Below are 144,179 nucleotides of genomic sequence, written 5' to 3'. Positions count from 1 at the left end.
CAATTCTTTTCAAAATTTGCAACTGACGAATTTGGCGATTGCCAGAGCTAGCCCTGGAATCATAAACATGATTTAACATACATGTAGATCAGGGTTTCTAGAATTTTTATAAAATCCACTAGCCATGGGATCAGTGATTTTACAAATTGATTAGCCATGAATAAAAATTCACTAGCCCTACTTTTCTTTAAGTTAATATAATTTTACTAATTAATAGTAATAATCGGATATGTCATCCAAAGAGGGAGATAGAGCTTAAAAACAATAACACTGAGTGGTCGTGGTAGGGGCAGGATATTCATATGTAGCCCAACACTGAATATCACTAGCCATGGGAGTGGGGCTACAGTGTTCGAGATTAACGGTATTCCGATATCCCGGGGATACCAGAATTTAATTTTGGATACCAGACTTCAAGAACCCAGTATCCCACCGGGATACCATATAATACTAAATTCTCAGGTGGGATACCAGATTTTGAAATGTTAGTATCCAACTGGGATACTGGCCAAAATTTTTAATCTCGAACACTGGGCTACCACAATCTAGAAGCCCTGATGCACTGAATTTGTGGATTTGTTTTTAGGATTCCAGGGCCAGCTCTCGGTGAACACAAAGTTTCGCCAAATTATTTATTAAACTTCAAAAATGACAGAAAAGCAGTTATTTTCTAGTAAAATAATTTCACCAATAAAAATAAAATTCAGCAATTGTTTTCAAAATTCGCAATTGACGAATTTGGCAATTGCCAGAGCCAGCCCTGGATTCCACTAGAATCATAAACATGATTTAACAAAGATAGTTTGGGATTCCGTCCCGTAATCTTACATTTCCAACACAAAAAACCTGGGATTTCGTTGAAGCACAGAATCATGCTATTTTACTTCAAACCCTGGTCGAGATACATGTATATTCATACCTTTAGTCTGTAGTAATAAACAGTGAGTAGTTTTACGCCAATCACATTTTCACTGTCCTGCAGAGGCATTTCAATATCCAGCAATAGTTTGTCATAGCGTCCATCACCATTGATGTCTACTTCCCGTGCCTGTGGACATAAAACATTAAGCTGTCATTATACAAATAGTCAGTGTTTTGACAAAATGTCTTATAAAGCCTCTAGTCAGGACCTGTGGTTTGAGCTGAACAGTTCGGGCCCTTTTAAGGGCCCCTAGCTATGGGCAACCTAGGGAGACATATCAGCACCACATGGGTCCAATAAACGAGCTACTCTTGGCCTACTAACTTCGAAACCTATACGTAGCTCCTCCCTACCTTTCCACTGAGACAGACTGTTCAAAATTGCACCTAAATTCCTTCATCAAAAATGTGCACCCATTCTCTTTGGCTTAATCCTACGGGACATTCCAAATTCGATAGTGCTCACCATACCACCTGTTACCAGCTACGGTCGGACTGCTGGTGCTCCCTTGCACCAGCCAATGTAGGCAGTCCACCCCCCCTCCAACCCCCCCCCCCTCCAACCCACCCTACCTTTCCTGTCCTGGACGGAGGAGCCGGCCGAGGCTGGCACGTGCCCAGGACAGACGTGCACTACAACAGCTTGCTTTGAATGTGCATGTTGAACACTTTGGACTTGGACGTTGAGATTTTCACCAACCCACCAAGTTAAACCACTGGCCCAAATTCACAGGGGTGCAGAAAGTACTTGCCTGCTTGCCAAATTCTGACAGATGAGGTCAAAAATGCAACAGGTCCGACAGGCAAGTTGTCTTTTTCTGAATGACTGTTATTATTACTTTATGTTTTATTATTTTTTTACTGCATCAAATCTGCAACTCGGCATCAGCCATATTCTGCAATGTTTGAAAATTATTTTATTTTTTTATTTTTTTTAAATTTAAAGTTTAATTAAAACAAATTTTGTAACATGCATTCAGGTAAAATTTGTTGCAACTTTCAGCAACCCCGAATAGGTTAATGGTGGGCAAGACATTCAATTATGTGTTTATTAGTGTTTGCAATTTAGTACATGTTTCTAAATTAATTCAAAATATTTTCATGCCATGATTGATAATTTGATTGAAAATAACAGTGGTTTTGGTTAGACAATTTGGCAACATTTTCTCCTCTCCAAGGGCCATCCCTCGGTCCCTGTAATTCATAATGAATTATTTGCCTTAATGACGGGAACTCGAAGTCGGTCCTCTTGCAGTTTGTTGTATTTCTGGTAAGTGCTGTAGGTGACGTATTCTCCGGGATCCTGTAGCTCGAGAATCACAATCATCTCTCTCTTAAATGTTACATCAGGCCATTCTCGGTAATATGCTTCCTTTAACCAAAATCCTGAAAACAAATGTTGAATTATTAGGGATTGTTTTGGGGGTTTGGTTTTTGTTTGTTTTTTTGGCAGGTAGTTTGGTGGGTTCTAGCTCAGTATACCTTTGCTGTTAACTCCAAAATTTGGAAATTGGTGAAAGTCGCAGTTGGAAAAATATCCACCCGGTCCTCTCCCTCCCCATAACAAAAAATAATAACGGGGTGACCGGGCGGATATTATACCAATCCTAAGCTTAAAACTAACCCTAACCATTGAAAGGGGGGGGGGGGGGGATACGGGTCGAACTCACGCCCAAATTTGAATAATTAAACTAATTACCAGATGGCTTTACATGTGCTAAATAATAAAAATACAAATATTGCGATGCCGTCAAACAAGCAGCGACACGATTTTCCTTCCTGAACTCTCACCCCTCTCCTTTCCTGCACTAAATACAAATATTAGAAATACGCACCGTAACTTCTGTACACCACAAATAAAGGGGGTATAAATGTTAGCACAAAAATCACTAGCATGAGTAACGTAGCCTTCGTAAATACGTTACTTCTGTACCGCCTTAACTCAGGCTGAGCAAATATCTCGTAGGTCGCCATATCTAAACAAATGCTTTTTTGTTGACTGGTTCTGCGTCGGCTGTTGTTACGATATTTTAAAACGAACAGAGGATCAACATATCAAAACCCAGTCCAAGTAGTTTTTTCTCTCTCACACACACACACACCCACCCTTAACGCGAGTTATTGCAGAGCGTTTCTGTTTTTGACCTTAAAACTTGTTCGACGAAAGGCTTCTCGCGGGGAATGAATGATTGAATGGATAGATGGATGGATAAATAAATTACTAAATGATTGAGTGAATCTTTAACGACACTTCAGCACAAAAACGCTATTGAAAGGCGTCTCGCGCAAACTGAATGCATAAATGCATAAATGGATGAGTGGATGAATGGATACATATGACTGGCTCAATGAATGATTGAATGGCTCAATGAATGAATGAATGATGAATGTTTAACAATCTAATTAAAATTAGCTCCACTATTACATGTAATAGTGGAGCTAATTTTAATTAGATTGAATGTTTAACGGCACGCAAAAACACACATTGGGTGCCAAAACGAACGTAAACACATTAATTAATATGAGTATATAATTATATAAAACAACAGTATAAAGAGTTGTGGAGGGAAAAGTACAATGCAATACAAAAATTAACGTAAGTATATTTTAAAACTTTGTATTGAAATCAAAATGTTTTAAACATTTTAAAATTATATATAGGCTATATATATGATTGTGTGTGTGTGTGTGTGTGTGTGTGTGTGTGTGTGTGTGTGTGTGTGTTTGTGTTTTCGTCGGCTCTAGACTCCGCCAAAATTTGGCCAATAAACTGCATGCCACAAACATGATATATTTTGAATTAGGACAATATCCACTCATGTATATTAAAAAATATCGAATGTTGAAATATTGGCATAAACTCTTGGAAACAAAAAACTGTATACATACTGCATACTGCATTCACATAATTAAGAATCTTGTCCTTTTTTTATTTTTATATATCTCCAGTAATAGCATAGAAATGTTTAATCTTTATAGTATGTTAAATATTATTTATAAAATTTAGTGCCCCCCCCCCCATGGATTTTGGTCAGGGTACGGCCCTGATTTATGTCTTCATCAAGATTCAATAATTAATGTAAAGCTCTGTTTGCAGTCTATATGGCAAAGAATTATAGATCAGCGGCAGCAGGAATTTTTATCTCAATTACAAGATTCCACTAAATGCATTCCCAGTCTGGAGCTCGACGCGGTAAGACGTGTTTGTTTCGCTTGTGCACACTACACGTGCTTTCGTGTGCTCGAACTTGGGGATCCTTCATTTCGTTGTTTTTGTCAGCGAAGTGAAGTTTTCTATTGGGATGTATGCGGCCATTGGAACTGATTGAACGCTGGAACGCTTCTCGTTTCGACAGTCTGCACCACCAGGTTGGATTTTTTTAGCGAGATTCCTTGCCCCCACGTCATTTTTCCGTCTGACTATGTTGACTTGTTTTTTTTCGTGACTCGTATGACGGCCATTCTGCATTCTCAAATTTAATGAGTAGAATTTTCTTTATTAATTAGAGATGCGCATCAAAATTTTAAAGGCCCACTATTTAATTTTTGGATGTAAATTTCAAAATTGTCCGCTTAATTTTTTTCTGTCCCGGGACATTCTGGCTATCCAGAGACAGGCACCGGGATGGACATGCTTGAAACTCTAGTGGTATATTAACATGTAAAAATTATTCGCACTCGCACTCAAATCAATGGCATGATTTTGCAAAGTAAGGTTTTGATTGGTCGAATGAAAGGTCAACTGGACATGAGCTCTAACGGGGTGCTGTTAGATCCACATGTAATAGTGGAGCTAATTTTAATTAGATTGCCTCGGCATAATCCCGAATGTTTTTAAATTCTATTCAAATTACTGGCATGATTTTGCAAGTAAGGTTTTGATTGTTCGAATGAAAGGTCAACCGGACATGAACTCCAACGGGGTGCTGTTAGATCCACAGGTAATAGTAATTAACCAGTGGAGCTAATTTTAATTAGATTGTGACAGGCACACATTTTGACCATCATGGCCCATGTAATTATTTCCAGGGTTGTACGACTTAAAAGATAAGGATGCCAAGTACCAGGGGCCGTATTTACCAAAGAATATGAATATTTGCTTATGTTTCTGAAAGTAACTTAACTTACCAAGACAAAAACGTAATTTCGTATTTATCAAATTACTTATAGTAGGCCTACGTTTCGTTTTCGTACAACAATGTTATTTTTGTAAATAATTTCAGTTTGGTTTGACGTAAGAAGAAAAGTAAAAGTGTTTTGAAAATAATATTTGAAAATATTTAGAAAACAATCCGCTGAGAAATAACTTTTAGTAAATTCCATTGTATGAAAAAAGGTGTTCCCTGTGAGAAAAACTATAGGATAAAACGTTTATACTAAGTCGTTGTGAAAAACGGTGTTACCATAATCACGTGACTACTTCTAACTGAAGATTCCTATATAATGATTTTTTTTTTTTTTTAAAAGCTTTAAATAACAAAATTCGAGATTGATGAAAGGAAGGAAGGAAACGTTTTATTTAACGACGCACTCAACACATTTATATTGACGGTTATATGGCGTCGGATAAAATATATGGTTAAGGACCACGCAGATATTGAGGGAGGAAACCCGCTGTCGCCACTTCATGGGCTAACTCTTTTTGATTAGCAGCAAGGGCCCATCAACGGGGATCGATCCCAGACCGACCGCGCATCAAGCGAACACTTTACCACTGGACCACCTGATATTGATGGAGTCAACCACTGTTTTGCAAAATGCCTATTCGACCCTGCATTGTACAGAGGTACGGCCCTGACCATGTATTACGGTTTTGTTGATCAGATTCAATACTTGCAAAATACATGAAGTCATACATATATCGGTGGCACCCAAAATATTATAAACCTATTGAAAATGGAATTGGCTGCAAAGTAATACTATGTGGATTATAACTTTAATATTTCACACTCATTACAGTATGGACATTTGCCACATTCAGTGAAAGTTGTAGGCCCATAGGTAAAATATTGTTAAAATAACAACAGATTCAAAATTGTAAGTGAAAATGCGACGTCAAAAGCTAAGTGAAGTTTTATCTACCTTGATTTAAAAAATATTTACAGAGGTGGATCTGGAGAAGGGGCCCGCCCCCCCCCCCCCCCACAATTTTTTTTTTTTTTTGCAACAGTTATAATTTTAATATATATTAATTTTCATTTTTTTTTTTTTTATGATCCCTTCCAAACCTCCCCCAAAGTTCCATTGACATGGTCAGAATGGACTGAGGAAAATGAATATTTAAAAAAAAAAAAAAAAAAAAAAAAGTTCCATTATTAAAAAGTTCCTCATGTAAATTGATTTTTTGGATCCGCCACTTGATTATTTCTGTTTATATTAACCGATGGGATTGGTCAACAGGCATAGCATTATTTAAAGACCTTTCCCTACATTATACAACTGAAATATGAACTCGTCAACTACCTTAAACTTTGTTTACGGCACGGCGGTATTGAAGTAAAGGACAAAATAGGAGAGAAGAGGGAAGAAATCACTTTGGAAGAAAAAAAATCGATTTCCTCATGGAAAAAAAAACCTTTGAGAGGGCCGTCTACGACCAAGACGATGGACACATTGACCACATTTTCAAGTAAAATAAAAGTTACAAACGGTTTATAGAAGGTAATCTACATTTAGTTGAGTCTAACGAGTTAATTTTTCTGAGCACATACTGGCCTCGGTGGCGTCGTGGTTAGGCCATCGGTTTACAGGCTGGTAGGTACTGGGTTCGGATCCCAGTCGAGGCATGGGATTTTTAATCCAGATACCGACTCCAGTGAGTGCTCCGCAAGGCTCAATGGGTAGGTGTAAACCACTTGCACCGACAAGTGATCCATAAATGTTTCAACGAAGGCCATGGTTTGTGCTATCCTGGCTGTGGCAAGTGCAAATAAAAGATCCCTTGCTGCTTGTCGTAAAAGAGTAGCCTATGTGGCGACAGCGGGTTTCCTCTAAAAACAGTGTCAGAATGACCATATTTGACGTCCAATAGCCGATGATAAGATAAAAAACAGTGTCAGAATGACCATATGTTTGACGTCCAATAGCCGATCGATCGGACTTTAAACGTTTAGATCTGCGTTCAAAATTTTATGTCAAAATTACTTCTTTTTTTAAAAATATTATTAAATAGTCCGATCCTCTCTTCTTTCTCTTATTTAATTTTGGACTGTCCTTCTAAAATGCTCCAAATTATATAAATATTCGGCCGAGCAGTCAATTCTTTTTATTTTTGGCTTGTAACCTTTTTTTTATTTTTTATTTATTCTATTAACTTTTTTACTAATTGCTATTTTCAAAATTCTGCCCATTTTCAACCACCACCCCCCCCCCCCCCCCCTCCATCCGAGTCAGGCCACCGATCTTATCGGAGGTCGGACTCGAGATGGGCGTGTTCGAAACCCTAGTGGTGTATGGGCACGTTAAACTAGTTATCATCATCATCAACCAATAGCCGATGATAAGATAAAAACAGTGTCAGAATGACCATATGTTTGACGTCCAATAGCCGATGATAAGATAAAAAAAAGAAGCAATGTGCTCTAGTGGCGTCGTTAAATAAAACAAACTTTTTTCTTCTGAGCACACAGCAAAAAACCCCAAAACTTTTTTTGTTTTTAAAAAAGGATTGACTTTGACACCGTGCTATTCAAATTTACCGTACACGTTTTTACCGTACACGCTTTTATATTTCCAATGTTCATTGACGATTGACAAATTGAAATTAATATTTAACGTGTTTACCCTGTTGTTGATGTTGTTTTTTTGTTTTTGTTTTTTGTTTGTTTGTTTGTTTATTGTCGTTTTAAACAAACTATATCACATTTAGTACACGTAGATGTATCAAATGAAAATATGTTTGGTGGCGCATTCTTGGCACCCTCACTTTAACGCCAACTCGATATATCGCCGAAATCACGTTGGTACCACAGTAAGCGTTACATCAAGGTTATACCTTAGATAAAACTTCACTTAGCTTTTGACGTCGCATTTTTACTTACAATTTTGAATATGTTGCTATTTTAACAATATTTCACCTATGGGCCTACAACTGTCACTGAATGTGGCAAATGTCCACATAGTAATGAGTGTGAAATATTAAAATTACAAGCTTAATACATTTTATATAATTCCATATTCAATAGGGTTGTCGGGGTTTTTTTTTGTTCGTTTTTTTTTTGGGGGGGGGGGGGGGCAGCCACTTACCTTTTAGTGTCACATTTATTTCTACTTACAATTTTGAATTTGTTGCTATTTTAACAATATTTGACCTATGGGCCTACAATAATTTTGAATGTGTTGTTGTTTTAACAATATTTGACCTATGTGCCTAAAATTCCTATAGTAATGGTTTCAGTCCCCATGTATATTTAAAGTAATTCAGTAGGGTTATCGTTTTTATGGGGAGGGTAGGGAGACCCGATATATATGTGTGTATATATATATATATATGTTCAGTTGTCAGTTAAATATTTTACCAATGGAAACACGTGTAGTTATTCTAAGACGCCTTTTCCGGCATCTGTTAGTTAGAATTTGACCAATGGACGAAAATGTCAAATTAGAACAGAGCATCAGGCGTTGCTTTAAAGGTAAGCAATATGTGCCAGTGTCTCACTTTGTGACAAGACAGTAAGACGACAACAATCAACTCACAATGTCAATTGTACTACCAACAAGCAAGCTGATGGAGTTTTTCACTGAGCGGGAATTTTCCCACAGCTTCCAAAAGGATGAGCGAAAAATGCATGGCATTGTGCTGTTTCCGAATGCTGAACACTGTTACTTCTCCAACAAGCCAATTTTGGAGAGGAATCGTTACACCACTGGCATATAACGGTCTTTTCTCTCTTTCTCTCTCTCTCTCTCTCTCTCTCTCTCTCTCTCTCTCTCTCTCTCTCTCTCTCTCTCTCTCTCTCTCTCTCTCTCTCTCTCTCTCTCTCTCTCTCTCTCTCTCTCTCTTCTCACCGAGCAAGTTTTTGAACTTCTAAAAGCGGACAAATTTTTTTGTTGGACAAAAACGAAAAAGAATCGAGTTGTTGAAGAACTAAGTAATGAATACTGATGTATTATCGGGACATATCTTTGACGTCGCTGATTGCGACTTCTAGCTGTGCGAGCACACCCTGAACATGCTATGATTCGAACACTCGAGACCATCAAAGATCTCTGGAAGTTTTATTCTTGTAGAAAGGAACTCTTGTCATCCACTCTAAATGGTGGTTCTTGCTAATGGAGAAAACTGAGGACGAACATTGTTCCAACCTTGTTGTTGTTGGTGTTTTGTTTGCGTTTTATGTGATGCTCAAACTCTTGTTCTAAGCGTAATTAAAATTCTTTGAAAATCTATTTATTTATAGTTGTCCTTTTTAAAAAATGTTATTGCATGTATTGTTTGTTTTAATTTCATTTATTTCATTTTCATGTGTTTTTATTTAGAGCTAATTCTAGAAATTATGGCATGGTGTGAACTTTGCAATTGGGTAGGTGGGGTGGATTCTTTAAGTGATGATCAAGAACGTATACTTAGTATATAATAATGTGGACAACCCTCCGCTGATGTGCCAAGAAAATACAGTGGTTAACGAATGTATAATGCGGGCGGTGTGTGGAGGGGGCGTATTCCAGTGTTACAGTGGTCGCCTGATACACGGTCGATATAGGATCGATCCCCGTCGGTGGGCCCATTGGGCCATTTCTCGTTCCACCCAGTGCACGGCGATTGGTATATCAAAGGCCGTGGTACGTACTACCTCGTACGTGGGATGGTTTATATAAAATATCCTTTATTACTATCCCCCCCCCCCCACCTCTGTTTCTCTCTCACCCTCTTTCTCTCTCACCCTCTATCTCTCTCTCTCACCCTGTCTCTCTCCTCTCTGGTGCAGGATGTAGCTCACGTTATAGGATCGATCCCCGTCGGTGGGCCCATTGGGCTATTTCTCGTTCCACCCAGTGCACGGCGATTGGTATATCAAAGGCCGTGGTATGTACTACCTTGTACGTGGGATGGTTTATATAAATATACTTTGTTACTATCCCCTCTCTCTCTCTCTCTCTCTCTCTCTCTCTCTCTCTCTCTCTCTCTCTCTCTCTCTCTCTCTCTCTCTCTCTCTCTCTCTCTCTCACTCTCACCCTCTTTCTCTCTCACCCTCTATCTCTCTCCTCTCTGGAGCGGGATGTAGCTCAAGCGATAGCGTGTCCGCCTGTGAAGCGGTTGGTCATCGGATCGATCTTTCTCAGCAGACCCATTTGCAGTTTGGGCTATTTTCCGTTCCAACCAGTGGTCCACAACTGGTTCATCAAAGGCCGTGGTATGTGCTGTCCTCTAAAGAAATATGTGAGAATGACCATATGTTTGACGTCCAATAGCCAATGATAAGATAAAAATCAATTTGCTCTGGAGGCTTCGTTAAATAAAAAACAAACTTTAACTCTCCTATCTCGATCACCCTCTTTCTCTCTCTCCCCCCCCCCCCCCTCTCTCTCTCTCCTCTCTCTCTCTCTCTCTCTCTCTCTCTCTCTCTCTCTCTCTCTCTCTCTCTCTCACACACAATCTGTCTCACACACCCTCTCTCACACCTTCTTTCTCTCTCACCCCTCTTTCTCTCTCACCTCTCTCCCTCAACCCCTCTCTCTCACCCTCTCTCGCTCAGCTCTTTCCCTCTCTCACCCTCTTTCTCTCTGACCATCTCTCTCACCCTCTTTCTCTCTCACCCCATCTCTCTCACCCTCTTTCTCGTTCACCATCTCTCTCACCCTCTTTCTCTCTCACCCCTCTCTTTCTTCCTTCCTTCTCTGTCCAACCCTCTCTACTCTTTCTCTTGCTCGAGCTACCGTGTGAGTATTGAAAACCCTATTTCTCGTTCCAGCCAGTGCGCCATGACAGTTTGTTTTGTTTAACGGCACCACTAGAGCACATTGATTAATTAATCATCGGCTATTGCATGTCAAACATTTGGTAATTATGACTCGTAGTCACCAGAGGAAACCCGCTACATTTTTTCCTAATGCAGCCAGGGATCTTTTATATGTACTTTCTCACAGACAGGAAAGCACACACCACGGCCTTTGTCCAGTTGTGGTGTACTGATTAGATCGGGGGAAAAAACAATCAGCTGAATGGATCCACCGAGGTAGTTCGATCCTTGGATGCAAGCATCTCAAGCGAGCACAACGAGGGACATGTTATATATACACTTTCTCTAAGACAAACAGATAGCACATACCACAACCTTTGATATACCAGTCACGGGGTACTCGTCCTACCCAAGCATCTATCTACTGAGCTAAACCCCGCCCCCTTTACGGCTATGGTTTCTGACAATGTTACCACTAAGGATTCATTCATTTCTTTTTTCTTTCATTCCCCCTCCCTCTCTCTGTCTCTCTCTCTGTCTCTCTCTCTCTCTCTCTCTCTCTCTCTCTCTCTCTCTCTCTCTCTCTCTCTCTCTCTCTGTGTGTGTGTGTCTCTCTCTCTCACACACTCGCTGTCTCTCTTTCTTTCTCTCTGTCTCTCTTTTCTGTCTTTCTTTGTCTGTCTGTCTCTCTGTCTCTGTCTCTCTCTCTCACACACACACACACACAGATCACTTGCTACTAATGGAAACATGTAGCGAGTTTCTTCTCTATAACTACTAGTATATGTCAAAATCATAAAATGTCTGACATCCAATAGCTGATGATTAATAAATCAATGTCCTCTAGTAGTGTCGTTAAACAAAACAAACTTTAACTCTTATAACGAGTCTAAAAGAATTATACAGACTGAGCTCCTATATTACGCGAATGAAGCATTTTATCCAATTAAGGTTCCAGCACGCTGTCCTGGGCACACACCTCAGCTATCTGGACTGTCTGTCTAGGGCAGTAGGTTAGTTGTTCATTGTTTGTGGTTACTGAGTGAGAAGAGGGTGTAGTAGCTTTACACATACCCACTGAGTCGTTTAAACTCATTCTGGGTGGGAGCCGGTACCGGGCTGCGAACCCTGTACCTGCCAGCCTTATGTCCGATGGCTTAACGACGACACCACAGAGGCTGGTTCACTTTATAACATAAGCGGAACAAAGCTTAAATACTCAATTAAATACCTAGTTTTTAAATGCATTTATGTCATAGGTAACACTAATTTAGTTATGGTGAGATACAGGCGATTGCCTGATGGCTCAGTCTTTACAGGATTTGTTTTAAAACAAAATTGTAACTACCCACGAGCGTGACCTGCATGCGCTCGTCATAGTTCGGATCAGCTAATTTGTTAAATAAGATAGGCCTACCATTGTGTGTTTTCATTCCGCATGTCATAAATATATGTATCGTGGTAAGCTCCTTTCAACTGAATCGTGCATGTGCGTCTGAGAAGTAACAGCTATCGAGTCGAGTTTTAGTCCGTTTTCAGAGGGTATTTCACCATTTCAAAGTCACAGGCTCATGTTTCAATCAACTTTAACTTTATCCAAATGTGTTTCAGGTTTGTAGATTTAACTAAACTTAATGTTAATTTTTACGGGTTGAAACTAGGGTATGCCCCTTTAACTCTAGAATAATAGTTTTAAAAACTATTGCATCAGACGACTAGAGAGGTTTTCCGAAATGTTTTTGGCTAAATGTTGCATGACCATCATATTTGTTTCTTTTGTCAGTTGATCGCAAATAATTCTGGGTAAACGTAGTGTGATGAATGCATAGGTATAAAATAGTGACGTCACTAGTTAATGCGCGTGAGACATTCTCAAGATTCCTCCTAAAATAATTATGTTTCTACTAGTAAATGGAATTATATGGTTGTATAGGCATATAGCTGAAAGTATAAACTTTATATTTCAAAACAAAACATATTTTATTGTGTGTTTTTGTTGGGGGGTTTTGCGGGAATCCCATTATTGCAACTTTGACATAGCACCTTTAACATTTACCAAGCATGCAATACCGTGGTAGTAGAGACAATGAATGGATAAGTGAATGTTTAACGACTCCCCTGCACAACAATTGATTTATTAATCGTCGGCTATTGGGTGTGAAACATTTGGTAATTTTGACAGATAATCTTAGAGAGGAAACCCACTACAATTTTCCAGTAGTAGCAAGGGATCTTTTATATGCACCATCAGACAGACAGTACAGCACATACCACGGCATTTGCACTGGAACGAGAAATAGCCCAATGTGCCCGCCGATGAGTATGTGTTATCCTGTCTTTGCGATGGTGCACATAAAATAGTTTTTTAGTTTGCTCTGTTTACCGACACCACTAGAGCACATTGATTTATTAATCATCGACTATTGGATGTCAAACATTTGAGCATATAAAAGATCCTTTGCTAGTAATAAAAACCAAAATGTAGCGGGTTTCCTCTTCGGAACTATTAATAAAATCAATGTGCTCTAGTGGTGTCGTTAAACAAAATAAACTTTCACTTTACAGAAAAACCCAGTTACCTCGTAAAGTAGGGTGAATGGCTACATTGATCTGAGAAAATCTACGTAATAAATTTGAGGTTAGATCAAAATCCAACTACTAAGTAATGAACAGCGACATCATGTATTAGCGGATTTTCTCTGATGACGAGTCAGAATTACCAAATATTGGACATCCAATTTCCAACGATTAATTAATCAATGCACTCTAGTGGTGTCGTTAAACAAAATAAACTTTAGAAGTTAGTTGATCCATTCATTGAATACTATTATGAAGAAGTTTGTTTTGTTTAACGACACCACTAGAGCACATTGATTATTAAGCATCGGCTATTGGATGTAAAACATTTAGTCATTTTTGACAAGGGATCTTTTATATGTACCATCCCACAGAGAGGATAAGACATACCACTGCCTTTGATATACCAGTCGTGGTGCACAGGCCGGAACGAGAAATAGCGCAATAGGCCCACCGACGGGGATCAATCCCAAACCGACCGCGCATCAAGCGAGGCTTTACCACTGGGCTATGTCTCGTCCCATCCATTCATTGAAAGAAAGACATGTTTTACTTAACGACGCACTCAACATATTTTATTTACGGTTATATGGCGTCAGACATATGGTTAAGGACCACACAGATATTGATACTGAGAGAGGAAACCCTCTTTCGCCACTTCATGGGCTACTCTTTCCGATTAGCAGTAAGGGATCTTTTATGTGCACCATCCCACAGACAGGGTAGTACATACCACTGCCTTTGATATACCAGTCGTGATGCACTGGCCGGAACGAGAAATAGCGCAATAGGCCCACCGACGGGGATCAATCCCACACCGACCACGCATCAAGCGAGGCTTTACCACTGGGCTATGTCTCGTCCCATCCATTCATTGAATATTGAGCAGTGGTGGAAGTAAATGAAAGAAAGAAAGGAAATGTTTTTATTTAACGACGCACTCAACACATTTTATTTACGGTTATATGGTTAAGGACCACACAGACATGGAGAGAGGAACCCCGCTGTCGCCACTTCATGGGCTACTCTTTTCGATTAGCAGCAAGGGATCTTTTATATGCATCATCCCACAGACAGGATAGTACATACCACGGTATTTGTTACACCAGTTGTGGAGCACTGGCAGGAACGAGAAATAGCCCAATGGGTAAATGACGTCATTTGTATAAACAGCTGTGATATTCCCACTGCTATCGTGCATTTTTAGAATCACCAGGCGATAGTCTTACACACACACCCCGCCCCCCAAAAAAAACCCCGACCAAAAACAAACAAAATAAAATAAATAAATACAATAAAGACCACTACATCCTCTTCTCTCTCACAAACCACTAATAACTAATCCACTGTCGTGGACAGACAGCCCAGATAACTGAGGTGTGTTCCCAGGATAGCGTGCTTGGACCTTAATTGGACATAAGCACAAAAAGAAGTTGAAATGAATCAATAGACGTAAATGAGTCTTTGACATATATGCTATTTTGTTTGTTTTTCGTAACCCATAAATGTCTCTTTCATTTTAAAAAGTGTTGTTATTCTTTATTCAAAAGATGTGCAATAGGCTGCTAAATATATGATAATATTTTCCGTCTAGCTCTCGAATGACAGAGTACTCGGTTCACGGCAGCGATGAGTCTGCGTAATCCACACTTCCGGTTTACCCACCATTGGCACAGGCAGTAGTAGCAAATGTTCATCAGTTAAAGTTACAGTGTCTGGTTACCATATAATAATATCATGCACAAATATGAAATACAAGTTCAACTGCACTTTTAAAAAAGTCGTGTGTGTGTTCGCTATGAACGGAGAACGTCAAAAGTATACGCTCGATTTGTCGCCTGTGCGGCCATTGCTCGGCAAACCACAAACGACAGCCTGTTGTCAGTTTCAGTTAACAGGTGCGTTTGCGGATTTGAAATTGTAGGGTTCGTCTCAAAAAATGAAATGAGAATTCTTTCGCTGTACAAAGAACGTTCGGTTGAGGATACGTACTATTATTTCGTTAAAACCGGTTTTGATCTTGACAACGTACTATCGACAATCGTACCTTCCTATTTAAGAATTAATATTTTATAAAGTGTTAGTAGAACTTTCAAAGTTTAGTTTGTATAACACATTGATCATGTATATATTTTTAATAAAATATACTAAAGTAGAAAATGACAGTTTTCAGGGTTCGGGTTAGGACTATAACCCAACCCCAACCCCAACCCCAACCCTAACACTAACCTTCTTTTTTTTTTTTAGCAAGGGATCATTTATATGTACTATCCCACAGACAGGATATCACATAACATGGCCTTTTATATACCAGTCATGACGCACTGGCTGGAACAATCCCGCCGATGGGGATCGATCCTAGACCGACCGCGTATTTAAAAAAACCCACCACATTTTTAGGTCTAAGTAATGAATAGAAATAACATATAGTCTTCATAAATGTTACGTATATCGAACATACCGCCCTCTTCATCTACCCCTAGAGCGTTACGTAATTATTAACACCCCCCTTACATGTAACGCGTATGCCAACAGCTGGTCACTGTCAAAATTTCAAGGGAAATCCCCCACCGACCCCTAGAAAGGTATTGTACCATACCTCTATAGATATAAATATATTTTGGAGGTATGAGACGACCCCTCAATCAAGACAGTTAAATTTGTTCAAAATCACGTGAGAAGCTCAGCGCCTGCGCAAATCGCATAAATTCCCAGATGTACTGGCGTCCCGCTAATTGAAGAAAAACAAGCTGGCCATTGGGTTTGCAGTTGACCTAGATAATGTAGATAAGCGAGCATTGCGAAACTGTAGCGATGTGGTGGGCCTTTTATGTACCAAACAGAACTGGATCATCTATCCTAAATGCTTAAATAATAAAAATATTCCAGACTCTGCAGCTTTAATGAGAAGGAAAAAATCGATAAATTGCCGGAAGGGAAAACAAAGAATAGGCGTGCGCTACAACAGCTTGTTCTGAATGTGCACGTAAAACCCCATGACGTGACATGACATGACATGACATGACATGACAAACAATACAAACAAAGCCTTGAGACTTTTAGGAAGATAAAAAGAGAAATCGATCATCGAGAGGAATACTTAGTTAGGATTGCTATACATTTATGATTAGTTTTGTTCGTATTCTCAATCATGACGACGCGTGTTTCTATAGCTTTGGAATCTACTACAAAGTATTTGTCTGAGCTGATTGTTTTCTAAATTGGACACAAAATAGTATTTCTTTGTTATTTCCAAAGCACTTTTACTTTTCTTCTAACATCAAACAAAACTGAAAAAACATTTTTGTAGGAGAATGGGACGAACTATAGAAGCGTAAGCCATTATGTAACGGGGTAAAAATATATAACACTGTATGTATATATGTTTTATTTTATTTGCTACTTATTTTATAATATTTTATTAATGGGTTATTTCGTTTGTTTTTAGGATATTCGTCGTAGAGAATACCCTATTAGACAAATTGGAGTTTAGCCAATGATATTTTATTCTGGTGTCATGTGACATTGGTCACGGCTAGTCCGTGCCACATTCACATTGAACAGCAAGCCATCAACACACGACATAATTCTCAACTATTTCTTGATTATTTTTTCATCTTTTCTGCGACGGTTACACAGGATGAGGAATTGTCATTAATACTCGGCAACCAGTTCGGTCCATAGCCCACAGCCAAGGACCTTTATTTGACGGTTGCCAAATAAACCGAATCCTACCCAGCATTGTTGTCTTTCTGATTTGAGGGATTTAACCCAAATGCTACAATTATCCCATTCAGTATTGTATGTGCACATATTGGTAACTATTGTTCAAATAATTAAATCTTACGGGTTTGTTTTTTGTTGTTGTGTTTTTGCTAATGTTACATTTAAGTTGGGGTAGGGTGATATTGTTGTTTTGTTTTTGTTTTTATTATTAGACTCATACCGATCCAAATCGAGGGGACAATAGATTTCATCTCCGTCCTTCTGTCTGTCTGTCTGTCTGACCGTCGGGTCTGTCCCACATATAGATTTCATCTCCGTCCCTCTGTCTGTCTGTCTGTCTGTCTGACCGTCTGGTCTGTCCCACATATAGATTTTATCTCCATCCTTCTGTCTGTCTGTTTGTCTGACCGTCGGGTTTGTCCCACATATAGATGGTGGTCCTTATGTCTGACGCCATATAACCGTAAATACAATGTGTTGAGTACGTCTTTAAATAAAACATTTCTTTTTTTCTTTCAGAATTCCTCGAGATAAACTTTTGTGTATAGCTTCATCATGTACTGTTACAGGTCAAGTTTGACTTTCATGGCGATTTACCCTTTTTAACAGTGAGGGCCCTTGAACTTAAGAGATACGAACATTTGGTTTCTGGATTTGTTTTGATTTTATTAAAAAAATAAAAATTGTTTTTGAATGCCTCGCGATATTATGCTGAGATTTTGTTTATAGCTTTATCACGTTCTGTTCCAGATCAAGTTTGACTTATATGGCGGTTGTGACGGAGTTATAGCCCTTGGAAATATGGAGATACAAACATTCGTTTTCCAGATTTTGTGCTTATATCCAATTAAGGTTCAAGCACGCTGTCCTGGGCACACACACCACAGCTATCTGGGCTGTCTGTCCAGGACAGTGGGTTAGTGGTTACTAAGAGAAAAGAAGGTGTAGTGGTGTTACACCTACCCGCTTTGTCGTTATAACTCGCTCTGGGTGAGAGTCGGTACCGCGCTGCGAACCCAGTAACTACCAGCCTGTAGTCCGATGGCTTAACCACAACACCACCGAGTAAAAACAGATGCGGCTCTGATTGGTAATAATACAACATTGTTTTATTCAACGACGCCTCTAAGAGCACATTGATTTTTATCTTATCGTCGGCTATTGGGACGTCAAACATATGGTTATTCTGACATATTTCTTTAGAGGAAACCCGTTGCCGCCACATAGACTACTCTTTCCGATAAGCAGCAAGGGGTCTTTTATATGCACTTTCCCACAGACAGGACAGCACATACCACGGCTTTTGATGAACCAGTTGTGGACCACTGGTTGGAACAGAAAATAGCAGAAACTACAAATGGGTCAACTGAGAAGAATCGATCCAGTGATCGACCGCTTCACAGGCGGACACGCTACCGCTTGACTTACATCCCGCTCCCGGTAATAATACGTGTCATTGATTATTTGGGTGGTATTGATTATTTACGTATCATTGATTATTTGCGTAAGAGCTATTATCCATTGCCAATAAATAAATACGCTTTTATTTGTTATACAGTTGTTTTGTCAGTATACACAAAGTATTTCGCTGTACAAAGAACGTTCGGTTCCTCAACTATTAACTATTATTTCGTTAAAACCGGTTTTGATTTTGACAACGTACTATCGACAATCGTACCTTCCTATTTAAGAATTAATATTTTATAAAGTGTTAGTAGAACTTTCAAAGTTTAGATTGTATAACACATTGATCATGTATATATTTTTAATAAAATATACTAAAGTAGAAAATGACCGTTTTCAGGGTTCGGGTTAGGATTATAACCCAACCCCAACCCTAACCCTAACCCCCCCCCCCTTTTTTTAGCAAGGGATCATTCATATGTACCATCCCACAGACAGAATATCACATACCATGGCCTTTTATATACCAGTCATGGCGCACTGGCTGGAACAATCCTGCCGATGGGGATCGATCCTAGACCGACCGCGTATTAAAAAAAAACCCACCACATTTTTAGGTCTAAGTAATGAATAGAAATAACATATAGTCTTCATAAATGTTACGTATATCGAACATACCGCCCTCTTCATCTACCCCTAGAGCGTTACGTAATTATTAACACCCCCCTTACATGCAACGCGTATGCCAACCGCTGGTCACTGTCAAAATTTCAAGGCAAATCCCCCACCGACCCCTAGAAAGGTATTGTACCATACCTCTATGGATATAAATATATTTTGGAGGTATGAGACGACCCCTCAATCAAGACAGTTAAATTTGTACAAAATCACGTGAGAAGCTCAGCACCTGCGCAAATCGCGTACATTCCCATTTCTACTGGCGTCCCGCTAATTGAAGAAAAACAAGCTGGTCATTGGGTTTGCAGCATCTTTATAAATCAAGGCTAATATTCGTTCCTCGTATTCAGCCTTGATACATGTCGTCAAGAAATCGTGCCACAAAATGCTTAAATTTCATTGGATGCGATGAGATCTGATTGCAACGAATCGCAACGCTCCTTATAGATTCCCTTGTTATTGTAAACAAAGATGGCAGCGTCAGCGTCCGGCGGTTAATTTTTGATATTGCTTTTAAGATTGTCACATGTTACCGATGCTGTGATTGGTCAGCGATGTCATCGTGTAAGGGACATAATCGGTGTTACAAATTTTCTTCCAATAGAGGGCGCTAGTGGTGGATATCAGTAATCTTGACTACATGTATCAAGGCTGAATACGAGGAACGAATATTAGCCTTGATTTATGAAGATGGGTTTGCAGTTGACCTAGATAATGTAGATAAGCGAGCATTGCGAAACTGTAGCGATGTGTTGGACCTTTTATGTACCAAACAGAAATGGATCATCTATCCTAAATGCTTAAATAATAAAAATATTCCAGACTCTGCAGCTTTAATGAGAAGGAAAAAATCGATAAATTGCCGGAAGGGAAAACAAAGAATAGGCTGCGCTACAACAGCTTGTTCTGAATGTGCACGTAAAACCCCATGACGTGACATGACATGACATGACATGACATGACAAAGAATACAAACAAAGCCTTGAGACTTTTAGGAAGATGAAAAGAGAAATCGATCATCGAGAGGAATACTTAGTTAGGATTGCTATACATTTATGATTAGTTTTGTTCGTATTCTCAATCATGACGACGCGTGTTTCTATAGCTTTGGAATCTACTACAAAGTATTTGTCTGAGCTGATTGTTTTCTAAATTGGACACAAAATAGTATTTCTTTGTTATTTCCAAAGCACTTTTACTTTTCTTCTAACATCAAACAAAACTGAAAAACATTTTTGTAGGAGAATGGGACGAACTATAGAAGCGTAAGCCATTATCCCATTCAGTATTGTATGTGCACATATTGGTAACTATTGTTCAAATAATTAAATCTTACGGGTTTGTTTTTTGTTGTTGTGTTTTTGCTAATGTTACATTTAAGTTGGGGTAGGGTGATATTGTTGTTTTGTTTTTGTTTTTATTATTAGACTCATACCGATCCAAATCGAGGGGACAATAGATTTCATCTCCGTCCTTCTGTCTGTCTGTCTGTCTGACCGTCGGGTCTGTCCCACATATAGATTTCATCTCCGTCCCTCTGTCTGTCTGTCTGTCTGTCTGACCGTCGGGTTTGTCCCACATATAGATTTCATCTCCGTCCTTCTGTCTGTCTGTCTGTCTGTCTGACCGTCGGGTCTGTCCCACATATAGATTTCATCTCCGTCCCTCTGTCTGTCTGTCTGACCGTCTGGTCTGTCCCACATATAGATTTCATCTCCGTCCTTCTGTCTGTCTGTTTGTCTGACCGTCGGGTTTGTCCCACATATAGATGGTGGTCCTTATGTCTGACGCCATATAACCGTAAATACAATGTGTTGAGTACGTCTTTAAATAAAACATTTCTTTTTTTCTTTCAGAATTCCTCGAGATAAACTTTTGTGTATAGCTTCATCATGTACTGTTACAGGTCAAGTTTGACTTTCATGGCGATTTACCCTTTTTAACAGTGAGGGCCCTTGAACTTAAGAGATACGAACATTTGGTTTCTGGATTTGTTTTGATTTTATTAAAAAAAAAAAATTGTTTTTGAATGCCTCGCGATATTATGCTGAGATTTTGTTTATAGCTTTATCACGTCGTCGGCTATTGGGACGTCAAACATATGGTTATTCTGACATATTTCTTTAGAGGAAACCCGCTGCCGCCACATAGACTACTCTTTCCGATAAGCAGCAAGGGGTCTTTTATATGCACTTTCCCACAGACAGGACAGCACATACCACGGCTTTTGATGAACCAGTTGTGGACCACTGGTTGGAACAGAAAATAGCAGAAACTACAAATGGGTCAACTGAGAAGAATCGATCCAGTGACCGACCGCTTCACAGGCGGACACTCTACCGCTTGACCTACATCCCGCTCCCGGTAATAATACGTGTCATTGATTATTTACGTATCATTGATTATTTGCGTATCATTGATTATTTGGGTGGTATTGATTATTTACGTATCATTGATTATTTGCGTAAGAGCTATTATCCATTGCCAATAAATAAATACGCTTTTATTTGTTATACAGTTGTTTTGTCAGTATACACAAAGGGTTTAAACTAGTGAAGGGTACCACAAGTGAAATAACCGTAATTAAATGTGTTGAGTGCGTCGTTAAATAAAACACTTCCTTCCTTCCAAAAGTGAAGTGCAATTAGGTTTGCTAATAAAAAAACCCATTAATTAAATCTCTTAAAAGGACATTCCTGAGTTTGTTGTAATTTTTAAGATTGTATCGACTAACAGAGCCTTTATAGCGATTGCAGTTACATATATATTGTTCTGCTTAAAATATTAGTGTTTCTGATCGTTCTAATATTTTTATTTTTATTTTTTATTATTTTATTTTATTTAAAGTTTTTTATTTTCATTTTTGGTCACATTTTCACACAGTATATATATTTTTATACATACATACACATATCAAAATTAGTTAATATAAAACAAAACAACAAAGCCTCTTGCCAACACGTCATTGAACCTCACTCAGTGCTAAACACTCAAAATGTATATATGGTAATAAATACTTAAATACTGTCATTGGTGGATGACGTCAGAGATATTTATACGAACAACTTATGGTATACACTCCATCTTTTAATAAATTCATTATATTTGATTTTATTGGAATACATTTTTGTTCTAATATATAATAAGAATGTATATGAATTTTTAATATTTTAATATCTAGTGATTTCTTCAGATATTTTTAGCTATATATAAATTGCTTTGTCAAAAGAGCAATAATGTCAGTTATGATATTGTTTCTTGAGGGGCCAAGAAGAAAACTGGAACGAGAGAAGATAACTATAATGTCTGCAGCTTCTTTTATCCATTGCTCGACTTGTTTAATTAAATTTAGAACGTGTACACAATAAAAAAATAAATGCGTATACGTTTCAATATACGCATTACAGAAGCTACAGTTTGGGCTGCTTATTACTCTAATATTATAGAGAAACTTATTTGTAGGGAGAATTCTTTGGATTATTCTATATTGGAACCATCTTAATTTGGTATCCATTTGAACACATTACTTTTCCACCAATTGTATTCTTGTTCAAAATTTAATTCTCTTTCCCATTTAGATATATATTTTTGGTGGAGAAAAAGATGACTTTATATAGGTGTTATATATATGTTTTGACCTCTGTTTGTTTTGTATTATGGTATATATATACTTAGGCCAAAATAGAAAGTCAGCTGAAAGTGGTTTGGTGGATAAAAATGGCCATGTATGTAATATTGCAGCCTTTAGCCCTTCAAATGTAGTAAATGGTGGATGAAAGCCATAAAATTCACAACATCCATCATATTTAAATAAGTTCTAATATTTGTACTAGGTTAAATTTTATTTTATTTCCTAAAATATTTTCGTATGTACGAAATTATTTGAAGACAAAATCCAGTTTGGGCTTCTTACAAATATACTCAAAGGCAAAAGTTATTGTGACATGGATTGTTTGGAGTAATAAATTTGTGAAAATGTGCAAGAAACAGCTCAAAGAAATGTAACCAAACAGTTGTTACAGCGATTGCATGCTTTGCGCAAGAAACATGGCATATTCGGGAGAAATCCTGTCCAGTGTTCACCATAAAAGGCCAGACATTCAGTCGCAAATCACTGCCACTTTGTGCAGCCTTCAGAAGTCAGAAAACACCATTAGTGAACTGTTTGATGCAATTTCGTCATGCCATGCCTCAGTGAAAATGACAGATGGCAAGTCATAGGGATGCTTGAATCAGGGACCTCGCAGCGTGACGTGGCACGTCAATTCAAAGTCCACAGAAACACCATACGGCACTTATGGCAACGATATCAACAAAACAACCAGGTCAGAGACCGTCTTCATAGCGGCCGACCACCCATGACAACCCCTCACCAAGACACATGGATCCGAACCACGCATCTGCGAAACAGGTTCCAGCCAGCAACCTCATTCCCAGGAACTTTCTCCAGCGTTTAGTGGCCTCAATGAGACGACGGTGTCAGGCCTGTATCAAGAAAGAAAGAAAGAAAGAAAGAAATGTTTTTATTTAACGACGCACTCAACACATTTTATTTACGGTTATATGGCGTCAGACATATGGTTAAGGACCACACAGATTTTGAGAGGAAACCCGCTGTCGCCACTACATGGGCTACTCTTTCCGATTAGCAGCAAGGGATCTTTTATTTGCGCTTCCCACAGGCAGGATAGCACAAACCATGGCCTTTGTTGAACCAGTTATGGATCACTGGTCGGTGCAAGTGGTTTACACCTACCCAATGAGGCTTGCGGAGCACTCACTCAGGGTTTGGAGTCGGTATCTGGATTAAAAATCCCATGCCTCGACTGGGATCCGAAGCCAGTACCTACCAGCCTGTAGACCGATGGCCTAACCACTACGCCACCGAGGCCGGTAGGCCTGTATCAATGTTCAAGGTGGACACACTCGCTACTGACTGTGTTAACTTCGCACTGGACCCCCTCTAGTGATGTGGCTCATTTGCATATGGCAGGTGCGCCCTTTTCATGGACTATTGGTCGTTTTCATACCTTCGGACATTTCTCTTTCCATGCTATAACGTTTCATACACGGCAGTAAAAACTTATCAACAGTTATCTTTGTCTTTTGTGTGTCACAATAACTTTTGCTTTTGAGTAGGGGCCTATATTAAGACGACCAGAAACACATTGAATATACAGACACTGATATTCTAAACAAGAAAATATATTTAATATGTAAGTTTAATAGTAGAAATATTGTATTAGTCGGAAACATCTTACAATGCAGCAAACTCAGGAATGTCTCTTTAAATGGTATGTACCCCACCCTCCAATTTTCTTGCATGTAGATTAAACGTGAGGTGCCACACTTCGGTGGGGTGTATCGCCTGGGTGTGTTAATACACTATCATTTTTATTAGTAAACGTTAACATAATCGGCAATGGGATTTGATTTGATGCCAATTGGAATGAATGAATGAATGAATGTTTAACGACACTCCAGCACGATATATATGGTGCCAATTAGAACCTTTACGAATCGATCTTATCGCTAAAGGCATCTTACAGTTGCCTAGCTACCGGCGCTAAGCATGCTTCTTTGAACATCACACTGGCGTCGAGTACAGGTTTTTATTTATGACATGAAAGTGTGACGCAAGATATATACATGTATATATATATATATATATATATATATATATATATATATATATATATATATATATATATATATATATATATATATATATATATACACACTCACACATACACACACCATATACACACCACACACACACACACACACACACACACACACATACTGTATATATCTCTGTGTGTGTATGTGTGGACACACACATATATATGTTTGTTTCTGTGGGTGTGTGCGTGTGCGTGTGCGTGTGGGTGTGTCACCTTCCTACGCCACTACTGTTTTGTTTGTGTTTTACGCACATCATTATGGCTTTTTGTTCTAAAATCTATGCGATCGAATGCCTCAGCATATACCAGTCGTGGTGCACTGGATGGAACGAGAGATAGCCCAATGCTTCCACCAAGGGGATCGATCCCAGACCGACCACGCATTAAACGAGCGTTTTGCCACTGGGCTACGTGCCGCCCGAATGCCCCAGCAGTCATTGTCACGTAATGTTTAAACATTAATTTGTATTAATATACATGTAATGCTAATTCTCTAGCCAGTGCACCACCACTGGTATATCAAATGCCGTGGTATATGCTATCATGCATGAGGGATGGTGCATATAAAAGATCCATTGCTACTAATGAAAAAGCGTAGCGGGTTTCCTCTCTAAGACTATATGTCGAAATTATTACTTTGACATCCAATAGCCCATGATTAATATATCAATGTGCTCTTGTGGTGTCGTTAAACATAAAAAATCTTTAAAAACTTTGTAATGCAAATTCATTTCGGGATGTAATCATTTGGTACATGAATGCCCTGTTCCGTCAGCTGACCTAAAAAGTAACCTTTAGAAAGTTTTACCTGATAATATATCAATGCGGGTTACGCATCACACCCCAGCTTCTGTTTAAAAGTGAATGTAAAACTTACTAGAGCACATTGATTGATTAATCATCGGCTATTGGACATTAAATATTTGGTAATTTTGACATATAGTCTCTGTGAAGAAACCCGATACATTGTTCCATTAGTAGCAAGGGATCTTTTATATGCACCGTCCCACATACAGGATAGCACATACCACTGGCTGAAACGAGAAAACCCCCAATCAGTTGAATTGATTCACCGAGGTGGTTCGATCCTGCGGCGCACGCACCTCAAGCGAGCACTCAACCGACTGAGCTAAATCCCGCCCTTATCTCAATACAGTTCCTAAGTTGTAGATATAGAGGATAATAAACGAGTCACCAGTATTTATCAAATGTATGTCACGAGGGACATATATTTGATAATAACTGGTACCGAGTTTGGTATTCTATTTATTACCTTAGCTATTTTTTTCTTCTTAAAATCCTTTATTTTCGACACACGTGAAATGTTTTATTTAACGACGCACTCAGTACATTGTATTCACGGTTATATGGCGTCAGGGCTTTCGACACACATGCACGTACATGTATAGAAACGATATAAACCACTTTACGCAGTTGTTCTGAGTATTGCTATATCTTTGTAATTTAATCACGTTCATAGATAATTTTCAAAAACAAAAGTTCTCTTTATTCTGGTACAAAATCTATGATGAATTGCGTTAAAATGACATTTTGTTATAAATTTAACACCAAAAACAGACAGCCGTAAACGCAAACGCTTTAAACTACATGACGTCATTGTGTGTGTTTGTCAAATAGTGATGACGCCATATTTAGTACCAACAAGGTCATTGGTTTGTAAGTGTCAAATCATCCAATAGTATTGTTCGTTAGACCAATGCGTGATAATTTCTGATTTTTAATTTCCCCGTTATGACTGCCTGCTGAGGTACCTGTTGGGATACCAAAACTGTCCACTCGTTTCATGAAAATGGTATAACAGGCAAGCTCGTTTAGTATTCTATATACATTTGTATGTAAAACGGCAGTAAATTTTCGCGATATCAAAAATGCAGGCAGTTCGCGGTTTTTAATTTTCGCGGTGTCATGGTTTTTGTTTTTTGTTTTTTGTTTGTTTGTTTTTTTAAATTACTAACACGTATAAAACTATACTTTGGTACATAAGTTATTAACTAGAGTGATCAACAGAGGTATACGTAATATTATCCCTTTTTGAGCGACTCCGCTAAGTGCTGCAGCCACATGTCCAGCGGCGACCACACTGTGTGTACAATTAATGACATAATCCAGGATGTGGTTCAATCAACTCTCCAGAAAGTGTGAAATAAAGACAAACACTTGTACTAGTAATCTTGTTTTAATGTTTAAAAACCGGTTGTTAAAAACGTCTCACCTCTTCTCTTTTTTGTCACTTGTCGATGACGTTTTTCCTGAAGTTTACAAAACCATTTGTGTCCCTTATTTTGATTGGCCAATTAAAAATGGCTCATTATACTAATTTCTAAATGTTTATTCACAGCGTAACAATACCAGTAAGAATGTCTGTTCCAAAAATCAACTATATTTATCATTCTTCACAAAAACAGCGTTATGGCAGGTTCAATTTTGGAGTTGTTTAATAAAAGCGCGGACAAACCTGAAACTGTTGGTTTACCTGACCCTTCAACGTGTTTAACGATCGAAGAAGTTCAATCGACACAGCCGTTGATAAATTAAACACTTCTACAAATCGTAAACAAAAACACAGTGAATATAGACTGTATGATGCAGAACAGCATGCCAAAATTGCTAAACTGTGTTTTGTTGTTGTTGTTGTTGTTGTTGTTCTAATGGATTTTATTATTTGCGTAAGTGTAATTTTTGCGGCTAAATTAAAAACGCGAAAAACGCGAAAATTACACATTCGCGAATAATACCCGTTTTACAGTATAACATATTGGTATGTCCATTAAATATTGTATGCTGTCCCATGGAGTGTACTAGCTTGAATTCCTAGCATTAGAGAGAGAGAGAGAGAGAGAGAGAGAGAGAGAGAGAGAGAGAGAGAGAGAGAGAGAGAGAGAGAGAGAGAGAGAGAGAGAGAGAGATGGATGGATGGATGGATGGATGGATGGATGAATGTCCACACACCACCGGGGTTTTATACATGTCTATCCCGAGTGGTGCGATCACTGACCCGAGACGTTCAACATTTTAATATGTATGTCAAATCGATTTATCATTGACGTAGCATTTAGGTGTCGCAGTGTTAGGATGTTTTGGGCCTTCTCTGAGAGAGAGCTCCCACGGGTAGCCAGTTTCTATGTCAAAACATAAACATCGAAACGCTGTCAATGCTCTATTGTTATTCTTCCGCTAGAATATTGACATTACTTTCAAACTGAACATTATATAGCGTGCAGCTCATTGTTGAACATAATTCAGTTGTGGTGTGATGCTCGTCCATTTGCAATATTGGCGTATTGGGTGTGCTGATCTACTTCTGCCTGAACTGCGGCGTCTGTCAATTATTTGATAGTTTGCAGACGGTATTTTGCAGGTGGTAAATTTTGCAGACGGTAAAAGGATCGAAGGAAGGAAAGAAGGACACATTTTTTTTAACGACGCACTCAACACATTTTATTTACGGCCGTGGTATGTGCTACCTTGTCTGTGGGATTGTGCATATAAAAGATCCCTTGCTGCTAATCGAAATGAGTAGCCCATGAAGTGGCGACAGCGGGTTTCCTATCTCAATATCTGTGTGGTCCTTAGCCATATGTCTGACGCCATATAACCGTAAATAAAATGTGTTGAGTGGTGCGTCGTTAAATAAAACAGTTCTTTCATTTCTTTCAATATACGGAAAAAGTGATCGTTTCGCTTTGTTTGATACCACTGCGTGTGTTCAAAGAGAATTGTGGATCCGTTTCTTTTGTTTTCGTACGATCTTGGCTAAATTACACGCATCGTCATAGAATCGCTGTTTTTTCGATGGCAACATAAATATATTATATATGAAAGCTGGCGTCTACGGTGCGTGACGTCATAGCGTGTTAGCTCCGAATCAATAGCACGCGATTCGAAGTGTCTTTCCAGGACCCCAAGCTCAAAATGCTGGAGAGCGTATATAATAGATTTGTTTGTTTAGTTTAACGACACCACTTGAGAACATTGATTAATAAATCATCGGCTATTGAGTGTCAAACATTTGGTAATTCTGACACGTAGTCATCAGAGGAAACCCGCTACATTTTTTCCAATGCAGCAAGGGATCTTTTATATGCACTTTCCCATAGATAGGATAGTACATACCACGGCCTTTGATGTACCAGTAGTGGTGTACTGGCTGGAACGAGAAATAACCCAATGACCCACCGACGGAGATCGATCCCAAACCGACCGCGCATCAAGCGAGCGTTTCACCACTGGGCTACGTCCCGTCCCGCGTATATAATAGAGCACTCATGATTATTTTGAGTGTTTCTATATGTACGCCCTATGACCGCGTTCTTGTTGAGCGTTTGGTTTTGTTTTTTTGTTTTTTATTGCCCCAGATATTTATATATTGATAATGTCACGGTTGGGGCCCTGAAATCATTATCTTACAATAGATACATAAATATAAAGTGCATTCAATAAAATTACTAGTTAAATGAAACAGTCAAATTTGGAGCATAAAATTAATGACGGAATAAATATATAATAAAAGAGAATTTAAACAGATAGACAGAGAGAAAAGAAGAAAAGAAAAATCCATATTTCCAAATATAGAAAACAAACGTTATTGACTTTTAGGTTACAAAACCCCCCAACAGTATGTGTCTTATATTGGAGTTTTTTTTAACTATTAAGGCCAAGTTTAATTTTCTAGACATCTTTGCCAAGGTGCCCAGTTTTCATCAAACTCTTTATGTGAACAATTTTTATAGAGTATATATTTCTCTATTTGTAATTTATCTGTAATTACATTTTTAATTCAAGTTATATGAAGTATATTCCTTTGAAGTTTTGTTCTATATATATATATATATAATGCTTTACATTGACAATAAGCCAATTCACAAATTTATGATTTGTATGTATGCTGCCGAATAGAACCATACTTATATCAAGCTGAATATAATCACCTTTTTGCTGTAACCATTGTTCTATAGTTTTCCAAAGTTCACTGACTTTAGGGCAATCATAAACAAGTGTTGCAATGTTTCTGGTTGCTGATTACAAAAGTTACAAGTACTGGAAACAATATACTTTATTTTATATAAAAACGAATTTGTTGGTATAATCCTATGTAAAATTTGGTACTGAAACCATAGCAGAGTTAGGTCTTTCAAAATCATAAATGGCAGACTATAATACTTTGCCCATTTTCAAGTAGGAAAACAGCATCCTTCACGAGAATATTTCAGTTGTAATATAGGAACTACAGTAGCATTATTCAGTACTTTATATATTTCTGTACTTCCCGGTTTGTTTTTCGCAAGAAGCTTTATTTTCGAAGGAAATACTGTATGTTTAGGCACTTCGTATGCTTGTTTATTTAAATTTGTTTTGTTTCGTATAAATAAATTGATTTCACATATTAAAGACGCATATTCTAAAATATTTGATCGTATATTATATTTTGTATTAAAAGTGTTATAATCCATAAACTGCCCTGGGCTATCTAGTAAATCATATAAAAATATAACGCCTTTTTCGATGAAATTGTTATATAATATAGGTTTTCTGTCTATTAGTATATTACTATTATTCCAAATGTTCAAACTTAGAATTTCTTCTTCATTTTGAAATGTTAATTTTTGTTGAACTAAAATCCAACTATTTAATACATCCTTCCAAAACTAAGCTGAATTAAAAAAATCACCATGTATAACTAAGTCTCTGGTTGTTAAACCTCTTATAGACTGAAACATATTTGCCAATTTAGAATTGGACCCAAACAGTCTTTTTATCCAAGTCAGTTTGTTTTTGCCATACAAAATTAAAAAGTAATTTATTTATTTGTTTTAATTATCTTTCCGGTGGGTTTGGTAAAGAAATAAGTAAATGCGTTATTTTGAGTATTACAAGCGATTTTACCACAATAATTCTACCCAAAACGGTTAATTTTCTTATTGACCACCGTTTCATAGAATTCTTCATTTCCAGTATTTTATATTCCTAATTTTCATCAATCATTTGTTGCATATTTAGAGAAACGTTTACTCCTAATAGACTAAGAGATTTAGCTCCCCATTCTAGCTTCCATTTTGATGGATGCAAGACCTCTTTTGAGAATTTCTTACTTCTTATCCATATAATTTTCGATTTTGAGTAATTTATTTTCAAACCAGAAACATCTGCATACATATCTAATACACTTATAGCACTATCCAGGGCTGGGGTGATCCGTCTAAAATAAAGGTTTTATCATCTGCATACTGAGATAGAAGGTATTCTTCCCCATTAATATGTATTCCTTTAATATCATTTGAATTTCTGATTAATATTGCTAGAATTTCAGTACATATGATAAAAATATAGGGGGATAGTGGATCGCCTTGCCTACAACCCCCTTCTAACTTAAAACTTTCTGATAGAAACCCATTTTGTAATATTCGCGACACAGAATTTTTTATAAAGAGTATTTATCCCCTTTTGTATTGAATATTTAAAGTTAAAAATATTTAGCGTTTGTTCAATAAAATCCCAGGAGACCGAGTCGAAGGCTTTTTCAAAATCTACCAAAACCAACATACCTGGTATTTTTTGTCTTTCTGTATAGTCCATTATGTCAAATATTAATCGTACATTTTCACCAATATACCTGCCTTTGTAATTGAATCAAAGAAATGTTTTATTTAGCGACGCACTCAACACATTTTTATTTACGGTTATATGGCGTCAGACATATGGTTAAGGACCACACAGATTTTGAAAGGAAACCCGCTGTCGCCACTACATGGGCTACTCTTTCCGATTAGCAGCAAGGGATCTTTTATTTGCGCTTCCCACAGGCAGGATAGCACAAACCATGGCCTTTGTTGAACCAGTTATGGATCACTGGTCAGTGTAATTGTATCAAGTACTGTTTTTATTCTATTGGCTATGCATCCTGAAGCTATTTTGTATATACAGTTCAATAAAGTAATAGGACGCCAATTTGTTAAAAACTGCTTTGGTTTTATTTAATTTCGGTATACAAGTAATAATTCCTAATTTTTAAGTGTTGGACATTTCATTTATATTATAACTATAATTAAGAGATCTAACAATAAAGTGACCTAGGTCAATCCAAAAGAATGTTCTTGTTGAGCTTGGTATTCTTCCTCTAACACTTAGGAGAATCAAACAAGGTGTAAAATATTTTAATAAAGTAAGAAACCTTGTCCCTATTAACCCATTAAAACCCGTCAAGGTTGACAGTGCAAGAGATAGAGACATATCTATCGTTTTTTATATTAATAAATTTTCTAACGACTTATTGGTCTGTCAGTTAGTAACGCTAGTCTTAGATTTGAGTTTCCTTGGCAGATCACCACTCACAATGTAATTTTTAAAGTCGAGAAGAACTGGGTAAAATTCAGCTACCTGTTTCCAAACATTTTCTTTTTAAAGTAATAAGTGGGGGAATTGTACCCGGAATACACTCAGGTGTATACTGATGGGTCCAAGAACCCCACTACAGGTAGAGCTGGTATGGCCTTTGAAATTCAAATTTTAAATAAACCGATCACCGTTAGGGCTAGGCTATCGGATAATATACTCTTAAAAAAAATAGGGGAACTCTAATAAGAATTTACAATTGTCAAATTGTAAGGTATATTAGCTGTGGGGAATGGTTATTTGATAATAGTGAATTAATTGGGCAAACATTACAACCGGTAGTTCAGTATTACAGTAGGTTTTATGACCACCAAAGATCTTGAAGGATGTTTGGGGTCAGAAGTGAAATTTGAAAGTTTACCAGTAATTCGCAAATTCAAACAATAAAAATGATTAAAAACAAAACAATAACAACTGTATGATCAACAGAATGAAAACGATTGACAGAAATATTGTTCCACAGTGATTAATCGACCTTCCTGGAAATTGTCAAAATCGAGAATGACACCCCACGCACGTGTACGGCGCAACTACGTGATGCACGTGCAAACTATGGAATGCGTTTCGGTATGTTGATCCCCTGCGCGTGCTGTAACCTCACCGTGGTGCAGAGGTGTAACATTCTCTTTGAGAATGGCCAATACAGCACAAATTGAAATTTTGAGTAAAAGTCAGTATCTATCTGTGATATTTGTATTTATGCACAGTTCTTTACACTGTTTTTATTTAAATCTTGCATTTTTATATTGATGTTGATCATCACCTTATTTGTTTGCATTACCATAATTTGACACCCAATAGCCGATGTATTTTTCGTGCTGGGGTGACGTTAAACATTCATTTATTCATTCTGATATTGATAAACAGACCTGGACGTTCTTTACTAGGATATCTGTGGTCAAAACGTATGTTCGGTCTAATAATTGATATTAACATTAATATGTCAGATTCCCCTACCTTTTTTGAAGAGTATATGTGTGGCTGCACGACAAAAGGTGCCGGATGTCGCGCATTGTAATATCGCGTAACAGCAATCTAATTAAAATTAGCTCCACTATTACATGTGGATCTAAAGACAGCCAGTTGGAGCTCATGTCCACCAATCAAAACCTTACTTGCAGAATCCTGCCAGTGATTTAAAAATAATTTGAAAACATTCCGAATTATCCTGAGGGTATACGACATGTTTCGTGTGAATTACGAATGCCTTAAAACATGTTTTATTTTATAAAATAAATAATTTGTAATGTAAAACTGAAGACTGATTTAGTTTTTATTTTATTTTATAAATAAATCAATATTTTTAATGTAAAATTGAAGACTGATAACCCACCCCGTACGTATTGGTATGGTTCGCTGTACTGCGGCCACTAAAATAGACTCGCCCGATATTTTTAGAATTTGTATGCTCCCAAATAACGTTATAAAAGCCGAAGTGTGATTAGTCAATATTTAAATTATTATTTACAGACGAAATGTTACCTGGACATTGGGGACTACGCAGTGTTGTTAGTTTTAAATCACTGGCAGGATTCTGCAAGTAAGGTTTTGATTGGTGGACATGAGCTCCAACTGGCTGTCTTTAGATTCACATGTAATAGTGGAGCTAATTTTAATTAGATTGGCGTAACAGCCAATTACAATAAAATACATGAAAAAATTATTTTTTTCGTTTTTAGCACAAACAGTTTTTAAAACAACTTAACTTTCATACTAATACATAGTTTTTCCTAAAATAAAACAATAAAACATGTTATTTGGTGATTGTGTACAACCTGTCAAATTCTAATTGTCTTTAATTACGCAAGAATTAATCACTTATTTGGCTGAGTTTATTATAAAATCTTGGACTTTTCAACGCCAAGTATTGCATGCCACTGGAAAGGTCGTGAACTCTACTTTCTAAATATAGCAAGTGCGCAGATATATTTGTCATGTAAGAGTAATGCGCATTGAGACAATTTTCGTGGCAAAATTCAACAATTACTTTTTCCCAAACTACAAAATAAGAAAAACGTGCGATCGTCTGTTCAATTTATGAAGTAAAAATGCATTTGAAGTAGTACTAAGACTGTGTATGTTGTAATGCGAGACGTGAAACGTATTTAAATCGAGCTAAATCGAGACGAACATGTAAAAAAACAAGTGCCTGCTCGATTCACGGTACTATCAATTGAGAAAATGGCGGCGCCCGTGAGACCAGCATGTGTAATGACAAAGGAAGCTGAGGTGGCTCGCCAGTTGAATTCGCTGTTAAACATCAATGCCAGTATGAGAAACATTGCTTCTGACGATGTGTTACAAGACATTATTATGGACTACTTTGTAATTAGGGATCAGAGTGAGTCGGAATCGGATTTCGAATCAAACGAATCAAACAAATCTATTTACTGAAATCGAGGTGGTCATCGGGCTCATTACTCTGGCCGTGTTACAACCTGGTATGTGAGAACTTACTGTATGTTCAAAGCTGGAGAACTATTGACTTATGTTTGACTAAATATTCCTGTCTAATCATAGCATTCATATTTGGTGTGAGCACTGATAGTTTCTCATTTTATTGATGGTGGATACTATTGTGCATTTTTTTTATTTTTTTTTTTAAAGGGGGAGGGGGGAATGTGTAATGGAGGTTCAATATAAATTCTTGTCAATGGCATATACTGTTAAAACAAATATTACGTGGTTACAGAGTACAGAATAACTTGGTTGGCATATATTATAATTATTAATGAAGATTTCAAGCAATAATGAATCAGGTTTTTTGTGTAAAACTTCGGACTTCATTTTCTCAAAGATGGTCCTTTGAAAAAAATCATAATTGTCTGTACAAAAAGTTCAATATTTCGGAAAGTTTTCATCAGATTTTCATAATTAAAACAGAATTTTGCTCTGTAGAATGTGCTTTATCTTATTCCTTCAAAAACACCTTCTTTTTTTTACCATGTGGCACCTTTTGTCATGCAGCCACACATATATATATCAGTTTATACTACAGAAATAATGGCCATACTCTATTTGCATATGTGGATATTAAATCAGTGAAAATGAAGTAAGCCCTTTTAGATATGTCAACTTCTCAGATAGTCTGAGTGCGCTGCAGGCTGTAGGGGGTTCACATAGTATCAGACCAGAACTAATAAAAAATATTCAAACATTTTATAATAAATAATTGCTTAAAAATATTGAAGTTATTCTGGAGTGCCGGCGCAAAGTGCAGTTTGCTGGACGCGGCTGTCTGTTGGCCATAATTACAATGAGGTCTGCTCGATGGGAGTGCCGGGCATTGATGGCCTGTGGCAAGTTGATTGGTATCACAGAACCAGGGCGTGGCACGCAAATATCAAGCCCAAGGTCTTTTCACCTGGACCTATCTCTTTTAATAATAGAACAACCAAAATTATTGCAAGGTTGATAATGGGAGTTTCTATTGCATTAAATAGTATTAAATTTAAAACTAGAATATTAGACTCTCTCAACTGCAATAATTGTAACGTCCCTGAATACAACCCCCCCCCCAAAAAAAAAAAAACCCACCAAAAAACCACAAAACAAACAACCCAGACAAAAATGAATTTCATTTTTATTCTTCTAAAAATAATAATATATTTAATCCAGTAAATTTACTTAATCCAAAAAAGGAATTAAATTAAAAAAAAGAAAAAAGATATGTTAGTGACATGTATGTTTGAGACCAAGGGTGACGTCTAGCGGCTCTCCTTGTAGTTATTTATCTTTAAAGAGACATTCCTGAGTTTGCTGCATTGTAAGATGTTTCCGACTAATAAAATATTTCTACGATTAAACTTGCATATTAAATATAGTTTCTTGTTTAGAATATCAGTGTCTGTATATTCAATGTGTTTCTGGTCGTCTTAATATTTGTAAAAAGCCAAAACTGGATTTTGTCTTCAAATAATTTCGTACGTACAAAAAAAACAATATTTTCGGAAATAAGATGGAATTTAACCTGGTACAAATATTAGAACGATCAGAAACACGTTTAATATACAGCCACTAATATTTTATGCCGAAAAATATATTTGGTATGTAATTACAATCGTTAAAAAGTCTCTGTTAGTCGATAACATCTTAAAAAGTGCAGCAAACTCAGGAATGTCCTTTTAATATAGGTGTCAGATGTTTCATTCTATTTCTTTTTTTTATATATAATTTATTTAGATTTTTAAGTTAATGTAAGGTACAGGCACGTTGTGGCCCCCCGGATGAGCAGTGCCACTAAGAACACGTTCAGGCGATATATACTCACCTTGGGGGCCTAGATGGGCCAAAACCCACCTCCAGTTAAATTATTGTTTGTGTTTTATAAATTTAAAGTGTTTATTTATTCAATTATTTAGTTAGTATTTATAATTTATTTATTTTAAATTAGATTGCCAACCAGTCCCTAAATCAATCTAAAAATAATCAAAAATAAAACAATTGTAAAAACTTACTTTTTCCCTGGTGGTCTTGATATTTATCCATCCATCCATCCATCCATCCATATATACTACGTTTTTGTGACCTTCGCAGTGATGTGAGTGAAAGCCTGACCTTGGCATACTAGGTCAGGTGCATGTCCTATTGACCTTGGTGCGAGTCAAAGCCTGACCGTAACATACTTGGACACGCACCTGCCCAAGTATGTTAAGGTTAGGCTTTGACTCACACCATGGTCAAGAAATAGGACACGCACCTGACCTGGTATGCCAAGGTCAGGTTTTTACTCACATCATTGTCAAGGTCACGAAAAAGTAAGCATCCTTACTACTCCCTAGGGAATGCGTAATATGATGTTTCATCTCTCCTGCACCGCCTGTAGGAGGACTTCCACTCCAAGACTAACTTAGAAAACCCAAACTTGCACAGAATAGAGCTCAATGGAATATATACAGCTGCGACGGCATGCACTCATGAATCACCGTAAAAATCAAATACTTAACATAACAATAAAAACAACAAATAAAACAACAACAACAACCGAAAAAACGAAACTATTAAGTTCGACTTGAACAAAACTGTCAACCGTTTATCAAATTTAAAGTTAATAATCATGATAGAGACAACTATGTATACGTCTATTTGTCTTATGGAATTCATTAATCGGTTTGCCTAATTACAACTGGTCTTGGTCAGGCGGCTTGTGACATAGTCCACTATCAAACCACGCCCCTATATCACTACGTTTTTGTGTAATTCTGCATGTTCCACAGTCGTCTGCACACGTCACACAATGGCGTGTTTTCATACTGGTAATGTGCGTACATTACGTTACCTCTCCTATCCTTAGTAAAAAAAATCATCAAACACCACCTCGTACTCATCTTTACGTCTGAGATACTCGATATATTTATCGTCGTTCTTGTCCAGATAATTGAGATACTTGGCCAGGTCGGCAACTGATTTGAAATCGGCCGTGTTGACGTACGTTCCTTCAGGAAGATCTCTAGAATAGTTCCCACCTCCTCGAACAACAGGGACCAAATCGATGGTATAACAACGATAAAACTTCTCCGTTATGTAATCCGGACAGAATGCGTTCTCGAACGACAGGTAAAACTTGTGTCTGTTGATTTCTCTTAGACATGCCTCGTCTTGGCTTCGCAGGCAGCCTCTTCCACCACACCCGCCAAACATCGCCAACGGAACGAACGTCTTCATTTTCTTAGCATAGAGCTCTCTCTTTCCTTCGGTGTCACAGTGACTTACCATCCACGAGACCAGACCCTTCTTTTTCGAGACAATATCGGTGTAGTTTCGCTTTCTCGGTTGAGGTAGCTTTTTAAAAATTCCGTAAGGTGAACGAATGTCTGCGTCTTTCCTGTAGTCCATCGTCCAGTTAAACATTCCTTTCCACTGTGGCAGTCTGAACGTGACGAGCGACGACCACCCAGCGTGTGGGGATTCCTGGTTACGAAGTATCCACACTTGGCCCGGAAACTTTTTCGGAGGATTTTTATCCCTAGTCCACTGCGCCGTAAACAACACTGCTGAACTTTGATGCAAACATTTCCGGTTAGAGGTCATTCTACATTTTAGTTCCGGACAGTGTTTTAACGCCACATTTTCTTTTTAAAGTAATAAGTGGGGGAATTGTACCCGGAATACACTCAGGTGTATACTGATGGGTCCAAGAACCCCACTACAGGTAGAGCTGGTATGGCCTTTGAAATCCAAATTTTAAATAAACCGATCACCGTTAGGGCTAGGCTATCGGATAATATACTCTTAAAAAACAATAGGGGAACTCTAATAAGAATTTACAATTGTCAAATTGTAAGGTATATTAGCTGTGGGGAATGGTTATTTGATAATAGTGAATTAATTGGGCAAACATTACAACCGGTAGTTCAGTATTACAGTAGGTTTTATGACCACCAAAGATCTTGAAGGATGTTTGGGGTCAGAAGTGAAATTTGAAAGTTTACCAGTAATTCGCAAATTCAAACAATAAAAATGACTAAAAACAAAACAATAACAACTGTATGATCAACAGAATGAAAACGATTGACTAATTGATTGATTAATCGACCTTCCTGGAAATTGTCAAAATCGAGAATGACACCCCACGCACGTGTACGGCGCAACTGCGTGATGCACGTGCAAACTATGGAATGCGTTTCGGTATGTTGATCCCCTGTGCGTGCTGTAACCTCACCATGGTGCAGAGGTGTAACATTCTCTTTGAGAATGGCCAATACAGCACAAATTGAAATTTTGAGTAAAAGTCAGTATCTATCTGTGATATTTGTATTTATGCACAGTTCTTTACACTGTTTTTATTTAAATCTTGCATTTTATATTGATGTTGATCATCACCTTATTTGTTTGCATTACCATAATTTGACACCCAATAGCCGATGTATTTTTCGTGCTGGGGTGACGTTAAACATTCATTTATTCATTCTGATATTGATAAACAGACCTGGACGTTCTTTACTAGGACATCTGTGGTCAAAACGTATGTTCGGTCTAATAATTGATATTAACATTAATATTTCAGATTCCCCTACCTTTTTTGAAGAGTATATATATCAGTTTATACTACAGAATTAATGGCCATACTCTATTTGCATATGTGGATATTAAATCATAGTGAAAATGAAGATAGCCCTTTTAGTTATGTCATCTTCTTAGATAGTCTGAGTGCGCTGCAGGCTGTAGGGGGTTCACATAGTATCAGACCAGAACTAATAAAAAATATTCAAACATTGCTTAAAAATATTGAAGTTATTCTGGAGTGCCGGCGCAAAGCGCAGTTTGCTGGACGCGGCTGTCTGTTGGCCATTTTTACAACGAGGTCTGCTCGATGGGAGTGCCGGGCATTGATGGCCTGTGGCAAGTTGATTGGGATCACAAAACCAGGGCGTGGCACGCAAATATCAAGCCCAAGGTCTTTTCACCTGGACCTATCTCTTTTAATAATAGAACAACCAAAATTATTGCAGGTTGATAATGGGAGTTTCTATTGCATTAAATAGTATTAAATTTAAAACTAGAATATTACTCTCTCAACTGCAATAATTGTAACGTCCCTAAATACAACCCCCCCCCCCCCCCCCCACACACACACACAAACAAAAACACAAACAAACAAACCACCAAAAAAACCCAAAACAAACAACCCAGACAAAAATGAATTTCATTTTTTTTCTTCTAAAAATAATAATATATTTAATCCAGTAAATTTACTTAATCCAAAAAAGGAATTAAATTAAAAAAACAGAAAAAAGATATGTTGTTAGTGGCATATATGTTTGAGACCAAGGGTGACGTCTAGCGGCTCTCCTTGTAGTTATTTATCTTTAAAGAGACATTCCTGAGTTTGCTGCATTGTAAGATGTTTCCGACTAATAAAATATTTCTACGATTAAACTTGCATATTAAATATAGTTTCTTGTTTAGAATATCAGTGTCTGTATATTCAATGTGTTTCTGGTCGTCTTAATATTTGTAAAAAGCCAAAACTGGATTTTGTCTTCAAATAATTTCGTACGTACAAAAAAACAACAATATTTTAGGAAATTAGATGGAATTTAACCTGGTACAAATATTAGAACGATCAGAAACACGTTTAATATACAGCCACTAATATTTTATGCCGAAAAATATATTTGGTATGTAATTACAATCGTTAAAAAGTCTCTGTTAGTCGATAACATCTTAAAAAGTGCAGCAAACTCAGGAATGTCCTTTTAATATAGGTGTCAGATGTTTCATTCTATTTCTTTTTTTATATATAATTTATTTAGATTTTGAATTTAATGTAAGGTACAGGCACGTTGTGGCCCCCCGGATGACCAGTGCCACTAAGAACACGTTCAGGCGATATATACTCACCTTGGGGGCCTAGATGGGCCAAACCCCACCTCCAATTAAATTACTGTTTGTGCTTTATAAATTTAAAGTGTTTATTTATTCAATTATTTAGTTAGTATTTATAATTTATTTATTTTAAATTAGATTGCCAACCAGTCCCTAAATCAATCTAAAAATAATCAAAAATAAAACAATTGTAAAAACTTACTTTTTCCCTGTTGGTCTTGATATTTATCCATCCATCCATCCATCCATCCATATATACTATGTTTTTGTGACCTTCACAGTGATGTGAGTGAACGCCTGACCTTGGCATACTAGGTCAGGTGCGTGTCCTATTGACCTTGGTGCGAGTCAAAGCCTGACCGTAACATACTTGGAAACGCACCGGCCCAAGTATGTTAAGTTCAGGCTTTGACTCACACCATGGCCAAGAAATAGGACACGCACCTGACCTGGTATGCCAAGGTCAGGTTTTTACTCACATCATTGTCAAGGTCACGAAAAAGTAAGCATCTTTACTACTCCCTAGGGAATGCGTAATATGATGTTTCATCTCTCCTGCACCGCCTGTAGGAGGACTTCCACTTCAAGACTAACTTAGAAAACCCAAACTTGCACAGAATAGAGCTCAATGGAATATATACAGCTGCGACGGCATGCACTCATGAATCACCGTAAAACGCAAATACTTAACATAACAATAAAAACAACAAATGAAACAACAACAACCGAAAAACGAAACTATTAAGTTCGACTTGAACAAAACTGTCAACCGTTTATCAAATTTAAATTTAATAATCATGATAGAGACAACTATGTATACGTCTATTTGTCTTATGGAATTCATTAATCGGTTTGCCTAATTACAACTGGTCTTGGTCAGGCGGCTTGTGACATAGTCCACTATCAAACCACGCCCCTATATCACTGTACGTTTTTGTGTAATTCTGCATGTTCCACAGTCGTCTGCACACGTCACACAATGGCGTGTTTTCATACTGGTAATGTGCGTACATTACGTTACCTCTCCTATCCTTAGTAAAAAAATCATCAAACACCACCTCGTACTCATCTTTACGTCTGAGATACTCGATATATTTATCGTCGTTCTTGTCCAGATAATTGAGATACTTGGCCAGGTCGGCAACTGATTTGAAATCGGCCGTGTTGACGTACGTTCCTCCAGGAAGATCTCTAGAATAGTTCCCACCTCCTCGAACAACAGGGACCAAATCGATGGTATAAAAACGATAAAACTTCTCCGTTATGTAGTCCGGACAGAATGCGTTCTCGAACGACAGGTAAAACTTGTGTCTGTTGATTTCTTTTAGACACGCCTCGTCTTGGCTTCGCAGGCAGCCTCTTCCACCACACCCGCCAAACATCGCCAACGGAACGAACGTCTTCATTTTCTTAACATAGAGCTCTCTCTTTCCTTCGGTGTCACAGTGACTTACCATCCACGAGACCAGACCCTTCTTTTTCGAGACAATATCGGTGTAGTTTCGCTTTCTCGGTTGAGGTAGCTTTTTAAAAATTCCGTAAGGTGAACGAATGTCTGCGTCTTTCCTGTAGTCCATCGTCCAGTTAAACCTTCCTTTCCACTGTGGCAGTCTGAACGTGACGAGCGACGACCACCCAGCGTGTGGGGATTCCTGGTTATGAAGTATCCACACTTGGCCCGGAAACTTTTTCGGAGGATTTTTATCCCTAGTCCACTGCGCCGTAAACAACACTGCTGAACTTTGATGCAAATATTTCCGGTTAGAGGTCATTCTACATTTTAGTTCCGGACAGTGTTTTAACGCCACTGGCTCTGGCATAGAAGGATGGTATCCGGGTTTAAAATACCACAGAAGTATTTTGTTTGTCGTGTTTTGATGGGCGGCACTGGTGGTCCTTGTGACTTCGTGTTGACGGTTCACCCACGTTATTTGCACAGGTCTGGTCCCGTTTGCCTTGTCAAGTTGTTTAGAGTCGTTAACCGCAACACGCGCGAACTGACGCTCTGCCATCAAATGAGGGAAATGTAGCCACGTCTGCACATATACCAGAATGCTTGCAACCACGACGCCTAATGTCATGATGAAGAAACACTGCAGGTTGCCCTTCATTACCATGGAACAGTTTCACACTCTGAAAGGAAACAAAAAGAAAATTAAATGCAAGGCAGCATGTCCTACTAAAGCCAGGGTAACACAGAAGTTGACCTGTTAAAGTCAGGGTCACACAGAAGTTGACCTGTTAAAGTCAGGCTCATACAGTAGGTGACCTGTTAAAGTCAGGGTCATACAGTAGGTGACCTGTTAAAGTCAGGGTCATAGAGTAGGTGACCTGTTAAAGTCAGGGTCATACAGTAGGTGACCTGTTAAAGTCAGGGTCATACAGCAGTTGACATGTTAAAAAGAGGCTCATACAGCAGGTGACCTGTTAAAGTCAGGCTCATACAGTAGATGACCTGTTAAAGTCAGGGTCATACAGTAGGTGACCTGTTAAAGTCAGGGTCATACAGCAGTTGACATGTTAAAAAGAGGCTCATACAGCAGGTGACCTGTTAAAGTCAGGGTCATACAGTAGGTGACCTGTTAAAGTCAGGCTCATACAGTAGGTGACCTGTTAAAATCAGGGTCATACAGTAGATGACCTGTTAAAGTCAGGGTCATACAGTAGGTGACCTGTTAAAGTCAGGGTCATACAGCAGTTGACATGTTAAAAAGAGGCTCATACAGCAGGTGACCTGTTAAAGTCAGGGTCATACAGTAGGTGACCTGTTAAAGTCAGGGTCATACAGTAGATGACCTGTTAAAGTCAGGCTCATACAGTAGGTGACCTGTTAAAGTCAGGCTCATACAGTAGATGACCTGTTAAAGTCAGGGTCATACAGTAGGTGACCTGTTAAAGTCAGGCTCATACAGTAGGTGACTTGTTAAAGTCAGGCTCATACAGTAGATGACCTGTTAAAGAGTCAGGGTCATACAATAGGTGACCTGTTAAAGTCAGGGTCACACAAAAGTTGACCTGTTAAAGTCAGGGTCACAAAGAAGATGACCTATTAAAGTCAGGGTCATACAGTAGGTGACCTGTTAAAGTCAGGGTCATACAGTAGTTGACATGTTAAAGTCAGGCTCATACAGTAGGTGACCGTTTAAAGTCAGGCTCATACATTAGTTGACCTGTTACAGTCAGGGTCATACAGTAGGTGACATGTTAAAGTCAGGCTCATACAGTAAGTGACCTGTTAAAGTCAGGCTCATACAGTAGTTGACCTGTTAAAGTCAGGCTCATACAGTAGGTGACCTGTTAAAGTCAGGGTCATACAGTAGGTGACCTGTTAAAGTCAGGCTCATACAGTAGGTGACCTGTTAAAGTCAGGCTCATACAGTAGGTGACCTGTTAAAGTCAGGCTCATACAGTAGGTGACATGTTAAAGTCAGGGTCATATAGTAGGTGACCTGTTAAAGTCAGGCTCATACAGTAGGTGACTTGTTAAAGTCAGGCTCATACAGTAGATGACCTGTTAAAGTCAGGGTCATACAATAGGTGACCTGTTAAAGTCACGGTCACACAGAAGTTGACCTGTTAAAGTCAGGGTCACAAAGAAGATGACCTGTTAAAGTCAGGGTTATACAGTAGGTGACCTGTTAAAGTCAGGGTCATACAGTAGATGACCTGTTAAAGTCAGGCTGATACAGTAGGTGACCTGTTAAAGTCAGGCTCAAACAGTAGGTGACCTGTTAAAATCAGGATCATACAGTAGATGACCTGTTAAAGTCAGGGTCATACAGTAGGTGACCTGTTAAAGTCAGGGTCATACAGTAGGTGACCTGTTAAAGTCAGGCTCATACAGTAGGTGACTTGTTAAAGTCAGGCTCATACAGTAGATGCCCTGTTAAAGAGTCAGGGTCATACAATAGGTGACCTGTTAAAGTCAGGGTCACACAAAAGTTGACCTGTTAAAGTCAGGGTCACAAAGAAGATGACCTATTAAAGTCAGGGTCATACAGTAGGTGACCTGTTAAAGTCAGGGTCATACAGTAGTTGACATGTTAAAGTCAGGCTCATACAGTAGGTGACCTTTTAAAGTCAGGCTCATACATTAGTTGACCTGTTACAGTCAGGGTCATACAGTAGGTGACATGTTAAAGTCAGGGTCATACAGTAGGTGACCTGTTAAAGTCAGGGTCATACAGCAGTTGACATGTTAAAAAGAGGCTCATACAGCAGGTGACCTGTTAAAGTCAGGGTCATACAGTAGGTGACTTGTTAAAGTCAGGCTCATACAGTAGATGACCTGTTAAAGTCAGGGTCATACAATAGGTGACCTGTTAAAGTCACGGTCACACAGAAGTTGACCTGTTAAAGTCAGGGTCACAAAGAAGATGACCTGTTAAAGTCAGGGTTATACAGTAGGTGACCTGTTAAAGTCAGGGTCATACAGTAGGTGACCTGTTAAAGTCAGGCTCCTACAGTAAGTGACCTGTTAAAGTCAGGCTCATACAGCAGTTGTCCTGTTAAAGTGAGGCTCATACAGTAGGTGACCTGTTAAAGTCAGGGTCATACAGTAGATGACCTGGTAAAGTCAGGGTCATACAGTAGGTGACCTGTTAAAGTCAGGGTCATACAGTAGGTGACCTGTTAAAGTCAGGCTCATACAGTAGATTACCTGTTAAAGTCAGGGTCATACAGTAGTTGACATGTTAAAAATGGGGTCATACAGTAGGTGACCTGCTAAAGTCAGGGTCATACAGCAGTTGACCAAGTAAAGTCAGGGTCATACAGTAGTTGACCTACTGAAGCAGGATCATACAGAAGTTCACCTACTAAAGTCAGGATCACACAGTAATTGACCTGCTAAAGATAAGTTTGCGTGGAACTCCATATGGCGACATGGTCATTTTCAGGTACCGACTTCGGTGGCGCAGTGGTTAAGCCATCGGACTACAGGCTGGTAGGTACAGGGTTCGCAGCACAGAGCGAGTTCTTAAGGGCGCAATGGTTAGGTGTAAGGCCACTACACCCTCTTCTCTCTCACTAACCACTAACCAACTAACAATTAACCCACTGTCCTGGACAGACAGCACAGATAGCAGAGGTATATGCCCAGGACAGCGTGCTTGAACCTTAATTGGATATAAGCACGAACATAAGTTGAAACGAAATGAATTTTGAGGTAACCGCGGACAAACACATTATTAAAGAGAATGAAGCGTCTATTAACCGAGTTTCGGCCAAGGATATTGATTTGTCAAGCACACTTTTATGAAAAAGTAGGACAAAAGTAGGAATGGAAATGCAGAAAAAGTAGGACAAAAGTAAGAAAATAGAAGGAAAAAGTTGGACAAAAGTAGGATTAAAATAGTAGTTAGCAACATTATTCATGCTCATAAACGAATGTGCTAAATAAAAAAAAGTGGTATTATTGAGAAAAGGTTTGCTCATTTTGTACCTGTATTTTAGTTATCGAAAATAATATAAATCTTATGTAACGGTCACGTTATACAGTTATTTGAAATTGTTGTACAGTGTATTGATTGATATATTAACATTGGAAAAATTGTTAACAATTAAGAATTGAACGTGAACATTTTTGAGTTTCATGCTAGTATGAAACGCAAAACCGCTTTACACACTGTATGAATGGCGTAGCGCGTTAGCGCGAAGCCATTCATACTAAAGTGTGTAAAGCGGTTTTGCGTTTCATACTAGCATGAAACTCAAAACATTTCACGTTCAATTCTTATAATTCCAAACACATAACCATGTCATTAATGTAAAGCTCTTTAAAATAAAAAGTGAACTCTATTTTCCAACTATTTACTATTTTATTAATACGAAATTCATACTCAACATTAGCGGAATCCCTATGGTGGTTCGGCTTTTTCCGTCAATAGCCGAATGAGAGAATGACAATGTTACAATCATTAATACAATTCATATTAATTTTTTGCATTAAATGTCAATACCAACTAAAAACATTTTGAATTCACTAGAAACATATAACGTAAGTAATTTTAATAACTTTTAACCTGTAATAAAAATGTCTGAAGCGACCTATTTTGTATGCTATAATTTATATGTGAACCGGTTGGTGTATGAATATTTAACTACGAACTGTGGATGGGCGCCATTTTTTGATTACTGTCCAGATTTACCAATTACGACGTTGAAATTACAGTTATAAAATTTTGAGTGCGTGATAATTCCATGTGTTGATAGATTTGACATGGAGAAAGTGGTTTCAATGTTTCCGGAAATGGATGAAACAGGTGTGTCGCGAGTTTCTGTGTTTACTGGCCTTGTAATTGTGGAAGTGGCAACAGGATGGTTTTGGCATGTGTGACATCAAGTGGTGCGACACAAGTATTCGTGAGATTTGACAGTGCCATGCTCATGTTTCGTTTTTGGAAAGTGGAACATTCTCTGTTGTAGCTTCGAATTGAAGCTTCGTTCCTGTGTCCCGACATGTACATGATATGCCTAGTTTCAAAACCCGACTCGTTTAAAGATTGCATCGCAGTGGCGCGAAAACTTAGAAACTATGTGTTGTGTACGTCATACTACAATGCCGTTGAATGCGCGTTACTGCTAATGGTTGGCATGAACTGACTGAATTTTGTTTTTGAAATCGCTTTTGTAAAATACCAAATTCCATTGGAATTATATACTTTTTTTGGATCGGCAAAATAGATTTTTAGCTGTGGGATTTTGAATTCACTATAAACATATAACGTAAATAATTTCAATAACTTTTAACCTTTAATAAAAATGTCTGAAGCGACCTATTTTGTATGGTATAATTTATATGTGAAGATGTTTAGAAGTTTGACAGCAAACGATTACTGTTTGATGTCTAAAAATAGAATCTCAAGGAAATTCCTCGGGGATTCCTTTGTTGACATAATTCATAAAGTAGTTCCGGCTATATAGCCAAAAATAGTGCTAAACTGAGATTCATGGTGCTATGAATGCCAGTTTTTATCGTCACGTGATACGAATTTGACCAATCCAAGGGTTTATAATAAAGGGATTTTTAGAGATTGGAATTATTCATAAATGGCAAAAGTAACATTGGAGTGCCTAAAATTGCCTTTCATGGTGCAAATTTAACATATTGATATTATATGGTGCAGCAAACTGGGAGATAATATATAACTTTCTATTTATTGCACGAGTTTATTTTGCGCAGTCTCGTGGTATGTTCTTGTGCAAAATAAACTCGTGCAATAAATAGAAAGCGAAACCAACATATGTGAAGTTCTATATTTATTACATACTGTACCTTCTTTTATGTTTTACAAAAACTTTTTAATTTAACGTCATAACAACACTTTCTTAAATACTCCTTTCATGGATTTACGTAACGTTAAGACGCGTACTTTGCAGCAGCTTTGTGTAATGTTTGAAATATGACGTGACGTAATTTGTAAATCATATATGACGTCAGTAAAAAAACAAAGGCGCTAACGCCAGTAAGGGCAAAACGGGAATTCCCCATTTAAAAGTTCCGGTCCATATCGCACATATGTGCAATACAAGATAAATTTATCACACAGCTTGAAAATGTCTTGATCACTATAGTAAGATTGAATATGTATGTAATAAATATCTTGCCGTAAATAAATTTTTAAAATCCCATAACTGTTGACTTTTATGATAACACGAGCACTTTAACAGCAATTCGCGGCATTTTGAAACAAAAAGGTAGGGAAAACTAGGTATTTTGAAGAAAAAATTGGAAAAATAGGACACAGACCAAAAAGTAGGAAAAAGTAGGATCACTGGACAGCCTGTCAAATGTGTTATAATTTGTTTTATTCTGTTTCAACACACACACACACACACACACACACACACACACACACACACACACACACACACACCACACACACACACACACACACACCGTCCCAAGCACACATACAACCCAGGATGAGTCACACATGTTAAAACCGGCCTCGGTGGCGTCGTGGTTAAGCCATCGGACAATAAGGCTGGTAGGTACAGGGTTTGAAGCCCAGGACCCAGTTTCACTAAACATCGTAAGTTACGTTTTGCACGTAAACGTAAATCTACGACTGAAGAGTATTTCATAAAGAAATGTAAACGTAAGTTACGAGTAAAGTTAGACGTAAATCTAAGAGTGTTCTCGACCACAACTGTCCGAACCAAATTGTTAACAACTACGAAAAATTACTCTCCTCCCTTTAATTGTCGTTAAATTTCCTCCAAAGTTTGTCCAGATACCAATCTTGAAAAAACCATTACAATGACATAGATTCCACATACCAGATGATAACTATGTCACCTATATCGACTTCGCTGAGAGCGCATAGGGCAAACAGCATGTAATTTTGTGCCAGCTGCCATTTTGACTTTTTTGGGAATATTCTTCAAGAGGGGTGAAAGGATAGGACTTAATCTAACAACGTCATAACATGTTATGATATAAAAGCAAACGTGATGACGTCATATTATTTATTATTATTATTTTTATTTTTTTAATGATACCACTAGAGATCATTGATTTCATATTAATTGTGTCACATACTTTAGAGGCTTTCACCCCTCTTGAAGAATATTCCATAAACAAGCAACATGGCAGACGGCAGAAAACTGCATGTATTTTTTCCTATGCAATCTCATCAAAGACTATATCGGCGACATCGTTGCAGTCTCGTGTGTGGAATCTGTATATTTGTAGTGGGTTTTTTTTTTTTTGTGATTTATGTCTGGACAAACATTGGAGCAAATCTAAGAGCAATTAAAGGTAGGGTCAACTCCAACAAGAGCCTTATGTGTTGGAAAGATGCATACCCGGACCACCAACACATACTGACACTTTAAAGGTAGGGTCAACTCAAACAAGAGCCTTATGTGTTGGAAAGATTCATACCCGGACCACCAACACATACTGACACTTTAAAGGTAAGGTCAACTCCAACAAGAGCCTTATGTGTTCGAAAGATGCATACCCGGACCACCAACACATACTGACACTTTAAAGGTAAGGTCAACTCAAACAAGAGCCTTATGTGTTGGAAAGATGAATACCCGGACCACCAACACATACTGACACTTTAGCAAGTGAAAAACGCGTAATTTTAGAGTTAATAAAAAACCATGATTATTCCTGCTAACTGGGGGCAGCCATTTTGTTTCGTTTTTGTGACGTCCGGTGGGATAGCTCGAGGCGAAGTCACGTCAGCTCCTGGCCATCTCCTGTATGTACAGTATAAACAAAAGCAGTAATTTTCGACAAGGCGCTTCTCTTTGATCAACCTGACTTGTAAAACAGCATAAATGACGTAATATTATAATAAACTATTTAACTAAATATATTTCAAGTTGCATTAACGGAACAAAATGGGGTTATAGTAATTTTTTGTAGTTGTTAACAATTTGGTTCGGACAATAGTCGCACACGTAAATTGCTACATCAACTTCGATCATTTATAAAATGGTAACACTTTTGGTTTTTGTAAAGTCTTTAACAAATTAACTCCCTTTATTAATCCAGTGATAGCCAGTTTTATTACCTGTGTCATTTGATCCACTCAGAGCGGGATTTAGTTCAGTCAGTTGAATGCTCGTTTCAGGTGCCAGCGTCACAGGATCGAACCACCTCGGTGGATCCATTCAACTGATTTGTTTTTATTCTGGTTCCAACCAGCGCATCACAGCTGGTCAAAGGCCGTGATATGTGTTTTCCTGTCTGTGGGGAAGCGGATATAAAAGATCCCTTGCTGCATTAGGGGAACAAAATGTAGCGGGTTTCCTCTAACAACTACTTGTCAAAATTACCAAATGTTTGACATCGAATAGACGATGAATAATAAATCAATGTGTTTTAGTGGTGTCGTTAAACAAAAGCAACTTTTTTTTAATCCACTCAATTTTTTATTTTTCAAACAAGCTGATAGTGTTCAATTAAGACGAGTCTGCATATTTTCTGATATATGCAAATGTATGCAGCAACAAATCAGACGATATTTGTTTTCCCCAGTACCTATTTCCTGTACCAGGTCCCATTAAATGCAGGGCCGTACCGTGGTCTGGACATGGGGGTGTAGTAAACTGTCCTGAAAACGCGTCTCTTCTTATCTTCATTACGAATATATGTAGATCCCTTTCGGACCTCGGCTCATTTGACCGGCCTCGGTGGCGTCGTGGTTAGGCCATCGGTCTACAGGCTGGTAGGTTCTGGGTTCGGATCCCAGTCGAGGCATGGGATTTTTAATCCAGATACCGACTCCAAACCCTGAGTGAGTGCTCCGCAAGGCTCAATGAGTAGGTGTAAACCACTTGCACCGACCAGTGATCTATAACTGATTCAACAAAGGCCATGGTTTGTGCTATCCTGCCTGTGGGAAGCGCAAATAAAATATCCCTTGCTGCTAATCGGAAAGAGTAGCCCATGTAGTGGTGACAGCGGGTTTCCTCTCAGAATCTGTGTGGTCCTTAACCATATGTCTAACGCCATATAACCGTAAATAAAATGTGTTTAGTGCGTCGTTAAATTAAACATTTCTTTTTTTCTTTCGGCTCATTTGTCTTACACAAACTCAACTTGCTCCTTTCACAATTATGTGACACCCCTCTCCCCTTTACAAATGTCTGGATCCGCCCCTGCTATCTAACGTATTATTTTAAAACTTATATTTGACGGACTGTACAATGTTTTAGTTTAAAAAAATTCAAATTCAACATAATATTTTCTCTACAATTTAGAAATAAAATATATATCCATACACAAATGACTGCCTTTTCAACTGACTATTATTTGATAGGGGTGAAAGTTGTCTAGACATTCAAACAAAAACCCTCAAACAAACAAACACACAAACTACACCCAAACAGTGGCGTAGCGTGGACGGGGCCACCGGGGCGGTTGCCCTGGGCGCAAAATTCTGGACTGGTGGAAGGGGGGGGGGGAGGGTCGTGCCCCCCACTTGTGAACCGTACCCGATCCATCAGTGCCCCCCCCCCCCCCCCCCCAACTCCCAAAGCAAATATAGGGAATTGACCCATACTATAGTGTTTTAACTACATAGGTTAACATGGTCGCCTAGGGTTGCAGATGATTCGTCCTCTGGACGTTTCGTCCACAGACGATTCATCCACTACAAATTCGTCCACTGTTGAAGTCGAGACGATTCGTCCACAACCAAAAATTCGCGTCGCCTATAGGATTTTATTTGGTACAGTACAACCATGTGTTGGTATACCGGAAACGGTGGTTTCCAAACTTTATCAAGTTTATTCGTTCTTTCTTTTAAAAAGTTATAAGTTTGTTTTGTTTAACGACAGTACTAGAGCACATTGATTTATTAATAATCAGCTTTAGATGTCAAATTTCTACTAAATGAACTGCAAAAGAAAACAGACGTAGATTTACGTGCAAGGTAAGTTAGTAGTATTTCTATGACCGGCTTCGTGAAATGGAGTAAACGTACACGTAGACGTAGACGTACGACAGGTGTAAGTTTTACACGTAAACGTAAATTTACGATGTAAAGTGAAACAGGCTCCTGTACCGGCTCTCACCCAGAGCGAGTTTTAACGACTCAGTGGGTAGGTGTAAGGCCACTACACCCTCTTCTCTCTCACTAACCACTAACAATTAACAACTAACCCACTGTCCTGGACAGACAGCCTAGAAGCTGGGGTGTGTGTGTGGGGGGGGGGGGGGGGGGGGGGGCAGGATAGCGTGCTTGAACCTTAATTGGATATAAGCACGAAAATAAGTTGAAATAAAATGAAATCTGGGTTAATATTATCACTGTTATGATTGTTTTGGGGGTTTTTTTATTAAAAGAATTAAGGTGGAAAATATTAAGTGTATAGGTTTGTTTTGGCGTTGAGTATAGTTTGAAGTTTTAGAGGCTTCCATCTTGGATTATTAGCAGTTATTATATATTTAAAGTCCGAACCACATTGTAGAGCCTCGCGGAATTCCCCATTCTTACATTAACAAGATAAAGCCCACATTCGACGTCATTAACTGTAGTCAGTCCAACAGGGAACGCCTTTTTTCCTAATATGGAATTTACTACAAGTTATTTACGTCTGACTCTATTGATTTGTAAGTTGCACATAAAAAGAGTAAACTTTTGTAATTTCCAAAACAATGAAATTATTTAAAAAAACAAACATGTTTATAGAATGATGGGACGGACTAGAGTTATTCTCTGTTTATCCTGCAATTACTGTACACAAAATATGATGACGAGATAAATCTATATGTTCGGTCACTGACCAAAAATATAGGTCACGTGACATAAGCCTGACTCGACTCGAGTATTTCAGACTAGATTTTGAATAAACATACTCTTTTGTTTAAATACATTATCATACTCATTTGTTTAAATACAGTATATACAAACAACTTTTAGTTTTGCGATAACACTACAAAACTTGTATATTTATTTATGAATTAGAGTTTAGAAAAGCCAGAGCGACTAACCTAATGTCTTGTTTAATGACACCACTAGAGCACATCGATTTATTAATCATCGGCAAGTGGATGTCAAATATTTGGTAATTTTGACATATAGTCTTAGAGAGGAAACCCGCTACATTTTTCCATTAGTAGCAAGGGATCTTTTATGTGCACCGTCCCACAGACATGATAGCATATACCACGGCCTTTGATATGCCAGTCGTGGTTAACTGGCTGGAAGGAGAAATAGCCCAATGTACCCACCGACGGGGATCGATCCCAAACCGTCCGCGCATCAAGCAAGCGTTTTACCACTGGGCTACGTCCCGCCCCAAACCATTGGATTATGTCTTCCATGCATCCTCATCCTCAATTTACCACGGTCTACTGCACACATTATGTAACAAGGTGTACACAACAAGCAGTGGAGGGCTCATGGAGTTATTTCTCGTTCCAGCTAGTGCACCACGAATGGTATACCAAAGGCCATGGTATGTGCTATCCTGTCTGTGGGATGGTGTTTCGACCCTGGTGTTACTTTCGTACGATCGTAGCGTACTATTTCGCCACACATCTGTGTCTGAGACAAGGAAAGAACCTAGACGGTAGGACCTCTACGTAGTTTGGACCATTGGCGGATCCAGAAAATCCATTTGGGGGTGGGGGGGGGGTGGGCAGTGACATGAGGTGGAATGCCAAGGGAACTGTGGGGGAGGTTTGGAGGGGGATCGTAAAAAAATTAAAATTAATATATAATAAAATTATAACTATCGCAAAATTTAGGGTACCCACCCCCCCCCCCCCTTCCCCTAGATCTGCCTCTGTGGACGTAGCCCAGTGGTAAAAGCTCGCTTTATGCGGGGCCGGTTTGAGGTCGATCTCCGTCGGTGGGTCCATTGGGCTATTTCTTGTTCCAGCCAGTGTACCATGACTGGTATATCAAAGGTATGTGGTATCCTGTCTGTGGGATGGTGCATATAAAACATCCCTTGCTACTAATGGAAAAATGTAGCGGGTTTTCTCTTAGACTATTATGAAGCAGAGTAATAAATAATAGGAATAACAATAGTGATTCTACCATAAATTGAGAATAATTATACTAGTATTTATAATACATAAAGTATACAGTACAACTGAAGTTGTGTTTACTGACATATTAAAGTGAATAGTTTAATAGACAATGTACAGATTTTAACGTTATAAACAGACGGCGTTGCCGTATAAGGTACGAACATTGTGCGTAACGTCATTAAATCGATTCCACCTTTGAAAGTGGAGGAACGATTACATTTTCAAACACAAAGTATTATGGATTTGTACAATCGATCAATGCAACATCATGGTGGTAACTATTTGCTTTCAAGGCAACAGCAACAACAGTAAACAAAACGGATTGCACGAGCGTGTCAGATATTTATATATAAAACAAATCATCGAAATTGGCGTTCGTGTGCCTATTAGAATATTTGGTCCCTAGTCTCCGTTGTGTAGACTTATCATGGAAGTTAGTTCCAAGATTAGAAAATAAAATTTGCCAAGAGTTTTCTCATGGATTTCCTTCCATTTTGTTTTTGCTTGATTCAATAGCGAGGCTTGATATTCTGAAATGGATGTAATTTTTATTTACGATCCATTTTCAGAAATTTAAAGTATTTAAATCCGTGATAATATGCTTTTAAAAAACCCTGTTAATAACAGTCCACTCAGGACAGTATCTTTAAAGATAAAATATCGAAAACCTGTCTAAATCGGTCATGACCGTGTGTGCGCGTATGTGTATAATGCGTATTGTGTGTACATGTGTGTAATGAGTACTGCGTGCACGTGCATGTACGTGCGTGTATGCGTGTGTATATGTGTGTGTGTGTGCAGAGCCTGTTTATCCTAGTAACACATGTAGCACGTGCTACGGTCCCCGCGCTTCAAGGGGCCCCGCGGTGATGTGTACATTTATTTTCCCCATGTCATTTTTTTTCCCTCTCCCCGAGGAGGTTGCAAAATATATACCCTGGGAAGGAAGGAAAGAAGAAAATGTTTTATTTAACGACACACTTAACACATTTTATTCACGGTTATATGGCGTCAGACAAATGGTTAATAACCACACAGATTTTGAGAGAGGAAACCCGATGTCGCCACATCATGGGCTACTCTTTTTCAATTAGCAGCAAGAGATTTTTTTTATATGCACCATCCCACAGACAATATAACACATACCACAGCCTTTATTACACCAGTTGTTGAACACTGGCTGGAACGAGAAATAGCCCAATGTATCCACCAACGGGGATCGATCCTAGACCGACCGCGCATCAAGCGAACGCTTTACCACTGGGCTACGTCCCGCCCCTTCCTGGGAAGGGGACCCCGCTGTTAATTGTGCTACAGGTCCCGCGGATCCTTAAACCGGCTCCGTGCAAGTGCTATTATCCTGTTCAATTATTTAGACCCAAAGTTTTTTGCAAATGTTACGTTTATTTCCTATTCGATATTTGTTTTCTTTGCATTTACATGAAAACAAACCCAAACCCCGACAGGTTTTATATACAAATCATCATATAAAATGCACGAAGTTGACTTAATTCCACTTTTTAAAAATCTCTGAGTGTTCGGAATGCACGTTATTTCTCCTATAAATAACTAAGGGCATTTGCACATCAAAAGCATCATTCTATAGTGCGTTTCAAACTAATGTTCGGTTCTATCGTCCTATCCGCACAAATCGTAGTATGACCTATATTTATGAAAATATCTGTAAACATGAAGCAGGCGCGGATTCAGGTGGGGAGTTCAAGTTACAAAACCTCAGTTTGAAAAAAAAATATGTATCAAATATTATAATTATATTGTGGAATACACAAGCGCGCTCGCTGAAGGGAAACAGAGAGAAAGAGAGAGAGAGAGAGAGAGAGAGAGAGAGAGAGAGAGAGAGAGAGAGAGAGAGAGAGAGAGAGAGAGAGAGAGACGTGATTTATGTAACGACGCACTCAACATATTTTAATCTATGGTTATATGGTTATAGGGAGGGAGAGAGAGAAGAATATGGTATGCATGCGATTGGTGGAGGTGTGACCCTCCGCACAACCCCAACCCCACTTAAAGGTAGGGTCAACTCCAACAAGAGCCTTATGTGTTGGAAAGATGCATACCCGGACCACCAACACATACTGACACTTTAAAATTACGCGTTTTTCATTTGCTAGAGTTAATAAAAAACCATGATTATTCCTGCTAACTGGGGGCAGCCATTTTGTTTCGTTTTTGTGACGTCCGGTGGGATAACTTGGGGCGAAGTGACGTCAGCTCCTGACCATCTACTGTATGTACAGTGTAAACAAAAGCAGTAATTTTTGACAAGGCGCTTCTCTTTGATCAACATGACTTGTAAAACAGCATAAATGACGTAATAATATAATAAACTATTTAACTAAATATATTTCAAGTTGCATTAACGGAACAAAATGGGGTTATAGTATTTTTCTCTGTTTAATAATCCAAAGGAAAAATGTACACTATTACGCCTATTGATATGCTACGTTGGAGCAAAAACGACAACCCACGATACACAAGTCGGCAAGTGATAATTTTCTTTTCTTTGGGACTACGTAATTGGTCAGTTCTGTGGTTGTAGATGGAAAAGTCTACATAATCAATAGTTTTACAGAACTATTTACAGTAATAAACCATGTCCATTACGATTTTAGGGGCGACAGGTAATATTCCACAATACCGGTATGTATTTTGTGTCTAGACAGCGTCAATTAATTGGCTCGTCTGGTTACCAATCAAATACACACCTGCCAATCAGAAATCACAGGTAGAAGCAACTAACAGCATAGACCAATTAACTAAGAAAACACTCCGTGTATCATTTCAGTACGTAGGTTAATGCATGGGAAAAACATTGTTAATTGTTTCGACTTGTTGTGTAGCCACTTTGACAATGGTATTTTATTTTGTATTGAAAAATAATATATATAGTGCTGGATATACTTACTGTTGGCTTACTGGGATGTGTATTATTACAGAACATTGCAATGTATGACTATTTATTATCCCGCAAAAACCAGGTAGATTGTGTTTTTCTAGTTCTAAGGCTCATTCCTGACGTGACGCGTTAAGTATTACGTAACCACCAGCTCGACAGAGGGCGTACTCACTGAGTTGGTACAAAATGGCTGCGCCCGTTATATATAATAGTCGTCACATTTAACCGTTTTATTAATTAACTATACGATTATACGTGTTGATATTAAGCAATAATGTGCATTATATATCGTTAAATATGCATACCAGGCCAAATGCCTTAATTGTCCTCTCCTTTAAGGCTTCTTTTGTATATGGAGCGGGACGTAGCTCAGAGGTAAAGCGTTCGCTCATGGTAGGTCGACTGATCGATCCCACATGGTGGACCCATTGGGTTGTGTCTAGTTCCAGCATGTGCACCACAACTGATGTATAAAAGCTGTGGTATGTGCTATCCTGTCTATGGGATGGTGCATATAAAACGTCCCTTATTGCTTATCAAAAAATGCTTATCGGAAACAGTGGGCCATGTGGCGGTAGCGAGTTTCTTTCTCACTGTCATAATGATCCTTAACCGTTTTGTCTGACGCCACATAAACGTATATCAAATGCGTTGAGTGTCTCGTTAAATAAACATTTCTCTCGTATGTATGTGTAGTCTATATGCATTTCTAGTCGATTAGTTTATAGGTTGTTAGGTTGTTTGATAGTGAATGATATGGAAATAAATAGTTTTTGGTGTTAAATAGTTCATGCATACATTAAAGTAATACTCCTGATGGGTATGGAGAAATAACTTAATCAGTCGACGAACTCATTTCTTCATCACTATCTTCGTTAAGGGGGACTATCACAGGGGGTATTTTATTTCTTATAAAACTATTTTGTTTTCTAAAATCTTCTTCGATCTTTATTACATGTTTAACTGCGTCAGAGAAGTGTGTAGGTGTGACAGTTCAATGCATGTGCAAGTTCTCTCCGCACCGTGCTCATTTTACCATCATTATGACGAGCTACGTGCCCTTTGACTTGACTCCAGATCAGTTCTATCGGATTGAGTTCAGAATGTCTTGGCGGCAGTCTTAGACACAAGTGCCCATGACGTTCAGCACTATCATCAGTAACAAATTGCTGTGCACATTTGTTACTTTTCACAAGTTCATAAAGAACTGGCTTTGTCATGTTACTCTCAAAAGGTATATTTTTGTTTCGTAGCCACGACTGAATTTCTTCCTTTTTAGCGTTTAGTGCAGGACATCGTGTCATCTCAGTTAATGTTGTGGTAGCTTGCGTTATCCATGATGATAACAGAAGGTTCTGGTAGAGAAGGCATAAGTTGTTCTTCAAATCATTTGATGAAATTGTCATGATTCATCTCACCATGATAGTCTCCGTCTGTTTTTTTAGCCCCAAAGATCAATTCACAGCCATCTATCAATCCATATTTATCACAGCCAGCATGACAAATAATAAGTCTTTTTCCCTTCCCAGTCACCGAACAGAGTTTAGGAACTCGATCAGCAGCGTTTGATTTCGGCAGGTGATTGGCGGTACTTGTGCCCGGGTGAATATCTGTCCAGTGGTGGGATGTTGTGTGGTTGACATTCACCCAGGTCTCATCTTGATACACTATTAAATACCCCTGTTCTCATAAACTGGATATTTCATGGAGATAGGACAGTCTCCTGTCTGATATATTGGCGTCCTCAAAAATCACTTTTCCGGTTGTAGACATATGTTGGTATTTAAAATCGAGGTCATGGAGTGTTCTTCGTAAAGTTGATATGGATATGTTGATTCCACATTCCTCCCTTAAAGCCACGTTAATCTTATGTAATGTAGGTAACATCTTTATCAAATAAATCGATGAGTTTTTCGGTCGCGTTTTTTTAACAGTTAACAGTGATTTCTGTGCTCGGATTCGTAGAGCTTAGATTTTTCACAGTTCTTTTTACTGTTGAAACCGAAACTTTAAGTGCAGCGGCAACTCGATCGACAATTCGATAAGAAGCATACCTAGGTCTATCGCGCTGACATTCATCTTCAAAATAATCGAAAATGTTCTTAATACACGATTTTACATCAACTGAAGTGTTTTTCGATTTACTCATATTTTTCCTGAAATAACAGTAACAAGAATGTCGACTATTACATTTTCAATGAATTTATATACCCTACCTAACTTGTATTTTACGTGGTTTACACATTGCTACAATAGCACGTGCAGTCACAGATCGAAATAATGATGTTATTGACCAATCAATGCTATCGTATTTTGGACATTCAGGGCTGTGTATGCGGGATGAAAAAAGTGGGTTGAACCCATACGAGTCCGAACAATAGCCCTTTGGTTTTTCGCATTACAAATGTAACACCCCACCCCCAAACCCAGCCCCTAGCACCACCATAAATACTATATATATATATATATATATATATATATATATATATATATATATATATATATATATATATGTATGAGTTCCCCATTTAGAGGCAAATTAAATAACATTTTTATTATTATTTGATGTTGGTGGCCTTTGACATTTTATCCCCCCCCCCGGTCTTCTGGGTCCGGCCCTGCATTAAATTTATTTTTAAATTTGGAAAGCACATTCCTGCGGTGTGTGAGGTGATTTGTGTTTATTACTGTGCTACACCTCAGTTGTGTTAGGTTAGGTATGGTATGCTAATATAGAATTGATATAATAAATAAAAATACATAATACATTAGCTAAATTGATTAAATATAATGCACCTACAAGAAAGGGTTACATGTTCTGTTTGTTTACATCTATGTTTAACGGAAAGATTAGACAATGCTGTTACACACTGCAAAACAATAATAATCTTGATTTAGTGAGAACAAGCTATAATGGCCTTCACGTAGCCTCAGATCCCAATCTTTTGATATGCAAATGACCTTAGTTATTTATAGGAGAAATAACGTGCATTCCGAACACACAGAGTTTTAAAAAGTGGAATTAAGTCAACTTCGTGCATTTTATATGATGATTTGTATATAAAATCTGTCGGGGTTTGGGTTTGTTTTCATGTAAATGCAAAGAAAACAAATATCGAATAGGAAATAAACGTAACATTTGCAAAAAACTTTGGGTCTAAATAATTGAACAGGATAATAGTATGTATGTGCGTGCTAGTGTGTATGTGTGTGCTGGTGTGTATGTGTGTGCTAGTGTGTATGTGTGCGCGTGGTGGTGTGCTGGTGTCAGCGTTTGTGAAGTAAAAAAGTTTGTTTTGTTTAACGACACCACTAGAGCAGATTGATTAATTAATCATCGGCTATTAGATGTTAAACATATGGTAATTCTGATACGTAGTCATCAGAGGAAACCTGCTACATTTTTCCACTAGCGGCAAGGGATCTGAATTTGTATATATAAAAACCAGAAGTCACGCATTTGTATTTGCGTCAGTGAACGACATAAAACGTCGGGAGAGTGTAATTTGACAAGTCAGATGTTAATCTCTATTGTGTAATAAATTGAATAACTTAAGAAAAAGAACGGGTCCAAGCTTACATATAACTGATGTAGGCTTGACACTTGATTCTTTGTCAATACACCGCCATGAACTTTTGGATTTGGCCTCAGATTACAGCTATCTTCCCATCTGGGACTACTACACTGAGGTCTCCAAGACACTGGCGCATGATTACACTTGCTAACAGTTATCACTGGAAACTGAAACAATATGGTGCGCGAGTACCTCTTGGAAGGATTTATATCAGCATGTTGTGCCAAAATCTTCATTCTCAAAGTTGTCGTCAACAAAAAAACATATTATGGTGTATACCTAAGTAACATCTGTAGGGCATATTCATATTAATATGCATTTATAGGGGCTGTTTTGCCTTTTACCAAGTAGCTACATGTCTAATACAGTAAATGAAGTAGATTCAGTAAATATAGCAGGTCAAAATTGAATCTGAGGCCTATCATGTCTAATTTTCCCTTAGATTAGTGTATAAATATTTGTTGCAAATGGCCCCAGTTTTGAGACTTTCACTATCCCTCTGACACATTTCTAATAAGGTACCATGAATTCAGTCACCATATCTTTAATAAGCTTCCAATTATCATATCTAAAATGCAAAATTTTACAGATACAGATTATTGTTTTTTTTTTTAAATTATTATTATTATTAAATCTAATGATTTTTTTTTAATAAATATTTCTAAATCTTTCAAAGACAACACTGTGTAGATAGAACATATGCAGAACCCCCCCCCCCCCCCCCAGATGTTTATTGTATTTGATAAAGTTATTACATTTTGAAGTTGGTGTCCCTCAAGTTTCCATTGCTAAAATTGCCATGGTAGGTGTTTTAACACAGTCTCTATATACTCTCATTTTAAAGGTGTCATCCTAATACTTACTGAGCATTGCTTTAATATGTATATCATTGGACTGCATTAGTGTGGGCCAGTTTTGAGGGGACAAAATGGACTGATATGCCTCAGATTACAGTTATCTTCCCATTGTCAATTTGAAATATGTCCGCGCAAGTAGTCTGTTGTTTGACTGTGATTATTTCATGGCAGACAGCTATGAAGTGGCAACTATTTGACTGAAGTGACAGGGGAGAGCATGTAGTTTGTAAACATGTGTATCTTGTTGACATTGAAGACTTGTTTGTGGTAATTTCGGCCCATGCAAAAGTAGTGCTTTTTGTGTAAACTGGATGTACTTCGGCCAGGTTTAGAGGGTGTGTTTGTTTAAACCAATATGCTGGGAGAAAAAGCTGGACAACAGGGGCTGATATTAATAAAAAATATTATAGCCACTAAGGTCTGTGGCCTGATATAGTTCACACATTACACCGGTTATATGCTTGATTCTGTTGAAAGTATTATAACCAGAGAGGTGAAATTATACAGTCTGATTGTGAATACCACAAGTAATATGAAAACTTATTTATTTATTTTCTAAATATTTTATTAAATTATTTTTTTTAGTTTTTTAAATTTATTAAAAATTAAAATTAAAATGTTCAACTTTTAAAATTCAATATTCTCCAAAATAGCATAAAATAACCTTCGATGTTACTACATGTTGTTGTAATATTTTAAAACAGTTTTGAGCTAATAATCTGGTAAAAAAAGAGCAAAAGTTGGATTTTGTTGGTCAATATTGAGATTTAAACAAAAAAAACGGAACACTTCTGATAACCGGATAAAAAAAAACTCGATTCCGTGCATGTCCGGTTTAGAGGGGATATATATATATATATATATATATATATATGTATTTGATAATAACTTGTACCGAGTTTGTTATTCTATTTATTACTCCAACTATTTATTATGTTTAAAAGCCTTTGTTTTTGATATAGCCTACATCGGCTACACGTCCATGTATATAGAAACGACGTAAACTACATAACTGTTCTGGGTATTGCTTTAACTTTGTATTTTATTCACAGTTCACAGATAATTTTCAAAACCCAAAGTTCTATATATTCTGTAAAAACAATCTATAATGAATTGCATTAAGCTACCATTTTATTACAAGTTTAACACTGAAACCAGAAAGACGTAAACGGAAACGCTTTCAACTACGTGACGTCATTGTGTGTGTGTGTGTCTCATGGAGTTATTTCTCGTTCCAGCTTGTGCACCACGAATTGTATACCAAAGGCCATGGTATGTGCTATCCTGTCTGTGGGATGGTGTTTCGACCCTGGTGTTACTTTCGTACGATCGTAGCGTACTATTTCGCCACACATCTGTGTCTGAGACAAGGAAAGAACGTAGACAGTAGGCCCTCTACGTAGTTTGGACCATTGGCGGATCCAGAAAATCCATGGGGGGGGGGGGGCAGTGACATGAGGTGGAATGCCAAGGGAACTGTGGGGGAGGTTTGGAGGGGGATCGTAAAAAAATTAAAATTAATATATAATAAAATTATAACTATCGCAAAATTTAGGGTAAACCCCCCCCCCCCCTCCCCCTAGATCTGCCTCTGTGGACGTAGCCCAGTGGTAAAAGCTCGCTTTATGCGGGGCCGGTTTGAGGTCGATCTCCGTCGGTGGGTCCATTGGGCTATTTCTTGTTCCAGCCAGTGTACCATGACTGGTATATCAAAGGTATGTGGTATCCTGTCTGTGGGATGGTGCATATAAAACATCCCTTGCTACTAATGGAAAAATGTAGCGGGTTTTCTCTTAGACTATTATAAAGCAGAGTAATAAATAATAGGAATAACAATAGTGATTCTACCATAAATTGAGAATAATTATACTAGTATTTATAATACATAAAGTATACAGTACAACTGAAGTTGTGTTTACTGACATATTAAAGTGAATAGTTTAATAGACAATGTACAGATTTTAACGTTATAAACAGATGGCGTTGCCGTATAAGGTACGAACATTGTGCGTAAACATCATTAAATCGATTCCACCTTCGAAACTGGAGAATCAATTACATTTTCAAACACAAAGTATTATGGATTTGTACAATCGATCAATGCAACATCATGGTGGTAACTATTTGCTTTCAAGGCAACAGCAACAACAGTAAACAAAAAGGATTGCACGAGCGTGTCAGATATTTATATATAAAACAAATCATCGAAATTGTCGTTCGTGTGCCTATTAGAATATTTGGTCCCTAGTCTCCGTTGTGTAGACTTAGCATGGAAGTTAGTTCCAAGATTAGAAAATAAAATTTGCCAAGAGTTTTCTCATGGATTTCCTTCCATTTTGTTTTTGCTTGATTCAATAGCGAGGCTTGGTATTCTGAAATGGATGTAATTTTTATTTACGATCCATTTTCAGAAATTTAAAGTATTTAAATCCGTGATAATATGCTTTTAAAAAACCCTGTTAATAACAGTCCACTCAGGACAGTATCTTTAAAGATTCGGAATGCACGTTATTTCTCCTATAAATAACTAAGGGCATTTGCATATCAAAAGCATCATTCTATAGTGCGTTTCAAACTAATGTTCGGTTCTATCGTCCTATCCGCACAAATCGTAGTATGACCTATATTTATGAAAATATCTGTAAACATGAAGCAGGCGCGGATTCAGGTGGGGAGTTCAAGTGACAAAACCTCAGTTTGAAAAAAAAATATGTAACAAATATTATAATTATATTGTGGAATACACAAGCGCGCTCGCTGAAGGGAGACAGAGAGAGAGAGAGAGAGAGAGAGAGAGAGAGAGAGAGAGAGAGAGAGAGAGAGTAGAAAGTAAAGTTTGTTTTATTTAACGACGCCACTAGAGCACATTGATTTTTAATCTTATCATCGGCTATTGGACGTCAAACATATGGTCATTCTGACACTGTTTTTTTTAGAGGAAACCCGCTGTCGCCACATAGGCTACTCTTCTTTACGACAGGCAGCAAGGGATCTTTTATTTGCGCTTCCCACAGGCAGGATAGCACAAACCATGGCCTTTGTTGAACCAGTTATGGATCACTGGTCGGTGCAAGTGGTTTACACCTACCCATTGAGCCTTGCGGAGCACTCACTCAGGGTTTGGAGTCGGTATCTGGATTAAAAATCCCATGCCTCGACTGGGATCCGAACCCAGTACCTACTAGCCTGTAGACCGATGGCCTGCCACGACGCCACCGAGGCCGGTCGAGAGAGAGAGAGAGAGAGAGAGAGAGAGAGAGAGAGAGAGAGAGAGAGAGAGAGAGAGAGAGAGAGAGAGAGAGACGTGATTTATGTAACGACGCACTCAACATATTTTAATCTATGGTTATATGGTTATAGGGAGGGAGAGAGAGAGAAGAATATGGTATGCATGCGATTGGTGGAGGTGTGACCCTCCGCACAACCCCAACCCCACTTAAAGGTAGGGTCAACTCCAACAAGAGCCTTATGTGTTGGAAAGATGCATACCCGGACCACCAACACATACTGACACTTTAAAATTACGCGTTTTTCATTTGCTAGAGTTAATAAAAAACCATGATTATTCCTGCTAACTGGGGGCAGCCATTTTGTTTCGTTTTTGTGACGTCCGGTGGGATAGCTTGGGGCGAAGTGACGTCAGCTCCTGACCATCTACTGTATGTACAGTGTAAACAAAAGCAGTAATTTTTGACAAGGCGCTTCTCTTTGATCAACATGACTTGTAAAACAGCATAAATGACGTAATAATATAATAAACTATTTAACTAAATATATTTCAAGTTGCATTAACGGAACAAAATGGGGTTATAGTATATTTCTCTGTTTAATAATTCAAAGGAAAAATGTACACTATTACGCCTATTGATATGCTACGTTGGAGCAAAAACGACAACCCACGATACACAAGTCGGCAAGTGATAATTTTCTTTTCTTTGGGACTACGTAATTGGTCAGTTCTGTGGTTGTAGATGGAAAAGTCTACTTAATCAATAGTTTTACAGAACTATTTACAGTAATAAACCATGTCCATTACGATTTTAGGGGCGACAGGTAATATTCCACAATACCGGTATGTATTTTGTGTCTAGACAGCGTCAATTAATTGGCTCGTCTGGTTACCAATCTAATACACACCTGCCAATCAGAAATCACAGGTAGAAGCAACTAACAGCATAGACCAATTAACTAAGAAAACACTCCGTGTATCATTTCAGTACGTAGGTTAATGCATGGGAAAAACATTGTTAATTGTTTCGACTTGTTGTGTAGCCACTTTGACAATGGTATTTTATTTTGTATTGAAAAATAATATATATAGTGCTGGATATACTTACTGTTGGCTTACTGGGATGTGTATTATTACAGAACATTGCAATGTATGACTATTTATTATCCCGCAAAAACCAGGTAGATTGTGTTTTTCTAGTTCTAAGGGCTCATTCCTGACGTGACGCGTTAAGTATTACGTAAACCACCAGCTCGACAGAGGGCGTACTCACTGAGTTGGTACAAAATGGCTGCGCCCGTTATATATATAATAGTCGTCACATTTAACCGTTTTATTAATTAACTATACGATTATACGTGTTGATATTAAGCAATAATGTGCATTATATATCGTTAAATATGCATACCAGGCCAAATGCCTTAATTGTCCTCTCCTTTAAGGCTTCTTTTGTATATGGAGCGGGACGTAGCTCAGAGGTAAAGCGTTCGCTCATGGTAGGTCGACTGATCGATCCCACATGGTGGACCCATTGGGTTGTGTCTAGTTCCAGCCTGTGCACCACAACTGATGTATAAAAGCTGTGGTATGTGCTATCCTGTCTATGGGATGGTGCATATAAAACGTCCCTTATTGCTTATCAAAAAATGCTTATCGGAAACAGTGGGCCATGTGGCGGTAGCGAGTTTCTTTCTCACTGTCATAATGGTCCTTAACCGTTTTGTCTGACGCCACATAAACGTATATCAAATGCGTTGAGTGTCTCGTTAAATAAACATTTCTCTCGTATGTATGTGTAGTCTATATGCATTTCTAGTCGATTAGTTTATAGGTTGTTAGGTTGTTTGATAGTGAATGATATGGAAATAAATAGTTTTTGGTGTTAAATAGTTCATGCATACATTAAAGTAATACTCCTGATGGGTATGGAGAAATAACTTAATCAGTCGACGAACTCATTTCTTCATCACTATCTTCGTTAAGGGGGACTATCACAGGGGGTATTTTATTTCTTATAAAACTATTTTGTTTTCTAAAATCTTCTTCGATCTTTATTACATGTTTAACTGCGTCAGAGAAGTGTGTAGGTGTGACAGTTCAATGCATGTGCAAGTTCTCTCCGCACCGTGCTCATTTTACCATCATTATGACGAGCTACGTGCCCTTTGACTTGACTCCAGATCAGTTCTATCGGATTGAGTTCAGAATGTCTTGGCGGCAGTCTTAGACACAAATGCCCATGACGTTCAGCAATATCATCAGTAACAAATTGCTGTGCACATTTGTTACTTTTCACAAGTTCATAAAGAACTGGCTTTGTCATGTTACTCTCAAAAGGTATATTTTTGTTTCGTAGCCACGACTGAATTTCTTCCTTTTTAGCGTTTAGTGCAGGACATCGTGTCATCTCAGTTAATGTTGTGGTAGCTTGCGTTATCCATGATGATAACAGAAGGTTCTGGTAGAGAAGGCATAAGTTGTTCTTCAAATCATTTGATGAAATTGTCATGATTCATCTCACCATGATAGTCTCCGTCTGTTTTTTTAGCCTCAAAGATCAATTCACAGCCATCTACCAATCCATATTTATCACAGCCAGCATGACAAATAATAAGTCTTTTTCCCTTCCCAGTCACCGAACAGAGTTTAGGAACTCGATCAGCAGCGTTTGATTTCGGCAGGTGATTGGCGGTACTTGTGCCCGGGTGAATATCTGTCCAGTGGTGGGATGTTGTGTCGTTGACATTCACCCAGGTCTCATCTTGATACACTATTAAATACCCCTGTTCTCATAAACTGGATATTTCATGGAGATAGGACAGTCTCCTGTCTGATATATTGGCGTCCTCAAAAATCACTTTTCCGGTTGTAGACATATGTTGGTATTTAAAATCGAGGTCATGGAGTGTTCTTCGTAAAGTTGATATGGATATGTTGATTCCACATTCCTCCCTTAAAGCCACGTTAATCTTATGTAATGTAGGTAACATCTTTATCAAATAAATCGATGAGTTTTCGGTCGCGTTTTTTAACAGTGATTTCTGTGCTCGGATTCGTAGAGCTTAGATTTTTCACAGTTCTTTTTACTGTTGAAACCGAAACTTTAAGTGCAGCGGCAACTCGATCGACAATTCGATAAGAAGCATACCTAGGTCTACCGCGCTGACATTCATCTTCAAAATAATCGAAAATGTTCTTAATACACGATTTTACATCAACTGAAGTGTTTTTCGATTTACTCATATTTTTCCTCAAATAACAGTAACAAGAATGTCGACTATTACATTTTCAATGAATTTATATACCCTACCTAACTTGTATTTTACGTGGTTTACACATTGCTACAATAGCACGTGCAGTCACAGATCGAAATAATGATGTTATTGACCAAGCAATGCTATCGTATTTTGGACATTCAGGGCTGTGTATGCGGGATGAAAAAGTGGTTGAACCCATACGAGTCCGAACAATAGCCCTTTGGTTTTTCGCATTACAAATGTAACACCCCACCCCCAAACCCCAGCTCCTAGCACCACCATAAATACTATATATATATATATATATATATATATATATATATATATATATATATATATATATATATATATGTATGAGTTCCCAATTTAGAGGCAAATTAAATAACATTGTTATTATTATTTGATGTTGGTGGCCTTTGACATTTTATTCCCCCCCCCCCCCCCTCCGGTCTTCTGGGTCCGGCCCTGCATTAAATTTATTTTTAAATTTGGAAAGCACATTCCTGCGGTGTGTGAGGTGATTTGTGTTTATTACTGTGCTACACCTCAGTTGTGTTAGGTTAGGTATGGTATGCTAATATAGAATTGATATAATAAAATAAAAATACATAATACATTAGCTAAATTGATTAAATATAATGCACCTACAAGAAAGGGTTACATGTTCTGTTTGTTTACATCTATGTTTAACGGAAAGATTAGACAATGCTGTTACACACTGCAAAACAATAATAATCTTGATTTAGTGAGAACAAGCTATAATGGCCTTCACGTAGCCTCAGATCCCAATCTTTTGATATGCAAATGACCTTAGTTATTTATAGGAGAAATAACGTGCATTCCGAACACACAGAGTTTTAAAAAGTGGAATTAAGTCAACTTCGTGCATTTTATATGATGATTTGTATATAAAATCTGTCGGGGTTTGGGTTTGTTTTCATGTAAATGCAAAGAAAACAAATATCGAATAGGAAATAAACGTAACATTTGCAAAAAACTTTGGGTCTAAATAATTGAACAGGATAATAGTATGTATGTGCGTGCTAGTGTGTATGTGTGTGCTGGTGTGTATGTGTGTGCTAGTGTGTATGTGTGCGCGTGGTGGTGTGCTGGTGTCAGCGTTTGTGAAGTAAAACAGTTTGTTTTGTTTAACGACACCACTAGAGCAGATTGATTAATTAATCATCGGCTATTAGATGTTAAACATATGGTAATTCTGATACGTAGTCATCAGAGGAAACCTGCTACATTTTTCCACTAGCGGCAAGGGATCTGAATTTGTATATATAAAAACCAGAAGTCACGCATTTGTATTTGCGTCAGTGAACGACATAAAACGTCGGGAGAGTGTAATTTGACAAGTCAGATGTTAATCTCTATTGTGTAATAAATTGAATAACTTAAGAAAAAGAACGGGTCCAAGCTTACATATAACTGATATAGGCTTGACACTTGATTCTTTGTCAATACACCGCCATGAACTTTTGGATTTGGCCTCAGATTACAGCTATCTTCCCATCTGGGACTACTACACTGAGGTCTCCAAGACACTGGCGCATGATTACACTTGCTAACAGTTATCACTGGAAACTGAAACAATATGGTGCGAGTACCTCTTGGAAGGATTTATATCAGCATGTTGTGCCAAAATCTTCATTCTCAAAGTTGTCGTCAACAAAAAAACATATTATGGTGTATACCTAAGTAACATCTGTAGGGCATATTCATATTAATATGCATTTATAGGGGCTGTTTTGCCTTTTACCAAGTAGCTACATGTCTAATACAGTAAATGAAGTAGATTCAGTAAATATAGCAGGTCAAAATTGAATCTGAGGCCTATCATGTCTAATTTTCCCTTAGATTAGTGTATAAATATTTGTTGCAAATGGCCCCAGTTTTGAGACTTTCACTATCCCTCTGACACATTTCTAATAAGGTACCATGAATTCAGTCACCATATCTTTAATAAGCTTCCAATTATCATATCTAAAATGCAAAATTTTACAAATACAGATTTTTTTATTTTTTTTTTAATTATTATTATTATTAAATCTAATGATTTTTTTTTCTTTAAATATTTCAAAATCTTTCAAAGACAACACTGTGTAGATAGAACATATGCAGAAAACCCCCCCAGATGTTTATTGTATTTGATAAAGTTATTACATTTTGAAGTTGGTGTCCCTCAAGTTTCCATTGCTAAAATTGCCATGGTAGGTGTTTTAACACAGTCTCTATATACTCTCATTTTAAAGGTGACATCCTAATACTTACTGAGCATTGCTTTAATATGTATATCATTGGACTGCATTAGTGTGGGCCAGTTTTGAGGGGACAAAATGGACTGATATGCCTCAGATTACAGTTATCTTCCCATTGTCAATTTGAAATATGTCCGCGCAAGTAGTCTGTTGTTTGACTGTGATTATTTCATGGCAGACAGCTATGAAGTGGCAACTATTTGACTGAAGTGACAGGGGAGAGCATGTAGTTTGTAAACATGTGTATCTTGTTGACATTGAAGACTTGTTTGTGGTAATTTCGGCCCATGCAAAAGTAGTGCTTTTTGTGTAAACTGGATGTACTTCGGCCTGGGTGTGTTTGTTTAAACCAATATGCTGGGAGAAAAAGCTGGACAACAGGGGCTGATATTAATAAAAAATATTATAGCCACCAAGGTCTGTGGCCTGATATAGTTCACACATTACACCGGTTATATGCTTGATTCTGTTGAAAGTATTATAACCAGAGAGGTGAAATTATACAGTCTGATTGTGAATACCACAAGTAATATGAAAACTCATTTATTTATTTTCTAAATATTTTATTAAATTAAAAAATTTTAGTTTTTTTAATTTATTAAAAATTAAAATTAAAATGTTCAACTTTTAAAATTCAATATTCTCCAAAATAGCATAAAATAACCTTCGATGTTACTACATGTTGCTGTAATATTTTAAAACAGTTTTGAGCTAATAATCTGGTAAAAAAAGAGCAAAAGTTGGATTTTGTTGGTCAATATTGCAATTGGACAGAAGATCTAAATATAATGAATATATCACTACTAAATGTAATTAAACACTTTAACTAAATAGTATACAATTTTTAACAAGATTAAGTACTCTAATAATACATTTCACCTACATTTATGTAAATTACACACTTCAGTCATTTTTAAATTGTGGTCTATGGCCATTTTCACTTGAGACATTGTTGACGACAACATGGAAGGGGGGGGGGGGGGAGAGGGGGAGGACGTAAAATAAACAAACAAAAAATATATACAGTAAACCCCATCAAGACCGAACCCTCTCTAAACCGTAATTTTCTAATAATCGGACATTTTACATAGTCCTGTAATTTTCTAATAATCGGACATTTTACATAGTCCTGTAATTTTCTAATAATCGGACATTTTACATAGTCCTGTAATTTTCTAATAATCGGACATTTTACATAGTCCTGTAATTTTCGCATTTCTTAACACTATTTCTATATTGGTACATTTTTTGTTGAATACATCTTCAGTACATATTGACGGCCGAATATGAATAGGACACCAGCGGAAACAAACAACAGAGTACAACAAAAGCTTTTGTTTTAATAGAAACCCCTGAAAACGGAACACTTCTGATAACCGGATAAAAAAAAAACTCGGTTCCGTGCATGTCCGGTTTATATATATGTAATTAAATCTACATCTGATGAGTGAGAGCAATAATTCAACTCTCTCACGAAACAAGCCTGTCATGTAGAGAAAAACATACACTTTTTAACGATATATATATATATATATATATATTTGATAATAACTTGTACCGAGTTTGTTATTCTATTTATTACTCCAGCTATTTGTTTTCTTTAAAAGCCTTTGTTTTTGCTATAGCCTACATCGGATACACGTCCATGTATATAGAAACGACGTAAACTACATAACTGTTCTGGGTATTGCTTTAACTTTGTATTTTATTCACAGTTCACAGATAATTTTCAAAACCCAAAGTGCTATATATTCTGTAAAAACAGTCTATAATGAATTGCATTAAGCTACCATTTTATTTCAAGTTTAACACTGAAACCAGAAAGACGTAAACGGAAACGCTTTCAACTACGTGTCGTCATTGTTTGTGTGTGTGTGTTTTTGTGTGTGTGCGTGTGTGTGTGTGCATATATATATATATACACACACATATGTATACATACATACGTACACACACACACACACACACACACACACACACACACACATATATATATATATATATATATATATATATATATATATATATATATATATATATATATATATATATATATGGCGACTAAACGTTTCTCCTTTAGAATGCCAGTGTCTGTATATCCTTTTCTTTTTCGTACATTCGACGTTATTAGGAGGTAAAATCCGGTTTAGGCTACTACAGAGAACAGGACAAGAAACAAACACGTTGTTTATACAGACACTGATATTCTAAAGAAGATAATATCTATGTAATTTTAGTCATAAAAAAACCACACCAAAAAACCAAAAACCAAACAGAGACCGTATATCGTAAACGTTTTACGAACAAACATGCAGCAAACTCAAACAGATCCTTTTAAATTCTACAACTATCACACCAGTGCCGGATCCAGAAAATCCTTCTCTTTTCTTTTTTTTTTGGGGGGGGGGGGGGGGGGGGGAGCAGTGACATGAGACGGAATGCCAAGGCAACTTTGGGGGCAGGTTTGGAAGGTATTGTAAAGAAATGAAAATTAATATATAGTAAAATTATAACTGTCGCAAAATTTAGGGGGGCCCGGGCCCCAGGGCACCCCTCCCCCCTAGACCGCCTCTGCACACAAACTTACCTGAGTAAAGGTAATCCCAACAATAACACACGAATGTGGATACCGAGAATCAGGTTATTCAGTCGCCACTCGGACAGACCTGTATCGCTGATATGTGTATTAATTGTTTCCACAAACCAACATCAATATAATATATTATGCAAATAGCCTCCATCTACACAATTGCCTTTGGGAGTAGGATCTACCGAATTACGCTGCTAAACTAATTGTGTTTGTATTCACGTGAAACACACACACACACACACACACACACACACACACACACACACACACACACACACACACACACACACACATATATATATATATATATATATATATATATATATATATATATATATATATATATATATATATATATATATACGCGTGATAAAGTGTAGTCGAATACTGGAAACCAGTGGAGATCTATTAAAACACAACAAGCGTTAACTGGGAACAATGGTTAAGTCTGTTCACGATCACGATGGCGATCAATAAAGGTGAAGTTAACAATTCTTTATTATCCAAAGCCATCCTGGCTATAGGCGCGACATAAACATCAATATTATTATCATAGTAACAGTTGTGCATATATACATAGTGTGATATTTAACAATCAAAATTACATGAATAGAGTATATAAAATGTCAATAGGAGGGTAAACATAATATATTAATTTTTAATGAACATTTCCCTTCTTAGAAAAGCCTTGTATAAATATTTTCCAAGATTGTTTAAAGTTTTTATATTTTCCGAGTTCAATAGTTTGATTAACTTAAACACGGAAGGTCTGACGTAGAAGTATTTCTTTATGTAATTTATTCTTAGATCATGGTAAAAAGGACAACTCAGAATAAAATGGAATTCGTCTTCGATTGTTTCATTATCACATAGTGTACATAATCTGTTTTCTCTTGGGGTATTTTGGCGTCTCCCGACTTCAATACAAAGGCAATGGTCAGATAATCGTATTTTGGTAATCAGTTTGCTGTATACAAATTCAAGGCGGTTTTTTTTTTTTTTTTTTTTTTTTTTTTTTTTTTTTTTTTTTTTTTTTTTTTTAGATAGTTCTTGACATTATGAGTAGGATTTAGATGTTTATATAAGAATCCTTTAGATGACGAATCAATTATTCTGTTACAATCCTGGATGAAGTGATCCTCTAAACGTTGTTTAACTGTGAATAAGAAAGAAGTTTTATTTTCGACCTGTTGGCTATCCCATATGTGAGGAAGGCCTACTTCTAGTAGAATATTTTTCACAGAATTTGCCCAATTAAATCTAGGGAGATTGATATCATCTAATAATAATTCGTAGCAGCTCTTTAAAATACAGTTGTTAGTATTTAATATTTTCAGCCAATATTTAATAATTCTGAATTTTCGAGAAGTGGTTAAAGGAAAGCGACCAAGTTCTGCGAATACCATCATATTAGTACATTTTTTTTACTTACACCAAGTATTCTTTTGCAGAAATCGATGTGTACCTTTTCAATATCTGTAGCGCTATGGTATCCCCAAATCTCGCAGCAATAGCTTAATATGCTGCTAACATAAGTATCAAACAAATATAACTTAGTTTCTACATTAAGGTTACAATCATTAAATTTTCTCAGCAAACCAAATAAAGCTTTGCGACCTTGATTAGCAATGCATTTTTGTGTCTCAACAAACTTTCCATTGAATTTTAATACCAATCCCAGATAATTGAATTCATTTACTATTTCCAATTCGTTATCCCCTAGATACCACTTTTCATTATCTCGTATAATACCTCCGTTACGAAATATAAGAACCTTGGTCTTATCGGTATTAATACATAAATTCCACTTATAACAATATATATTTAGACAATTTAACATTTCTTGCAAGCCTTCTGTACTTTCTGAAAAAATAACTGTGTCGTCAGCATACATTAGCAATAATAAGTTCAAATATTTCAATTCGTAAGAGTTATTGCAGTGGTTTAACAGGTCAAGTTCAATATCGTTGACAAAAAGAGAAAAGAGCATAGGCGATAGTGCGTCTCCCTGCATTAAACCCACACTAGTTGAAAAAGAATCAGAGAAGGACCCGTGGTGTTTAACACATGATTTAACATCATTATACATTGATCTAATTATAGTTAATAGTTTTCCTGTGACACCGTATCCGATTAGTTTATACCAAAGACTATTTCTATTAATACTATCAAAGGCCTTTTTGTAATCAATGAAACAACAATATAAACGTTTTTTATGCGCTAAAGTGGATGATAGCAGACTATGTATGGAAAAAATTGCATCACAAGTTCCATAGCCAGGCTTAAATCCGAACTGGGCATCAGATATAATATTGTGATTACTGCTCCATTGTAGAAGTCTATTGTTAATAAGAGAAGTAAATATTTTGGATATAACACTTAATAAAGTTATACCTCTATAGTTGCCTACATCGTTAGGGTCGTTCTTTTTGTATAAGGGTAGGATGATCCCGTTTGACCAAGAATTGGGGAAATAACCACAATCAATAATGCTATTGAATAGCTTGCTTAAAACGGGTAATAAAATGTCTTTAAATTCTATGAAATATTCAGTTAACAGAAGATCATGGCCAGGGGTTTTGTCTCGTTTAAGATTTGAAATAACATGTTCAATCTCAGCAGGTGTTATTATTTTATCCAATTCTTCAAAAACACTTTCATTATGGGTATTAACTGAGGTATCGTCAAATGCATCTATCATTTGGGTAATATTAACCTGTTCAACATGATCGGTGTTTGTTAAATTTTTAAAATGTATAAAAAAATCGTTGATTGTTAATGACGTATTAACTTGCTTACGTTTGTTCTTAAAACGCTTGAAGAATTGCTTTGGGTTATGTTTTTTTCAAATAATGCAACAGGTTACCTTCCTGATATAAATACATTCGTTTTGCTTTACCTATATGCTGTTTATATGTTTTCTTTTTTACAGCTAAATTATACCTGTTCTCGAATGAAGAATGCTTGTTAAACAAATATAGAGCCTCCTTGTAACTGCGATATAACTCACGGCACTTATCATCAAACCATGGTTTGTCACGGACTGATTTTAGACAATGACCTCCAACAGTTGTACATTTAACAGTGTGGGAACAGAATTGTTTGGTCGAGTCATTTATCAGATGAGTTAAATCAGTAACTGATTTATCAATACTTTCTTTGGTGGGACAAATATTTTGAAAGAGAATCTGTAATTGTTCGGACTTTCCGCTTAAACTGTTTAAAATATCAACCTTGCATTCCTCATTCCAGATAGTTAAAGTCATATATAAAGGATTACCTTTATTAACTACAACTTTGTTAAAAAATTTCAATGAGCAAACAACCTCGATCAAACAGGGCGCGTGGTCAGAAAACATATTAAAATCGCACACTGTAAAGTCGCTAACGATATGAAGTATGTCGTTGGAGCATATAGCGTAGTCAATACAGCTTGATCCATTTCTATGATAAAAAGTAAAACGACCAATATTATCACCAGGTGATCTGCCATTCACAATACGGATACCAGTAGCTTTACACAAGCGTAACAAGTTACGACCCAAGTTATTTACAGTTTTGTCTTGAGACACTCTTGGCGTTGAACACTCGTCAGAGACATAGTCAAACAGTTCACCGATGTTACGCAACACTTGATCATCAAGCCGATCCAGTGGGATATAATCCGGTTCCGCTCCAGTGCGCGCGTTAAAGTCACCTATACACAATACCTCGCCCTGGGTTTGAAAGATCAAAATGTCATTGTATATCATATCAAAAATGTCACAGTCATATTTAACATAAAACACATTATTTTCAGGAGGTATGTACACACATAAAATAAATACGTGAAGTTTATTTACAAACAGGGATTTGTCAAGTTTAACCCAGCAGTATGTATCGGCACATATCTTGACAATAGATATATATTTATGTAACCAATTTTTGTAATACAAAACACAGCCACCACCCTTACACTTCGATCGTACTATGCGGGCGGCTAAGATAAATTCGTTTACATTGAGATCATCAGTGTTATCAATCCAACATTCATTTAAAAAGAGCAAATCACATCCTGAAATAATATTAACAAATTCGCTGTCGCAAAGTTTAAAAGCTAGTCTCCTTTGAACATTCCATGTCATAATTTTGATCACATGTTCACCCTCCAGCCCGTCCTATGTAGCCGACATCGCTCCGTTTGCGGCGGATGGGTGATTGGGGTCTGCGGCGAATACGTGAGGGGGGTCTGCGCCAGATAAGTGATGGGGTCTGCGCCAGATAGGTGAGGGGGGTCGGTTGTTACCGTTGGCGATGAACAAACGCGCGGTTGTTTCTGTGCCTGTGCGTGTGTAGGACTTGGTCGCTGTTGGCGTGGCTTGTTTTGTACTACATCTCGGAACGACCGATAATCGGTGTAATTTGCCTCCTCGTAAGGTTTCCCATCTACAAATAACTTGTCCCGTAACAGTTTCGTCCTGTGTCCAGCTTGTCTCAGGCGTTTGGCTATGGGATACAGTTTCTTACGGCGTTCCTCGATCGCCGGGGGGAACTGCTCACTGATACCGTAAGGTTTTCCCTTGAGCTGGTACGCGTTCGACTTTATCAGTACGATATCCTTGTGGTACAGAAAGCGAGCAACAATGGGGCGAGATGAACCAAGTCGTCTTTTGCCAAAACGATGTACATTACCAAACTCAAAATCGTAATCCAAGCCAAGTTCATTTCCAAGAAATTCTCTTATTACGTACTCTGTAATTTCGTTAGGGTTTTCGGCAAGACCGGTGAAGATGAGGTTACATTTCATAGATCGGCATTGTAGATCGGTTATCAAATCTCTCATTTCATAATTGTCCTTTTTCAGCGACTCTATTTCTTTTTTGTATTCCGCGTTGTCATTACCAGTGTTTTTAATTGTCCGTTTTATCGCTTCTATTTCCGCTTTATTTTTGTCACCTGTTTCCTTCACACAATCGTACAAATTACTCAGACCTTGGAAATTGGATTCCATGTTTCGTTTATCGGTGATAACGTTCTTAACGTCAGCTTCCAACGAATAAACTTTGTTAGCAAGTGACAAGATAGACGACTGGACATCTTCAATTTTTTTAGCATACGTTTCAACATCTTCAATTTTTTTCGCATACGTTTCAATGTTAGAAAGTCTGGTGTTCATTTTTGACATTAAATCTATCAACAGATCTAGTGGTAGTGTCTCAGTCTTGGCGCTACTTCCATATATCACCTCTCGTGTGTTATGGAGAACTGTAGACAGTTCATCGCTTGTCGCCATGTTTCTTTCTAGTGAGTAGTTCTCACAGTTCGCTACAAACGCTTCTTTTATATTATACCAGGTAGTTTATTTGTATCTGGAAGTTATAGTTCATGTTCTAGTAAATTTAGAAACAGTATAAATTTCTATTCTGCATCACAGTCTGACATCTTATCCAACAACGCAATTTCGAACTTGAAAATTGTGCTCCGAATGTAAGCCGTGTATCGGATTCACAGATTTAATTGTCATAATTAATTGATATTTCGCATTATTGACTTACATGTCTCTTTTCTGTTTCTCGGCAGTCTGTTTCATAGAGTTTTAAGCAATCTGCTCACTTCCAGTGTGTATCTTTACATAGTTTTTTATATATTTTTCGGAGCTCTGGATTGTCTGGCCACCATTTTCAACGCATGCGCACTCTCACCTCTCTGGAAGACAAGGAAGGTGGAAGACAACTGTAATTACATTAGTTTGTTAAATATAGAATACGACACTCGTTTCCGTAACATATCATTTTTTCCGTAATTAGTAGAACACTACATTGGTTTTCGTAATTTTTATGAAACGAGCCGACTTTCCCTCAATATACTCAACAAAATTAAGTAAGTGTCAACGTTTTGACATGTTCTAAATTTTTTTTTTTAAAACGTAATGATTTAAACAGCGATTTAGAGCTAATAAAATGATTAATATCGTTATAAACCAAAGTATTTTTTTTAAATACAGGTTTCTTTTTGATTAAAATAAGTAATGTGATAACACACCCGACAATTAATCACGGTAATCAGCAAAGCTGTGGAGATTGCCGTGGTGTTTTCATTTTCCTGCGGCAATTACGTGTATTTTGCATTGATGTGTATTTTGCCGTAGAAGTTTCAAAACATTTTATATAAATTTTCTTAATTTCTTTTTCATAATAGTAATACTTAGAAATTAAACCCCTCTCTAATACATTAACCTCAAAACTGCCATGGAATATTTTTAAGCAGGATATTTGTGGCGTGGCCATTTTCTTAAATGCCAGGTTGTGATAATATTAAATATTTTAATAATTGGTGATCTATTGGTCTGTACATAAGCATGGACACTGTAACATAATACACGTATAAATAGGAACGAAGGAAATGTTTTATTTAACGACGCACTCAGCACATTTTATTTACGGTTATATGGCGTCAGACATATGGTTAAGGACCACATAGATATTGAGAAAGGAAACCCACTTCATGGGCTACTCTTTTCGATTAGCAGCAAGGGATCTTTTATATGCACCATCCCACAGACAGGATAGTACATACCACGGCCTTTGTTACACCAGTTGTGGAGCGCTGGCTGGAACGAGAAATAGCCCAATGGGTTCACCGACGGGGATCGATCCTAGACCGACCGCGCATCAAGCGAACGCTTTACCACTGGACTACGTCCCGCCCCTGGTGTAAACCGATTATATAAATATAATTATTAAAAGTTTTCTGTTTATTAAATAGAGTATGATGAAGATATTGTAAAACATTTTATTTTTAAACTCATTTGGTATTCCAACTAGGGACACCATTATCATAATATTCACCAATATTGACAAACGCTAAAAGTTTGTTGATCTTAACCTCAATATCTGTTTTCTTAGGTATACGCAAAAAAAAACCCCACAAACACAAGCAAATTTCAGATGTAGTCAATCATCTAACAAATCTGACGTTTAGTTGTTTTAGTATATATGAATATAAACAGCCGTGGCCATTTATCACCAAATTTAAAAAACTTAATTTTTAATTCGCTTAATATTTAGGAAGAAAAGAATGTAGGTTTCCACAAAAACATAAAACATTGGGGTAACTTTTCCATGTTACACATTTGAGCCAATATTCCTCAAATTGCCTGCTGATCCTGAAGTTGTGACAACATCACTGAGTTACAGATAAAGAAAGATGAGCAAGACAAAGTTGTTATGCGTTGTGAACAAGTCATTTATGAAATAACACAAGCACTTCGGAAGACGTGTCCAGAATAGTTGTATGGTATTTATTCTGCCTCCACCGGCCTCGGTGGCGTCGTGGTTAGGCCATCGGTCTACAAGCTGGTAGGTACTGGGTTCGGATCCCAGTCGAGGCATGGGATTTTTAATCCAGATACCGACTCCAAACCCTGAGTGAGTGCTCCGCAAGGCTCAATGAGTAGGTGTAAACCACTTGCACCGACCAGTGATCCATAACTGGTTCAACAAAGGCCATGGTCTGTGCTATCCTGCCTGTGGGAAGCGCAAACAAAAGATCCCTTGCTGCTAATCGAAAAGAGTAGCTGTCACGGTACATGCTCTTAATTTGTTTCGCCTGTGGCGATTTGAATTGTGTTAGAGGGCCGTGTGCAGTTTATTGCCCGTAGCCCAGGTGGACAACTTGTTACGTAAGACTTCTGCGCGACCATCCTCGATCTGGCGTTCCAATATGCACTTAGTCCCGCTGTGGAGGCCATGTGGCGAGTAGTTACGTAATACCTCTGCGAGTGCGGTTTCGACGACCGTGATTTTGGCGACGATGGCGTCAGTAGTCTGACGATCAGAGAGAATATACCGAGGTAGAATATGAGATGATACGTGAGGTGCCGCTTTGTTCCCCCCAGGCCAATTCTGATTTTGGAATAAATAGCTAGAAGTGAGAGATATCTAGGAGAACGATTAGGAAGGCTCCGGAGGAACGTTAGTCCGTTTGGACTTTGGTAAATATCATTTCTGCTCTGTGTATAACCTTGATGTGATTGATGTGACTTAAATATTTTAATACTGTATTATACCAATATTCTTTAGACAGTGTCTTCGGTCATCTGACGAAGTAAATCGTAGACTTATTGTTCTAACATTACATGAGTATTTGGTAATATAAGCTTAGCCAGTCATCCTAGAAGACCCTAGGTACACTGTAGGTTATTGTCTTTATTGTGATAAGTATTAATTCTGTGTTACAAGATTACTGAAAGAGTAGTTAGGGTTAATTAAAAATTAACCCGTTAGGAATAGAGCTGTAATTCCTTTATTAATTAAGTTCCCTAAGAAGCGTTCTAAAATTATCACACGTTACTGAACGAGTAGTAAGGGTTAATTATAAATTAACCAGTTAGGAATGGTGTTGTAATTCCTTTATTAATTAACTTCTCCTGTAAGCGTTTCTCAATTATCACACGTGCGGGTGTGGTGTAACGGTGAAGTGATTCGCATATTGTGTAACTAGACACCCAGAGATTAACTAATTAAGTGATCAGTTCTGGGTTGTTATTATTGTTGTTATTAATTTTGCTACTACGGCTGTACATTTGTCAGCGTAGATTAATACAGATTCCATAGTGTATTGTGTTTTTGTTGTGTTTTCTAGAGAACTAACGTGCTATAATAATATATACTTTATATAAGATCGTATCTCTGATCATACCTAGAGACGAGCCATACTAGGTTTAACAGCCTGTTACAGAGAGATCTAATAGATATACAGTTAGGAGAGATTTTGATAATCGTGTTTTACTCAGTTACGGGAATTATAGAATCCCCGTGACAGTAGCCCATGTAGTGGCGACAGCGGGTTTCCTCTCAAAATCGGTGTGGTCCTTAACCATATGTCTGACGCCATATAACCGTAAATAAAATGTGTTGAGTGCGTCGTTAAATAAAACATTTATTTTTTTATTTTTTTATTCTGCCTCCAATTTTCATTGTGCAATAGGATTATTCATGCAATTAAGCGATATAGAATATATTCTTGCTCGTGCAGAGGTTTGCTTTTCAGGAACTGCCAAAAAGAATCTTTTCGGGTAAACCATTACTTAATACTAACGACACAGAGTGTGATGTATTTGCACTGTAACATTTGAAATATTCCGATTTTAACATCTTGTCATTGACAGAAACTTCAGATCTGGGTATTTGTTTTCATCTTGATGAGACCATTAGTGATATTATTGATATTTTGTTGAGGAAGAGGGAAGTAAAAATCATAGATGCGTTCCAAGGATTTGATTTTTCTTCATTTTCCCCCTCTTGGTTAAGATCGACAGACAGTGTTACCTATCTAAATGTGCTTATATACTTTGAGTGAACAGGTCTCTGGTAACATCATGTTATTTGAATAGAAAACATGCTAACAAACTTAGTTGCAGCCAGACGGTTACTAGTAACCTCACCATGGTGCAGGGGTGTAACATTTTCTTTGAGAATGGCCAATACAGCACAAAATTGAAGTTTTGAGTAAAATTCAGTATCTATCTGTGCTATTTGTGTTTTTGCACAGTTCTTTACACTGTTTTTGTTTAAATCTTGAATTTTTATATTGATGTTGATCATCACTTTATTTATTTGCATTACCATAGTTTGACACTCAATAGCCGATGTATTTTTTCGTGCCGGGGTGTTGTTAAACATTCATTCATTCCAGACGTTTACTATGTGAAGTAAATTGAATGTGATATGGTATTGCAGGCTAGCAAAATAGATGTTTTTAGAAGGTATTATAGTGTCCAGATACCAGGCCTCAAAGAACTGTTTCTAAACATTTTATAAAGGAAGGAAATGTTTTATTTAACGACGCACTCAACACATTTAATTACGGTTATATGGCGTCAGACATCTGGTTAAGGACCACATAGATAAAGAGAGAGAGGAAACAGTTACTATATGAAGGAACTCGAATGTGATATGGTATTGCAGGCTACCAACATAGATGTTTTTAGAAGGTACTACAGTGTTCAGATACCAGACCTCAAAGAACTGTGTTTGTAAACATTTAATAAATTCGTACCTATAGCCCATGAGCCAGACCCTGAAATTTAACGAATTTTTATCACCTGGGCAGTCAAATTCTCATGATGCTTTTTGAATAGCCCTATGTCTGCAGTTAATAAATTAGTATGATAGACTTTTGTAATGAATAACTAGCTTTTGGGTGAGTGTAATATAAACAACTTAAGTGCTAATTCGTGTGGCTATGTTAATAGGTTACAAATTATGATACTATAAGTTGTAGAAGCATCACGAGGGGTTTATGGATTTTTATACTATCTGTATGCTCTTGTAGGCCTACTACAGCAATATCATCATATGAAGGACTATGCCCCATACTGTTTAAAATGGCCATGTCCTGTTTCGAACCAGTAAGGTGTCTCATGGTCATAGCTAGGCTTATTTACGTTGGCATTTTTTGTTTCTTCATCATTAAAGACAATGTGTAATATCCTGACATATCACAATTGTGTGACGTTCATCAGCCTAGTTCTTACACTTCAAGCTGAGATCCCCATACCGGCATATAAATTTAATTATGTTTCATTTGACCTGTTATGAAAACAACTTAAGTTTTTAAAGGCTGTGTGGTAGCCATCTTGGATTCAAACAATGACAAAATATATCTCCATTAACAAGTGGATGTGTGGATTGAATTCCTGACACCCTAAAACCCCATAGTTGAAGTAATAATTTTTCTCTTTGGTGGCCATTTTGGTAGCCATCTTGGATTTTAATTATCAAGCAATTTTGCGGTTAGCAAAACGTTGCCATACGTAACTTGTATAACCCCTAAAAAGACACTGACATCAATAGTTTTGCTCTAGTTGATGTAGGATGAGAACATATCCTATTTTCACAGTCTGGAAGCCATATTGGCAGCCATCGTGGATTTAAATGGTGGTGCTACGTCGTGATTAACACGAGTAGTTCAAAATGAATCCCATTCCACATTAAGACGCAGTAATAGACATCAACATCGCATAAAAAAGACCCCCCCCCCCCCCCCCAAACAACACCAACACCAAAACTAAAACCAAAAAACCAAAAAACCAAAAAACAAACCCAAGTTTAGGTACTAACTTGCAAGGTTTTGTACTCCGTTGCCGGACTATTTTATTTTACACACCCTGGTTAGACCCAGTCTATTTAAAATTAGCTCCACTATTACATGTGAATCTAACAGCAGCCAGTTGGAGCTCATGTCCACCAATCAAAACCTTACTTGCAGAATCATGCAAGTGATTTAAAAATAATTTGAAAATATTCCGAATTATCCTGAGAGTATACGACATGTTTCGTGTGAATTACGAATGCCTTAAAACATGTTTTATTTTATAAAATAAATAATTTGTAATGCAAAACTGAAGGCTGATTAGTTGGGGGTTTTTTAATAAATAAATAATTTGTAATGTAAAATTGAAGACTGATAACCCATCCCGTACGTATTGGTATGGTTCGCTGTACTGCGGTCACTAAAATATTACTCGTCCGATATTTTTAGAATTTGTATGCTCCCAAATAACGTTATAAAAGGCGAAGTGTGATTGGTCAATATTTAAATTATTATTTACAGACGAAATGTTACCTGGACATTGGAGACTACGCAGTGTTGTTAGCAATCTGATTAAAATGAGTTCTACTGGTCTAAATAAGGCATTCGTAATTCACATGAAACATGTCGTATACCCTCAGGATAATTCGGAATGTTTTCAAATTATTTTCAAATCACTGGCATGATTCTGCAAGTAAGGTTTTGATTGGTGGACACGAGCTCCAACTGGCTGCTGTTAGATCTACATGTAATAGTGGAACTAATTTTAAATAGATTGGGTTAGACCCCCTCATTTCAAATCGATGTAGCTAATTAGTGATACCACAATTTGGAAGTACTACCGGCTCTAAAATATTCCTAGGACGATGCTGAAATTAGACCAACTATCAAACCTTCTGAATACTTGGGGTGCTACAACAACATTTTTGACCTGGCGTCAGCTCCTGGACTACACATGAACCCAGTTATGGTTATTGTAAGGAGATGCAAAATCAAAATTCAAAATTAGTTATATTATTACAATGCTTCGCGACATTAAAATAAAAAACTGTTTTATTTACGTTGGTAACAGACGAATTTCTGCATGGCGCATTAATACAATAACAACAGTCCCGATTTATCTTACAGGTGGGGTAAAAGGGATTTGACTCCGCCCTCGCGGCGTATAAGGGTTTTGTCCAAGGCTATATAACCAATGCAATTCGAGTATTTGGCATGAAGGCGAGATAAATTTTGTTATCCCTACCCCAATATATTGTACAAGAATTTGTCCTCGCCTCACTATGTTTATGGGGTGATATCCACCAAAAAGCTACTCCTTACAAAGGTCTATCATACTAATTTATTAACTACAGGCATAGGGCTATTGAAAAAACACCACGAGACTTTGCCCGCCCAGGTGATGGAAATTCGGTAAATTCCAGCGTCTAGCTCATGGACTATAAATGAACTCTGCAAATAGACTCGGTTTAATCACTGCTGATTAAATTATTTACATCATCGCCAGCATTTATTCAGCAACTAATTAACAACACGCACATTGTACCACATTTCAGATGTCTAAGCACTATTAACTTCCAGCCCCAATTGTCTGCAGTCCATCTCAGATTATCACACATAGACAACGTCATCATGAAGGGTAAATAATTAATTCTAGCTGCGAGATGTATGCAACCATCGACTGCTGTTGCATTCAGCAAACACATTGTAAATATTTAATTTCATAGCGCCATACCCCAAAAATTATTTCTGGCAGAAACACTGGGTAGGTGTCTATGAAAAACGTACACAAAAGGGTCCGCTAGATTCATATTCAACCCTCATTCCCCTGTTTGTACTTGTTCCAAGTGGTTCGGCAATATGGATCAATCAAATACTTATTTACCGCCTATATACATTTTTGCAGTGTTTATAGGCAGCCCTCGTTAGCGGGATTCCCAGTCTGGAGCTCCACGCGGTAAGACGTGTTTGTTTCGCGTGTGCACACTGCACGTGCTTTCGTGTGCTCGACTTGGGGGTCCTTCGTTTCGTTGTTTTTGTCAGCGAAATGACGTTTTCTACTGGGATGTATGCGGCCATTGGAAGTGATTGAACGCTGGAACGCTTCTCGTTTCGACAGTCTGCACCACCAGGTTGGATTCTTTTTTAGCGAGATTCCTCGCCTCCACGTCATTTCTCCTTCTGACTGTCGACTTGGTATTTTTCGTGACTCGTATGACGGCCATTCTGCAGAACGCCACGGTTGTTCGCGTTTAGTCTCTACATGTCCGAGCCTGTCCTAGCAGCACTGGAAGATTGACCGCCTCACTCTAAGAAGAAATAGGAAGCGGGGTCGGCCCCTACTACTCTTTTTCTAGACTTTACCTTGCTTTATAGTGATACCATCTCGTATCCTCCGGAGTCGGGCCCGTCCGCACTACTATACCAAACCATGACGACTGGACGATACCCTAGTCTGATACTCTCTCTCGTTCAGACGGATCCGGCTTCTCAAGATCTGTATTTCAGCACAGCACTACACCTTCAACGTCTATCGACTGTCAATCTAGGAGTTTTCTTGACGGGAATGAATGAATGAATGAATGAATGTTTAACGACACCCCAGCACGAAAAATACATCGGCTATTGGGTGTCAAACTATGGTAATGCACATAAATAAAGTGATGATCAACATCAATATAAAAATTCAAGGTTTAAACAAAAACAGTGTAAAGAACTGTGCCAAAAATACAAATACAAATATCACAGAATTTTACGGACACCGAATTTTACTCTAAACTTCAATTTGTGCTGTATTGGCCATTCTCAAAGAGAATGTTACACCCCTGCACCACGGTGAGGTTACAGCACGCGCAGGGGATTCTTGACGGGATGCAACCCATCTCGTCCCTTTAAGCTGTGCACCCAAACGGCCTTAACGAGGCCACTCGCGTGGACATATCGATCGGACTTTAAACTTTTAGATCTGCGTTCAAAATTTTATGTCGAAATTACTTCTTTTTTTTAAATATTATTAAATAGTCCGATCCTCTCTTCTTTCTCTTATTTAATTTTGGACTGTCCTTCTAAAATGCTCCAAATTATATAAATATTCGGCCGAGCAGTCAGTTCTTTTTTTTTTTGGCTTGTAACCTTTTTATTTTTTTTATTTATTCTATTAACTTTTTTACTAATTGCTATTTTCAAAATTCTGCCCATTTTCAAACGGGGGGGGGGGGGGGGGGGGGGGGGAGTGCAGTAATAAACTTTGGATGGTATACTAATATACACAGATTTTATGGCTATACTATCACGGGGTTTTTTCCGTCTGAAACGAATTTTATATAAAACTTTATATTGCAATTAATTTCCGGCATACTTCGTAATTCACCCGAATTATTTCGTATACCCTCGGCATAATCCCTAATGTTTTCAAATTCTTTTCAAATCACTGGCATGATTTTGCAAGTAAGGTTTTGATTGGTCGAATGAAAGGTCAACTGGACATGAGCTCCAACGGGATACTGTTAGATCTACGTGTAATAGTGGAGCTAATTTTAATTAGATTGGGTGATGATGTAATCTGCCCCGGTCTGGGCCCCTGGCTTCCCAGAGATCGAACCCTGGGGCGGACATGCTCAAAACCTTCGTAGTATATGAACATGTTAAAGTAGTATAGTTGTATAGAAGAAACACGCAGTTAAGAAAAAAGAATAGTTTTGTTTATCGACACCACTAGAGCACATTGATTTATTAATCATCGGCAGAGAGGAAACTCGCTACATTTTTCCATTAGTAGGAAGGGATCTTTTATATGCACCATCCCACAGACAGGGTAGCACATACCACGGCCTTTGATATACCAGTTGTGGTGCACTGGCTGGAACGAGAAATAGTCCAATGGGCCCACCGGCGGGGATCGATCCTAGACCGACCGCGTATCAGACGTGCGCTTTACCACTGGGCTACGCCCCGCCCCTCGGTTAAGAAAATAGTCAAGGAGCCCAGGCTAAACTGTTTGGCCATGGCGAACCCTTCTGCTATACTTTATAAACCATTTTTTAATTTGACGTTTATCATCTCTGAAGTTATGAAATGGTGGTCTGCTCTGTGAATTCCATCGCAAATTTTATATTGTGCATATATTTCATGGGCGCTCTAAATTATTAATACAATGTATATGTACTATTTATTAGCGTTTAGCTCAATGTTAAATGTTCGTATTTATATTTACTGATGGAAAGAAATAAGGGAAGACATCAAAGTGTAGACTAAATGTAATTCACAACTAGCGTAATAATGTCTGTATTTCATACCAAGTTGTAATGTGGGATTGAATGTCTGTAGTGTTGAATGTCCTGCCTATATGTTCCCAGTCAACTTCTGACAATATCAATTGATTTTTGATGCAGTCATTATTTCTTGTTGCTATCTGTGTGATCCTTTATTTCTTTCTATGGATACGGGGCCTTAAAGAGACAAGTCAAAGTTCAAGTTTGTTTTGTTTAACGATACCACTAGAGCACATCGATTTATTAATATCGGCTATTGGATGTCAAACATTTAGTAATTTTGACATATATTCTTAGAGAGGAAACCTGCTACATTTTTCCATTGGTTGCAAGGGATATTTTATATGCACCATCCCACAGACAAAATAGCGCATACCACGGCTTTTGATATATCACGGCCTTTGGTGTACCAGTCGTGGTGGACTGGCTGGAACGAGAAATAGCCCACCGACGGGGATCAATCCTAGACCGACCGCGCATCAAGCGAGCGCTTTACCACTGGGCGACGTCCTGCCCCTCCAATGGCAAAATGGACTTTACGGGAAGTAATAAATCATTGTAAGATAATATACTGGTAATGTGCTATACTGAGCAACAGAAGAAAGAAACACGCATACTAGTTTTGTTTTCATAAGTCAAGTTAATTTTGTTTTAGTATTAAATGTTTTATTATGCCACGTAGGCATTTTAAGCCGATTTTGACAGTATATTTTCCAAATTAATTTTAACATGAAAGCATATAATAAATGTATGTATATTAAAATACTCGTATTTATATTCTTGTTCGGTATACCTATATTAAATTTAGAGTCAAACACGATGTAATATTCAGTTTCTACAAGTAGTGATCTCAACATGTGGAGCGGGACGTAGTGCAGTGGTAAAGCGTTCGCATGATGCGCGGTCGGTTTAGGATCGATCCCCGTCGGTGGGCCCATTGGGCTATTTCTCGTTCCAGCCAGTGCACCACGACTGGTAACTCAAAGGCCGTGGTATGTGCTATCCTGTCTATGGGATGATGCATATAAAAGATCCCTTGCTCCCGGCGACAGCGGATTTCCTCTATATATGTGTGGTCTTTAACCATATGTCTGACGCCATATAACTGTAAATAAAATGTGTTGAGTGCGTCGTTAAATAAAACATTTCCTTCCTTCCTCAACATGTCTTAGCAACATTGCTGATTTAAGATCAGATCTTATGTCACTATGAGTAATAATGGATTACCTTCCATTGATTTACCTACACTCGTCAGCAATAACAGAAAAATCTGAAGGTATTAAATCAGTTTCATGCCTCGATCTATGTATAGATATTCGAGGCGATACTGGCCTCCACAATAAGCTGTATGACAAAAGGAATGACTTCAGCCTTCCAATAGTCAATTGTCCCTTTATGTCTAGCAATATACTTCTACTCCAACTTTCCAATAGTCAATTTTCCCTTTATGTGGAGCAGAGATGGGGTAATCGTAATCGATTACAATGTTTGAGAATGCCATGTAATTCAACCTTTCAAGATTTATTAAACAACGCTCAGACACATTACAATGTGTAACAAGAGGACATTTTCAAATACATAATTAATATACATGACAAGAACAGGCGTCAACATAGAAGTATCTATAGAAGGAAGGAAATGTTTTATTTAACGACGCACTCAACACATTTTATTTACGGTTATATGGCATCAGACATATGGTTAAGGACCACACAGATACTGAGAGAGGAAACCCGCTGTCGCCACTTCATGGGCTACTCTTTTCGATAAGCGGCAAGGAATATTTTATATGCACCATTCCAAGAATCTATAGTTAACTTAGAACACGAGATATGCAATCAAAATAGCTAAAATGTGCGAAGAAACGTCAGTTTACAAGACTAGATAATCTTTTAATAAATATAGCTAGGTCTTTTAATAATGGTGCATTACATAATGACAGCATACCTTGATTTTATGCACAATCTGCAAAGACACTCTTCCTAGTTTTGTTAGAACAACTACATTGGTGGTGCATTTTTTATCATTCAAACTTTTTTTTTTTAACAAACAAAAATCACATGCACATGTTCAATATCATGATCTGGGTGATAACCCCATTCTTCGCATCCTTAATTTAAACACTGGACGCAAAGGTGTCTAAAACATATAGCTTCGTGACAAAAACGGAGTGGGATTTGGCTCAGTCGCTTGAGTGATCGCTTGAGTGATCGCTTGAGGTGCTTGCGTCGCAGGATCGAAACATATCGGTGGATCCATTCAGCTGATTGGGTTGGGTTTTTTTTCTCGTTTCAACCAGTGCACCACAACCGGACAACGGTCGTGTGGTATGGGGTTTTTTTCTGTCTGTGGGAAAGTGCATATAAAAGATCCCTTGCGGCATTAGAAAAAATGTAGCGGGTTTCCTCTGTTGACTACGAGTCAGAATTACCAAATGTTTGACATCCAATAGCCGATGATTAATTAATCGATGTGCTCCATTGGTGTCGTTAAACAAAACAAACTTCTTTTTTTATTATTACGACATACATTATTACACTTTCTTAAATTTTGAAGAATTATTTAAAGACGCACTCAACACATTTTATTTACGGTTATATGGCGTCAGACATATGGTTAAGGACCACGCAGATATTGATAGAGGAAACCCGCTGTCGCTACTTCATGGGCTACTCTTTTCGATTAGCAGCAAGGGATCTTTTATACGCACCATGCCACAGACAGGGTAGTACATACCACGACCTTTGATATACCAGTCGTGGTGCACTGGCTGGAACGAAATATAGCCCAATGGGCCCACCGACGGGGATCAATCCCAAACCGACCGCGCATCAAGCGAGCGCTTTACCACTGGGCTACGTCCCGCCCCTTCTTAAAATATGACATATAAATTATTACACTTTCTTACATTAACCGGCCTCGGTGGCGTCGTGGTAGGCCATCGGTCTACAAGCTGGTAGGTACTGGGTTCAGATCCCAGTCGAGGCATGGGATTTTTAATCCAGATACCGACTCCAAACCCTGAGTGAGTGCTTCGCAAGGCTCAATGGGTAGGTGTAAACCACCTGCACCGACCAGTGATCCATAACTGGTTCAACAAAGGCCATGGTTTGTGCTATCCTGCCTGTGGGAAGCGGAACTAAAAGATCCCTTCGGAAGAGTAGCCCATGTAGTGGCGACAGCGGGTTTCCTCTAAAAAAATTGTGTGGTCCTTAACCATATGTCTGACGCCATATAACCGTAAATAAAATGTGTTGGGTGCGTCGTTAAATAAAACATTTCTTTCTTTCTTTCTTTTTATCCTTATTTGCCCAGCTATGAATGATTTAAGGAATACGTATATTAAACAATGTTACCACAGACGTCCAAGCGTATTTAGGCTCACTGAACTATTAACAACTGAAAACAATAAAGACAACAATAACCTGGGAAAATATTTAGTTTTGGCAAATAAAGTTAGAGACGATTTACTGCAGGTTACTTAGCTAGTATATCAATCATATTTCATCTGGTATACATCAATATATACATATATATTTAGAATTAGAATTATGACTATACCACGATAATGTTTATAGTGCACATATTATGATAACTATGATTTAAACAACTTCCAGATCAGGCTGCCGGGGTCTGGATTGAAAATTAACGTTGCGGAAAAACACTGGCGTAAGATGTGATAATAATCCAGTTCAGATTTCAAGATATCACTTGCCGGATTCGTTTCGAGTTGTGCTGTGTCATAGCCAGCTTTGTTTTGTAGATCCACATAGTCACGATCACGGGACACATACACCTTCCCACCTGCATCATATTGAATTCTTAGGGGAACAAAAATAACAGTTAAAACTTGATACACAACTATCCACAAGCACCAAACGCCTAGAGTTTGAGGATTTAAAAAAACATGGAACATGGAATAGGTGATTTTAACAATTCACTAGCCATATATATATATATATATATATATATATATATATATATATATATATATATATATATATATATATATATATATATATATATATATATATATATATATACATACATACATACATACATACATACATATTAGGGTAGCCAGGATTGTTTATTGGGGGTAGAGTGGAGTGGGTAGTGCTTTTACACATTTTATGGGGTGACATGCATTATAAAAGTTGGTATTGTGAAAAAAGAGGTCCTCTTGTGCCCAATCCCTGCTACCCGGATACGCCAGTGCATATAAGTGCAATTTAAAGTATATCAATCAATAGATTTTGGTTTCAACACAGGTACCTTTAGTAGTATTACTTGCATGGATAGTAGAATTGTGGTAATTATTTGCTAATGTCATATTATTTTAGTAAGTTTTAATCACAAATAACTTTGTTTTAGTAAAATCTGACCCATGTTGCATGCAAACATCTTACACGCGTTGAGATTGTTGTGCATTTTTGTAAAACCTACGAAAATGCGCATTCTGCTAGGAATCATTACACGTTGATTGTAAATATATGTCATTTTATTCTCTCTAAATTGCTGTTTAAATCATTAAGTTGAAGAACATAATTTTGTTTTAGAACATGTCAAAACGTAGACACTTTAGAACGAGTGAAAACTTTTAAAGAAAAATTCCGAATATAGTTACTAGCCCTGTATTCATTTTGTTTCGTTAAATTACTGTGTATTAAAAATCATTAAACGTATTAACTTATCCTAACGGTTGATTATTAATTCAGTCAGTTGCTCAACACTACAGGTGGTGCAGTTTACTCTGATAGCTTACATTTCGTGTTTAATTAGTGTAATAAATATATCTGTTATAACTGGTATGATAGCTTATATTTCATGTAATAATTAGTATAACAAATATATCTGTTATAACTGGTTTTAAGGCTTTGCTTTGTTTGACAAATTGTTTTTCTAAAGTTGTTAAGAGCTTCTAGCAACCTGCTACAATACCAGGGAGCACAATTTACCATCTCAGTGTAGGATAAGGTTACTGTGCACACAGCTGGAAACACCCATGACCCTTTCCAGTGTCTGCCATCCAAAGATCATTTGTTATTGTTTACAATTACTTCCTGCCGCCAGTACATTTTCAAAGTATTAACAACACAGACCCAATTAGGTGTCTCAGAAGCTGCTGAGAAATTAAACGTTTACTGTATGCCACGTGGACTCACTGCAAGATAACATTATTCTTGACTTGAGATTCACACAATTTGTCACATATGCTGGACTGTAAGAAAAACTGTTTATAAAATAGCTTGCTCTGGCATGCTGGTTGGAGCTGTTTGTGTTCAAGTTCCAGGAGCCAGAATAAATTAAATAGTTCTTCATCTAATTACACCATGATTTATTATTATTAGCAGACAAAACTTTTAAGTTTTATACTAAAACTAATAACTGCTAGCATCTAAAAGCAAAATATTTAGCAAAAGTTAAGTTTCCGATTTTTAAGTGCATTCCAAAGTTTTCAGTGCAGTTTTCTCAGATATAAACATTTTGAGTGTTCATCTCGTTATATTAATAGTCCATGGGCCAAAGTCGAAATTGGTAACACCTGGGCGAGCAAAATCTTATTTTGTAATGGCCCTATGCCTGTAGTTACTCAATTAGTATGGTAGACGTTTCTAAGGAGTATCTTCTTGATGAATTTTACCCCATAAACATAGCGAGGCGAGGACACTTTTTTGTACAATATTTTGGGGTAGGGATAATAAAATGTATGATCATTTTGCAACCAGTGAACATAGCCACACAAATGAACACTCAAAATGTATCATCATTTGGAACCAATGAACATAGCCACACAAATGAACACTCAAAATGTATGATCATTGTGCAACCAATGAACATAGCCACACAAATGAACACTGAAAATGTATGATCATTTTGCAACCACTGAACATAGCCACACAAATGAACACTGAAAATGTATGATCATTTTGCAACCACTGAACATAGCCACACAAATGAACACTCATAATGTTTCTATTAAAGCCCTCTACAACCTGATATATAGCGCGACCCGTGAGATATGATTGCAAACTTCACGAGATGAGATATAAATCATATTTGTCAAAAAACATGACATTTTCTATTTATTATATAACTTTTGGCAATTTACCTTTATTTTTAAAATGCCAGCAGCAAAATAGTTCCGGCTTTCTTAAAGCCGCACGCCCTAGTTCCATCCAGCGAAAATAAATTATAATTTGGTTAATCTACAAACCTGTAACACACTTAGATCACGTTTTTATCAAATGGAGTGAAAAAGCAGGTTTTATATCGATAAATACCATGGGAATACCCATGTCCCAATTGCTTGAAATAATTTTGAAAGTTAGTATTCTGATATCACCGGTAGATGTCGCTCGAAGCACAACAATGCCTACGTCACGACAAATTTCACAGAGTGCGCACAGACTTGGGGTGCGTTCCTTTCACCTCTCCTGGACATGTTCCAACTGTTCTGTCCTGGTTGTATCCCCTCTCCAGATATCGTAAGACTTAGCAAAATTATTGGTTTTAAGGGTTTGTAACGTTTTTGTATTGAGATACTTACTTGTCTGAATTTATTGTTACTGAAAATGTTCACGAACTGTGAAGAAAAATCTCACAAATGAACAACAAGCAAACGACAACAAATCGGATGTTGATTGCGCGAACCCTGCACGAGAAAACAAACCGAACCAAAATGATAACGGTCACGTGGTATACCAACGTCTGTGACATTGAAATGGGAATATCCCCTCTAAAAATAGATTAGACCTTGTCTGCTCAACGTTTTTTTCTCAGAGGCCCGTGGCATTTTATGAAATACGAAAAATGCATTTTGTGGTATTACAAACACCAGGATTACCAGGATTACCAAAAAACACTTCAAGTGAATGGAAATGTATATTCTAAATAATAAACGGTAAGTAAAGTGCAATTTTATTTGTGAAAAAATTGGTTTAATAGCGAAAAACAACGGCGTAATGGTTAACAACTAGGGCGTGTCCCTTTAAGAGTGAAGATAACACTTTCTACAGTGACGATAAAACACTTTAGAGTGAAATAGTGAACTTTTCGCTCTAACATGATTGTGTTATCGTCTCTGAGTGACTGATAACACTTTTATTTCACTGATATTTTAAGATATTTCACTAAATATTATATAATACATAATGTATACACATTGGTATAATAATTAGGTCACTATAGGTCAAAAGGTCATGACACTTTGTTGATTTTTAAAATCCGACACCTTGACATTAATGCGTCATGTATGAGGGACATATTTCAACTCAACTGACATGGGCGGATCCAGGAAATATTTTTAGGGGGGGGGGGGGGACCAAAAAAGAAGGGCACATTGACTCGTCAAAAGGGCACCTTACTACAAGTTTTGATATTTACAATTAATATGAATTCCTACAGTTCTACGTCATAATATACTAGCAATAATGAAGTAAATTGGCGTCACTCGCGTTAGAACCTCAATGGGGCCCCATTGAGACTCAATAACACAGACACATATCTGCAAGCTTGCGCATGTACACGAAAATCTTGATTTCATTTATCTACAATATAATTATTGTTTACTTAAAAAAAAAAAATTCTACAAACAAAAAGGGCACTTGGACATTTTGAGGGCACTTGAACAATTTTTTGGGGGGACGCGTCCCCCTGGTCCTCCCCCCCCCCCCCCCCTTGGATCCGCCCATGAGCTGCCTAGAATGTGAATGATAGACACCCTGTGAGGAAATTTTTTTTAATGTGCCTTTGTAGCAAACGACAGAAAGACATATTTACAAAACTAGCATAAAAGTGTGAAAAATCCGTAATTACTTTGCAGGCAGCCAACAGGTACTTACACATTACCAGTCACAATTAGGAGATAACCATATGGATTTTTTAGATTTGCGGGTGTTATTGTCTATTTCATCCCGCAAATGTAATGTTTGACCGAAGGCGTAAGCCTGAGGTCAAAAATGAAACATTTGCATCAAATAGACAATAACACCCGCAAATGTAAAAACTCCATATGGTTATGTCCAATGTAAATTAGATCGTTTTTCAACGGAACTAACTGTATATTTGGCATTTCTTGAAAACAATACCTGGCTACATTCTAACTGTAGACCCTTGAATAGTCAACTTCGCCTGTTCCAATTGCTAATGACGTCACTTTCTAATGACGTCATTAGCTTTCCGGGTGTTATTGTCTATTTGATCCCGGAAAAAGAATGTAAGTAACCAATCACAATATAGAACACACTCGCTATCAGTTTACAATTTGAAAATAGTTTACCACTGCCTTAGATTTCAACTTTTAAAAAGGGACCACTTGTCCAAGATTTCGTTATGGCCACCATCATGGATTTCCAAGATGGCCGCCATGCAAAAACTTATTGATACCAATACCTCGGAACCTTAGCTTAGCTTAGTAACTAGTTTAACGTGTCCATATACCACTAGGGTTTCGGACACGCCTATTCCGAGTCCGGCCTCCAATAAGAACCCATATCACTTGGGCTCGTATTTATGCAAAACTAAAAAGACTCTATAATATTGGCAAATATCTGAAACAGGAAACACATTTACGTTCTCAACTCATTTGAATGTCCATCCTCCAAATACACAATCTCTCATGTATATAGTTCTGTGTATGTATCATTCAATAGCATATGTTATGCCTATGAGCCGCATGGCTTAATGCAAATACATTATACTATATACTATACTATACTATACTATACTATACTATACTATACTATACTATACTATACAATAGTGGTTATGAATGACGGTGTTCACAATTCCATAAGCGATATGCAAATGGGTTGTCGGTCTTTATAAACGGAAAGTGACTGCCTCTGTTTACCTTAAAAACACAAAAATAAATACAAAAGCCCCAGCAAAATCATTATGCTACCTTTAGTCTAAAACATCTGTAAAATTAAATTCCAGGTTGAAACGAATTCCCAAGTTGGTGGGACTATGGGAAATGTAAATTTATACTTACTAAATTTCTGGTTCATTTCGTTAATGCTTTTAGCGTAAAAACTACCCATAATACAAAACTCAGCAAACCATGAAACTGCCCTGTGATGTGTCTTTTGACACTGATTCGAGCTACTTAATTATACGCATACTTTATTACCAAATAAATACACTTTTATTACCTTTTGTACACATGTATATGTATGTCATACCCCAGCACGCCAGGTTCTAACATTTGTCAACAGAAAATGTTCAGAGCTGACCTCACTCATAATATGTCGTACTCCAGAAAACCAGTGTATACACGCTTAACTGTACAGACATATCTGCCCTGATGACGCCTTACGGTTTTGTTGTGCTTATACGACATGGCATTTTATTGTTTATTTTTATCATTGTGCTCTAGTGGTGTCGTTAAACAAAACAAATTTTACGAGATTTCGTTGCAAACTATGCTTTTGTTAGTTTATTTTGTTTAACGACACCCCTAGAGAACACTGTTATTAATCATCGGCTATTAGATGTCAAACATTTGGTAATTTTTACATTTGTAAGTACTGTATTTTTATATATACGTTCATTTCTTTTAATTATTGTTAGTGTTAAAAGGAAGATATTGGACTATTTGGAAGGAAGGAAATGTTTTATTTAACGACGCACTCATCACATTTTATTTACGGATATATGGCGTCGGACATATGGTCAAGGACCACACATATATTGAGAGAGGAAACCCGCTGTCGCCACTTCATGGGCTACTCTGTAAAATGTCATCGCACGTATATGTGTTAACAAATATGTGTTATCAAAAATAACAAATAATGTTCTGACCAACGGGTGTGTATGAAAATGTTTAAAATATGGCTGCTTTGAATTAATTACTACAGGCATTTCATAGAAATTTATGAAGAACAAAATTATTTTTTTGGTTTCATAATGTTCTTTAAACACATTGTCTTAATGTATATCGCTTCGCTGTTAATTACATGTACATTTACTATAATATGTCAACTTGCGTGTGGATCGTTTTGAACCACTCTACAAGCTCGTACAAAACACACCGAATCTGTCTGTGTCTGGTGTATTTTGACGTCTGCGTCTGTATCTGTTACGTGTTATCAGTATATGCATATATTATTGACTGCGGTTAATTACGATAATTCCACATTGCTTAATATATATCTTTCCTGTTGTTTATTAAGAACGTAGACGAAAAGAAAGTTCATACATTGTGCAGCTGCCAGTCTAGACGTGTGACGATATAGCGCATGTTCTAGTTCAGTCAATCAGTAGAAAGGTGCTAGGCGGTAATGAACCCTTTTCATTGGTCAGTTGACTCGTCGTTTAGGAGGTAGATGGCCGTTGCTACCTGGTGATTACGCCATTCTCTAATCAAAGGTAGTATCTGACGTCACATAATATCAGCTGGGAGGTACAAAAATAAATGCAGTGAATTTTACAATAATTATACTCTTTCTGGCACTCGTCCTTTTGTATTTCTCGATCCAGCCAGTGTACCACGACTGGTACATCAAAGGCCGTGGTATGTGCTATCCTGTCTATGGGATGGTGCATATAAAAGATCCCTTGCTGCTAATCGAAAAGAGTAGCCACGAAGCGGCGACAGCGGATTTCCTCTATATATGTGTGGTCTTTAACCATATGTCTGACGCCATATAACCGTAAATAAAATGTGATGAGTGCGTCGTTATATAAAACATTTCCTTCCTTCCTCAAAATGTCTTAGCAACATTGCTGATTTAAGATCAGATCTTATGTCATTATCAGTAATAAACCGGCCTCGGTGGCGTCGTGGCAGGCCATCGGTCTACAGGCTGGTAGGTACTGGGTTCGGATCCCAGTCGAGGCATGGAATTTTTAATCCAGATACCGACTCCAAACCCTGAGTGAGTGCTCCGCAAGGCTCAATGGGTAGGTGTAAACCACTTGCACCGACCAGTGATCCATAACTGGTTCAACAAAGGCCATGGTTTGTGCTTTTTTTGCCTGTGGGAAGCGCAAATAAAAGATCCCTTGCTGCCTGTCGTAAAAGAGTAGCCTATGTGGCGACAGCGGGTTTCCTCTAAAAAAATCTGTGTGGGACTTTCCAATAGTCAATTTTCCTTGTGTGTCGAGCAAAGATGGGGTAATCGTAATCGATTGTAATCGAATACATGTTTTCATAAAATCGCAATCGTAATTGTATGTTTGAGAATGCCATGTAATTCAAGATTTCAAGATTTATTAAACAACGCTCAGACACATTACAATGTGTAACAAGAGGACATTTTCAAATACATAATTAATATACATGACAAGAACAGGCGTCAACATAGAAGTATCTATAATTAACATACATGACAAGAACAGGCGTCAACATAGAAGTATCTATAATTAACACACATGGCAAGAACAGGCGTCAACATAGAAGTATCTATAATTAACACACATGACAAGAACAGGCGTCAACATAGAAGTATCTATAATTAACACACATGACAAGAACAGGCGTCAACATAGAAGTATCTATAATTAACATACATGACAAGAACAGGCGTCAACATAGAAGTATCTATAATTAACACACATGACAAGAACAGGCATCAACATAGAAGTATTTATAGAAGGAAGGAAATGTTTTATTTAACGACGCACTCAACGCATTTTATTTACGGTTATATGGCGTCGGACATATTATGGTTAAGGACCACACAGATATTGAGAGAGGAAACCCGCTGTCGCCACTTCATGGGCTACTCGTTTCGATAAGCAGCGAGGGATCTTTTATATGCACCATCCCAAGAATCTATAGTTAACTTAGAACACGAGATATGCAATCAAAATAACTAAAATGTGCGAAGAAACATCAATTCACAAGACTAGGTAATCTTTTAATAAATATAGCTAGGTCTTTTAATAATGGTGCATTACATAATGACAGCATACCTTGATTTTATGCACAATCTGCAAAGGCATTCTTCCTAGTTTTGTTAGAACAACTACATTGGTGGTGCATTTTTTAACATTCAAACGTTTTACCAAAAAAATCACATGCACATGTTCAATATCATGATCCGGGTGATAACCCCATTCTTCGCATCCTTAATTTAAACACTGGACGCAAAGGTGTCTAAAACATATAGCTTCGTGACAAAAACGGGGTGGGATTTGGCTCAGTCGCTTGAGTGATCGCTTGAGGTGCTTGCGTCGCAGGATCGAAACATATCGGTGGATCCATTCAGCTGATTGGGTTGGGGTTTTTTTTCTCGTTTCAACCAGTGCACCACAACCGGACAAAGGTCGTGTGGTATGGGGTTTTTTTCTGTCTGTGGGAAAGTGCATATAAAAGATCCCTTGCTGCATTAGAAAAAATGTAGCGGGTTTCCTCTGTTGACTACGAGTCAGAATTACCAAATGTTTGACATCCAATAGCCGATGATTAATTAATCGATGTGCTCCATTGGTGTCGTTAAACAAAACAAACTTCTTTTTTCATTATTACGACATACATTATTACACTTTCTTAAATTATGAAGAATTATTTAACGACGCACTCAGCACATTTTATTTACGGTTATATGGCGTCAGACATATGTTTAAGGACCACACAGATATTGAGGGAGGAAACTCGCTGTCGCCACTTCATGGGCCACTCTTTTCGATTAGCAGCAAGGGATCTTTTATATGCAACATCCCACAGACAGGATAGTACATACCACGGCCTTTGTTACACCAGTTGTGGAGCGCTGGACTATTTGATTCAAGAAAAATTGTATATACGTGTTGTACAATCTAATTAAAATTAGCTCCACTATTACATGTGGATCTAACACCAGCCAGTTGGAGCTCATGTCCACCAATCAAAACCTTACTTGCAGAATCCTGCCAGTGATTTAAAAATAATTTGGAAATATTCCAAATTACCCTGAGGGTATACGACATGTTTCGTGTGAATTACGAATGCCTTAAAACATGTTTTATTTTATAAAATAAATAATTTGTAATGTAAAACTGAAGACTGATTTAGTTTTTAGTTTTTTTAATAAAGAAATAATTTGTAATGTAAAATTGAAGACTGATAACCCACCCCGTACGTATTGGTATGGTTCGCTGTACTGCGGCCACTAAAATAGAACAGCGATGGTTTTTATATATTTATACTTGTATTTAAATATGTATGTGTGTGCCCCCTCCACTTTTTAGCACCTTCGTACGCCCGTGGGTATGTCTGTAAAATGTCATCGCACGTACATGTGTTAACAAATATGTGTTATCAAAAATAACAAATAATGTTCTGACCAACGGGTGTGTAAGAAAATGGTTAAAATATGGCTGCTTTGAATTAATTACTACAGGCATTTCATAGAAATTTATGAAGAACAAAATATTTTTTTTGGTTTCATAATGTTCTTGGTTTCATAATGCATGGGGGACACATACCCTGAAAAGGACAACCCCTGTTGTCCAGCTCTTTCTCCCAGCATATTGGTTTAAACAGACACACCCTCTAAACCAGGCCGGAGTACACCCATTTTACAGAAAAAGCACAACTTTTGCATGGGCCGGAATTACCACAAACAAGTCTTCAATGTCAACAAGTTACACATGTTTACAAACTACATGCTATCCCCTGTCACTTCAGTCAAACAGTTGCCACTTCATAGCTGTCTGCCATGAAATAATCACAATCAAACAGCAGACTACTTGCGCGGTCAAATTTCCGGACAACCAAATGGGAAGATAACTGTAATATGAGGCAAGAAAGGTGCTAGGCGGTAATGAACCCTTTTCATTGGTCAGTTGGCTTCGTCGTTTAGGTGATTACGTCATTCTCTAATCAAAGGTAGTATCTGACGTCACATAATATCAGCTGGGAGGTACACAAATAAAATGCAGTGAATTATTACAATAATTATACTCTTTCTGGCACTCGTCCTTTTGTATTTCTCGATCCAGCCAGTGTACCACGACTGGTTTATCAAAGGCCGTGGTATGTGCTATCCTGTCTATAAGATGATGCATATAAAAAATCCCTTGCTGTTAATCGAAAAGAGTAGCCCATGAAGTGGCGAGAGCGGGTTTCTTCTCAATATCTGTGTGGTCCTTAACCATAACATGTCTGACGCCATATAACCGTAAATAAAATGTGTTGAGTGCGTCGTTAAATAAAACATTTCTTTTCTTCTTTTTTTCCCTTCCTTTTGTAGATGGTTTCTCTGACACTCGTCTCAAGAAAACCAATCCTTGGAGCTCGCTAAAGTTCACTAAACCTACTCCAAGGATTGGTTTTCTTGAGACGAGTCTCGGAAGACCCATCTACAACCGGACGAGTGCCAGAAACTATTTTTGTCGTCCTTGGGTGTCGTTAAACATCCATTAGGTTACCTCTGTTCCATAGCTGCATTATTTGCTTGTGCTACCTATATTGAATTTTATCTGTGGTCCTTAACAATAAGCAGTGTCTGGTTTGTAAGGGAGCAAAAGGGGCAATTGTCCCTGGCCCCCTGCCAGAGCCCCCCCCCCACACCCCCTCGACTAAGGACTTCCTTTATATAAAAAAAATGTAATTATAAAATTCATTTATTATTTTATTTGTCATGTAATTTAATTTCTATGTTGAGGGGCACCCGAACCTGAAGTGCCCCCCCCCCCCCCCAAGGTCTAAATGCGGCCCTGACCATGTGTCCAACGTCGTATAACCGTAACTAAAATATGTTAGGTGCGCCGTTAAATAAAACATTCCTTCCTATCGAATTAGGACACGAGTCACAAAAGGGTACAGACACGAAATCATAATATACTAAAAGGCAAAAGTTATTGTGACACACAAAAGACAAAGATAATTGATGATAAGTTTTAATTGCCGTGTATGAAACGTTATAACATGGTAATGAAATGTCCGAAGGTATGGAAACGAGCACAAACGGGCGGGCACACACATAAATACATGTATAAATATATATAAAAAAACATCGGTGTGGCTAAAAAGTGTACCTCTTGCCCCCCCCCCCCCCACCCCCCACCCCCACCCCTACGTCATAATGGCTCTTGGCAGTTTTGCTCAAAAGTTACTTAAATATGACTACAAATATTTAGTTTTGGAGAGGGATAGGGGCAAACCATCATTAGAAACAGTCCCTCACATATTGTAACAGCAATGACATTGACACGTTGACCAAATTTTTTTATAGTCTGTTCCAAATAAGTGCACAAATCACCTGTTCACTGACATTTTTCTTTTAATTTCAACACCACCTTGAACATCAATGAGCGCCCAAACAAGTAAATATTAAATTAGGTAGACTATCATTAAATAGATATTTACAAAAATATTTTCTTTACAAAATAATCATCTTTATTCTATTTCCGACAGTACTTTTTTTTTTTTTTTTTTTAGTCTGTGAGGATTTCTCTCATTATCCAGGGAAGACTAACACCATACGTCAATGTCGTTCCAGCCAGTGCTCCACAACTGGTGTAACAAAGGCCGTGGTATATACTATCCTGTCTGAGGAATGATGCATATAAAATATCCCTTGCTACTAATCCAAAAGAGTAGCCCATGAAGTGGCGACAGCGGGTTTCCTCTCTCGATATCTGTGTGGTCCTTAACCTGATGCCATATAACCGTAAATAAAATGTGTTGAGTGCGTCGTTAAATAAAATATTTTCTTCCTTCCATACGTCAATGATTAACACTGGGGCTAGAGCTGGGGGTGGGGGGTGGGGTGCTTTAGGTGGTGGTCGGAAGAACCGCCTTGCTGAGGCTACAACAATTTTTACAGTAAGGCTGTTCATATAGGTGTATAGGGGAAAATGTAGATACATGGTCAGCTAGGTTCAAATGTGAACCCCATCGTGTTCAGACTACGCTGCGCCCCTGTAACAACGTGCTATGTTTAGCAACAATAGTGTTCTGGTCTTTCATATCACGGGGGCGGGACGTAGTCCAGTGGTAAAGCGCTCGCTTGATGCCCGGTCGGTTTGGGATCGATCCCCATCAGTGGACCCATTGGACATTTCTCGTTCCAACCAGTGTACCACGACTGATACATCAAAGGCTGTGGTATGTGCTACCCTGTCTATGGGATGGTGCATATAAAAGATCCCTTGTTGCTAATCGAAAAAAGTAGCTCATGAATAAATCAATGTACTCTAGTGGTGTCGTTAAACAAAACAAACTTTAACTTTTTATATCACGGTGCAATCAAACTTGAAAACACGTTACTGTAAACAGTAAATTTTATAATATATTCGAAAACTATTGTTTTTAAACATAGCTTTCTGGTTTAAAAATAATAACAATGTTTGACTGCTTGTACCTTCATACGGTAAAACAAAATGTACCAAGACACGCGAAATAAATTACTTGTACATTTTGTACTTCAACAAACAATTTGATAAGAATCGCCATCTAAAAATCAAGTACTGGCTGCTATTAAATATTTACTTAAAGCCAACTGTAAGACCTCGTTTACGAAACAGAAATTTAAAAGGACATTCCTGAGTTTGCTGCATTGTAAGATGTTTCCGGCTAATAAAATATTTCTACGATTAAACTTACATATTAAATATATTTTCTGATTAGAATATCAGTGTCTGTACATTCAATGTGTTTCTTAATATTTGTAAGGAGCCCAAACTGGATTCGGTTTACAAATAATTTCGTACGTACGAAAACATAATATTTTAGGAAATAAAATTAAATTTAACCTAGTAAAAATATTAGAACGATTAGATACACGTTTAATATGCAGCCATTGATATTTTATGCAGAAAAATATATTTGATATGTAATTACAATCATTAAAAAGGCTCTGTTAGTCGATAACACCTTAAAAGTTGCAGCAAACTCAGGAATGTCCCTTTAAGTTCATAATAATCAGTTAGACCCGATTAAGATATGTGTGTAACATATGACAGTACGTACACTATTTAAGTTCTCCGTCAGTAACATTACAACACTTCTGATAGATACTGTTACCTAGGCCTTGTACTAACAGAATATCTAAATTTTAATATTATGGCGAAAGTCGTATTCCAGTCCGCTGGTAGGCCCTGGGTTTAATAATAGCTAAATGCAAATATATGGGTTGTGTTCCTTTTGCAGTATTCATAAAACTGTATGATGCACTTGTACGTTCTGTCATGGTTGATTATGGAGCAGCCATTTGGGTATAAATGCTATTCAGTATCGGGCTTGTCGTTTCTATCTAGGTGTTGATAAATACCCATTGCAATAGTACAAGGTGGTATGGGTTCGGTTCCTTCTTCACATAGACAGTGGAAAGTCGTTATTACACAGTGGTGTCGAATTGTTAATTGTGAACATTTTACAGTTGGTAAGAAAATATTTTTATGGGGTGAACAAATTTGTAATACGAAAAGGAATTTAAAAAATTGGAACTTTTATGTACACCAATTATTTATTCACTGTAGCTTCCCTGATTTTACTAATGTTAATATAAAATTGAGCAAACGAAGAGTGTTGAATAGCCTGTTACCAGCTATGTTAAACAGATTTGAAACAGATTGGTTAAATAAGGTTTGAAGGGATAGTAGTATTAATAGAAAAGGAGGTAACAAACTTCGAACTTATAATTTATTTAAAAACAAATATATAACCGAGTTTTATTGTACATCATTTTTACCTATTGCTCATAGAAATGCGTTTGCCAAGTTTAGGTGCGGTGTGGCACCTCTTAGAATTGAAACGGGGAGATACGAAAATATTATAAAAAATGAACGATTATGTTTTTATTGTAATAATTTTATCGAAAATGAAGAACATGTTATTTTAGCTTGTCCATTGTATAATGATTTTAGAACAATTTTGTTTAACAACGCTGCGGTGATTAATGATAATTTTAGTGATTTTAGTTGTCATGATAAAATTATATTTTTATTTTCCAACAATTTTATTATGCGATCTTGTGCCAAAACCTGTGCACAGATTTTAAAAGTAAGAAAGTTATTTATTTTTCATTTTTTCTTTCATTTGTATAATATTATCGTCTCTCATAACTCTGTATTGAGTGGCTTTTAGTTTTAAAATATTATGTATATTGTTTTATATTTTTATATAACATGTATGTAATTTTTAAAAAGGTGAGACGGGAAATAAAATATTGAATTGAATTGAATTGAAGTACGTCAGATAGGAAACTGAACGTCAGTATATTTATAAAACAATTTAAAAATTCAGTAAAGCAAAATAGGTACAATATACACAAGATAAACATTCACTTACTTACGGTTATCGTTCCCTATAAAAAAAACTGTAACAAACAGCAAAATTATTGCTTGGTTCACACCGTCTCCATGAATCTACAGCAAATCCTTAAATAAACCGACGCCTGCCCCGATTAAAGGGCTGGGCGCGAACTAAACAGTGGTCTGCCTTGAATAGAAGCCAACGTTTGCCTTTGTCGCTTTGTAAAGTTAAAGATCACGTTTTAGTTATAATATTACACCGCGGTGAAAGACATGTATACCCATGTGATATTTATCGTCTCTTAGGACTATATCGTGCAATATGCCTTTTCAGAGCTCATTATTTTTTGCTCGTACTGAATGTGGAAAAAAAAATTCTTCAAAGATGTATTTAAAGGAAAAAGAAAAAAAAAGTGCAAAGTAGTTTGCCAATCTAATTAAAATTAGCTCCACTATTAAATGTGGATCTAACACCAGCCAGTTGGAGCTCATGTCCACCAATCAAAACCTTACTTGCAGAATCCTGCCAGTGATTTAAAAATAATTTGAAAACATTCCGAATTATCCTGAGGGTATACGATATGTTTCATGTGAATTACGAATGCCTTATTTAGACCAGTAGAACTAATTTTAATCGGATTGCTAACAACACTGCGTAGTCCCCAATGTCCAGGTAACATTTCGTCTGTAAATAATAATTTAAATATTGACCAATCACACTTCGCCTTTTATAACGTTATTTGGGAGCATACAAATTCTAAAAATATCGGGCGAGTCTATTTTAGTGGCCGCAGTACAGCGAACCATACCAATACGTACGGGGTGGGTTATCAGTCTTCAATTTTACATTAAAAATTATTTATTTATTTAAAAAAACTAAAAACTAAATCAGTCTTCAGTTTTACATTACAAATTATTTATTTTATAAAATAAAACATGTTTTAAGGCATTCGTAATTCACACGAAACATGTCGTATACCCTCAGGATAATTCGGAATGTTTTCAAATTATTTTTAAATCACTGGCAGGATTCTGCAAGTAAGGTTTTGATTGGTGGACATGAGCTCCAACTGGCTGGTGTTAGATCCACATGTAATAGTTGAGCTAATTTTAATTAGATTGGTAGTTTGCATACTAGTACATTGTAGTTCTGGAACTGCGGACGATTGCGTCCCGATAAAAACTTAAGGTAATAAGCGATGTTGAATCGTTTTAATATCAGAGGCGGATCTGGCACAGCGCACGGTTAAAAACAAGCTTCAAATGATGTCTGTTGACAGCACTTTACCAAAAGTTATTCTGTTGGTTGGTATGGGCATTCTAGTGATAAAATGTATTTGTTTCTGCTGATAGTGTTTAGTTTTTTCATGTCATGCCAACAATTCTTGCTTGACATGTTTCACATTAAATTTCACATGATTATAAAGCATTAAATCATTAATCCTACCATATAAATACGAACATGTGAGCAACGATGTCACACAGTACAACTCCGCATAGATGTTTGGGAAAAGTGTGTACATGGTTCTTTCGATTTATATTTTTTATCGGTAAAATACTTTATAAATAATTTGGTTTAATCTTGAATATGTTTATTAGATTGTTTGTGTAAACTCCATTGATAGATGTGTGGCGTATTCCTGAATGCAAAGTTTCATTGATAAATAGCTAAATGAAATAGCCACAACATGACGTCATTTTGCTCAATGACGTCGTTTGGTAAGCGATGTCATTTTCCGGTCTTTAATCTGTCTTGTTTGGTTGTTTTGGAAAGTGATACTGTGCGATTTTTGTTCATTGATGCGCGGTGTAATAAATAAAGTGCTATACTCGTTCCCATGTGAGACCGTTTATATTACAACTCGTGTGTTTTCGCTCGTGATGTACGATTAAAAATACACTCGTAATATAAACAGACTCACACTGAAACTCGTATAGTATTCTTTATTTACATTGTCAAACAGTAAAATGTCACTTGTCAGTATACATATTTATGAATAATTAAATTTCCGTTACATTCATTAGAATTTAACGTCATCCCATTGGTCCATGAACGTAAAAGTAACGTCAGGGAACGTCATATCTATAATGACGTCACTTTATATTGGTAGTTTGTCTTATTACTGAGCGTTATTATTGAATAATAATAATAAAACATAAAATATGAACTTCGCCGATTCACACAGTCTGCGGATGATTTTTGTTGTTGTTCATACCCCGATGAACGTAAAAGAAATAACACAATCCTTAAAACAATTTTTAAATTTATTAAAGCAAAATTCACAGTTACTTACCTATATCTTTTCCTCAGCTATACAAACACTGTAACAAACAGCAGCCGGCATCGGTGGCGTCGTGGTTAAGCCATCGGACATAAGGCTGGTAGGTATAGGGTTCGAAGCCCGGTACCGGCTCCGACCCAGAGCGAGTTTTAAGGACTCAGTGGGTAGGTGTAAGACCACTACACCCTCTTTTCTCTCACTAACCACTAACAATTAACAACTAACCCACACTCCTGGATAGACAGCCCAGATAGCTGAGGTGTGTGCCCAGGACAGCGTGCTTGAACCTTAATTGGATATAAGCAAAAAAATATGTTAAAATGAAATTGGAATGAAAAGTACACTGTAAAACAGCAAAATGATTGGTTGGTTCAGACTAGTTCCATGACCGTATACACTCGAGGCAGATCGGGGGGGGGGGGGGGGGGTGTTATAATTTTATTATATATTAATTTTAATTTTTGTACGATCCCCTTCAAACCTCCCCCAATGTGTCCTTGACATTCCGCCTCATGCCAATGGATTTTCTAGATCCGCCACTAGTACTTCCTCTTTCACAAAGGTCTTCTTACATTTGATTGAGGTTTGATAACATTGGCGTAGGAAGCGGGGGGGGGGGGGGGGGGGGGGGGTCGGGGCATAGCAGCAACAACGATGGTGTATATATATATACACACTGGCGTAGGAAGCGGGGGGAGGGCAAGGAGGGCATGTGCCCCCCCCCCCCCCTTACAGATATTTTGCTTTATAATAGTGTAAAAGTGTGTAAGTATATCCTACGCCCGTGGATAATATTCTATGGTCCACCCTATCCTACAAAAATGTTGTTGGTTTCTTTTTTGTTTTGTTTTTGTTTTTGTAAATAATTTCAATTTTGTTTGACGTAAGAAAAGTAAAAGTGTTTTGGAAATAACAAAAATAATAGTGCCTTTTCATAATGTTATGGTGCCCTTTTTGTCTTGGACCCCCCCCCCCCCCCATCAGAAAAGCTGGATCCGCCCCAGACAAGACAAGAATTAATTACACTCAGCCCGTATTCTACGGTTTACAGCAATCTGATTAAAACAGTTGAAACCGCCAAGTAAAGCTCTATTTTAACCGGACGCGAGCGATGCAATAATATTTATATCCATAACGACAGTCTTCTTTTTAAAATTGTTATCAACAGTTGAAACTGCCAAGTAAAGGTTGTTTGATTAAGCTGTATCCTAATCGGACGCGAGAGATTATTGTATATGCACCATCCCACAGACAGGATAGTACATACCACGGCCTTGGTTACACCAGTTGTGGAGCACTGGCTGGAACGAGAAATAACCCAATGAGGCCACCGACGGGCGTCGATCCTAAACCGACCGCGTATCAAGCGAGCGCTTTACCACTGGGCTACGTCCCGCACTACAGCACTAAATTGCCTCGGATTCAGAATATATATATTTGGTTTTTGAAAATTTCCCAGGGAGCATACCCCCGTACCCGTTACAGATCTGCCTCCGCCCATTTTTGTAGCCCGGCATATTTGCTTTAGAGGAACTTAAACCTGACCCTTTTTTACAAATGTGTGACCCCCCTCCCTTTACAGAATTCATCCTTGCGTATAACAGGCGTGCGCTACAACAGCTTGTTCTGAATGTGCACGTATACCCTATGACCTGATCTGACCAAACTATTGCGGCAATATACCGATATCCCGACAATCCCAAACCCTGAGTGAGTGCTCCGCAAGGCTCAATGGGTAGGTGTAAACCACTTGCACCATCCAGTGATCCATAATCGGTTCAACAAAGGCTATGGTTTGTGCTATCCTGCCTGTGGGAAGCGCAAATAAAAGATCCTTTGCTGCCTGTCGTAAAAGAGTAGCCTATGTGGCGACAGCGGGTTTACTTTTTTAAAAAACACAGTGTCAAAATGACCATATGTTTGACGTCCAACAGCCGATGATAAGATAAAAAATCAATGTGCTTTAGTGGCGTCGTTAAATAAAACAAACTTTACATAAGCGTACGAGGCAGGGGGGAGAGGGGGCGGGGGCAGGGTGTGCTGGAGCAAAACTTCAAATTTGAGCAAAAATTATAGAGATTTCGGACAAAATGTGCTAACCTGGGACCTTTTTACCATGTATTTCCATGATTTAACCCTCAAAATTAGTTGTAATCCATGTTAAAATGCGCAGTGATTCGTTTACAACCCTATATAGCTGTTTGGTAATAATGCATATATGATTAAATATTTTGTCCAGATTCGGGCAATTTCGTTTAATTCGGGCAATAGCCAGCCTGCTCCCCCCCCCCCCCCCCCCCAAGTCTCCTTACAAAAATGCGTGCCAAAAGGCTGTATAAACGCATACTTTGCCGTCAAATGGATTCACTCAAAACGTATTGTAAACAGAGCCGCAAACGCAACCGGACAAAAGGAATCTCAGCTTTAACAACCGCAAATGGTCAAATACAATATAGTTATCCCCTAATTGATTCCTTATTTAATTATAATTTTGTGTTTTTCATCCATTTGTACTGATTCCTTATTTACTTACAATTTAGGTTTTTTTCATACTTTTTTTCTCAGTGTTGGTCAGTAAATGTGTGCAATTTCGTACGCATTCTGATAATAAGGCATAGACCCCAAAAGTTTGTGAAAGATTGTTATCGTTAGTGACAATCAGGGCCGTACCCTGATAAAAATTCTTGGGGTGGGGGCACTATTTGTTATAAACAAATAAAACACTATACAAATTAAACCCCGAGATGTGTATGCTATTTTCTGGAGTAATTTTTTTTTTTTTTTTTTAAAGTGAGATTCTCAGGGGGGCAAATGCATATAAAAGAAAGATTGTTTGTGAAATATTCTTATCGTTAATGACGATTATTTGTAGTATTCATGTTCACAAATGGAAAATGAGTACGTATCTATCACAATACTAGTCTATTATTGTCATCACGTATTAATTAACCTATTATTATCATCAGGTATTAATTCAATAACACAATAAGGAACAAGTTGTTACTGTGTAAAATTCTTACCTTTGTCAAGGTTGTACGACTGTAACATTAGTAACGCTAATGCGGGGCAAGAAAAGTCTGCGGTGACAGGCATCGATTGAGTAATATATACATGTATTATTTTTGGTTAAAAGAATCGCCCATAGATATGGCAAACGTGTGTATGAAATAACTAGATATTCGACAACTTGTACTCAACTTTCATTTGCCACGTAGGGGCAGGATGTAGCCCAGTGGTAAAGCGCTCGCTTGATTCGTGATCGGTCTGAGATCGATCCCCGTCGGTGGACCCAATGGGTTATTCACCACGACTGGTATATCAAAGGCCGTGGTATGTGTTACCCTGACTGTGGGATGGTGCATATAAAAGATCCCTTACTACTACTAAAAAAAATGTAGCGGGTTTCCTCTCTATGATTATATGTCAAAATCAACAAATGTTGCCGATGATTAATAAATCAATTAGCTCTAGTGATGTCGTTAAACAAAACATGTTCTCCTCCGTCTCATATATTGTCCTGTCTTACAATCCTAACTTGGTTTACTAGGACTGAATCCCAGTATACCCAGTTAGGATTGTGGTTGAATGAATGAATGAATGTTAAACGACACCCCAGCACGAAAAATACATCGGCTATTGGGTGTCAAACTATGGTAATGCAAATAAAGTGATGATTGTGGTTGAAGGTTGATTGATTAAAAACATGTTTTATTGTATAAAGATCTTCAGGAAACTTTCCTAGACACTGACGCTATTAATATTAGAGGATACTTTATTATTGTATTTAAAAATGAATAGATGATTTACATATTGTTCAATGAACTGTTGGGGACTTGCGGATGTGAAAAAAAGGAAAGATGTCTTTAATGTTTTAAAAGCAAAACACTTTTGAATCTACTTTCTTCAAGATACACATTTTGGAAAAGATAAGGAGCCACTTATTAGGGCGGAATGGGGATGCGAATGTATTTTCAATTCCAATAACAGTCAATCTCGTGGCGTTGCTATGATGTTGAATAATAACTTTGACTATACAATGCATGCAGTATTTCTAGGAGATAATGGAAATTTGCTAATAGTAGATATAACTATTTTTAACATGCGTCTAACATTAGTCAATATATATGGTCCAAATTCAGATAATCCAAACGTCTATATAAAAACAAGTATTAGAACACGTAAAGGTATTTAATAATAAACAAATAGTTTTTGGTGTCGATTGGAATTTTGTTTTAGACCCACACATGGACACAAATAATTATAAAAATATTAATAATCCTAAAGCTCGCGATACAGTAATAGAGATGATAGGTGAATTAGACTTAGTCGATATTTGGAAAGATCATAATCCCACATTGAAACAATTCACATGGAGAAGTGAAATACCTTTAAAACAAACCCGACTAGATTTGTTCCTGATTTCAGAATCATTGTATTCTTCAGAATTAAACACCAATATACACTGTGAATACAGAACCGACCATTCTATAATAAGCTTTAATATTAAATTCAGTGCTAATGAAAGTCACAGAACCTACTGGAAATTTAATAATTCACTTTTTAAAAAAAACAACGAAGCTTATATAGCGACAATTAAAAACGTGGTATCCAATGTAAAAAAGCAATATGCCGTTACAGTTTATAATTTGAACAAAATCGATGATATCCCACTGAATGAAATTGCAGGCCTGTTTCAAATTAACGATCAACTATTTATTAGAGGTATTACTAATGGAACTAAGAGGAAAGAGCATATGCTACTCAGCATATTTGAAAAAAAGAGACGAAAACAACAGGAAGAACGACCAATTAAAGAAATGGAGACATTAGAAAATAGTGAACACACAGATTTTAAAAAACAATACAACTAAAACGAAAAACTTTAGAAACTTTGCGTCAAAAGAAAATGGAAGGTGTCTATATAAGATCAAGGGTTAAATAGATTGTTGGAGTTGGACAATCGGAACTTTATTGGCCAATCCATGACCCAAATTGAGAAAGAAATTGTAGTATAATTACGGATAAAAAAAAAAAATTATTGAGGAGACAAAAAAATACTATTACAATCTGTATTCTTCCAAAGAAAATAATATAGATAATACCAATTTAGATGAACTACTGTCATACCAGGACTTAAATAAACGTAATACAGAACATGATGATGCTTTAGGTTTATTAACGTATAAAGAGTTATCAAGTGTACTAAAGAATACAACAAAATAACAAAAGTCCGGGTACAGACGGCTTTACAACTGAATTCTTGAATTTTTTTCTGGTAAAAAATAGGTTACTTTGTTCTTAGATCTCTCAACTATGCTTTTATATACAGTGAATTATCCGTTACTCAGAAACTTGGTATAATAACCTGCTTACCGAAAGGTAATAAACGAAAACTTTTTTTTTTTTTTTTTTTTTAACTAACTGGCGACCAAAATTATTACGCTCCTAAATGCCATTTATAAATCAACATCAACTTGTATATCAGAAACAATTAAAAATGTACTCCATTGTCTTATCAAGGAAAACCAGACTGGGTTTATGTCAAATCGATATATTGGTGATAACATACGAATCTTGTATGATATTTTATATTACACGGAATGGACGAGTGGACTTTGAACAAACTTTCTATTCTATCTCATGGTCATTTATACACAAGACTCTTAATTTATTTGGATTTGGTGCAGATATCAAACAATGTATCTCCGTCTTTTATAACAATATCAAATCGAGTGTTATAGTTAATGGTAATGTCCTCTTCATTTTCAATATATAGGGGCTGCAGACAAGGAGATCCCTTATCGCCGTAAATCGTCCTTCTCTGTGTAGAAATTCATGCAGGACTTGTTCGAAAAAAAGAGAAAAAATCAAAGGTATTTCAGTGTGTTATAAAGAATATCGTATTTCACAGTATGCTGATGATACAGATTTTATACTTGACGGCAGCAGACAATCATTCGAAGAGACAATAAATATGGAGTTATTAATTCACTTAAGTCATATCCTAAAAAAGCAAAAATGTATAAAATTTAATCAAATGTTCCTTTAGACGACTCTCCAATTCAACGAAAACTCTGTTCAATTAAAAATGGCTCAAAACCATACTATTATACACTAACATCCTCGGAAGTGTCGAACACCGCTATGCCAAAATAGCAAAATCGTTTCACTTACGACCTTAATTGGTCAACCATTTTTCTGAAGCCTTTTATTGTGACGCAAGAAATAAACCTAAGATGGTTTCAGTATAGAATATTACACAGGATATTGACTAGCAATATTACACAGGATACTGACTACCAATATTACACGGGATACTGACTACCAATATTACACAGGATATTGGCTACCAATATTTTCGCTTATAAACTAAAATTCACTGACAATGAAGCATGTACGTTTTGTAAAAAAAAATAAAAAAATCTATAGAACATCTCTTTTGGGAATGCAGTACTGTTCAGAACTTTTGGAATAATTAGTTAAACTAGCTGTCAAAAAATTGTATTCATGTAGTTAACCTGTCTTTTGATCTTGTCATATTCAGGTGTAATAAAAACACCAATTCACCCGCCACAGTCTAGACCTTCACCCTCCCGCTAAAATTTGTGCATACGCTTCTGGTAGTAATTAACTTTTGGCCTGAACATGTAAACCTACTGGGCCCTTCATCATCATCATGATCATGCAACCGGTGGTACCTACGCAAATATTCTTCTCATACCCATTCGCTCCACACTCCCAATACCACTGTATAACACTACGAAACGACAAAGAAGAAAAATCATCGGATCTTCGAAGGAAATGGAGGAAAACACTCAATAAAAGTTAATATGGCTGCGCCCATTGTCCGCTGTTGGACAGGATTTGCAAGAAAATGTGTTCGCTACACCAAAGGAAGAACTGTCATCAAACAAAACGTTCAGGTCTCAGACGGAAAATATTGGGTATCTTAACCTATGTAGAGAATACGGGTGAAATCCCCTCCAAAAATGGATTGCCTCTTCAGGCCCGTAGCATGGTGGACGTTATGGGGGGGGGGGGGGGGGGGTGTGTCAATTGAACGAGCGCCTTCGTTATTTGGGGGGTTCGGGGACAGGATTCAAATGTTATTTGCCCGTTACTGCAACTCTCGCCGTTAATCTCGATTCGTTAGTCTCGCTACAACTTTTACATTCAGTCGAGATGTAAAGATTATACCCCCATCCCCCCCCCCCCAAAATAGCCAAAATTATTTGGGGGGGGGGGGGGGGCCGCCATGGCCACCACCCCTGCTACGGACCTGCTATAAACGAGAACTTTACCTATAGTCCATCCCACAGTGATCGCATTGTTTTCATAGGCCCCTACTCTGTAATTTACTACAAGTTATTTATTTCTGAGACGATTGATTTGTAAATTGCACACACAAATTGTATTTCTTTGTTATTTCCAAAACACATTTACTTTTTACATCAAACCAAACTGAAATTATTTTTAAAAAACCCCCACATTTTAATAGAATGATGGGATGGGCTAGTCTATAGTGCTGGTTCATCGTTTTGGTTTTGTTTTGTATAACGACACCACTAGAGGATACTTATTTATTAATCATCAGCAATTGAATGTCAAACATTAGTTTTAGAGAGAAAACCCGATACATTTTCCCATTAGTAAGATACTTTTTATATGTACCATACCACTGATGGAATAGCACATACCACAACCTTTGATTTACTCTTGAGTGAAGATGCACTGGCTGGAAGGAGAAATAGGCCAATGGACCCACTGACGGTGATCGATTCTAGAACGACTACAGATGAGCATTTTACAGCCGGGCTACATCTTTCCCCTTAGTTCATCACGCTGAAACAAATTTTGGTTTAGCCAATTTTTATAATAATTATAAACATATATTTAGAGTATTTTGTTGAAAATTATTAAACTGTGGTCAATTTAAGGAATATTGTATTAGCTGAAGAGTAAATGTTGTAGCCACTTTATATAAAATTAGCAATTGGCTAATCTGGCATGAATAGGGTGAGCCCTGTATGAAGATAAACATTTCAACCTGTTATTTATTATTGTGACGTTTATAGCAGTCAGAGGTTCAATGCAAGTCAAAATGTTAAAAATCTGTCATTTTTCTTGACGACATTGAACTACCCAAGGAACCCCCGCCCAATGATTCAAACAATGAGAAATATCAAAATTAATTCACTCTTAATTCCTGCGTCAAATGATTAAAATCATATTTGATTATTTTTTTCTGATGGTTTTTTTTCAGTGTCACCATAAGGCATGTGTGATTTCTCAGAAAATCCACGCAAGATGTTTCATATCAAGTTTTGCTGTCGTTAGCATTTTCGGGTTTGGACTGAAGAAAGGAAAAACATCCGAAACTGAGGATGGTTTGTACAGTTTGTTTATATGGAAGCTGCTGTCTCTTGTTTTAATTTTATTAATGAACCGTTTAGAACAAAACATTAATTTTTCTTACCAACATACGCAGTAATATACATTTGTATATCTATTTGATACACTCAGTAACAGAGCCCACATTTAACAGTGGCCATGCGGCAAATTGCCATAGTGCCATACTCATATGCCTGAAAAATTAAACATCAGGGCTCGAACCTAATGATGGCACCGACAACAATTGCTGTCGTTAAGATATAAATTGCCATAGGTAGAGAGCATGGCCGATGGCACTTTTGTACCGTCAGTAAAACACATCAACAATGGCAAAATATATACACCAGGTGTACATAATCTGCCAGTATTTAACATTTTCTCATTTGAAATATGTTTACATACGGCAAAATAACCTTTCAGTCATGTGTATTTTCAGCAAATGTCACTTTTAAAAAATAATTGCTTAAAATTGCCATTGGTGGGCTGTTTCATGCATGGCAATTCTGTGCATTATTTTTCATGGTAGGCTATAAACTTGTCATCATACTCAAACAAGTCTTCTGATTTCAAGCTATTTTATTTAATAATAATTATGAAAAAATTAACAGTGTTTGAGATTAAAAATTTTGGCCAGTATCCCAGTTGGATACTAACATTTTAAAATCTGGTATCCCACCTGAGAATTTAGTATTATATGGCATCCCGGTGGGATACTGGGTTCTTGAAAACTAGTATCCAAAATTAAATTCTGGTATCCCCGGGATATCGGAATACCGTTAATCTCGAACACTGATGAAACTGTTCACACTTCTTTATTTTGAATGGGAGCTATTGTGTTATATTGAGACGCTTGTTGAAGTTTTCCTTGTTTCTGTACATAATGCCCTAAAAAAAAAAAAAATCCCAGTGGTCTGAGCCAAATGTCCTTTTCATTTATTTTGCCAAATTCAAGGTCTGCAGTAACCTATAGTAGTTCACACATTTATGTCCTGTTCTCCATTTCAACACATAGAATTGGGCCTTATTATCCTCAGTTTTGTATTAGAAAGTGGGCTGGGATCTAGCTCAATTGATAGAATGCTCACCTGAAGTGCTTCGGTTGATGGATTGAATAATCTCGGTGGACCTATTCTCTGATCAGAGTTTTTCCCCCATCCCAATCAGTGCCTCATAGCTGTAATTAAAACATACTTTTTTATGCAACCATTTGTTTCATCTGGTGACTAAAACATTTCATACTATCAGTGATAGAAATAAACAGAAATTTTCACTAGTCCACTGGACAAATATATTTAGAAATCTACTTGTCTGCCAACACTTTCACGTGTCCAAATAAGTTGTTAGTTTTATTCAAGTGCAAGGACATCAGTTTTGATTCTTCAAAATAAAACTGCATTGAATTTTTTTACTTGTCCACTGGACAACCACTGAGGTACAGTTTGCTTGTCCGAGCAGATTTTCACTTGTCAGGACAAACGGACAAGTGCTTTATTTCGAACACTGACTATAGTATCTATATAAAAAATAGAAGTAGCAGGGCTCACACTGGAAGGATTTTTTGTTTAGCCAATTTTCGTTTATACATGTAGTGTAGTATTTCCTTGAAAACAGTTAAAATGTGGTTATTTGAGGAATATTTTATTAACCAAAGAATAAATATTGTAGCCACTTGTTAAAAAATTAGCAAAATTGGCTAATTTGGCAATGTACAGGGTGAACCCTGAGTAGGTGCCATCAGGCTCCTATAAGGTGGAACAGTTAATGTAGAGGACTATATAACATAATATTGTACCCAGTGTCTTCTCATCATATTAATTATTATACACATCAATGTACAATCATTATATTATCACACTGTACTTAGTAACTATCACATTATGAGACAGTTATGCTTGTGACGTGTATCTAATTTTATAAATATTTTTTAAACAACAAAAAACCTCACAAAACATACCACTATGTTAAACTTAAAGTTCAGTTTTAAATAATACAGGATGTACAACAACAAAAAAATAATATGCACATGTATCTCTATGTTTAACACCTAGAAGCTGCTTCTGAAGACATTATATATAAACTTTAGGGATTTTTTCTTTTGATTGAAATTTTTATTTCTTCAGTTTCAGTTTTGATCAGTCATATGTTCTCCTTTTTAACATACCGGGTATAGGTGTGACGTCTTCGGATCAGTCTGTTATTGAGACGGCCGACCAGTTATACAAAGGCAACCAGATGATCAAACTGTATGACTTCCTACTGGGTTATTCCGACAGCAACAACGGCGACATCGCGTGGCGACTGGCACGGGCGACGTGCGACAAGGCCAAACTGACAGGCGACAAAACTGAGAGGAAGAAACTCATGTACGAAGCCTTTGATTTAGCTCAGAAAGCACTGACACTAGACGAAAACAACTCGTCATGTCACAAGGTATCAGTTGCATTTCAAGGTGGTATAGATCTGTGTTGGAATGATGTCATAAGTCTTTTCGGAACATTTTGTTTTTAACATCTTGATTAGAGATATTTCTAGTCAATAAAACATTGATTAGCAACTACTGTTTAATATTTTAAAATTCTGTAGTGATCTCTGAAACTTACATGGCAAATTGCAAAATGATACTGAACAAAATATTCCCTGCTGGAATGACATCATGATGAGTCTTTTCATGATATCAAACTAAGAGTGGCACACAGTATGCTGTCATGGCCAATATGTAATTAAGTGAATAGAGCATCATGCACTGTCGCACTGAGAATAAAGGCTTTCAGACCTACTATCTACAAAATGATGATGATGATCACCACTATAGTGACAATGATAATGAGGCATTTTCATCTGTGGTTGTCTAAATTGTGTATACATTTGCAAATTTGGCTTCAGTCATTATTGAGATTTTGATGAAATCTTAGCGATACTATAATACGCAAGGCCTTTTTAACAGTTTTTGATTCTTCTGAATTCACTCTGTTCTATCTCTCTTCCTCCCACAACACTCACTCTCCCTCCCACAACACACACAATCAATCAATCTCTCTCTCTGTCTCTATCTCTGTCTGTGTGTGTGTCTCTCTCTCTCTCTCTCTCTCTCTCTCTCTCTCTCTCTCTCTCTCTCTCTCTCTCTCTCTCTCTCTCTCTCTCTCTCTCTCTCTCTCTCTCTCTCAATAAATCAAACTCTCTCTCTCATAACCAGCTGTTTAAATAAACACATCTATCCTTTTATTACTTCAGACTGTTGATTTGTGTTATCTCTTTCTTACTGAAGTGTTCGTCCATATTGTAGTGGTATGCAATTCTTCTTGACTACAAGGGAGAATACGAGGGCACCAAATTCAGAATATCTCACTCATACGAAATGAAGGAGCATTTTCTGGTAAGTATGAATTATTTTATTTATTTATTTTTTTAGCAGAGAGAGAGAGAGAGAGAGAGAGAGAGAGAGAGAGAGAGAGAGAGAGAGAGAGAGAGAGAGAGAGAGAGAGAGAGAGAGAGAGAGAGAGAGAGAGAGAGAGAGAGAGAGAGAGAGAGAGAGAGAGAGAGAGTGAGTGAGTGAGTGAGTGAGTGAGTGAGTGAGAGAGAGAGAGAGAGGGAGTGAGTGAGAGAGAGAGAGAGAGAGAGGGGGGGGAGAGGGGGGGGGGAGGGAGAGAGAGAGAGAGGGAGGTGTTATTCTATTGGTGTGAAGTGGGCATAAAATAACATGAAGAGAGATTATTTGCATAAAGAATTGTAATTATACTATCTTTATGATCCAGAAACATCATTAGAAGTGATATATTGCACATGATATCAGGTTAAGGATTTTCTAAGTTATCTTAGAGTAAGTTAGAGCTATGAAATTGTAAAACCATCATAGGTCATATGATGTCACTATTGCACATGCCATAGAGACGTCATAGCTTACAATGGTTTTACGATTTCATAGCTCTAAGATGGCCTAAAAAATCTGGGCCCTCTGTATTAAATCCGTGTTACTAAACAAAGTTTTTTCTTCCTTATTTTTGTTTTCACAGAAGGCAATGGAGTTAAACCCAAAGGATGCCACGACAATACATTCCATTGGAGTTTGGTAAGTTTATTGTTTTCACAGAAGGCAATGGAGTTAAACCCAAAGGATGCCACGACAATACATTCCATTGGAGTTTGGTAAGTTTATTGTTTTCACAGAAGGCAATGGAGTTAAACCCAAAGGATGCCACGACAATACATTCCATTGGAGTTTGGTAAGTTTATTGTTTTCACAGAAGGCAATGGAGTTAAACCCAAAGGATGCCACAACAATACATTCCATTGGAGTTTGGTAAGTTTATTGTTTTCACAGAAGGCAATGGAGTTAAACCCAAAGGATGCCACGACAATACATTCCATTGGAGTTTGGTAAGTTTATTGTTTTCACAGAAGGCAATGGAGTTAAAAACCCAAAGGATGCCATGACAATACATTCCATTGTAGTTTGGTAAGTTTATTGTTTTCCCTCTGTGCATTCCGCGGGAGTAGCCTGTGTGGTAGCCTCAGGTTTTTTTCTCTCAGTTTTTAGATCCAGTGTCGTAATAACCATATTATACACCAAATAGACATAGTTTAAAAGTGTTCCAAATTTACCACTGGGCTACGTCCCGCCCCAAATTTGATTATAAAAAAAAGGCTCTAATAGTGAAAAATATGCCTTTAACTTTAAGTTAGTGATTAAAAACTAGCGTCTGTCACTTTAAGATTAATAGTGTCTAATTTTTACGGGTTCAAACTACGGTCTGTGACTTTAAGATTAACTATTGTTTTGATTTTCTTCAGGTGTTTTGCATTTGCCGATCTGCCGTGGTACCAGCGCAAACTGGCGGCAGCTTTGTTTGCAACTCCACCATCCTCAACTTACGAAGAGGTGGGTACACAAATTCATCCTCAGGCATTAGACACTAAATTCATGTAGGAGCAATATCTAGAGGATTGGGGGGGGGGGGGGGGGGAGTGGGCACCTCCAATGATGAAACCAGACACCACATTTTTATCTTTAATATTTATAAATTTCCGTCCTCAGGTGTGTGTTGGGGGGAGGGGGGGGTCAATAGTTCCTACGGGCTTGTCATGAATTTTTAAAAGTATGATGGGTCCCAGGAGCATATTTCACTAAACAGTGTAAACTTATGTTTACGTGTAAACCTGCGCTTACGATGGTTAGTGAAATTAGGTCCAGCATTTTATCTCCCATAGTGAATATCGTGCATATAAAAAAACCTCTTGCAACACTGCAGGCTTTTGGATTTCCCGGAAACAATTGTTTCTGGTACTGCGTCAGTAGTATATCTGTAAAATCACGGAACTGAAATTTCATATCCCTTGATTATTATATCGAGTACGACTATTTACCGAAAATAATATATATATATATTATAGTTACTTTTTAAAAACAGTTTTCGGTGGGTTTCCATGATCACAAGGGACGGAACCGAAAAAGCGTTTCAAATTTGAAATCCTATGGCCTGACACCAGTCTTGTTGGTGTAGTGTTTAAGCCATCAGACTCAAGGCTGGTAGATACTGGGTTCAAGTTTCATCTCGGGCAATAGGCGATTTTTGTTTCCAGTACCAGCTCTAACCCAGAGTGTGTAGCATCACTAGACTGAATGGGGAGGTGTAAGACCACGTACACCCACTTCACTTCATTGGTGTCTTCAGTGTAAGACCACGTACACCCACTTCACTTCATTGGTGTCACCCTGTGTCTCTAGTGTAAGACCACGTACACCCACTTCACTTCATTGGTGTCTTCAGTGTAAGACCACATACACCCACTTCACTTCATTGGTGTCACCCTGTGTCTCTAGTGTAAGACCACGTACACCCACTTCACTTCATTGGTGTCTTCAGTGTAAGACCACATACACCCACTTCACTTCATTGGTGTCTTCAGTGTAAGACCACGTACACCCACTTCACTTCATTGGTGTCTCCAGTGTAAGACCACGTATACCCACTTCACTTCATTGGTGTCTTCAGTGTAAGACCACGTACACCCACTTCACTTCATTGGTGTCACCCTGTGTCTCCAGTGTAAGACCACGTACACCCACTTCACTTCATTGGTGTCACCCTGTGTCTCCAGTGTAAGACCACGTACACCCACTTCACTTCATTGGTGTCACCCTGTGTCTCTAGTGTAAGACCACGTACACCCACTTCACTTCATTGGTGTCACCCTGTGTCTCCAGTGTAAGACCACGTACACCCACTTCACTTCATTGGTGTCACCCTGTGTCTCCAGTGTAAGACCACGTACACCCACTTCACTTCATTGGTGTCTTCAGTGTAAGACCACGTACACCCACTTCACTTCATTGGTGTTACCCTGTGTCTCCAGTGTAAGACCGCATACACCCACTTCACTTCATTGGTGTCACCCTGTGTCTCCAGTGTAAGACCACGTACACCCACTTCACTTCATTGGTGTCACCCTGTGTCTCCAGTGTAAGACCACGTACACCCACTTCACTTCATTGGTGTCACCCTGTGTCTCCAGTCCTGTGTAAGACCACGTACACCCACTTCACTTCATTGGTGTCACCCTGTGTCTCCAGTGTAAGACCACGTACACCCACTTCACTTCATTGGTGTCTTCAGTGTAAGACCACGTACACCCACTTCACTTCATTGGTGTTACCCTGTGTCTCCAGTGTAAGACCGCATACACCCACTTCACTTCATTGGTGTCACCCTGTGTCTCCAGTGTAAGACCGCGTACACCCACTTCACTTCATTGGTGTCACCCTGTGTCTCCAGTGTAAGACCACGTACACCCACTTCACTTCATTGGTGTCACCCTGTGTCTCCAGTGTAAGACCATGTACACCCACTTCACTTCATTGGTGTCTTCAGTGTAAGACCACGTACACCCACTTCACTTCATTGGTGTTACCCTGTGTCTCCAGTGTAAGACCGCGTACACCCACTTCACTTCATTGGTGTTACCCTGTGTCTCCAGTGTAAGACCGCATACACCCACTTCACTTCATTGGTGTCACCCTGTGTCTCCAGTGTAAGACCGCGTACACCCACTTCACTTCATTGGTGTCACCCTGTGTCTCCAGTGTAAGACCACGTACACCCACTTCACTTCATTGGTGTCACCCTGTGTCTCCAGTGTAAGACCATGTACACCCACTTCACTTCATTGGTGTCACCCTGTGTCTCCAGAGTGTATGACCCCAGATGGCCTCAGATTACAGTTATCTTCCCATTTGGTTGTCCAAAATCCGGAAATTTGACCGCGCAAGTAGTCTGCTGTTTGACTGTGATTATTTCATGGCAGACAGCTATGAAGTGGCAACTATTTGACTGAAGTGACAGGGGATAGCATGTAGTTTGTAAACATGTGTAACTTGTTGACATTGAAGACTTGTTTGTGGTAATTCCGGCCCATGCAAAAGTAGTGCTTTTTGTGTAAAATGGGTGTACTCCGGCCTGGTTTAGAGGGTGTGCCTGTTTAAACCAATATGCTGGGAGAAAGAGCTGGACAACAGGGGTTGTCCTTTTCAGGGTATGTGTCCCCCATGCAGGCAAAGGTACATACAAAACTTCACGTGCCTGCTGATATTAATAAAAATGTTATAGCCACTAAGGCTATATAGAAACATATAGCGAAATTAATTGTGGTCTGAGGCCAGATGTGGGATGATTACCCAGCAGGCACTGCCAGTTCTAATAAGCAGCTTTCTCAATATGCGATTAGTACTACTGACATGTCAGCTGCGATTTATCGGCCCTACAAGACGATGTAAGACTAAAGTCATTCCAATTTAACCAGGGCTCGACCTTAGCAGTAGCCCGTGGTGTTTTGCTACCAATTTCTTACTCGGGCTACCAGATATGTAAAACCAGTAGTCCGTTGGGCTTCTCAACTTTTTTTTTTCTTTTTTTTTGCACATCCAGTTACTCTGCAATCAACAAGACGCTTAAACATGCATCTAAAAGAACTAACCTAAAACAACATGATTAAATAAAAATAAACGATTTTGTTTTTTGCCGTCTCTATTTTTAATTTACCGCCCTCGGTGGCGTCGTGGTAGGCCATCGGTCTACAGGCTGGTAGGTACTGGGTTCGGATCCCAGTCGAGGTATGGGATTTTTAATCCAGATACCGACTCCAAACCCTGAGTGAGTGCTCCGCAAGGCTCAATGGGTAGGTGTAAACCACTTGCACCGACCAGTGATCCATAACTGGTTCAACAAAGGCCATGGTTTGTGCTATCCTACCTGTGGGAAGCGCAAATAAAAGATCCCTTGCTGCTAATCGGAAGAGTATCCCATGTAGTGGCGACAGCTGGTTTCCTCTCAAAATCTGTGTGGTTCTTAACCATATGTCTGATGCCATATAACCGTAAATAAAATGTGTTGAGTGCGTCGTTAAATAAAACATTTCTTTCTTTCTATTTTTAATTTATTAAAATTATGGGGCTATCAATTTTTACTGAGGGCTACCATATTTCACTGGCTACCACTGAAAAACGTTAAGGTCAGGGCCTGCTAGGTATTCTTAGAGTATGATTTGATCGCATGCACCGAGTCAGTGCGACTATACAGAGGAAGGAAGGAAATGTTTTATTTAATGACGCACTCAATACATTTTATTTATGGTTATATGGCGTCGGACATATGGTTAAGGACCACACAGATATTGAGGGAGGAAACCTGCTGGCGCCACTTCAGTCATGGGCTACTCTTTAATGTTAGCAGCAAGGGATCTTTTATATGTACCATCCCATAGACAGGATAGCACATACCACGGCCTTTGATGTACCAGTCGTACCCAATACAGAGAGAAAACTACTACAGCTTCACCATTCATCTCGTTATCATCATCCGTATACAAAACAAAACAAACCTGGTTTTGTTTAATGGTAGCCCATGAAAATGAGAAAAATACATTACAAGTAGCCTACATGTACTAACATAAATTAACCATATTCAATGTTCAATTTTCTACTTTCATACTTTTTTTTCTGGTTGTCCTTTTCTGGATAAATTTGAATGAATACATTTTTTAAATTTTGTTGTGGTTTGTTTTTTGTATTTTGTGTGTGTTTTTTGTTTTTTGGTGGGGGGGGGGGGGGGGGGATTTTTCCTAATACAAACCATGTGATCTCTGATTTATTTCTTCTTGTTCATTTCAGGCACTTCATTATTTTGAAAAAGCTGAAGAAGGTAAAACTATTTTTTTTGTGGCCGATTCATTTAAATTTTAACATTTTTACAACAGAAACCAATGAATAATAAATCAGTGTTCTCTAGTGGTGTCGTTAAACAAAACAAACATTAACAGTGAACACTACAAATATCCCAGATTGGGGCAGGTTTAAACATAAATCAACATCTGTAAATTATCTCTGTATAGGAATAATTGTAACGATAGTGATTTATGTTTAATGTTTAACTTTTGCATGTGCAAGAAATAATGCAGAGTGTTCTAGACTGTGGAGATCACATGTTCTGTGTGGAATCGAGTCACGCTTGCCTGGAAAATGTAATTAAAAAAGAATATTCGCATTGGGGGAGGAAAGGTTTGACCCCCAAAAATCCAGGTTGGATTCTTTTTCACTTTTAGCAAGATTCCTTGCTTCCTCGTCATTTTTTTCTGGTTGACTTGTTGATTTTGTGACGGCCATTCTCCAGAATGCCACGGGTGTTAGCATTTAGTCTCTACAAGTCCGAGCCTGTCCTAGCAGCACTGGAAGATTGACCAGGTCAGGTCATAGGGTTTTACGTGCACATTCAGAACAAGCTGTTGTAGCGCACGCCTGTCGTGGGCACAAGAGCCGGCCTTGGCCGGCTCCTCCGTCCATGACAGGAAAGGTGGAGGGGAGAGGAGGGACCGCCTGCACTGGCAGGTGCAAGGGAGCACCAGCAGCCCGATCGAATCGGTAGCAGGCGGATGGGGGTGGTGGTGGTGCTATGGAATTTTGAGTGGAGCCGTTAATGCCAAAGAGAAAACGGGTGCGCAATTTTTGATTGAGGAAATTTGGCGCAATTTTGAACGGTCGGTCGAAAGGTAAATGGCCGAGCTAGTATAGGTTTTGATATTAGTGAATCGAGAGTAGCTCGTTAATTATAGACCTTTATGACGCTGGGTGTCTCCCTAGGTTGCCCGTAGGGCCCTTATAAGGACCTAACCGCTTCTGGTCGTGGCATGACAACCCAGGGGAGACTCGTGCAAAGATTGACCGCCCCACTCTAAGAAGAAATAGGAAGCGGGATCGGCCCCTACTACTCTTTTCTAGACTATTATCTGTTTTATATTGGTACCATCTCATATCCTCTGTAGCTGAGCCGGTCTGCACCACTATACCAACCCATGATGACTGGACTACAGGTGCAGATGCAGGATTTCTGAAGGGGGGAGGGTCCAAATGTGATGACTGATCTCTCCTTTTACACAGAACAGTTAATATAACCACGTTTCCCCTTAAAGGTTATGGTCTGTTTTCAAAAGGGGGGGGGGGGGGGTCCGGACCCCTGAACCCACCCACCCCGGATCCGCTGCTGGACTACACCCTAGTCTGATACTCTCGTTCAGATGGATCCGGCTTTTTGTTGGTAAAATAAAGGAAATAGGACCTACATGGTAAAACGGTCTCAGGTTAGCACATTTTCCTTGAATACAAATGTATCTATAATTTTTCTCTGAATTTGAGGATGTGTTGAGTGCGTCGTTAAATAAAACATTTCCTTCCGAATTTGAGGTTTTGCTCCAGCACTAGTGGGGAATTGCCCCCCCCCCCCCCCCCCCCCGGGTCGTACGCCCATGGTAGCACCTCACATCTAATCTACCTGCATAAAATGGGTGGTCGCATGCCAATTTTGCCATTTAATTAATGGGTTTTTGTTTTTTTAGCAACCGTCATTTTTGCTGAAAATTGCAGTTCCATTTTGTGGGTTCCCTGCATTAGTTTCAATCTCTGGTATATACTGCACAACAACTGTATAACAACTAAAAGTGTATTTATTTATTTATTGTCAGTGGATAATAGTATTTGCACAAATAATCAATGTCACGTATTACTACCAATCACAGTCACAGCTGTTTTTACTTCGTAAACATTTGGTACACCTCGAACTTTGACACGGAACTCTCTCCTTTGGTACCACGCAATCTGCAGCACTCATCAGCCGAGTCTCCCAGAATGGGATACTATTAAGTGCATTTAGTGAAATATCTTAAAATATCAGTGAAATAAAAGTGTTATGAGTCACTCAGTGACAATAACACATTTTAGAGTGAAAATTTCACAATTTTACTCTAAAATGTGTTATCATCATTGTAGAACGTGTTATTTTCACTGTAAGAAAGCTGGAACTATTTTGGTGCTGGCATTTTAAAAATAAAGATAAATTGCCAAAATCTCGTGATGTTTGCAATCATATCACACTCGTCGCGCAAGCGCAACTCGTGAGATATGAAATAACGCGCACCTAAATTGAACAAATCACGTTTGTGTTGTTTGTTTTTTAACTCTGCCATTTTAATTGTTTATTGAATCCAATCCACAACGCCACAAATCTTTCCATTCTGTTCACAATGAACTTCCTAGAATACGTTTTACATATTGAAACACGATTGGTTGGTTATCTTTACACCTAGAACAGCTAGGAGTTCACTTCTTATTAAGATCTCGTCGGTTTTGTTTGTTTAATTTCGTACAATGCACGTAATGATCGCGAAATGTATTTATACTGTCGTCGTTGTGATCACGTACAGGAAAAATAATAGGCGCGTTGTCCAATATATATGTTTACTGTATAATGTATAATGTTTATACATGTTGATATCATAGTAAACGCGTACACAAACAAAAACGTAATTTAGTAAAGCAGGTTTTGTTTTCGTTAATAACATAGCGATGCACTCGTTGACATTTCTACTTTCTGTTTTACGATACTGCCACGTGATTTAAAACAAAGGACATTGCCCTTGGTAGAGTCAGATTTCTAGTACATGTGATCGGTTGACGGGCCCCTGAAACAAACATACACCGATTTAATTTCAAGTCAGTAATTCGAATTTACCGAGTGTAAAGCATGAATATTTTAAAATTAAATTTACATTAGGGTGGTTAGGTTGGGGTGTTTTTTTTTTTTTTTTTTTTTTTATGGGTTGCTATGATTCGAGTTAGTAGTATAATAAATGACGTGTTAACTACAGTACACCGATAATTAAAGTTAATCCTGTTTGTAAAAATATATATTTATAAAAATTGTAGTAAGATATATTTGGGTAGAAAACAATAGATGTTGACATTATCTCTGTTATGACAAAATTATTATTATAATTTTTAAATAGAGAATTTGAAGGTACATGACATGCATATTATGATATAATGATAAATGTGATAACCCTGTGTCATGTGGTTGTTACACTTTTAATTTCTTTTTAGTTTAAATGATTTACAAATAGGCTTACTGACATTATTTTTTGTGAGTGTTTTATTAGACATTTTACAGTTAGAATTCTTAATAACAATACCATAGTTGTTACAATGCCAATTCACATTCAGTTTACAGGTTTGTGTCCATGGAGAAGTTATATCATTCTGCGATGAAGATTAAAATTATTGTACTTGTTTTAAATAAAACAGAATAAACACAAACAGATCAGTTTCAATTCTTTATTCATAAATAGTCAACAGATTATCATGATTCAGAATTTTAATGCAACATAATATGTATATAATACATAAGAAATCGATAAATGTTGTGTTCATGGTGTTTCTTTTTCTTGTGAAAGACTGCAATGGCCCATTCCTTCATCTTTGAGAACAACTATCATATTAGTTAAATTAGGATATTTATTTTGAAAACACAAAACATTAACTCTTAAGATATTTAATTTAGAAATCATTACTCCTCAAACTTAATAATGTTCATGGGTGCAATTCCTCTTGGTCTCTTGCCTCTAATTCTGATTATTTTGAGGGGTGCGATTTTTCCCTCTGTATTTTGAGGAGTGTCATTTCCACTCCCCTCGTAAGCATTTTGAGGAGTGCGATTTTTAGCACTCCTGGGTTTTTCAAAAACGAAGGTCTGCCACACCCATGTAAGTTACTAAGTGTGATTTATAACCTGTAAATAACTGGGCCTGAATGAATAAATGAATTAATGAATGTTTAACGACACCCCAGCACGAAAAATACATCGGCTATTGGGTGTCAAACTATGGTAATGCAAACAAATAAAGTGATGATCAACATCAATATAAAAATTCAAGATTTAAACAATGAATGAATGAATGAATGAATGAATGTATGAATGAATGTTTAACGATGCCCCAGCACGAAACAGATTTAAACAAAAACACAGTGTAAAGAACCGTACAAAAACACAAATATCACAGATAGATACTGACTTTTACTCGGGGGGGGGGGGGGGGGGGGGGGGAGGTTAAACCCCCTGACACCCTGTCTCCTATGTTTATGAGTTTAAAACATTGAGATTAAAGGTGCTATGTCAAAATTGTAATAACGGCGGTTCCCGACAAAAATATTTATTAATTTTTGCTTTGAAACATAAAGTTGATATTTTCAGCTATATATGCCTATAAAAAAAAATTACAATCAAATAATTCCATTTACCAGTAGTAGAAGAAAATGTATTTTAAGGGGGATCTTGAGAATGTGTCACACGCATTAACTAGTGACGTCACTTTTATGCGTACACATTCAACACACTAAGTTTTTTTCCCCATCATTCTTTGCAGACAACTGACAAAGAAACAAAGATGGTGACCATGCTATATTTAGCCGCACATTATTCAGGAAATGCCTTTTGTCGTCCAGTATACGACTTTTTAAACATTATTCATGAATTACGTATTTAAAGATTATGCGTGGGATTGATTAATTTGTAGTTATTCATTACAGATAAATGTGAAAATAACTAAATATTGTAGAACTTTCAACTTTTGACACAGGACCTTTAACTTGCTTCTGACCAAACAGTTCCAGTAAGTGAATGCATGTTGATTTATTTTCTTGACAGTCGAGCCTGACTTCTATAGCATGAACCTACTGATGCTGGGAAAGACTCACCTTCGGCTGGGCAACAAGGAGCAGGCGCTGATCTACCTGGCCAGGGCTCGGAATTACCCGGTCAAGACCCCAGACGATGAGCAGGTACATGTATATCAAACCTGGCAATTAATCAAATGGCCGCTACCGAAACTATGCCTGGGAACAAATTGGGCCGAATTTACTAAGCCTGTTTTTCTTAAAACGCAGATGTTTAAGCATTGTAAATGTATGTAGTTACACGCGTGTAAGACAGGTGTTTAAGCATTGTAAATGTATGTAGTTACACGCGTGTAAGACAGGTGTTTAAGCATTATAAATGTATGTAGTTACACGCGTGTAAGACAGATGTTTAAGCATTGTAAATGTATGTAGTTACACGCATGTAAGACAGATAATGTGTGTAGTTACACGCGTGTAAGATAGGTGTTTAAGCATTGTAAATGTGTGTAGTTGCACGCGTGTAAGACAGGTGTTTAAGCATTGTAAATGTATGTAGTTGCATGCGTGTAAGACAGGTGTTTAAGCATTGTAAATGTATGTAGTTGCATGCGTGTAAGACAGGTGTTTAAGCATTGTAAATGTATGTAGTTGCACGCGTGTAAGACAGGTGTTTAAGCATTGTAAATGTATGTAGTTGCACGCGTGTAAGACAGGTGTTTAAGCATTGTAAATGTATGTAGTTGCATGCGTGTAAGACAGGTGTTTAAGCATGGTAAATGTATGTAGTTACACGCGTGTAAGTCAGGTGTTTAAGCATTGTAAATGTACATAGTTACACGCGTGTAAGTCTAAACCAGGTGTTTAAGCATTGTAAATGTACGTAGTTACACGCGTGTAAGACAGGTGTTTAAGCATTGTAAATGTACGTAGTTACACGCGTGTAAGACAGGTGTTTAAGCATTGTAAATGTATGTAGTTACACGCGTGTAAGTCTAAAACAGGCTTTGTAAATTCGGCCCATCGTCTCATTGGCATTTGTCACGACAGTTTTATGATCAATGTTTAAGAAAGGAGACCTTTCATTTGTCAGTATTACAAAAATATAAATAATTAATTTTAAAAAGTTATATAGAAACTTAAAAGTTCCATGGCCAATAAATGCTACGGCAAATTGAAAGCACTGTGGCATTGTCCACGATATTGCCGATTGCAGTGGTTAATTGTCATGCTTCAGCCTCCCCTCTATTTTTGGTCAAACAATATAATATAATTATTTTAAAGAAGTTTTAAGAAAATGCAAACTTATAATGTCAACCTGTCAAAGACCTTTAAATTCTATTTTCTAAAACAACAACGGGTTATGGGCCCCTTCTATTGATAAAATGCTGAATCCATGCTGGTAGTTGCATGTGCTGTAGTACTAGTTAGAAAACCATGTACAGTTACATGTTACGTGAATGTCCTCAGGCCCCGTGCTTATAAAACGTTTAGAGTCGAGACTCGATCTCCAATGGCGTCACACGCATACCGTTTGTATGACATTGCCATATCGTTAAAGTCTCATACTTTAATCTGGGCCCCGTTCCACGAAGCGATCTTAGCCGTAAGATCAACTTAAGTGCATAGGGTAGCTATGCGCCTACGGTAATCTTAGGGCTAAGATCGCTTCGTGGAACAGGGCCCTGGACTCTAAACGTTTTATAAACATGGAACAGATTAATACTATCAAATGTGCAGTGGGACGTAGCGCAGTGGTATAGCACTCACCTCATGCGCGGTCGGTCTAGGATCGATCCCCGTCAGTGGACCCATTGGGCTATTCAGCGATCCAGCCAGTGCATTACGACTGGTATATCAAATGCCGTGGTATGTGCTATCCTGTTTGTGGGTTGGTGCATATAAAAGATCCCTTGCTTTTATTGGAACAATGTAGCGGGTTTCCTCGCTAAGACTATATGTCAGAATAATCAAATGTTTGACATCTAATAGCCGATAATTAGTAAATCAATGTGCTCTAGTGGTGTTTTTAAAGAAAACAAACATTTATTATCAAACGTATACGTGAAAAATTCACTCGCTAGCTTCTAGCATCAGTACTGACAAAATAACAGTGTCGGCCGTCCTGGAATCAAATTTTGAAACCAAACCATTAACTGCGTCCTTTCTTTCTATTTCAGGCTCACAAAGAATCCGCCGATTTACTCAAGAAAATTTAAAGAACAAAGAAAACTTATTTATTACTTATTTATATTTTGTAATGCTATTTTTTTTATATATATATCTTTAAAGTTTTCTATTGTTTTTAACAAAAACTTAGTAAATCTTCACCAAGCTTCATTGACGCAGGGAATACGCGGAAAATACGCAGGGAATACGCGGAAAATACGCAGGGAATACGCGGAAAATACGCAGGGAATACGCGGAAAATACGCAGGGAATACGCAAATGCATGAAGGTTACAGTGTGCATGAACCTTCTGTCCTGAGACAGAAATGTGTTACAAAATAACAATATATTTTGATAAATATATTTATGCTATGTTTGTTGTGTCATTCACCATATAGACCGTTCCATCCTCTTACAAAACTGTTGTTGTTGTTTTTTTGTAAATAATTTTAGTTTGGTTTGACATAACAAGAAAAGTAAAAGTGTTTTGGAAATAAGAAAAAAGAAAACAGAAACCTATTTTTGTTTGCAATTTAGAAAACAATCGGCTCAGAAATAAATATCTTGTAGTAAATACCAAACGGCATTCTCTGTGGGAAGCACTATAGTTGCTGAAGTATGTTTTCTATTTCGCATAAAATGCATGATTTTGAGCTACCACAAACACCAGTCAGGGTGAGTTTTCAGCTTTTGATCTGAATTCAGCAACCTTTATTTTTTATTCATAAGAGTTTTCATAGATTTCCTCTGGAATGCCGAAAAGTTACCTTTATTTAAGTATGATGTAGAGTTTTCCTGGGGGAGGGGGATACAGAAAAAGGTAACTTTTAAACTAATTTTGGGTTCAACCGGCCTCGGTTGAGCCATCGGCATTAAGGATGGTTCTAGGCCGTAAGCTTCTTACGGCCTAGAACCATCCTTAATGCCTATGGTCCGGGTTTGACTTAAATAACAAACAAAACATTCTGTATGGGGGATGTTATACCTGCTTGAAATATCGCCAAATACTAACACCGAAACGTAAATTTCTACATCAAACTGCTTATCTTTCTTAATGTGTGTGTGTGTGTGTGTGTGTGTGTGTGTGTATATATATTCTTCAAAAGTAGGGGAACCTTAAATATTAATGTTGATATCAACTATTAGACTAAACATACGTTTTGACCACAGACATCATAGAAAAAGAAACGTTCAGGTCTGTTTCTCAACACACCGAAACACATTCCATAGTTTGGACATGCATCACGCAGTTGCCCCGTACACGTGCGTGGGGTGTCATTCTTGATTTTGACAATTTCCAGGAAGGTCCATTAATCACTGGAACATTATTTCTGTCAATCTTTTTCATTCTGTTTATCATACAGTTGTTATTGTTTTGTTTTTAGTCATTTTTATTGTTTGAATTTGCGATTTACTGATGAAGAAACGTCAACTATACACACACACACACACACACACAGAGAGAGAGAGAGAGAGAGAGAGAGAGAGAGAGAGAGAGAGAGAGAGAGAGAGAGAGAGAGAGAGAGACCCACTCTGACAGACAGACATATAAAATTATGTATAGTATGGGTGGGGAGCATTATGTTACAGCCCCATCGCTATGGTATTGTAAAAATAGGCCTTAACAATAAGTTTAGGCTTTCTACGGATCTGTGATTCTTTCTCCCAGCTAGAGCGACCTGTTTAATCTTCGATGGGGAGGTGAACATATCACTACACTGACGTCTGTCTCGCCAATCTCTGACAATTAACCCGTCCAAGACGGACAGCATAGTTCGCTGACGTGTGTGCCTAGGACAGCGTGCTTGAACGGCGATAGGAACCAAAATCGTGATAAAATAAACGAATCGCCAGACCTTGCCGTGGACAAGATTGAGGGGACTGATTAATTGCTCCCTTAATGTCAATGATCATACACGAACGTTTTCCGGAATTCTGGATTTTTATTCGTCTATACAGAGATTCCAGATTTTTACTTTGTCCAAAATAAACTTATTTGTTTAACGACACCACTAGAACACATTGATAATAATAATAATCATCGGCTATTGGATGTCAAACATTTGGTAATTTTGACATATAGTTTCAGAGAAGAAACCCGCTCCATTAGTAGCAAGGGATCTTTTATATGTACCGTCCCACATACAGAATAGCACATACCACGACCTTTGATATACCAGTCGTGCACTGGCTTGAACGAGAAATGGCCCACCTACGATAGTCCGTCCCAAACCTATCGCACATCAAGCGAGCGCTATAAGGTGTGTACTACCAAATCAAATCCCATAGACAACAATAACATGTTGCTAAAGCTCTTGCATGTAGCGTATCAATCGACATGGACACCGCGGATATAAATACTATCGCCCGTCACCCTTAAAGTGAATCAGAAAAAAATGGGGTCAGGTCAGGTCATAGGGCTTTACGTGCACATGGGGGTGAAGCTTCTCATTTTTAGATAATGTAGCGTCTAGTTCCTCACAAACTTTGAGGGTTATTTTTCTACAGGTATATGTTTCATGCACAAGGCTACTTGACGCACTGGTACAAGATGAAATGAAATTGCATACATTTTTGTCCCCAATGAAACCTTTTTTTTTTTTTTTTTACAACCAACACACATGTATCACTAATCACAGGACTTGGTGTGTTAACTTCTCTATCAAATGTTCGGTGTACCTCGAACTTTGACCCAGCCGGAAGTTATTTGGTTTAGTACTACCTTTACCACTGAGCTACGTCCCGACCTAAGATGTTTCATGTTCTAAAATTACTCTTCTTGGACTATCCAGAGATTTATCTTTGTTTAGATATATAGTAGAACACACATCCTCCCCCCAAAAAAACCAGTACATTTTTGTCCTCAAATGGGGTGGGACACACACACACACACACACACAGAGATATATATATATATATATACATATATATATATATATATATATATATCTATATTGGGTAAACACTATGTTTGTTATCAATGATTTAAATCAAATCTTTTCGTAATTGGGTTCACGGATCCTTCGAGACAACAGACATTACTGATATTAAATATAGTACACGGAAGAAAAATTCAAGACTGATATTAGTGTTGACAGTGTAACAACACTTAGATTGTCATCGTACACGCGAGGTAATTTAACTACCAGCAGTTGCTATCACCTCTGTTGTATTGCCTACGGGACAAAGTAAATGTTTTGATGTGTGTGCGAGAAAAGGGGGAGGGAGGGAGGAAGAGAGAGGTACACACATGCAGAGGGAGAAAGTGAGCGATAGGCGGGGATATAATGAAACCACTGCCGCCACGGGTTACTTGTTACCGAAATAGCAGCAAGGCATCTTTTATATGCTTTCCCCACACAGACCGGCCTCGGTGGCGTCGTGGCAGGCCATCGGTCTACAGGCTGGTAGGTACTGGGTTCGGATCCCAGTCGAGGCATGGGATTTTTAATCCAGATACCGACTCCAAACCCTGAGTCAGTGCTCCGCAAGGCTCAATGGGTAGGTGTAAACCACTTGCACCGACCAGTGATCCATAACTGGTTCAACAAAGGCCATGGTTTGTGCTATCCTGCCTGTGGGAAGCGCAAATAAAAGATCCCTTGCTGCCAATCGGAAGAGTAGCCCATGTAGTGGCGACAGCGGGTTTCCTCTCAAAATCTGTGTGGTCCTTAACCATATGTCTGACGCCATATAACCGTAAATAAAATGTGTTGAGTGCGTCGTTAAATAAAACACTTCTTTCTTTTTTTTTCCCCACACAGAGCAGTTTACACCATGACATTTGGTGTACCAGCCATGAGGTTCTGGTTGGGACGGACAGAACGAGTCCATCGAGAGATACTACTGGTGGTAGACTCCTACCAAACGTGTACTTTACCCCCCCCCCCCCCCCCCCCCCCCCCCCCACCCCCGAATTCCGCGATCCCGCCGATGCGGTAAAATATGCAGCCTTTAGATTTAATGAAATTACCCTGGCTAAGCATCACACACACACACACGCACATCTCTTTCTCACACACATGCATCTCTCAGATACACACATCACACACACACACACACACACACACACACACACACATGCACACAGAGCGTTATATAAGGTGTCCATTCCTTACAAAATTCTTTATAATTGCAATTTTTGTAATAAATTTATATTTCTATTTCAAAATTATTTTGTAGATATTTTTCGTTATTGTTATATGCCAGTCGATCGCTTCTCTTTTATCACAAACGGATTATACGAGTTCTGTGGAAGTGTCACGTTCTTATTATTACCTTTGACACCCATCAGCAGATATATATTAGTAGAAGAGTGTCGTCAATCGTTCCTTTATTCATTAATGTTTTGTATTTCTGGGTATAACCGTTACATTTCAAAGCCAAGTAATAAAAATAAATATATTTAAAAGTCATTGTTTTTTGGCTGAAAATCTCCATTATACAACTTTGATAAGAGAATCTGATTTTATAGGTCATAACCATAACGGTCCAGAGGCTAACATACCCATATAATAATGTCCGGAGATCGTACTCGATAGGATCATGTTAACCGGAAATCAGATCGTCTGTTGACAGGACTTCCAATTGGAAACTTTTAATTGACGTCTGCTTCATTTAAAAGCATGTCTCTCAGCAGCAGAAATAAATGGAAAGTCAGAAAAGTCATTCCTACTAACCTGATCCTGTTTACCGCTTTCAGAAGTAAGTAGCACTCTTTTGTTTTCCCCGTTCTTCAAATTTAACTGTCACTGGCGTAGGAATCGGGGGGTGTGGGTGGGCAAGGGGCATGTGCCCCCTCCCACTTTTCGGATATATTGCTTTATAATAGTGTAAAAGTGTGTAAATATAAAAGTGTTTCCCCCTCCAGACTTTTTGGCACCTTCCTACGCCACTGACCGTTATCGTTCATACTAGTAGACGTTTGCTAAAGTTAAAAAAGTTAAAGTTAGTCTTGTTTAACGACACCAGTAGAGTAGATTGATTTATTAACCATCGGCTATTCGATGTCAAACATTTGGTAATTTAGACATATAGAGTAAACCCGCTACGTTTTCCAATAGTAGCAAGGGATCTTGTATATGCACCATTCCAGAGACAGGATATCACATACCACGGCCTTTGATATACCAGTCGTGGTGCACTGGATGGAGTGAGAAATAGCCCAATGGGTTCACCGACGGAGATCGATCCCAGGCCGACCGCGCATCAAGCGGGCGTTGTACCACTGTAATTACATATTTTATATATATATATATATACACACACACACACACAATATTAGTGTTTGTATATTAAATGTGTTTCTGATCATCCTAGTGTTTGCATATTTAATTTTATTTCTCAATATGTATGTTTTTCGTACATACGAAATTATTGGGATATCAAATCCAGTTTGGGAGACTTGCAAATATTAGGACGACCAGAAACACGTTGAATATATTAATACGAATATGTTTATTTGGATTGCCTATCATTTCACAGTGTGTTCCACACATTAATACATTACAGTGTATACATATCTAGTTAATTAGCATTACTGTTAAAAGAGAATAAAAATTGAAATGACAAATGTCAAATTAAGTATGTATAATATGATATACAGACAGAGATATCCTAATATTTATATATTACACACACACACACACACACACACACACACACACATATATATATATATATATATATATATATATATATATATATATATGTGATTTTAATCGTAAAAAGATTTTATTTGTCTGAAACAAATCAAACGTTTATATTGCTTCTGAGAACAACTAGTTCTATTTTTAGTTTATTCAGCAAGACGATGAAGTGTTTTGGCTTACTTATTCTTATGTGCGTTGGTTCAGCAATATCGTACGGCTACAACAGGAACAACAATTGGAATAACAATGGAAACAATTGGAACAATGGAAACAATTGGAACAACAATGGAAACAATCGGAACAACAATGGAAACAATTGGAACAACAATGGAAACAATTGGAATAACAATGGAAACAATAACTGGAACAACAATGGAGACCGCAACGAAAATAACCTTATTCCAATCGGAAACGTACGAGTAATTTTGTTTCTTTTCTTCTTCGCTTTGTTTTCTTTTTTTTCTTCTCTTTTTGAGGGGTGGGTTTTACAGTACTTTTAACTTATTATTAGTAATTTCTGAATAATAAACACAATATTCCATTTTGCATTACGAGTGAAGTAGCGAGTGAAAAATAAAAAGTGTACAGGCCATGAAAACAATCATTTAGAAATGTTTTATATACTTTGTAAATCAAGAAAGTTTTGGGAACAAAATATCTTTTTTTATATATATATATATATATATATATATATATATATATATATATACTACTCAAAAGAATTTAAGGGTCAGACGATATTTTCGACATTATTTTCTGAATGTCAATTATATTAGCTAGACCATAATGTCACGCATGGTATTGTTCCATTTTGACGAAAGTGGGTCTAAGCAACCCATAAATGAATTAAAATCCACTGTCATTGACACTGTCGACTAGTTCTAATGGCGAAAACATGCTTACATTTGCACGTAAATTAGGGCGAAAGCGAAAGGTCTGCTAAGTGCCAATAACTTGCTTTTTCACAAAGCGCTTCATTTGCACGCTTTGCATGTGTATTCCATGTTCCCAATGCTGAATTTCCGTATAATTGGAGCTTGCGTTCGTGTACGGTGCACACTCCAAATTCGACAATGGTACGACGTCAACTGACTATCGAAGATCGAGGAAGGGCTATTGCTTGGCTTCAGGATGGCAATACGCAAAGAAATGTTGCTCTGAGACTTGGTGTCAGTCAGAGTGTCGTTGGCCGACTGTGGCAACGGTACCAAGCAACGAATTTTGTTCGAAATCGTCCACGTTCGGGAAGACCCCGAAGCACTACAAATAGAGAGGACCGCTACATCACCAATATGGCTCTACGTCAACGCACAACCACTGCACGCCGATTACGTGACAATCTGCGGACTGCGACTGGAACTCGAGTGTCTGATCAAACCATACGCAATCGTCTGAGAGCCAATAATCTACGCTGCCGTCGCCAGGCTGTTCGACCACCACTCCTACCACGTCACAGAACGGCCAGACGTCACTGGTGCACACTTCATCTGCGGTGGCAACGTGTTCAGTGGGGTCGAGTGATGTTCACTGATGAGTCCAGGTTTAGTCTCCAGTTCAACGACGGTCGGGTTCGTGTCTACAGACGTCCTGGGGAGCGCTTCGCTGACGTTAACGTTAGACAACGTCACCGGTTCGGTGGTGGCAGCGTCATGGTGTGGGGCGGCATCTCTATCCACCACAGGACCCCCCTCTATGTGGTGGATGGCAATCTGAATGGAATCCGCTATCTGAATGAGATTATCCGGCCGTTGGTTCTCCCAGGCCTTCAGCAGATTGGCGGCGGGGCAGTTCTGCAGGATGACAATGCCAGACCCCACCGCGCCAGGGTGGTAACGGACTTTCTCAGACAACAAGGTATCGCCAGGATGGTTTGGCCAGCATATTCGCCTGACTTGGCCCCAATAGAGCACGTCTGGGACGAATTAGGCAGGAGAGTTCGGGATAACCATGCCCCTCCGGCCAACCTTCATGATCTGGGTCAACTTCTTATGGCAGAGTGGCAGGCCATTCCCCAAGAGTTCTTCAGACGTCTGATGAGGCAACGATGTGTCGAGTGTATTCGCGCCAGGGGTGGATTCACACACTATTAAACGAATGTTCTAATGTGTAAAATCCATGTTTGACAACCTTCAACTTTGACAGCATGTCATGTGACTTTCTTGTATACAGTGACGTTTATTTGTGGGTTTTTTTGTAAATATGGAACAATAAATAAAACATTTGGTGTAGTTTACATCATCAATCTAATACACTCTGAAACTTATTTGGTTATAAATTTTTGACCCTTAAATTCTTTTGAGTAGTATATATATAAAAGTTAAAAACTGCGAGGGAATAATAAGCGCAATACTTTATTCACACTGTTTATAGTGACTTTGCTATAAGTAAAATAATAATAAATAAATGCATTATTGCAGAATTACCATGTGATTCAATAAACCGGTTCAAGCACGCTGTCCTGGCACACACTTCAACTATCAGGACCGTCTGTGGGTTAGTGGGAGGGAAGTCGCTGGAAAGACCTCGTGTAATTGTGGATATAATTTTGAAGACAATTTTCTCTTCTTTTTTTGTGAATGCATTTTATATGAAAGGCAAAGGCTCTGGAATTCCTTGCAAAGATTTCAGTAAATAGATTTACAACTGGTTTTGAATGGTAAAAGTGCTTTAAGTGAACAAGAGAATGAATTTTTTTTTTTCCATATACGTAGTATATAAATTAAACAAAACGTTTCCCTTAATTAGTAAATAATGTATCGCTTTAAAAAATTATTATTAGTTATTTTTCTAAATAAATATGTGTCGCCATTACGTAATCTTTGCGATGCCTTGTTTGTTTTGTGTTTTCTAATAGCAAATTGTTAACCTACTGTCTAATTATCGAACACACAGAAAACATCATTTCGTCTTGTCTTCGTTTCCTTTATACTTTCTTTCTTTCAATATTTATTTCTGTTCATATTTAATTGCAAAAATATATTACTGTCCTGACATGAATGTAGGCATATTAAGTTGCATAACTTGTACCTAATCCATTTGTTCTTTTAGAAAGCAATAAAATATGGTTCAATCAATCAATCAATCAATCAATCATCCAACAAATCAATCAATCAATGTATATGTATGCCTCTGTGTGTTTATCTTTGATATTGCATATCGGTTTCATTTTACTTGAAAACTATATGTACTTATAATTTTAAACAATACTACTAATTTTTGTATCTATATCTTAGCCCAATTTCACAAAACATCGTAAACCTAGTTTTGCAAGTAAACGCAAATCTACGAATAAACCACTCTTCTTATTACTATTGTAGTTCAACAAATATTTAAAAGAACGCATATTTCATTTAATTTTGTTTTTAAAATACTCCAGATTCTGTAATAATGTAATTTTATTGCGTGAAATAGACGCCAAACACGACCGGTATAACTTACGATGTAGCAGACGTAAACTTACGATGTAGCAGATGTAAACTTACGATGTTTAGTGAAATTAGCCCCATAACTGTATTTATAATTTTCTTTTCTTCCAACCAGTGCGCCAATTATGAACGACCCTGTGGCGAGATAAAAAACATGAATAACAGAAACGGCGTTGGATACGAGATCGTCTGCTGCCGAGATATGTACTGCATGGAGGGAAAATGTCTGTACTTCAAAGGACGCGAGTGAGAGGAAGTGGCGGCGCCGCTTGATGACATCACTACGTGCACTGTAACTCTCGTGCTTTCTGTTAATCTTAAGGCGAAGTCACACGGTACGAGTGTCTCGTACGAGGCCTAGAAAGTCGATGGCATAGAAACTGATGAAATCGTAATGTTTTGTCTTGTCACAATCGGCTTTTACTTGTGGATAGTCTCGTCCGAGACACTCGTATCGTTTGGCGTCGCCTTTAGTTACAGAAATTCACTTCTGGTAATAAAATAAAGATTAAAATTATCTTATTACGTGTTAATGTCATGTGTTTTGTCGGTTCAGTATCGGATTTAGGATTCTAAGTTGCCAACTTCACACTGCTCGATAATATACCTTTTTTCTCAATCTAACTGCGCATGCGCAAGTTAAGTAGCAACTCGCCGACGCTAACAGCGAACTGTGGTGGATGAATATATTTTCTATGTATTTTATATTTTAGTCAAAGATGTGTGGGTAAACCACTGTTTACCCCCAAATTGCAGTTGAGAGTTATATATTATGCAAAGAGTATACAGGGTATCAAAATGGTCTATAATTATTTATCACAATTAAATATAATATATAACGAAACAACGTATTTATAACTTTTAGAAGGCACCTTTAATTGTACTAAAAAAAACCCCGCAAGTTACACACACACACACACACAGAGAGAGAGAGAGAGAGAGAGAGAGAGAGAGAGAGAGAGAGAGAGAGAGAGAGAGAGAGAGAGAGAGAGAGAGAGAGAGACAGAGAGAGAGAGAGAGAGAGAGAGAGAGAGAGAGAGAGAGAGAGAGAGAGAGGCAAATCAACACGCAATAATAACAATATTTTCTTTTAATTAAAACAAAATAACAATAATCCCCCAACCCCCCACAAACAGCCCCCAAAAACAACCCCCACAAACGAACCGATATTCAGCGAACAGAACAGAACAGAACTACTTTGTTTACACTCGGCTGGAGTTCAACAAACATAGCTGGCAGTTATAATATAATACATGTAATTCTACACGTGCACCATTTCAAATGGTCTACGTTTCAAAAATGTCTTTACACACCGAGTTAATGGTATCTATAAAAATGCAAATAATTCACTCTTTTGGAGAAGTGAAGAGCTTCGTATGGAAGTATATATACTCGCGGAAAATTTTTTCCTTTGTACCAAATAATTGCATATAGAATATAATTTATTTGAAATCTGGTCATAAATATTTCAGAACAGAACAGAACTTTATTACACCCAGGCCGTTAGGCAACGGCATATGGGGAAACATGAATAATTACATAATATAATATGTGACAAGACAGGACAGGGTTTACAGGAGAACATTAAATAGTAAATAATATAGTATATGAATAGTTAAATTATATAAATACATGTATACAGAAATACAATGAGTGGACATAACAAAAATACATATATACAATAAGTCAATAATATTAGGTATAGTAGAATAATTTAAGTTCATTATATAATTTGTTGTACATGTACTAGTATATTTCGATTTATTAAAATAGGGATATTTGTGATATAATAATAAAGAATATTTAACTCGAGTGATGTGGTATATGTTGATATAAATAGCTATGGTCTTTTAAATTTATCATTAATTTCTTTAATTAATTTGCTGACTTTTCTTAGGACACCTATTTTATTACTAGTCAT

The 144,179-nt window shown here is 37.7% G+C and overlaps 4 protein-coding genes across 11 annotated transcripts in view; 1 reads left to right on the top strand and 3 right to left on the bottom strand.

Annotated features, from left to right (window-relative positions):
• Positions 1–2,901, bottom strand: part of LOC121388185 (transmembrane protein 231-like) — a 29,508-nt gene extending 26,607 nt beyond the window's left edge. The window contains exons 1-3 of the mRNA XM_041519450.1: positions 2,757–2,901; positions 2,141–2,307; positions 920–1,048 (exon numbers count right to left, since the gene is read on the bottom strand). Of these exons, the coding sequence (XP_041375384.1) occupies positions 920–1,048; positions 2,141–2,307; positions 2,757–2,895 (435 nt within the window). The 5' untranslated portion in view covers positions 2,896–2,901. The remainder of the gene's footprint in view (positions 1–919; positions 1,049–2,140; positions 2,308–2,756) is intronic.
• A 34,065-nt stretch (positions 2,902–36,966) lies between these two features.
• Positions 36,967–38,636, bottom strand: LOC121388836 (alpha-(1,3)-fucosyltransferase C-like). The gene has a single exon (XM_041520351.1). It carries the CDS (start codon positions 38,327–38,329, stop codon positions 37,589–37,591), a length of 741 nt encoding a protein of 246 aa, XP_041376285.1. The 5' UTR covers positions 38,330–38,636; the 3' UTR covers positions 36,967–37,588.
• A 2,759-nt stretch (positions 38,637–41,395) lies between these two features.
• LOC121388456 (3-galactosyl-N-acetylglucosaminide 4-alpha-L-fucosyltransferase FUT3-like) lies at positions 41,396–106,556 on the bottom strand. 6 transcript variants are annotated; one of them, XM_041519788.1, is made up of 2 exons: positions 106,395–106,542; positions 41,396–42,760 (listed from the first exon to the last, which is right to left on the bottom strand). In XM_041519788.1, exon 2 carries the CDS (start codon positions 42,742–42,744, stop codon positions 41,488–41,490), a length of 1,257 nt encoding a protein of 418 aa, XP_041375722.1. In that variant the 5' UTR covers positions 42,745–42,760; positions 106,395–106,542; the 3' UTR covers positions 41,396–41,487. The 6 variants fall into 6 exon arrangements, with proteins under 6 accessions (XP_041375722.1, XP_041375721.1, XP_041375723.1 ...); XM_041519787.1 differs by having other exon boundaries at positions 106,391–106,541; XM_041519789.1 differs by lacking the exon at positions 106,395–106,542 and adding an exon at positions 72,821–73,045.
• An 8,875-nt stretch (positions 106,557–115,431) lies between these two features.
• Positions 115,432–133,597, top strand: LOC121388519 (regulator of microtubule dynamics protein 1-like). 3 transcript variants are annotated; one of them, XM_041519883.1, is made up of 9 exons: positions 115,432–115,558; positions 116,899–117,022; positions 119,197–119,456; positions 120,310–120,399; positions 121,037–121,092; positions 121,815–121,902; positions 126,187–126,217; positions 131,045–131,178; positions 133,194–133,597. In XM_041519883.1, the coding sequence occupies exons 1-9, from the start codon at positions 115,466–115,468 to the stop codon at positions 133,230–133,232; spliced, it is 915 nt and encodes a 304-aa protein (XP_041375817.1). In that variant the 5' UTR covers positions 115,432–115,465; the 3' UTR covers positions 133,233–133,597. The 3 variants fall into 3 exon arrangements, with proteins under 3 accessions (XP_041375817.1, XP_041375816.1, XP_041375815.1); XM_041519882.1 differs by lacking the exon at positions 121,037–121,092 and adding an exon at positions 121,345–121,400 and having other exon boundaries at positions 115,450–115,579; XM_041519881.1 differs by having other exon boundaries at positions 115,450–115,579.
• Positions 133,598–144,179: the final 10,582 nt, after the last annotated feature.

The sequence above is a fragment of the Gigantopelta aegis genome, chromosome 14 (assembly GCF_016097555.1).
Source record: "Gigantopelta aegis isolate Gae_Host chromosome 14, Gae_host_genome, whole genome shotgun sequence".
NCBI classification, from domain to species: Eukaryota; Metazoa; Mollusca; class Gastropoda; order Neomphalida; family Peltospiridae; genus Gigantopelta; species Gigantopelta aegis.
Note: the sequence above shows the minus strand (reverse complement) of the source record. Positions and strands in the feature narration are given on the sequence as shown.

What these genes read in the sequence shown, in the direction of transcription:
- LOC121388836 (XM_041520351.1), bottom strand. Translation starts at nt 38,329, where the DNA reads ATGACCTCTAACCGGAAATGTTTGCATCAAAGTTCAGCAGTGTTGTTT.
- LOC121388456 (XM_041519784.1), bottom strand. Translation starts at nt 76,947, where the DNA reads ATGACATGGAATGTTCAAAGGAGACTAGCTTTTAAACTTTGCGACAGC.
- LOC121388519 (XM_041519882.1), top strand. Translation starts at nt 115,466, where the DNA reads ATGGCTGCGCCCATTGTCCGCTGTTGGACAGGATTTGCAAGAAAATGT. An exon ending in ACAACTCGTCATGTCACAAG is followed by an intron (nt 119,457 to 120,309) that starts GTATCAGTTGCA and finishes TCCATATTGTAG; the next exon opens with TGGTATGCAATTCTTCTTGA. An exon ending in ATACATTCCATTGGAGTTTG is followed by an intron (nt 121,401 to 121,814) that starts GTAAGTTTATTG and finishes GATTTTCTTCAG; the next exon opens with GTGTTTTGCATTTGCCGATC.